General features: G+C 45.5%; 2 protein-coding genes across 2 annotated transcripts; both read left to right on the forward strand.

Moving 5' to 3' along the window:
• Positions 1-7229: 7229 nt before the first annotated feature.
• Anxa4 (annexin A4) lies at positions 7230-59356 on the forward strand. Its single transcript, XM_048416517.3, has 13 exons — positions 7230-7339; positions 30124-30170; positions 34996-35083; positions 38428-38522; positions 41367-41480; positions 42392-42482; positions 44890-44969; positions 45939-45995; positions 47635-47728; positions 51244-51339; positions 52846-52904; positions 54162-54284; positions 58381-59356. Exons 2-13 carry the CDS (start codon positions 30168-30170, stop codon positions 58438-58440), a joined length of 960 nt encoding a protein of 319 aa, XP_048272474.1. The 5' UTR covers positions 7230-7339; positions 30124-30167; the 3' UTR covers positions 58441-59356.
• A 2861-nt stretch (positions 59357-62217) lies between these two features.
• Gmcl1 (germ cell-less 1, spermatogenesis associated) lies at positions 62218-101689 on the forward strand. The gene is made up of 14 exons (XM_085690632.2): positions 62218-62655; positions 71306-71429; positions 73364-73460; positions 74962-75059; positions 77515-77627; positions 78104-78169; positions 80612-80696; positions 82859-82949; positions 83908-84045; positions 86735-86804; positions 89075-89150; positions 92952-93097; positions 95629-95716; positions 100388-101689. The coding sequence occupies exons 1-14, from the start codon at positions 62396-62398 to the stop codon at positions 100514-100516; spliced, it is 1581 nt and encodes a 526-aa protein (XP_085546758.2). The 5' UTR covers positions 62218-62395; the 3' UTR covers positions 100517-101689.
• Positions 101690-105281: the final 3592 nt, after the last annotated feature.

The raw sequence follows: 105281 nt of genomic DNA on the forward strand, positions 1-105281 counted from the left end.
CTATCAGTGTTTGTAAATGTCCTGTAGAGTATGGGCTATGGTTCATAACTATCAATTCTACCTTGTAAACAGGGTCACTCGTATTAGTTCCTATCTTTGGCCTATTTCAGGCACACAGGAAGAATCAGAGACTGTTAAAATGACCTCTTCATACTGTGAAACCTTGAAAAAGTTATCTCCTCCTGATGCTGCATTTCCTTTGTCCTCATCTCCCTCCTCCCTCTCCCTTCCTTGTCTTCATTTTTCAAAGCGGTGTTTTATTTTTAATTATGTGTAAGCATTGTGTGTGTGCATGCCTCGTGTGTGTGTGTGTGTGTGTATGTGTGTGTGTGTGTGTGTGTGTGTGTGTGTGCAGGTGTCTGAAGAGGCCAGAAAAGGGCATCGTATCCCCTAAAGCTGGAGTTACACGCTGCTGAGAGCTGCCTGAGGAGTGCTGAGAATCAGCCTGGGTCCTGTGCAAGAGCAGCACCTGCTCATATCGGCCAAGGCAGCTCTCCAGCTTGCATGTAACCCACGCTTGTCTCAAGGTCAGTATGTAACCAAGGATAACTGTGAGCTCTTCATTCTGTCCTCCTGTCTTCACCTTCCAAGGGCTGGAGTTCCCTTTCATGACTGGAAGGTGTTATATTGTCCATATTCTAGAATCTTCTATTGTGCATATGTATTCTTTAAAGCTTACTCATCCTTAAAGGTGAAAGTTTTACAGATGCTTTTCATTTGTTCCCAAACAGGATGATGTCATTCTTTCCTGGCCTCCTGCCTGTCCTTGTAGATTCTGCAGGAATCTTCCTATCATATTTTAACTGCAGTTTGGTCACCTTCCAGGAGCCTAAGCATTGTATGGAAAATGCCATCCACAGAGGAGGTTACCTCTGCCAGGTCCTTCTCTGTGCTTTGTGAAACCACTATCTCCAGGGGCCAAAGGCCACCTGGCCTCTAGCCTTACTCCCTGGCTAGTGACCAGAATGGTTGAAACCTGGATTGTCCTGGGATTCCATCTCCAGTGTTGCAGAAGAGAATTGTCACTCAAGGTGACAATCTCTTTTTTTTCCATAGTTGACCACTTTTATTCACATTTTGTATGTGTGGAACACACTTTTCGTATAAAAACATTGCTTCAAGAACTAAAGGATCTAAAAAATGGAGCATTAACCATAATTGTAAATTGAAAGACTCTGCTCTCCTCAAATTGATCCATAGATTTAAGAAGGCCTCACCAAAATCCCAGAAAACTCCTCTGGCAAAATTTGCTGAATGAGTTCTATAACTTACATGAAATGGAAAAATCACAGGTCCCCAAAACAACCTTGATAAAGTAGAACTGTCCAGTCACGTGTTCTGATCCCAGGAACTACTGCACGGCTAAAGGAACCAAAAGACAACACTGCATGGGAATGGTGATTGGAACAGAGCAGAGCACAGAGACAGACTCGCGCATATTAAGGAGGTTATCACCAGGCAACTGTTGCAAACACCGTGAAGGGCTCCCCAAAGCTAAGATGACTACAGTGCCATTAGGTTATATGTCCTGGTGCAACCAGTGCCACATTCACTGTTGCCCCAAATGGCACATGACCTGCCTACATAAAGGTTTTCAAAAAAAGTCACTGGAACCTAATATCTATTAAAAGACAAGAGACTTGCATGCTTCAAAAGAACTAAAAATGGACAATGGCGCAGTAAGAGGTACCTGCCTCATTAGTCGGTCAAGGTGACAATTTCTTCTCTCTTCGCGTGTCTTGTGCCACTTCAGGGACGATCGGAAGAGGAGAAGCAACTCTGACCCGAGTGTCCCTCATGTGGAGGTGTTCTGATTGTACTCACTCCAAAAAATGTTCTAGCTTTCATGGCACAAAAAGTCATTTATTACAATTATTATTTTATTTTTGACATAGGGGGCCCATGTATCCCAGACTGTCCTCAGAACTGTTATGTAGCTGAGGATGACCTAGAACGTCTGGTCCACCTGCCTCCGTCTCCTGTGTGCTGAGATTACAGATCTGCACCACTATGCTTGACTTGTTTTTATTATTGTTATTGTTAACTAAGGTGCCAGAAGCACACAGATCCAGCGCCTCACACACACAGGCAAGCATTGAGCTGCAGCCCCAGCCACACAGCCCATTGTCATTGCTCTTTCACAGTTTGGGAGAAGGGAAGGTGGGGAGAGGGAGCTGTGTGGCCATCTCATGAGCCAGTGTGGCGGTGCCACCCACCACAAGCAGCACTGCCAACCGGAGACGAAGTGTTCAGATACAGGAGCCTATGGGAGACATTCTCACTCAAGCAGCACAGCCTTCTTGCTATACCCACCTATAATGATGTTTATTGACACTGGTGAAGGTAGCTAACTCAAACTGAGTTAGATTACTGGCTGGTAGCACATGTAGATAATGCTTGTGCCCGGTGGCTAGAACTCAAGAAGTCTTACAGAAACTGGAGCTTGTCCCATGATGCATCTGATTTTCATCATATTTACACCCATTTATTCTTAGGCGGATAGATTTTATTTTTCTCTGAAAATTCACTCAGAGGATACAGTTTGGCTTACTGTGAATGCACCCAGAATCAGTTCAGGCTAGATCAGCTCCCGAGTCCCTTACACAGATGTATCCTGAAACACATTTAAATAAAATTGACCATGAAAAGGAGTTGTTAAGCATTGCTAGGGAAGAGTAACTTATTCTGTTTGAAGTGTATGAAACCCGCAGCCTGGTGTAGTTAGTGTGTGTGTGTGTGTGTGTGTGTGTGTGTGTGTGTGTGTGTGGTGCCCTAGGTTGCTAGGTGTCTTGTTAAGAGAGGGTTGTGTATGTAGTCCAAGTAGAAACTCTGGTTGCTAAGCTAGCCCAAATCTTGTCTGCCTCATGGCCACACGTAGCTCCTTTATGTTCTGTCTCTGCAGATGGCCCTCTGCACCTTTGGATTCAAGCGTGAACCCAGACATCCATGGCTTGTAGAAATTATATAGTTGGGTCTGTACCGAACATTTACAGACATATTTTCCTTGTTATTATTTTCTAAACCATACAGAATAGCAACTATTTACATTGTTGTGTGCAGTATAAGTCATCTAGAGATGGTTCACATCTGATGAGAGAGCAGGTTATAGATGTCCAAGTCTATGTCAGCACAAGCAGGATGAGGCAGGGGGATTACTATTGTGAGATAGTTTAGGTCACATAGTAAGACTATGTTCCAGCAGAACAACAGCAAAAAAAAAAAGCAAAAAACAAAGATAGGCAAGGATGCACTGTGCTGCATACAAAGATTGTGCCATTGGAGTAAGGGACCTGGAGGACCAGCAAGAAGCTCAGAGAGTAAAAGGCCTTGCCCCCAAGCCTGATAATCTGACTTCAGTCCCCAGGTCCCACACCGTGGAAAGGGAAAACAAACTCCTGAAATTGTCCTCTGACCCCTGCTTGTATTCCATGGCAACCATGTGCACAGCGTGCATGTGCACACACACACAAATAAATAAATGCAATAAAATAAAGGAGGCTGAGTGTGGTAGTACATGTCTCTAATTCCAGGACTTGGTGGGGGGAGCAGAGGCAAGCTCTCTGTTAGTTCAAGGCCTTCCTGGCTTACACAGTGAGTTCTAGGACAGTCAGAGCTACAAAGTGAAACCCCATCTCAAAAACACTTAAATAAATAAGTAAAATAAGGGACTTAGACATCTAGAGATTTTAGTGTTGACCTAGTAAATCCCCTGAGGCTGCTGGAGGATGGCTGCATACCCTAGGGAGGGCATTTCTCCATGCTCCCTTCTTCACACTTCTACTGAGCTTCTCCTTTGAAGTCTTTATGCATTTATTTAAAGTGTGTGTGTTCACACCATGGCACGCGTGCACATGGAGGTCAGAGGACAGCTTCCAGGGGACATTTCTGTTATCATGCAGGTACCAAGAATCAAACTCGGCCCACCATGTGCCTTCAGCTGAGTCACCTCACTGACCTCAGTGTTTTCTTTTGTCTAGTTGAAATTCCAGTCTAACTAAGTGTCCTAAGTTTTGTCCAGCCATCCCACAAGCAAGATCAGCAGGCTTTCTGCACTTGCAAGTGGGTGGGGCTTGACAGAGTGCCTTTATTAACCTTGGCATTACTTCCAGTTGCTCTGAGTAACTGATGAGAGTCTCTTTATGTTTTTGCTCTTAGATTTCCCAGAGTCTCTAGCCTTCCAACTCAGGGAGTACTATCCCCGCACCAGTGTTCTAGGTACTGAACAGTTCGATATTTACCACCTTAATGTCAATAGAGTAACCCCAGGCTTGTGTAAACCTCCTACCCCAGATTAAAGAGGGCTATGGATCCCTCACAGATGCTCACACCCACACAGACACACTCAGCAATGGAGCCTAAAGTGGAGCCCTGAAGTCAGGTGGGCCACAGTGGCTCCTTGTGTATAGAGCACAGCAGGCATGTTTGGGCTCCTTGAAGCCCGGACAGAGAGTTGCTGGATCTTCTGTAGCCTTCTTTCTAGAAACCCTGAATTTCCAAGCAAGAAATCTGACTTCAGATGGAGATAATCAATGCAGGTTCTCTGGAGGTCAGTGCCACTGGAGGGTAGTCTTCCATATTTTGCCATATTTGCCCACCACTTGACTGAATCTCCAGACTGGTGAATATAGCTAGCCTGCTATACCAATTAGCCTTCATTAATGCCACAATGATAGAAAGTGTTGGGCATGCCAAGTCTGGTACTGTCCAAATTCAGACCCATAAAATCATGAATTATAATAAGTCAGAAATAAAGAGGTCATTGCTTCAAATCCCCAAGGGTTAGGCTGCCTTTGACAGCCAAAGAACCCCTACCCCAGAGGGCCCTTCTCTACTCCTTTTGGAAATGGCCCTTCCCATCTTCCAGTCTTCTACCTGGGTGAAAGAGGAGAGGTGACGGCTGAGCAGGGGGGACAGAGAACACCAGCTGCTACCTGGAAAGATCTCCAAGGAGCAGCTGGACTTCAGCCTTACCTCAGTAAAGATCTACTTTCAGAGGCACCTGGTACGGGCGAGTCCTTCAGATCCTGAAAAATGAGATCACATTTCATGCTGGCTCTTGGCTTTCTCCTGGCACCGGGCTCTGCTTTCTCAGACTGGCTTCCGCATTCATCACCTGGCTTTCGGCTTCTCAGTTGCCGAAAGAGGAGTTATGTTGTTGTTTTTCCTCTCTGTTCCCTCAGCCTTGAGAGATATTTATGTGTATGCAGTGCTGGGCGTTGAATCCAGGGCCTTGTGTGTGTTTAGCATGTTGCTTTACCACTGAGCTATGGCCTTTAAGCTATTGAAAGTGTTTGTTGTTGTTTTTCATTGAGACAGTGGCTCGTGCATCCCAGGCTGGCCTTGAACTCGCGAAGTGGCTGAGGATAACCTTGAATTCTGATCCTTCTGCTCCACCTCCCACGTCCTGGGATTCCAGGTATGTATCACCAAGCCCAGGTTTGTTGTAAGATGGAAAAAAAAAAGTCTACTCTTGCTTTCATTCAACTTCAGGAGAAATCTGAAGTAAATATATGTACCCATTTTGATGTCTGTATGCTTGTCTGTGCATACATGGAGGCCAGAGGAGATTTCAGCACCACTTGGAACTGGAGTTATAGATGGTTTAAGACAGCAAGTGGGTACTGGAAACTGAACCTGGGGTCTTCCGACAGAGTAGCCAGTGCTCTTTTTATATTTATATAAAAAAGATGTGTTATTTACTTTATGTATATGAGCATTTTGTCTTCAAGTATGTATGTATGTCATGTACGCCCGGTGCCTGCAGAAGTCAGAAGAGGGCATTTATAGAAGGTTGTGAACCACCATGTGGGTTCTGGAAGCTGAACCCAGGTCCTGTACAAGGGCAACCAGTGCTCTTAACCACTGAGCCATCTCTCTAGCCCCTTGTCCTGAGATCTTTGATGTGAAGTCTCTCTGAGTCCTTACGTTAGTCAACTCTATTGTCTTAATGTTCTGTCTTAGGTCAGGTTCCCCAGAAATAGAACAGGATGTGGATGCCCTGCTAATGCTCCCTTGAGGACATTCTCAGGAGAACCCTGTGGGTTATGGGAAGAAGTTGTGTGGGGCCGCTGGGAGCTCAGAAAGAGACAAGACTGCTGGAGGCCAGCCGTCCTCTGATCCCAGACGATCCCTGACCAAATGTAGTCCTGGCTTCTGGTGTCCCATAAAAGGTTCAGTCAGGGACTGGAGAGATCAGCAGTTAAGAGCACTGGCTCTTCTTCCAGAGAACTTGGGTTCAATTTCCAGCACCTACATGGAGGCTCATGACTGCCCATAACTCTAATCCCATGGGGACCCAATGCTAGTGTCTCCTCCCCATGTGGAAACTTACAAACATTTAGGTCTTCAAACATGAAAGGACAGGCCCAAGTCTAGATCTGTTGTCTCCTCCTGAACCCACAGCCGTTAACCACACAATAAGTCACCTTCTAGACATGCTGCTGATATAATTTAATGTAATGACCACGTGGGTTTTGATTGGCTGGATAGCAAACATTGCCCAAAGCAACCCATTCTTTGTTAAATAAAATTGAAGGTTGCCCGTAGAGGCACAGGCTCTGTTCTTCAGGCATTCACTGCACCTGCTGCTAGAGGCGTGTGGGAGAACCAGACTGGCCAACCAAAGCAATATAGCAGTAGGGGGTTCAGTAGGAAAACAGGAGCTGCTCCTAATGGCAGTCCCCAAAGGTGCCTTGTACCCGCCTCCCTGCACCGTTCCCAGGACTCTGGAGGCTGAAACTATTTCCTTTAAGGGAGACGTGGAACTGCTAGGAATTTTCTGGAACATAAGCTGTAGTGTAGAACAGAACTGTGCCCTCGGATGTCATTTTCTACTTTTCCAGCCCACTTTTGTCTGGTCTGGGCATATGAACCCCGGGTGCCCGGCTGGAGCGCTGAGACCCGGGTGCGATGTGTTACCCCTGTGGGACTCAAGGCCGAGATCCTGGGACTGAGGACCCGAGTGGGGTCCGGCTGTGCAGGTTAGGGGTTCCGAATGGGTTTTGGAGGTGCAGGGCCAGGGTCCTGAGTGGGTTTTGGCGGTGCAGGCGCCGGGTCCTTTGTTGGGTCAGGGTCCTGAGTGGGGTAGGAAGTCCTGAGTGTGGGTGGGATACGCATCCAGAGCGGCCTCGGGCGCCGCCTGGTGCAGAATGGGGGCGGAGTGGGGGCGAGCCTTGCGCGGCTCTAGCAGTGCCGGGCCTGGGAGGGACTTTTCATCCCGTGGGCAGAGGAACAACCAGGAACTCTGGCTCAGTCTCCACCCCGGGACGGGGCGGGTCCTGTCGTCCCGAACGAGGGTGTGGCAGCCGCAGTAGGCTCACAGCCGGTCTCCGCGCGGGAGGTAAGGAACTTGGGCCGGGGTTTCAGACCTCAAGGGTGGGCTCTGGGATCTGGGTGTGGATCCTAGGCTCCCGGCCGGTGTTTTAGGATCGGACCCGGAGATCTAGACTTGGTTGGGGACTCTGGTTTTGGCCGCAGCTCCTAGGCTGGGGCCTGGAGACCTGAACTTAATCTCGGGATCCTGGGCTCCGTCGCAGGTCTTGGGCTTCTGCCTGGGAGTCTTGGGCTCCAGCCGGCTGTCCTAGGCAGTGGCTGGGGGTCTTAAGCCCAGGGACGGGGTGCTGCGACCAGGCGCTGTTCTTTGGGCCACCTGGCAGTGCGCCCAGGGCGCGTGCGGGTCCCTAGCCGAGCCGAAGCAACCACCTGGGAAGTAGTGGGAAGGAGCAGGCGGCGCTGTACACACTAGTACCCGGTCCAGCCCATCACTCCCAGACCCCTGTCGTCCTTTGCTGAGTCCAAGCGCCTGTCTCCACATGGTGGAAAAGACTGAGTTAACACTCGTTGAAGCTCACCCCCTCACCACTTGTGTTGTCTTTTCTTTTTTACAAGTAAGTTTGCTTTCTCTTATTCTTAGGGCGTTCCTCGCCCTCCTTGTCCAAACGACCTCGGCACAGTGCTTAGCACCAAAGGAATCGTCTTATTCTGAGCTGCGTGTCCCTTGCCTGCCGGTGGCTACAGTCTCACTCGGCTCTCAGAGCCTTGACCAGCCAGGGACTCTGGTACCTAAGAGGATGGCGGTTTAACACTCTGCTTGCTTGAGGTGCACCCCAAGTGTGTGGAAAGCCTACCGTAACTGGAGGAGCACTGGGAGCTCTGAGTAACCGTGGCTTTCGTTAAACCTGGGCTCCTGGATCTCCAGTTGATAGTGGAAGGGTGGATGGGATGACCCGCTAGTTAATCGGTCCCGCTGCCCATCATTTTCAGACTCTTCGCTTTCTTAGGTGGGAAGCAACTCTATGGTTGCCAATGAATCCATAGAGAGCAGAGAGAAGAATGAGTAAGGGGACCAGAGATATACTTGCGTTGATAGAGTGCCCATTTAGCATCCCAGACGCCCTGGGTTTCATCCTTGACTCTGAGTAAACCAGGTGTTCTCTTGCCTGAAATCCCAGCGCCTCAGGACAGTGGGTAGTTCGGGGTAACGTTGGAAGCTAACCTGGACTGCATGAGAGAAAGACCCAAACAACCTTAAATAAACACAAGAGCAGGTAGGGGCTGAAGAAATGACTCAGTGGTTAAGAGCATTTGCTGCTCTTCCAGAGGGCTACAGTTGGATCCCCAGCATCCACTTGAGATGACTCACAACTGCCTGCAACTCTAGCTCCAGGGGATCTGACACCTTACAGCCTTGGAGAACACACACACACACACACACACACACACACACTAACAAAATCTTTTTATAAAAAAGTAAGCCAGAGAAGGGAGCTAGATCGGAAAGCGATAATCACAGGCACCCAAGAGCCGCTGACTTTGGCGATGGCTATCTTGTCAAAGCCAGTCAGAACAGGCTTTGGCTGATTTCAGGGAACACACAGGGGTACACTCATCCATTGGTACTAGAGGTACAACTATCAGGCCAAGGGCAATGATTTCCTCCTAGTTGGACTCATTGCTTTTGTTAGGGATCACTTTCTTTTTGTCTGCAAGCAGCCTGACATTCAGGGTAGCCAAGGATGCCCTCAAACTTCTGATTCTATTGCCTCCACTCCTGAATGCTGGGATTACAGATGTGCACAACTATGCCTAGTTTATTCGGTGCTGGGGAGTCCAACCCAGGACTTTGTGTGTGCTAGGCAAGCACTCTACCAGCTGAGCTGCATCTCCAGCCGCCAAAATTATACAGCTTTAAAATCTAACCAGAAAGCTTCCACGAGGGTGTTGCTTGAGTTTGGGGGAGGGGGGGGTTTCCCAAGCCTTTGGAGGTTTGTGCTCCTGCAGTTAAGTACGGAGGAAGTTTACTAGGTGCCGGGGTAGCCTTCTCAGAGTGTCTCTGAGTAATGCTCAGCCTATGCCATTTATTTCTAATTCTCCTCAGCCTGAGACAGGCTCTTTCTTAACCGGGTTTTATAGATGAAGAAACATGGTTTCAAGTCCCGGTCCTGCGACTTCCCCAAACTTCAGGGTACATCAAAATCCCCTAGGAAGCCTAAACAAAATTTAGATTCTTGCCCTATTTTTGTTTTGTTTGTTTGTTTACAGGGTCTCATTATGTAGCCCTGAATGTCCTGGAACTCACCATGTAGACTAGGTTGGGCTGAACTCATAGAGAGCCACCTGCCTCTGCCTTCCAAGGGCTGGGATTAAAGGTGTGCACCCCAATGCCTGACTCTTGCCCCATTCTTAAAAAAATTCTTTTGGGGTGTTCTTACTGTGCAACCCAGGCCAGCCTGGAATTTGACACCCTTCTGTCTCATTCTTCTGGGCCCTGGTTTTACTGGCTACAAGTGTGCACCCTCACCCTCTGGAGGGTCACTGCCCCAGGTTCTCACCCAGTATGGTGGATGGGGGTCCCATCTGTGAGAAAATAGGCCTTACACACTCACAAATGAGCATGCTGAATGAAGTGTGACAGCGTGACCTTCCATGGACCTCTAATCTGTCATTGCACTACACGCTCTAGGTGATGTGAAGAGGAACACTCTAAACCCCCATTCCATAGGACAGTTCTCTGCTACACAGTCAGTATCGCAGAGAGCTGATAACAACAGATACGTCTCCCTCCAAACTCAATTCTGAGTGTGTGTGTGGTGGTGGTGTGTGTAGGGCTGAATACACAGACACGTGTGCTTGTAGAAGCCAGGGGACAACTTCAGCTATTGTTCCTCAGGTGCTGGCCACCTTCTGTACTTTGAGACGGGTTCTCTCATTGTCTCACCACTAAGCCAGGCTGACCGGCTAGCGAGCCTCCCCAGCAGTGGGATCATAAGCGCACCTACTGCCCCTCCCCGTTTAAAAACACAGTTTCTGGAGACCAAGCTGTCCTCCTGCTTCCGAGACAGCCCTTTAGCAATGGCTCTGTTACCGTAGTCCTTCAATGTAGTCTCCAGCACTTCTAGGCTTAGCTCCAGCTCAAGGTTTTCTGTTTGTTGATGTTTACAGGATCGAAGCCGAGATGGGTTAATGCAATCTGTTAACTGTCTTAAAAACCAAGGGTCTCTGAGGCCCACTGTGACTTAGGTGGGGTATAACTCCTTGGTGTCTGGTTGTGTTTGAACCGAGCTGGGATTTTTGTTGTGGGACCCTGAAATGCCATTTCTGAAGAGCGTTTTCTAAACTCAAAGGTCCCTATTCCTTGAGGTCAGTAAACTGTCGCACCATGTCCTGAGCTTGTCATAAAACTTGTGTGAACGTTATTGCCGCCATCAGCACAGGCATAAACGGTGACTAAAGGCTAGACCATAGGTTGCCATGTAGAAATCCCATGGGCTCCTCCCCACCTCTCCCCTAACTGGCAGGCCTGGATGCCTCGCAGAGTCTGAACAATGAGATGCCAGTGAGCGACTTCTGGCCAACAAGGATGTGTTGTCTGTGTGAAGGGACCCTTTTCCTGGAGAGGGACCATGTGGCATTACTGTCAGAGGCTGACATGGGGCCTCATTCTCCTGATTTCCTTGTGCCTGAGCTCTCTTCCCTAAAAGGGAGCAGGGGCATTACAGAAATTGGACCCCGACGTCTGCCTCTCAGGGAGCAAAGGAACAAGCACATTTTCTGGGGTTTAGTGCCTTTCTGTTGCGCGTGAGGACCTATTGGCTCAGTGGTTCTCATCCTTGGTAGAGGTACCTCCCCACACACAAGTAAGAAAGTAAAGCTGGTCCCTTCTTGAAAATAATGAGCACATACTTAACATTCTCCAGAGTTTCAAAAGGTTTCCCAAGTTCCTTCTTGGGAAGGGCCAGGGTGTTTGGAGAGTGCCTAAGGGTCACGTGAAGAACTGCTTGGCAATTTGGAAGGATTTGTCAAATTTGTATAAGAAGACATTCTAGCAACTTCAATTCTAGGACTTGTCCCTAGATTTACAGTTGGGATGTGTAGAGCTGCGTGCAAAGGTGTGGATGCTGCAGGCTTGCTTTAGGGATAGAAAACTGGAGCTGCTTACGTGTCTGTCAGGAAACATAAAAAATAGGGGAAAAAACGGTAGGTTTGCATTGTTTTAACATGCCCTTTTCAGGGCTTACAGCCAATTTGATAACTTATGAAAGCAGGAAGGGAAATAGATTGTAGTTGTCTCAGATCTCCCCAATTCTGAGAGTTACGCTTTCCATCTGAAGGGGTGGACAGAGCCACTCTTTCAGCACGGCAGTGAGACGCTTCTCCCGAGTCCATAAGCTCACCTCATCGCCTCTCACAGGCAGCTGAAGGGAAGGCACAGGTGAGAGGACACAGGTGAGCGGACACAGTGACAAACAGCTCCAGTCACCAGGGTCCACCCCACTGCAAAGGTCGATAGACGGCAATAAGGTGAAACAATACCATTTTAGCCAATATACGTGTTATCCTTAAAATAAAAATTATAAGCAAAGGGCCCGAAGCTGAGCCTGTAGCTCACTTGGTGGAGTGCTTGTTTAGTATGTGTGAAGGCCTGGACCTTCCAGCGCAGCATAGAACAGGTATCCCAGCACACGCCAGTAATCCAGCTTAGGGGAGGTGGAAGCGTACAGATCAGAAGTTCAAGGTCATCTTCTTCTACGCAGCAAGTTCAGAGGCTACATGAGATTCTGCCTCAAAATAAATAAATAACAAATGTTATTTGCTTATTAGTATTTCCTATGGTTCCTTGATATGTTAGTGCTAAATATGTTAGTGTTATCACTTGGCCAACTCAAAGGGATAGAAAAAAATAACCACAGAAAATCAATCCTGGTGATGTTGAGTATAGGAAATTTGAGCAGGAACTGTTAGTCTCAGAGGATTTATTGATAATATTTGAGTCACCTTCCAGTGCCCTTTTAGAACGCTGTGTTCTTCTAAAGCCTATAGATGTATGTGTGTTGATTCAAATAGTTATTTTTGGATTACTTAAAATAAATAAATCATACAACAAGTGCTTAGTTCTCCTGGGCCAAGAACAAATTTTAATGCATTTGAAGATTTTTATTTTCTGAGTGACTGACTCTTCCATGCAGACTTGAATTTTCTTTGAGAAAGGGTCTCTTGTAGTCCGGGTTGACCTCGAACTGCTGTCCTTCCTGCGTTCACTTCCCTGGTGTTGGGATACAGTTATGTGCCACCACGTCTGGTTTTATTAACAAGCAGTGCTGGACGTCAAACCCCGGGCTTTGTGCAGCCAGGCAAGCACTCTGCCAACCAGGCTGCACACCAGCTGTCTTCTAGCTTTTGTGAATGCACCCTGTACGATTAATATCTGAGGTCACCCTCTTGTACAGTTCACACCGGAACTCCTTATTCTGTCTAACCAAAACCCAGTCCCTCTGACCAACCTCTCTCCCTTGTCTCCAGTAACCACCTGTCTGCTCTCAGCTTCTGTGACTGCGCCTGCTTCCTATTCCACACGAGGGAGGTAGTGTGGTGTGTGCCTTTCTGTGTTTGTCTTAGTCCGGTGCCCTCCAGGACCATCCAAGTAGCTGTGAAGGAACGGCGCTTTCATTCTTTGTGTGGCTCACAGTGCACACTGTGTGTGTTCATTGGGTTTTCCTTTTGTCTTGGCCATCCATCAGCTGATGGGTGGCGGTGATAACGTTCACGGAAGTTTTCTGAAGACTCAGGAGGTGTTACAACAATTTACTGACCTCAAGCAATAGGAGCCTTTAAGTTTAGAAAATGCTCTTCAGAACTCCTCCGTATGGTCCAACCCTCCCAACTCCTGGGCATAACTCAGAGGACGTGAAATCAGTGTGTAAAAGAGATACCTGCTCTCCCATGTGCTCTGCAGCCCTAGCATTGCATAGAAAACAAAAGGAAAGACAAAACTTGGTTATTTTACAGTATATTCAAAGTACGATCATAAGTAATCAATAATAAATAAAAAGTTGTTAATGACTGCTTTTCAGCTTATGCTAATATTTTACAGTGACCACATTCGAATTTCAGTGTTTACTTGTCACCAGAAAAGTTGGATATATATTTGGATTTCACAGTTTTATAGTTTTACCATCAATTCAATATCAAGAATACTTTAAACATACTTAAGATTTTTATAGTAGCTAAATTAAATACCAAAAAGTTTTTTCATGAGCTGGGCATGCAGTTGATAGAGCCTCACGCTCACAAAGCACCACATAAAATGTCTTTAGTGAGGCAGGCCTAGAACGCTAGGGGTGGAGGAAGGAGGGGAATCAGACACTTAGGGTCATCCTTAGTGATATAGTGAGTTAGCTGTCAGCCTGGATGGCACGAGACTCTGTCCCAAGTTTTAAAATTTTCCATTAAATATTTAAAGCCTCATTTAGAAAACAGGTTCGTCTTTTCCAGAAGAATTTTATTTGAACCAGAGGCCTATGGCTTATAGAACTGCATGTGTCCAAGTAACTTATGAGCTCCCGTGTCAACTCCTTCGTTTTCTCTTTATGGTAACAATACTAAAGTTTCTGACAGCTATCATTTATACGTGGAGAGACACCTTCCATTTAAAATTCTTAAATATCAGTGAGGCCTTGTAGTGCCTACCTTTAATCCCAGTACTTGGGAGGCAATGGCAGGTGGACTTCTGTGAGTTCAATGGCAGCATGGTTGTAGATCAACCAGAGCTACACAATGATACCCTGTCTAAGATATATACATTTACAAAATATATACAATATATATGTGTGTGTATATATATACATATATACCCACATTTACCTTTTTAAGCTAGAAAATAATGTAATTAAGATAACTAGCAAATTCAAATTGCAAATGAGTACCTTGTGCTGTCTGTGAACCACATTCAAATGAACACATTAAAATATTGCTTAGTGCCTGGAAGAATATTCAAAGTGCGCAAAGCTGCTGGTACCAACTAGTCGTTACAAGTAATACTAGACAGCCACCTTCTGCCTGGCAGGTGCTTTGTGCACAGCGGTCAAGGTAAACGTCAGGCCTGCAGGAGCAGAAGTTAATGCATTTTAAAATGTTCACTCTTATGGGGGGAATAATGCTTTATAAAGAGTAAATTCCATCAGAACGATACAGACCTTAAAAACAGAGTTTCTCTGTAGCTGTAGCCACATCACTGGTTGCTCAGAAGCCACATGTGGTTCATGGGCAAGGTGAAGAGACTGGGAGTCAGCGGAGCACCCAGTGGCACCCGTGTGTGTTGATACCCACTCTCCAGTAGGGAAGGGCTGCTTTCCAGGAATCTGCTCTTTTTTGTTTGTTTGTTTTGTTTTGTTTATCGAAACAGGGTTTCTCTGTAGCTTTTTGGAGCCTGTCCTAGAACTAGGTTTTGTAGACCAGGCTGGACTCGAACTCACAGAAATCTGCCTGCCTCTGCCTCCCGAGTGCTGGGATTAAAGGCATGTGCCACCACTGCCCGGCTCAAGAATCTGCTCTAATTCTTAGTTTCTACCAGTTAAAAGCACTTTATTATTGACAAGCTCATGCAAAATAGTCCAAGTGCTCCTCAAACTAGTCTCCTGCCTCAGTCTCCTGAGTCCTGAGGATGATTTGATTGATGGTCATGCCTTACGACAGCCACTATTAGGTTCTCTGTCTCTCTCTGTGTCTCTGTCTCTGTGTGTGTCTCTCTCTCTCTCTCTCGTGTGTGTGTGTGTTACATTTTCTCTAGGGCTGTGAGCATCTCATGCATGCATGTAGATATCAGAGGACAAATTGCTAGAGTCGCGTCTCTCCTTCCTTCCAGTGGGTCCTGGAATGAGCTAAGGTCTTCAGGCTTGGAGAAAAGGGCTTTGATCCACGGAGCCAGCCCTCCGTTTCTTTCTTCTAACTCAATGGCTGGTTTTCTGAGGGAAAAACATTCTCATATATATGCATCTCCCATCTGTCCTGACTTTATGGTTTCTGCCCCAGCACCTCCTTTGGAGTAGGTCTGGGGAGAGCAGGGCAGTCACTGGTGTCACCCCTCCTCCCCCACTTTTTCCATCTCCATTCTCCTGACTTCTTCCCTCTCAGCCACTCAGGTCAGTCCTGCTCTTTCCAGTTTTGCCAGGAAGTCTTTTTCTTACGCCCGCCTTGAAGAGGATTCAAATACTAAACCAGGGGAGGAGGCGTCGCCATAAATAGCCAAGTTCTCTCCGTGATTCAGAGAGCCTCGGTGGAAGCTTGAACACTCGGTTTTCTGTCTTTCCACCAGACTCAGCTTGAATTCTGGAAAGAACCCTGCCCCGACCCGGGGAGGGTGTGGTTGAGGGAGGTGCTGCCCACACAGTTGGCCGGACCTGAGGTCACGAGCAGAGCTGAGTGCCGTCTGCTCACTTTCTTCCTCAGTCTGTGGAGGAAAAACACGCTGCTCTTCCCGTTCATCTGGAAAACGTGCGCTCTTCCCTCCCTGGGTGGTCAGGTGGCCGCCTCTACAGCAGGAAGGACAGGGTCACATAACTCCTGTATCTCATTCTGTGGCAAAAGATGCCCAGTAGGACTTCTGGAAGCCTCACATTGCTACCCCTTCCCTCTGCACTGTGTGCACTAGTGTGGAGAGGGGGCAGAGATGGATGCCAGGTGTCTTGTCTTTGCTCCCTGCCTTGTTTTTACTAGCAGTGTGATTCGCTGAGTCCGGACCTCACTGATTTATCTAGGCTAACTGGTCAGTGAGTCCCAGGGATCCTCCTGCCTCCACTCCCCTGCCCCCAGCTGTGCCTACAGGCTCATTGCCTTGCTCTTTTCTATTTATTATTATTATTATTATTATTATTATTATGCATTGGTGGTTGGGGATCTGACTCCCAGCTCCAGTAACCACCATTGTCCTCCCTCAAACGCCCGCCCTCCTGCTGCCTCTCCCTGAATGCTGGGATGATGGCTGCAAGCCACCAGGCCCTGTGCACTCCCTGGGTTCTGAGCCTTTTTGTGCTGGGCTTAGCACAATGCTCTTTTCTTTGATCTGTTGTCACAATGGCCACGTTATCTTTAAAGGTAAAGAGCATCCCAGGTATGTGTTTACCACTTTTTCTTTGCCCATTTACCTGGACACTAGCGGTGCTGCAGTTAACTCAGGAGCAGACTTCTGTTCGACATACTCATTTTCAGTCTTAGAGCATGATGTAATTCTGGGCAAGTGCTCTCTACCACAGGTCGACACCCCCAGCCCTAGGTTTTTGGGTTTTTTGTTTTGTTTTTATTTTGAGATTTATTTGTTTTTTTTTTTTTTTGTGTACGAGTGTTTTGTCTATGTGTATGTCTGTGGATCACGTGTGTGCCTGGTGCCTTTGCAGACCAGAAGAGGGAGTCAGATCCTGGAGTTAAGGGTGGTTGTGAGCCACTATGTGGGCATTGAGAACTGAACCCAGGTCCTCTGCAAGAACAGCAAGTGCTCTTAATTACTGCACCATCGCTCCAGCCCTTCCTTCTAGCACCAATTTTAACTTCAAAAATTGTTTTTTACATTTTGAGGGGGAAGGGAATGGTACATGCCACGTTCCTTTGCACGTCAATTCTCTCTCTCTCCACCACCTGTATTTTAAGGCTTGAATTCAGGTCATAGGGCTTGGCAGCAGGTGCCTTTACCGTCTGAGTGACCTGAACAGCCCTATCTTAGCATTTTGAAGGACCCTCCATGGCCCATGACTGCTGAACTGGCTGACATCTGTACCCCCATTGCGCAGGGCTCCCCTCAAACCTCTTGTAGCCCACTCTCTTACTTGGAGTCACGCTATCCTTATTCTGTGTTCCCAGGATTTTGTAAAGAAAGATGGAAATCTCTTGGGGAAAGAGCACGCGAGAGACAGGTGTCTGAGTTGTATCACCGCACACCTTTAATCCCAGCACTTGGGAGGCAGAGGCAGGCAGATCCTTGTGAGTTGCGGGCCAGCCTGGGCTACAGAGTGAACTCTAAGGCAGTCAGACTATGTAGAGAGACCCTGTCAGAAGAATAAGAAGACCCATCTTGACTTCCCTGATAAGGTGCCCTTGTTCTGAGCCCAAGACGTAGGATTGCTAGGACGAAAGGAGACACCAAGCAGCTTTGGAATCTTGGTCTTGGTGGACGGTGGCCTGTGGTTGCAGATCCATGATGAGCGACCAGGGTGGTGTCTGTGCGGATAGTATATGAGAGTCTCTGGTGAGAGACAAGAGCTAGAGACCTGTGCTGGTGGGTCCCAGCCAGCCATTGAGGTTCCTGCACGAGATTCCCACATGCCTAGAAGAGTTTATTTACAGCCTTCCTGAAGGAAGACCATAGAACCAAGGGACCTTCCATATTTTAGTGAGAGCTTTCGATTCCAAAACCATCCTGGATTGGTCAGGAAAGAGATGCACCCTATGAAAGAGCCTGGTTGTTGACGGAGTCTTTCTTTAAGTGGTTGTTACCCTGAGGAGACACAATTTTACCCATGATGCTATGGGAAAGCCATATGGGCCTTTGGATTTCACCGAGTCTGTTTGCTTGTGAGTGGGTGTTGATATTAGGAAGGAAAGAGCAATGTGTTCCCCAGAGGTGATGGCCATGTCTTGGGCTGTAAAAATGTATGTTACTTTATTGAGGCATAATATTCATAACCAGAAATTGCACAGATTTGAAGTGATTAGGGATTGCTATAAAGGATCTTTTAAAGGGATTTTAAAAAGGACACATTCTTAAGTGAACAGCGAGATGGTTCAGTTGATAAAGTACTTGGCATCCAAGGAGAGCCCGAGTCTGATCCTTTGAATCCAGGCAGGTCAGTTGGACATGGTGGTGCAGACTTGGTGGCAATGGCAAAGCCTGCTTGGCAAGCGCCGGGCCGGTGGGAGACCCTGTCTCAATAGACAAGGTGCTTAAGGAGGAACGATGCCTATAGTTGACCTTTGGCCCGCACGCTCACATGCACACATGCACACATGCCTATATGCACCCAAAAGAGCATGCCTGTGCACATCCACAGAACGACTGAGGTAAAATACACATAAGGTAAGTTCGTTGCCATGTGTCAGTGTGTTCCACATTATGTTTGCAGCCTTCAGTACTGTTCACTCACAGAACTCGTTCCTCGTGTAAGGCTACAGCTGTCTGTACCTGCTAAGCTGTGAGTGGATAATGCTAGACTTCAGAGATACGGTGGGGAAAGGCTCTTTGGAGAGAATCACCTGCAGATTCGCCTTGGTCTAACAGCAGCCATCTTGTATCTAACGACCATGTTTGCCCCTGGGTATCCCTGGTTGGTCTCCAACCCCCTCCTTCCCACACGGCTTCCTAGCTCACTCCACATAAACAAACATTAAAGTGACGGCGCAGCTCATTACCAGACTCTGGTGCCAGGAATATTCCTGCCTCTTTGATTTCTGCTTGAGGTAATGTGGGCGCTTTCTGGCTTGGATAAGGTAGCTTTTGTCCTAATATATTTCTGACACAAGATCAACCTGGTCTTGCTAGGGGAGGGGGTGGGGAGCACCCTCTTCACTCACCAAGTACCCAATAAGTTTCGCTCTGAACAACGCTGGACCATTTTCATTTGGTCTCACTGTGGTGTACAGCTGGTTCTCATAGATGGGACCTCATTAGTCTAGAACAAACAGTAATAAAAGGAATAGATAAACGCTGTCAAGTCATAATGTGTTTGCTCTTCTAAGAATGTAGAGTGATAGCTTGATTATTCTTTGTATCACTAGTTCTTGCTATTGATTCTATGTAACCCATGAGGAAACTGAAATCTGGGAAATTGTACCTTGGCCCAAACTTCATAGCTAGGAAGTATATATATATATATATATATATATATATATATATATATATATATATTAGAACGAGTGACCCACAGGACTCCACCCACTTTATTCTGGAGAGAGGGTAGCATGAGATTTAAAGAGACATTTCTGCTCTGAGTGGCTAGGATGAGAAATTTTCAGCTAAGCTGGGACGCTGGTTTTGCTGCCCTTGGGTCTGGACTCCTCATGGCTACCCCTCATCAGAAGGATGGCATGGCTCTTTGTTGCAGGGTGTACCTGTGCTGCCCATGGTGAGTCAGCCCAAAGAACCTTTAAGCTGCTACCAGGCTATCATCGTTTACTGTGAATGAGACTGTTGACCTTCTGCAAATCAGGGTTCTGTATCTCAATAATCCAACCCTGGCAGGAATACAATTTCTCTGGGACCCGACCTGCATTTTTATCCCTGTTTCTTTTTTAAAAAGGATTTACTAGCTGGGTATGGTGGTACACACCTTTGATCTCAGCACTCAGGAGGTAGAGGCAGAAGGATTTCTGTGAGTTAGAGGCCAGCCTGGTCTACATAGTTCCAGGACAGTCAAGATTATATAGTGAGACCATGTTTCAAAAAGACAAACAGAAAATTTATTTGTTTTTATTTCATCTGTATGAGTGTATGTGCACCACACGCATGCAGTGCCCACAGAGAACAGAAGAGGGCACTGTATCCCCTGGAACGAGAGTTACAGATGGTTGTAGCTACCATATGGGTGCTGGGAACAGAATTTGGGTCCTCTGCAAAATCAAGTGTTCTTAAAGCACTGAGCCATCTCTCCAGCCCTGAATTTCTGTCTCCTTTGTGTACTCTCATGGTTTTCTCAGCTGTGGTGTGATTGGCAGTTTGATCTGAAATAAGGAAAACCCGTTCTAACCGAGCAACAACATAGTTGTGTTTTAGTCTGGAGGACACTACCATGATAACATAAGGCAGCCACTCTCTGGGCTTGAAAAATTGTATCATGACTTTGTCTGCCTCGTCAAGGGTTTTGCATGAAAGCCCCTAGTGCTTTCAGTTCATAGCAAAACCCAGAAGAGATGTTTCTGCTGCTCCCCACTCTTCTGCTGGTGTCTGCTGGGTACTCTTCAGTCTGCAGCTGCGCGGGTAGACAGCCGGTGGGCTCACCCTGACTAACCCCTGCAGACACTGGATGCATACTAACCAATGGCATCATTCCCCAGTGAGCTGCGGGAGCCAGCAGAGTGTGCGTGCGCGCGCGAGAGAGACATACTAAGGTCTTGTTATGTAACTCAGCGGCCTCAGACTTTCTGTCCTCCTGCCTTAGCTTCCTAAGTACTAGAGGTACTCCTGTGACTATGGGTGTGGCTACTGTGTCCAGCATTTGCATATTATGGCTGGCTCAGCCACTGCCTCCCCACTTGCGTGCACAGGATGCCAGCCCCTGTTCTGTTCTAAGGTGGGCACAGAGTGTGCCTGTTGGAATCCTGCATCCTCCTCTGGAAATGGCATGCTGCTGACCACATGTCAGCTCCAAGAGGCACTAGGCGGGACAGCTGAGCCTCGACTGGGCGCGGCAGTCAGAAACTGTTTCTGGATTTGCACGGCACCGACTTCTGCCTTTGACTAGCAGCCGACCCTCTGCCAGATTAAGTATGCTCCAGTCTCAGCCAATTCATCTGGGAAGAGCATTTTCTCACCGTTTTAGCTTTTCCATCCAGTTTGTTAAAGATGAGAAACAACAACAACAACAAAATCAGCTAATTTAGCAAGAAACATGTCAATTTAAAATTTTAGGATTTTTTCTAATATTTATTTTTTAATTTTAATTATGTATGTACATGTTGCAGGGCTGGGGTGCGTGTGACTATGGCTGCAGATGCCTGTGGAAGCCCAGAGTGTCAGATACCCTGGAGCTGTAGCAGGCAGTTCTAAACTTCCTAACATGGGGACCAAATTTGGGTCCTATGCAAGAGCAATATACCCTCTTAGCTGCTGATCCATCTCTCCAGCCCTAACCACTTAAAGTTTTTATTTCCGTTATTATTTTGAAGGCTTCTAGAATTGTCATCTGCCTTTAGAGTTAATTTTCATGTGTGCACTCTCATGTATTAACATGACAGAGAGCATGGAATCTGAGTGAAGACCCCATCACTCCCGCACAAGTCACCTGGGACCCCATGCTTAATTTCTCTATGGTGTACATGATAACCCCACTTCTCTAGATGAGAGGGACAAATGACATAGTCTTGATAAAAATATCTGTCATTTAGTGCAACTCAAGGGTCAATATTTGTTTAAAAATAAGCCCCGTGATGCTCCAGAGAACAGGGTGTGGACTGGAAGCCCAGCTTCGTGCCTCTCAGCAGGACGGAAGCTGCTGTGGAAGAGCAAGCTGTCCCCTGTGGGACTGAAGGCAGCTGGAAGCTGGGCAGCGACACTGGGAAGGTTGGAGAGTCCTCACCAGCTCCTAAATCATGACCAGAGACTTTTTATGAATTATGAATGCCCGGTCTAACTTAGGCTCGTTTCTGGCTAGCTCTTTTAACCTGTTTCTCTTTTAACCTGTTTTCTCTTCATCTACATTTTGCCTCAGGGCTTTTTACCTTTCTTCTTTCTAAATAGCTTCTCTGCTTCTCAGGTCTTGCTGGCAGCTGCCTGACTTCTGCCCTGGCCCCCATGTGTCCCTCTCTTTCTCTCCTTTTTTCTTTCTTATTCTTCTGAAGCCTAGATTTCTCCTCCTATTTATTCTTTCTGCCTGTCAGCCCTGCCTATCCCTCTCCTGCTTAGCTATTTCCTGCTCACCTTTTTATTAGACCAATCAGGTGCCTTAGGCAGGCAAGGTGAAACAAATACAACACACCTTTACATAATTAAACACACATCCTTACATTGTTAAACAAACACAACGTAAAAAAAATGTAGCACACCTTTGTACAGTTAAAGTAATATTCTGGAGCATAAACAAATGTAACACATAGTTAAATATTCCACGACATTGAACTCACATAGATCTGCCTACCTCTGCCTCCCGAGTGCTAGAACACTATTTTAAGATCTCACAACCACCACTAACAAAATGATGCAGTCAATCAGAATTCCAGAGGTCTCCAGTCCTTAGGCACTGCTGAGAGCTGTTGAGGAAGGGGTGGGGAGGAAGAGAGAAAGAATCTAAACACTGTGATGATGTATGTGAACTAAGAATCGATGTCACCAGCTACACTTATAAAGTTTGTTACAATAACCCCTGTATGTCCTATTTGAACCTTATGCCTGGGGAAACTGAGGAAGACATGAATTAGCTAAATATGTAGACCCCAACCAGTTTCCCTGACAACCACCTAGGCCAGGTTGGCTCTTTTTGTTTTAGTAAAATGTAGATTTTTTTTTTTACTTTGCTTCTTAATACAATGCAGTCAGTTTTTGCTATTGTAGCATTCTGATCAATTTGAAATATTTCAAACAAGACAGAGGCAGCTGGGCTCGATTGCTCATGCCTGAAACCCCAAAACTTAGAAGGCTGAAGCAGGATTGTGGAGAGTTTCAGGTCAGTCTGGATTATGTGGTGGATTCTGTGCTAGCATAAACTACAAAATGAGACCCCTCCTCCCACTCCTTACAAACAAACAAACAACAACGACAAGGAACAACTCAAACCAAACAGGATGAAGTGAGGTCTTATCCTAGCCTGGTCATGAGCTGACTGTTGACCTCAGGCCGGTTACACAGCGCTGCTAAGCCTGTTTTTGTCCTAGAAAATGAAGAGGATGGTGAAGACTCCCCAGGAAGTCAGGAACATTAGTTCAGGGAGTGGAGAAGCCCGTGTGATCAATGTTCCCAGCTCCTCCCTCTGCCATTTAGATAAAGGAGACATTGGACTAGAGTTCAAACTTTGTATGTTTTAAATCATATATAAAATAATAATTGCTTCTCAACCTATTAGCTAAGGTTAGTTAAACTGTATGTGACATCTGTGTCTTGGCGAGATACTGTCATTGTTTCCCATGCTGTAAGTAAGTGTACAAGATTTAGACAACACATTGTATGCAGAGACCTGAAGTGTCTTTCTCCACTGCTCTGCACTTTATTCATTGAGGAACTCTCTCTCTCTCTCTCCCCCTCCTCCCTCTCCCTCCCTCCAGAGAGCTAGGATCACAGACAGACTGCCATGCCTACAGGACTAGTGTGTGGGTCCTGAGGGTCTAAACTCCAGTCTTCAGCTTTGCATGGCAAACTCCTTGCCCACTGAGCTGTGTCCTCATCTGTCTTCCTGTTAAGCTTTCAATCCGCTTGCGTGACATTAGCACCAGGGACTCCATTTGAGTCTGTGGGCATCCCATGCTGGAGCTCAGCCTGAAACCTCCTGTAGATTTTTCTCAATGTAGGTTTGTTTCTAAATTCACATTGACATAACATATGTAACCTGTCTTTGAGGAAAGGTTTGGAAATACCCATGTTCCTGTCTCAGAACCCATCATTCCAACGACACCCGTCTTATGAAGGATTTAAGTTCCGAGAAAGAGCGTAGAGAGTCGCAGTTGCTTCTCCACGTGGCTGGCAGTTTTGAAAGGCCTCCTGCTTGGGTGGTGCCCGCTCACCACCCTTCACTGGCCCTGGAGATCAGAAGTTAAATCTGTTCTTGTGGGCTGTAAAATGAAACTGTGTTCCAGCAAAGTGAGTGGGTGAGTCACTCACATGTGACTTCCCCAGGGAAGTGAGAATGTTCCAGAGTTAGAACGTGGGGCAGACAAGTCCATTTCTGAAGAAGGCTCAGGTCGCCTGTTCTGGGGTGTGGGTCAGTGTCTGGATCCACCTTTCCTTAGGACAGGACAACTCTGTCATAGAGAATCTCTGTGGACTGTGAGGGAAGCTTGTGTGTTGACGGGCAGTTTCTCTTCAGATTTGCAAACCCTTCCAGCTGGCCTGCTCAGACTGGCTGTTCTTGCTGGAATAACTTTGCATATCTGCATTTTGATGTTAGTTGATTTTACTGCCTAATGTTCAGGGCAAGGGGGCATCTAGTTTGCCTGTTTTCCAGAAGGAGGGGTCTCAGGTTGCGGGGTTTTGTTGTCGTTTTGCTTTTTTGGGCAGAGGCTCACTGTGTAGAGCAGGCTGGCTTTGAGCTCACCAAAGTAGTCCAACAGCAAGCTCTCGCTCCACATATGGGCAGAACGGAAATGAGAAGTGTGGTGCCTGAGTGAGCCTCCAGCTCAGGGCAGTGGCACTGTGCATTGGCAGGGACACAGGATGGCCTCTAGTGGGGTTGTATATTGGCTCTTCCGGTTGCCAATCTGGGAAATAAGAGATGTGTTCTTGACAACCCAGTCCTGAATTGTTTCTGTGACTGTCTGCCCTTCAGTGGAGCAGGTCTCATGTTTGATTCCCAGTTTTCTCTCAGTTGCTCTAAAACTGGTTCTTTTCTCTTTAAGACACTGTCTCAATATGTAGCCCAGTCTAGCCTCAGACATCCTCCTGCCTCAGCCTCCTGAGTGCTGGGCTTACAGGTGTGCACCACCACATCTGGCTAAACTATCACTTCAAAGCTTTCCTCTCCCAAACCCCTTATACATGTGACATCTGGACATGGTTAGGAGGTGGCACACTCCACATATGGCTCTGTATGTCCCTTAGGGGTTCCAGACAATTCTAAAAAGATGTGTCACCTCCATCTGTCGCTTCCCACCTGGAGCAGTCCTGAGGCTTTGGAGGTCCTTTGGCTGCCGCAGAAACGTGTTTGCACTTTTCCGGAGTCAGAGCTGAGGCCTGGCTGCTCATTATGGTACCCTTTTTGTGATAGCACAACTTAAAACCTCAACATAATTCCGACCCATTGGAAACATGATCCTATAGTTAGTTAGTTCAGCTTAGGGAATTCTAGGCAGACCCTCAGAATGAAAGGTCCAAGGTATCCAGGGAGTCACTAGGCAAGGAGATATTGTAGCAAACCTTCGGACCCTCTGGGATGGGAAGATAGTATTATCTTGTGCAGCTAGGAAGAGATGTGACAATTCTGGCTCAGAACACAGTCAGTCATGGAGAGAAAGGCGGTGGGTCCCTAGGGATCATAGTCAGGAAGCAGAGAGAGAGATGGCCACCGGTGCTCAGCTCTCTTTCTTCTTTTTATTCAGCCCAGGAGCCCAGCCTACCAGATGGCGCTGCCCACAATTAGGATGCATCCTCCCGTCTCATTTAATCTAGCTCATAACCCTCTCACGGTCATGTCCAGAGGTTTGTCCCTTGGGTGGCTCTATGTCCTGATAAATTGACAGTCGATATTAAACTCTAAACCTTACTTTCTGCCCTTCTTCTTCCCCCTTGCCAAGAGTCTGTTGCTTGGAGCCTGGCACTGTTTGAATGTGGGTTGGTAGATTAACTTCACATTATCCACAGCCGAGAAAGAATCAGAGGCACCGCTTCCCCCGTTCTATTGTCTACTCAGACACACATGTGCACCGGTGAGGAGACGCGAGTTACCTTCAGTAGACAGACCTAACGTGCATGCTGTCCACAGCTCCACATAAACTGTCCGCCTAAGACTGTTCTTGGCTTTCTGAGTAAACTATTCCTGGCTCCTCGAGTGGTGACTCTCAAGATTGCCCAAAGGCATGGCTCTGGCATTTCCCCACCTCTTATGGAGTAGGAAGCTGTTGAAAAGTTCCTAGTCTAGACTCCCCTCTTTGGGGGAGGTGTCCTTCTTTTCTGCCCCCTCATTTGCCATATGCTCCTTACTTAAGTGGTAGCAACAGCAGCTGGGTTGAACTCCCGGACTCACCCTTTGGGAGGGTCGCACATCTGGATGCCTGGGGAGGGGGCGTGTGATGTGGGGGAGGGGCGGCACAGGGCAGTGGCAGGAGCTCTGCTCATGACTTTTGGTTTTACTTTCATTCATATTTGTTTCATTCACCTTATTTTTTTTTAATCTTTTAACTACATATTTATTTGTTTTGCCCAGATGATGTGTATGTGTTTGGGCACACATGTGTGACAGAGTGAATGTGGAGGTCAGAAGTCACCTTCTGGGAGTGTGTTCTCTCTTTGCATGAACATGAGTGTGCTCATCTTATATTTAAATAACCATTTAGAAATGTGCTTCCAGCTTGGGAATGCAGTTCAGTTGGTAGAGTGCTTGGCTGGCAGGTGCAAAGCTCTGGGTTTAGTACCCAGCACTCATAACCAGTCGTGGAGGAGCATGCCTGTAATCCCAGTATGTCAGAGAAGGAGGCAGGCAGATCAGGAGTTCAAAGCCATCCCAAACTACATATAGAGTATAAGGGTGTAAGGGCAGCCTAGGCTACAGACCTGTGTTTTAAAAAAGAGACAGGCATGCCCTCCTCCAAGCAGGGGCTTGACTTAGTGGTAGGCATATGTGGAGGGTGACTGTCCCAGTTATGAAGCTGGGCCCATGCACTTGCATACCCAGCCTAGCAGCTGCACTGTTTGCTGTGTCCTACTGACATTTACACGGAGAGAGGGGATGTCCATCTCTCTCCGTGTAACCAGGCCTCACTGCGTTCCCACGGCAGTGGCTTCTCTGTGGTCACCCAGACGGGCACTCCCTCGGGAAAATGTGCCTGTCTGATTATGGACATCTGCCTGATAGTTCCACAGCGAGCTGCGGGGCTCAGATCACAGCAAATGTGTGCTTCTCCTCTGAATCTTTCAAAACCAAAGACACTGCCCCAAGACCGTCACCCCTAATGCCCATTTCCATGAGGGTTCAGGAAGTTGATGGTGCCCACTGACAGGATGAAACTGCTCTCCCTGGGGACAGCAGTTCCTTGGCCCCGCCCTCCTCCTCCATGTGAAGTCTGTAGACCAGAGTTTGCTTCATCCCATCCCAGCAAAACTTTCCCCCAGTGGTGGCTTTGAGGTTTGCAGTCAATGCTGCTTCCAAGTCTAATTCTTTAATTCAGTACCGCTCCCCACCCCTGTGTGTGTGTGTTCATGTGGAGGCCAGAAGACAAACTCTTGGGTTGTTCCTCTCATGCTGCTCACTCTTTTCTTTTTTTTCTTTTCTTTTCTTTTCCTTTCTTTCTTTCTTTTTTTTTTTTTGAAAGAATCTCTTGTTGGCCTTGTAGACTAGGCTAGTCAACCAGTGAGCCCAGGTATCTGCCCGTCTCTGCCACCCTAGTGCTGGGCTCACAAGAGAGCGCCTCTTCGTTCATAGGCTCTGGGGACTGAACTTCGACCTCATGCTTGTAAGACAATCTCCCCAGAGCTCTTGCTTTTGATTTTTTTTTTTTTTTTTTTTTTTTTTTGGCCCAGGATCTCATGTAAACCAGGCTGGCCTTGACTCTTAACATCTGGTGCCATATAATACAAAATACTGATATGGCTAACAGTCCAATAATGAGAAGTTTAACACGTAAAAAGCTTAACACATTTATTTAACCAATGTTTTAGATGAAACTCAAGTCTTCATAAATGAAGACCCTGAAAAACCCAAGGAAAATTCTGAGGTGTTTTTTTGTTTTGTTTTGTTTTGTTTTGTTTTGTTTTTTGGTTGGTTGGCTTTGTGTCTTAAAAGCAGGGTCCCACTGTGTAGTCCTGGCTGTCCTGGAACTCACTGTGTAGATTCTCCTTGGACTATGCATTCCTTTCTGAGCATTGTGCAAGAGCCACCTGCAATGAGAGTCCCAGGATTTACTGTCAAACAAGACAGATAAGAGAATTTCCTTATGACCAGCTCCTACACAGAAATACAGGAAAAAGTTAACTCAGCATTCTGGGCCCTGTGGCTTACTTAAGGGGGAGGGGGAGGAACTCTAGAAGCCTGGTATCCATGACCAATTTTGGAAAAGTCAAATAGGTAAGAGACCAGAGAGACCTGGGTTCTCAGATGTTTCTGAGGCCTTTCGTTCTCCTTCAGTTACAGGGGCTCAGCCTGTCAGCAGAGTGCCAGGCACTAGATGTGTGTGTGGGGGGGTGCGTTCCCACACCAAGCAATTCTTCAGTTCTTTTTCAGCTCCAGGTGGGTACCCTGAACCTTAATGCAGTCCCAATACTATTAGGGGCTAAAGGCTCTGTCCCACCACACTGCCCACGTCAGGTGCCACTCAAACCAGAAGTGCTTCTGGACGACCACAGACAATAAACCGAGGGATCCCGTAGCTCCCTTGCCTTTGACGGCTGGAGCAGCGTGCAGAACTCAGGCAGAGTGTGCTGAATGAATCACCCGTGCTTTTATAAAAGATGGACAGAAGCAGATGTCAGAAGCAGACACAGAGGCAGGGGAAGGGACAGGGAGTTTCCTGTTCCCCTCCCTTTTATGAGCGTCTTATCGTGATCCACAGAATCACTGGCCACACCAGCTCGTTTCTGCTTCAAGATCTTTGTACAACTATTCCCTCCACCTGGAGGAGACCTCTGTTGGAACTTGGTGAGGTTGCCTCTGCCCTTCAGTAGCGCCTCATTCAGTTGAGCTGGGGCTGTAGCTCCGTGGGCAGGATGCCTTCCCAGCATGCGCTAAGCCGTGGGTTCAGACCTCAGTACCAGATGATCAGGGCATGACACTGTAGTCCTTAATCCCAGCACCCAGGAAATGGATCCAGGAGCGTAAATTCAAGGTCATTTTTGACTGTATATATGGAGTTTAAGGCTGGCCTGAGCTCTTCCTTGGCTTAGATGGCATTTCCTCAGAGGTGCTTCTAGGCTACCCTATCAGGCCTGCTTCTTCCTGGTACCCTGATTATAATAGCCTCCATGTTAAAGACAAAACAGCAATGAACTCAGTTCTGCAGATCTTAATGACTTTATGATCCTGGACCAAGGCTGGAGCCCAGATCAGATGGTCAGAATGCCCATTCTGCGGCATCAAGTTTTAATTAAAACCAGAAAAAAAGGGAGTGATGTACAGAAAAGAGAAGTGAGATGTAAGAAACAACCCAATTGGCTAAGTTCTCACCTGTCTCATCAGAAGGTGGGCAGAACAATGTGACTGGTTACAGTTCTCATCTGTCTCATCAGAAGGTGGATAGAACAAATGTTGCTTGAATGTGGCTGACATTCAGCTTCCTATTACCAGGGTAGATTCCATGCTGGGCTCTGGCCCAGAGGTTCCTGCATGCTAGGTGAGCGTTCTACCAACTGAGCTACTTTTCCATCCATGTTGTATACGTTTTGAGATAGAGTCTCATTTTGTAGACTAGGCTGACCTTGAACTCACAATTCTCCTGCTTCAGCCTCAGTTCTATGATTACAAGCATGTTCCTCCCAGCTGATTCTGCGATTTCACAAGCTCTCAGATGTCCTCATCGTTGGTTCCAGGATGACTCTTGGAGTGTTGAGGTGCCATGTCCACATGACTTAGATGTGGGAACTGGATAGGCCTGATTCTCACAAGGGAACTCCACGAGAGAGCGGGAACACACAGGGAAAGTTTAGAACACAAGCTCTCCTGATGGAGGAGGGGCACTGGAAACTGAGAGCAAATGTGAACACGTGAGGGATCAATGAGGGAAAGTTCTAGATCTGAGATGGCGAAGGAAAAATAGCATCCAGGAAATGGGCTGTCAAGACACGCGGACATTTACACTCATGTATACAGACACATGCATGCACATAGATGCAGGTATGATGCAGGCACACACATGTCTGAACACACAGGATACAGATACGTGTACACACATTCATACACATGTGGACACATACTGGGCGATCTTGAGTTCTATAGTTTCTGGTTTGGAGAGCTTGTTCCTTCATGCCCTGTTCTGTCCTGCAGTAGTGTATAATTCAGAATCTCTGTCTGTCCTGAGAATCAGTTACAGCACTTCACCCCAACAACACAGCACAGGCGTAGCATGCACCTCCAAACAGGAGCAATTAGGAAGCTGCGGTTGGCACAATAAACTCAACTGCTCAGTCTTCTCTTTAATGATTAGCCTGGTCCAGGAGCCCCGGCTCCTCCACAGGCGACCTTTCGATGAATTATGTATCATTTCCTCTTGGCTCAGCTTCATGCAAACATGGTACCCTAACTAATGAGTAATGCCACATCCCTGGTCTCAGTAATTTCTCTTCTGCTTTTCTCACAGGAGCTTCTGCCGAGGTGACTGAACTTTCAACGTGACCTACAGCCATGGTAAGTGCCTCGCCCCACCTGGTACCAGCCACCGGCGGGCACAGGATGTGTACTTAGGGACCTGTGGCTTAAACAAAGCTCTGTTTGTTCAGCAGTGGGCGGGAAGCTCTGAGGCACCCTGTTCTCCAGTGCTCAGCAGTATCCATCGTCCCGCCCCCTCATCTCACATCTTCCCTATGGGTGCACTCACAACAGTGCCTCCCTTGCAGCACGGCCCCGATTTCCAGTGTTCCCTTGTCATTCTTTCCTGTGTCATTGTCTTAGTCAGGGTCACCATTGCTGTGATGAAACCCCATGCCCAAAGCAACTTGATGAGGAAAGGGTCGATTTCGCTCACAGTTCCATATAACAGTTCATTATCAAAAGCAGTGAGGGCAGGAACCTGGAGGCAGGAGCTGATGCAGAGGTCACAGAGGGGTGCTGCTTACTGACTTGCTCCTCATGGCTCCTTGTGCTTTCTTATAGAACCCAGAGCCACCAGCCCAGGAGTGGCACCACCCGTAATGGGCTGGGACCTCCCCCAACAATCACTAATTAAGAAAATGCCTTCCAGTCAGATCTCATAGAGGCATTTTCTCAACTGAGGGCCCCTCCTTTCTGATGACTCTGGCCTGTGTCGACAAAACTAGCCCGGACAGTGATGTGTCCTTTGCTACCTCAGCAAACTTCCTGGTGTAGATGGACACTTCCCCTCCCCATCTTCCTCAAAACGATTAATGTGTACTGTGACCTGGAATTTAATCAATACAGACACTCATAAGAACGACAATGGAAAAAACCTCCTGGCCTTGCCCCTAGAATAAGGGAGAGCTGCTCGGGATGGTACCAGGTAAAGGAAACCACCCTTGCCAGTCTCTATCAATTCCTCTTGTTAGACATTAGATCTTCTCTCACAACAGTGTCGTCAGCAGTGCAGGTTAAACTTGAACTCGGTGTTTGAGAAACGTCCTAAAACCTTCAATGTTAGAATTCCAAAGGCCTCAGGAAACATTAACGCAGAAAGCTGAGGATGTAAGCTGCCATATGTGAGGCCCTGGGTTGCGTCTTCAACACATGAGTACATAGGTGCACACACATGTATACACCCACACACACAGAGTCTCATGATGAGCTCACAGACTAAATTAAGTCAATTTAGAATTTTCACAGAAAATTGCTAATAAAAGGTAAAATAAAGAAGTCAGGTATGTATATCATGTTTCCATGATTCCTGTATCAAGTGCCATAACCCCAGTGACTTTAAATAAAAATAAATAAATAGATAGATAGATAGATAAATACATAAATGTTTTGCTTCATCGGTCTAGAGGCCCAGATTCTAAACCCCAGATGTCAACCTGGCTCATCATCTCTGAACCTTAGGGTGTGGAGACTCCTCCTTGGCCCTTCCCAATTTAATGGTCTTAGAGTTCTTCAAATGCTGCACAGTTGCATAAATCCAGTTCTGCCTTCCTGTGAGGACACCAGCCCCGTAGGTCAGAGGTCCACCCTGCATTAGCCCCTGTGAGGACACCAGCCCTGTAGGTCGGGGGCCCACCCTGCACTAGCCCCTCTTCCCAACACCCCACATTTGCAGTGAGGCCTCTTCCAGCTGAGGTCATACTCTGAGGTCCTGAGGGTCAGGACTGTAGCAACTGAACAGGTGACAGAAGTTAATGCCATGGCTCCGCTGTGCCCTGTTGGGTAGGCAGCAGCTAGTGACTAAGTGCTCATATTGACTGGCATCTGAGTAGAGGAGGTCTATGCCTTGTGACGGCTGAGGACTTTTGTTTGTTTGTTTGTTTGTTTGAGACAGGGTTTCTCTGTGTATCTCTGGCTGTCCTGGAACTCACTCTGTAGACCAGGGTGGCCTCAAATTCACAGAGATCTTCCTGCCTCTGCCTCCCTGAGTGCTGGGATTAAAGGCATATGCCACCACTGCCCGGCTGCATCTGAGGACTTTTGTGGAATCTTGGTCACCATCCCATTGGCTTGTATCAATAAATAGAGAGAACAAGAATCTCACTATGTAATTTGGAAATGTGCCTGAGTTGTGTTTAGATGGTAGTGATGATGATGGTGGTGGTGATGCTCTAAGTTTCTATTTTCACTTTTCTTGGCTTCCATGCTGAATGCTTTGCCATTTTCATCCTGTTTCCTTATCCCAGCAGCATCCTGAGTCGATGTAATTGTTTTCAATATTTACTTGAGAAGCATGAAACCTCTCTGGGGTACACAGCTGCCAAGGGTTCGAGACAAGCCTCTGGCCAGGCCTATCAGGCTCCTGTGTCTGTACTCCTGCTGTTTATTAATAACCCATTAAATGACAAAATACCCGACAAAGGGAAGATTGTGGAGGAATGTGTATTTTAGGTCAACCTCTAGTCTCTCCTGTGGACCACTGCTCATGTGTGCTTAAGCATGGATGCCTAAGAGAAAACATTTTGAGGGCAGAACTTCTGAACTCCACACCCATTGTATCGGGTGTGGCCATCCTCCCTCAGTGTCCCCTCTGGATGAATGACACCATGTTCACAGTACTCCTCCAAAATCTTAAGCCATCCTTGATTTTTTTTTTTCTGTCTTCACCTCCAATGTAATCTGTCAGCACGTCTGGTGTCTTTGCCTGGAAACGTGTGTGAAACCTGACAGCGTGCTTCCATCTTTTTAATTTTGCCCTGTCCAGCATCACGCCTCACCTGCAGCCTCAGCCCCTATGGCCATCACAGCAGCCTGAGCTAGGTCTGGGCTAGCCTCAGACTCTCTGTGTAATCAAGAATGACCTTGAACTCCTGGTCCTCCAGAACCACTTAAACCAGGCCTGTTGTCTCACGGCCTGGTATCCCAGCACTCAGGAGCTGGAGGCGGGGAAGTGGAGATTCAAGGTCATCCTCATTTCAAGGCCAGGCAGCCTGGGCTAGAGACTGTCTGTCTCAAAAAAGAAAAAAAAAAAAGGAAGATGTGTGTGTGTAAAATTACATTATACATACATATATACGTACACACGCACACACCCTCACACACATCTTGGGATGCAGAGATGGCTCAGTTGGTAAAGTGCTTGCCACACAAGCTTGAGGGCCTGAGTTCAGTCCCCAGAACCAATATAAAAAGCCGGTGCAGCAATGTATACTGGTAATCCACGCTGAGGCAGAGACAGACAGATCCCTGGGGCTTGCTGGCCAGTCAGTCCAGTCAATCAGTGGACTCGGTGAGAAAAGGCACCAGGTAGAGGCCTCAGCAGTTAGGAGCTCTTGTCACTCTTAGAGGGTCCCCAGTCCAGGTCCTACCGGTTCCTAACCCCCACATCTGGCGGCTCACATCCGCTTTTAACTCCAGCTCCAGAGGACCTGATGCCATCTTTGGGACTTTATGGGCATCCGCACACAAAATGCACATATATAAAATTTTAAATGAAAAAACAAAATGGTGTAGTGGAAGACACGCCTGATGTCAGCTTCTGGCCTCCACGTGCACGCATACGCATGTACATCTAAAGATAGCTATTTTCACCAGGAGGAGATAGCAGCCGTTTGCTGGACCAGCTCTCCTGCCTCCCCACTCCCTGCTTGGTCCATCTGTAGGCGTCTCTTCATTCGAAGGTTTCAATCCGAAAGATGAGCTATTTGCTATTTTCCCTCCCTAAAACCAGTGCATTAACAGGGACACCAGAGGTGGGGCCAGAGCTGGTGAGACAGGGGTCTGTCTTCAGTGACCCCCAAGCCTGCTTGTGTCTTACTAGCTCCCCATCCTTTTGGTTAATTCCTCACTCACGCTCAATTTCGTGTCCTGTTTATCTCTGCTTCCTCCCACCTGTGCTATTTTGAAGCTGGTTCCAGATATCCTATCTTCCCCCTCTGAGTCAGCTGTATAAATAGGTGAAGCTCTTAAGATGTAATCTGCAAGCACAGCACCAATATCAGACCAGGGGATCTTAGGACCGACTCCCTGTGTCATCAGACAGCAGCTGTCCAGCTGCCTTGTAACTGTCGTGCTTCCCTACCGGGATCCTCCACCCAGATAAGGTTCCGCTCTAGGACTGATTTTTTTTTTTTTTTTTGGTCTGGTTGATTGGTTTGGGGTTTGGGTTTTTGAGACAGGGTCTCTGTAGCCTAGGCTGACCTTGAACCAGGTATATGGCTGAGGTTAGCTGTGAACTCTTGACTTTTCCTACTTCCATCTCCCCAGTGCTGGGATGACCGGCGTGCAACACTCTGCCAGCTGCTGTGGGCTGACGTGTCTTTAACCTCTTGACCTGTCCCTCCCTCCCACCTCTCTCTTCCTGTCTCCCTTGCAGTTTATCGATTGGAGAAGCTGAGTTATTGCTTGCTAATTCCTTGTGTGTTATCTTTACAGCTACTGTTTTTTGATTTTACAGACTTGAACTTGATTGAATTCATACTTTTTTTTTCCCTTTTTGGGAGATTGCATCACAGGGGGTGGTGTGATTTCTCTTAGAATTGCCTTCTTCCCACCAGTTCTGGCTCCTTCAAAGCTAGTGACAGCCCCAGGGCCTTTGGGATAGCATTTACTTTCTCTGTAGCCCCTCCCCTTTATTGCTGTATGGCCAAGTGCCCTGTATGCACCATCTCTCGGCCTAGATGTTCGTCCTTCCTGCAGCCCCCATCAGGACTCTACTTACTTTGCGGCTCCTCTCCTACCACGCTGTTTATGGGATGTGTACTTGTTGAAGGCTCACTGTCTGCCTTCCGCAGAGAGGGTGGCAGCTCCGCCATGGTGACGTCCTTACCCTTTGTGGTTGCTGCTGTCACCCTGGCACCCCGAGTAGAGCCAGGGATTCTGAATAAGAGGCCACTGTCGGTCATGCCATTTTCTGTGCTTTCAGGCCACCAAAGGAGGGACTGTGAAAGCTGCTTCGGGATTCAATGCAGTTGAAGATGCCCAGGCCCTGAGGAAGGCCATGAAGGGACTTGGTAAGCATCTTTCTGAGTGTGAACTGTCCTGAGTGTGGTGTGTCACCGTGGCGAGGAGGGCACCATGGGTGCTGACATTCATGAAGAGGTCACCTTTTAGGAAAATATATTGGGGATATAGCTGGGCGTGTGGCTCAGTTGGCAGAGTGCCTGCCTAGCAGGTACAAGGCCCTTGGGTTCAATCACCTGTATTACGAAACAACAGCACACAAACCAAAACCACGGTGACAGATTGTCTACTCAAGGTAATTTGCATGGGACAGTGTGTTAGGGAGTTTTCTGTTACTATAACAAAAAACCCAAGACAACCATTTTTAAAAGGGGAAAGGTTTACTTTGGATCACAGCTTTGGAGATATCAAGTCCATGGTTGACTGGTTCGTTGCTTTGGGGCTGGGATGAGATAGCACATCACCAAGAACGTTAGTTCATATTATAGCTAGAGAATAAAGAGAGAGGGGGAAGAGGGGCCAGGAGTGAGTGATCTATGAGCCCTAACCTTCCAAAGCCCTAACTTCCTCCCATGAAGTTCCACCTTTTAAATGTTCCTGCATGCACCTCCCATTACTGCCTCGGGCTGCTGTCATGACTGTACATCTGAGTCAGTACTGGAGGCGGATGGGGGTTGTGTGTGAGCAGGCAGGGGGTGTCTCCCCAGGCCTGGCCCTGTGGTTGTCTTCCTGAGGGCACAGGGTGCATGGCCAGCTAGCTACTCGGGACACACGGAAAGAGACATGCCTCAGTTCCTACTTATCACTGAGACTCTCCGAGATTTGGGTAAAGGCTCTTGACAACGAGACTTTGCTTCTCAGTCTTTCCTCTTTCCATCTCAAATTCATCTTCCTTAGACTAACAACAGCGACCAGAGTGATGGGTGTTTGGCAGTCTCTACCATATTAACCTAACGGCAGAGGCTTCACAAGGACTATTGGCTTTTAACCCCAAGGGCCTGCTCAGGAGGAGCAGGGTGTGTGGGGGTAAAGCAGGGTGTGTGTGGGGGGAACTGAGCTGACTTCCTAGGCTGTCAGGACTGGTGAGAAGCAGGATGCTGGGAAAACACAGGTAGCAACCTCTGGCCACCAGACTTCACCACAGGCCAGATCTGAGCACTGAGACCCTGCCTCTCATCTCTGAGAGAGTGTTGTCTACACTTTTGCACCCTTCTCATTTCCTTTGTAATAAATAAGGTAGAAAATATGGGGGCCCCACCAACATTTTTTAGTCTGATTTTAAGTCTGTATATTACAAAAATAGTACAGCCCAGAGTGTGGAACAAAGTGTTCAGGATTCCCAAAGCAAGAATGAGGCTGTGCCAAATGTCTGCTGATGTGGACTGATGAGGTGAGCTGTTGGGGGAGACAAGGACCATAAAACCTGTTCCTGGTAGTCAGGAATCCATGGGTGCATACAGGAGTGCTGGAGAGACGGCTCAGCTGTGAAGAACACGTCCTGTTCCTTCAGGATACCAACATTCTAGTCTCATCACCCACATCAGGCAACTCACAACCACCTGTGATTCCAGTCCAGGGGATGGAACAACTCTTGCCTCTGAGGCACCTGGACACACACACACACACAATCTAAAATAAAATTAAATTAAAAACATAGGATTTGTATGGGTAAGAACTCTGTGGGGCTAGGATTGTGGCCCAGTCAGTAGGGTACCCTAATCTGCACAAAGCCATGGGCTTGATCAACCCCAAATAAAGGTGGAGGATCAGGATTTCAAGGTCATAATAAGTTTGAAGCCATGCTTGGATAGCTTGGATACGTGAATCTGTGTTGGAAGAAAGAAAGAAAGAAAGAAAGAAAGAAAGAAAGAAAGAAAGAAAGAAAGAAGGAAAGAAGGAAAGAAGGAAAGAAGGAAGGAAGGAAGGAAAGAAAGAAAGAAAGAAAGAAAGAAGGAAAGAAGGAAGGAAGGAAAGAAAGAAAGAAAGAAGGAAAGAAGGAAGGAAGGAAAGAAAGAAAGAAAGAAAGAAAGAAAGAAAGAAAGAAAGAAAGAGAGAGAGAGCATGGTTCAAGGAGAGGAGATCACCTTTCAGGCTAACCTTGGAGGCATGGAATCGGAGATGCCCTTGGGAGGTGGGTGGAATTTTAATAAATAATGAAGGGAGAATGTGTTTCTGGGAGTGAGGTTGAGCTTAGAGGAGTTATAGGGAATTCATGAAAAGTTGCAAAACAGGAAAGGGCCAGGAGTGCTTCCTGAGACAGCAAGTCCTGAAGTGGGGGTCCTAGCGCTGTTACTGAGAAGGCCACCAATTAAATCACAGCCCTGGAGGGGTGGCCCAGAAGCACAGGAAACCACAGGTATCAGGATTATCAGGCTAAATTGGGGTCTCAAGGAGATATGGAAACAGCTAAACTGGTAATGAAGGATTCCAGAGAGTGTTCACGAGTGTAAGTGGGGGGAACAGAGCAATTCAAAGCAGATTCTGAGCTGGGTGTGCTACACCTCCGGAATCTCCACCCTGGGGAGGCAGAGGCAGGAGGATCAGGATCAGCCTAGGCTACATAGGAAAGCAAACAAAAGAGAGCTAAGCTTATAAATCTGGTGGCCTACTCTCCGTGTCCATAGCTTTATAACTCAGAGAGTGGGGACTGCAGAGCTGGCAGCCCTGTGTGGCCCAGCTGACCACAGGGAGCCATTGTGAGCTTCTGAGCAGGCAGGGAATGAACTGTGAGTTTTTCTCCTAGGAAAATGAACCTCGCTAGAAAATGAGAATTTAGTTAGAAGGCTTTTGTGAGCCTGTGGAAATGTCTTGAATCTATGAGGTAATGTATAGGTTAAAAGCAGAGTGTGTGTGTACAGCGAAGGTCGCGGGGCCACACTTTACATAGCATGGAACAGAAGTTGAGTCTGGTGGAAAGTGGGGCAATTTAAAAAAAAAACTCTAAGCTAATATTAGGGTTCAGAGCGGGAAAGGCTCCCCCTTCCTGTGCAGAGCTCGGAAGGTTGGGTTGGAGAGTTCTGTAGTCCTCCCTCCACTCTCTGCCCGGACAGCCGACACTGTGGAGAATGATGGCGTTGGACTCAGGCGCTCCAAACAATCTCCCTGCCCTGTCTCAGTAGAGCAGTTTCTACACCCCCAACCCAGCCATTTCTTCCAACAAACACACAGAAAATTCTCCAAACACAATAATATCTAGCTCTGAGAAAGATGAACTCCTCCTGCCTCGAATCCTTTCCCGACTGCTGGGTGATAGGCTGACGTCATTCTGGCTTCCAGGTTCTGTTTTCTTAGCAAACATTCAGCCTTCATGAGGTAACTCCAGTGGCCACAGGGGAAACCATTTTCTCTCGTGACAGCAAATCATGTTCCCTCACTGTCTCCATCTCGTCCCCAGGTACCGATGAAGATGCCATTATTGGAGTCCTGGCCTACCGCAACACTGCCCAACGTCAGGAAATCAGGACTGCTTACAAGAGCAACATCGGCAGGGTAGGCCCAGTTTCTCCTGATCCTGAAGGAGCTTTGTCAGACAGCACGGAAGCAGAGTCGTCCCCCGCTCCACTCTCTACCTCACCTCCCGTATCCCCACCTTCACCCCAAACTAGCCTCCTGACATGACTGTCTGTGGAGTTCAGAGTTGCCAGAGTCTAGGACGACTGTGGGGGAGAGAGGCTAACTCCTGAGGCTCTGTAGCACGGGAGGGCGACGTTGGGTAACAGTTAATCAAATGCCTCAAAACAGTGAGTAGAGAGGACCTGGAACGTTCCGAACAAAGAAGTGACGAACATCTGAAGCAACAGGTGTTCCAGTCACTGTACTTGATTATCACACATTGTGTGCAAGTATTGAAATGTCCTCGAGCTCCAGTGTGTCAGTTAGAAATAAGGGTAAAACATGACGGCTCAGTGGGTAAGGACATTTGTCCCAGGGTTCGATGACCTGGGTTCAATACTTAAGACCCACCTGGTGGTGGGAGAGAACCAACTCCACAGAATTGCCAGTGACCTCCACACGTGAGCGCTTTCTCTCTCTCTCTCTCTCTCTCTCTCTCTCTCTCTCACTCACACACACACACACATACACACATACACACACACATACACACAAAAGGAAAAATATCTGAAAAGAAGTTTTAAAGCTATGTTTGCAAAACTCAAAACAAAGGTTTCCCCACATTTCAAGGAGCTGTTGACTCACAAGGCCGGGCTGGGTCACTTCCCACCCAAGTCCTCACAGGACCACGGTTGTGTGCTCTGTCGGGAGCGCTGTGGAGTGCCAGGCACCTGCAGGGCTGTGTGGGCCTCGTGTTCAAGATCCCTGACTTACAAATACTTACAAGGCCAGTTTGTCTTCACTGTGATTTTGAATTTAGTGCTGTGCCTCGTCCATTTAAATGCACGTGCAGACAGAGTCGTTCCTTTGAACTTCAGTCGAGAGACCTTACACTCCAGAGTGGGGCTTCCTATGTAACTGCATGTGCATGCGTGGCAGCTTATAAATTCACTGGTCACTCCACATGCTTTAGATTTTGTCTGAATCCCACATCCTGAAGAATCTCGACTCCGTTTGCAACAATTCCTTCACCAGAATAGTTCAGCCTAGTCTTTCCACATCACCTTGAAAAGCACCCCCAACTGTTGCACTCATTGAGAACCTTAGTCTGAGGAAAACAGCCAGTGAGTGTCCCTGTAGTCAACGCCCAGTAACTTTATGTCCACTGCATCTACCTGCCTTGGGAAATGTCACAGCCAGGAAGATTGAGACTCCTTCTCACAGATGGCTCCGCACTGCTGGGCAGGGTGGTGAGGGATGGGCAGGGCAGAATTGATTAGCTGCTCTCCGGAGCATCTACAGGTGGGCTCAGGGCACTCCTGTACAGAACGGGCTAGACCGCCACCGACTGTCTCCGACTGTCCTGCTTCCTCCGGGAACTGAACACACAGTGGCAGACGTGGACAGTCAAGTGAGGTTGAGCTATGCATCTAACCAGTGTGGTGATACACACTTGGGCTTAACTTCAGAACTAAGCAAACTTATGGAAATCTGAGGTGACCAGTATTAATGGGTTGTCTGACTTCTGATTCATTCTTTCAATCCACATTTGTGGATTTGTCATAAAAATATGCATGATAGAAAGATATAGTATAATATATATACTATACACACACACACACACAATCACAATTCCAGCAAAGAGTAGGAAACAGGGTTTGTTGGCCGACCAGCCTAGCCTACCTTTTCTCTTTCTTTCTTTCTTTCTTTCTTTCTTTCTTTCTTTCTTTCTTTCTTCCTTCCTTCCTTCCTTCCTTCCTTCCTTCCTTCCTTCCTTCCTCTCTCTCTCTCTCTCTCTCTCTCTCTCTCTCTCTCTCTCTCTTTCTTTCTTTCTTTTGTATACAATATTCTGTCTGTGTGTATGTCTGCAGGCCAGAAGAGGGCACCAGACCTCATTAAAGATGGTTGTGAGCCACCATGTGGTTGCCGAGAAATGAACTCAGGACCCTTGGAAGAGCAGGCAATGCTCTTAACCACTGAGCCATCTCTCCAGCCCTAGCCTACCTTGTCAGTGAGAGACCTTGTCTCCCCAAAAGAAGGCAGAGAACAATTGGGGAAGACACCAGACATTGACAACTGACCTTTTCACACACGCATGCTTATGTATGCATGTATACACACACATGTAGCTACACGCAGGTACAGACACAAAAACGTGCACATATATGTTGTATGTATATATACATAGACACAAACAAACAAAAATATGGGGTCAGTGAGATGGCTTAGTTTGTAAAAGTGCTGCTGCCAAGCTAAACAATCTGAGTTCGATCCCACAGGATAAAGAACCTTCTGCCTTAGGTTGACCTCTGACCTCCACTGCTGCACACCTCTGCACACAAATAAATGAGTGTAATTGCAAATTTTAAAAAGAGAAAAATAGGTATGTGTTCAAAAGTAAAATTTAATGAGAACAGCAACAAAACAAAAACAAATTTTCATGAGAAAGCCGGCATGCTTTATAAATGTCACTGAAGTTTGGCTGAATGGGAAATGGCCACACTCTCCTTCTTTCCTGTATTGTGTGGTTTAGGTTGAACTCAATAAATAAAATCTGGTCTTCGACAGATTAGACAGGAAAATTGACAAGTATTTTGGCAGCCGTCTGGTGTGACTGTCGATGTACAGATGTGTCAAGTGACCTAGGAAAACACCGCTGCCTGCTCCAAGGAGCATGGAGGCCCAGACAGAGTCTGAGTGCCCAGGACATCCCTGCACCATAGAGAGCGGCTGGCATGGCCGACAATGGCAGCTAAGAGTGGACACTTCCTTTTCATCCAGGACCTGATGGATGACTTGAAGTCGGAGCTGAGCAGCAACTTTGAGGATGTGATTTTGGGGTTGATGACACCCACGGTGCTGTACGATGTGCAGGAGCTGCGGAAAGCCATGAAGGTCAGTAGTGCCTGTGTTCTCGGTGTCCCAGTGTGCACAGTGACAGGAGCTGAGGAGGCCATGACAGTCGGCGGTCCCTGTGTCATACTGCACATAGTGACAGGAGCTGAGGAGGCCTTGACAGTCGGTGGTCCCTGTGTCCTAGTGCGCATGGTGACAGGAGCTAAGGAGGCTGTGACAGTCGGTGGTCCTTGTCCTCTCGGTGTCTAGTGCACACGGTGACAGGAGCTGAGGAGGCCGTGACAGTCGGTGGTCCTTGTCCTCTCGGTGACAGGAGCTGAGGAGGCCGTGACAGTCGGCGGTCCCTGTCCTCTCAGTGTCTAGTGCACACGGTGATGTGCTATCCTTCAGAACCGTGGCCAGAAGAGCTGGAGAGATGGCTCAGTGCTTACAGCTCTAGCAGAGGACTGTAGTTATATTCCCAACACACATAGCGGGCAGTTCACAACTACCTGTAATTCCAGCTCTAGGATCTGACATCCTCCTCTGGCCTCTTTGGGCACTGGACTCACAGGCACACAGACCCACACACATAAAATAAAACCTTAGAGTTAAAAACAATGAGACAAAAAAACTATAGCCAAGTGCTTCTGAGAGGAGGGAGAGCAGAGAATGAGAGATGGATTTTTTCCTTCTTGACAACTGGGCGATTGTAATTAAAAAATGATAATGATTATGGTGAGCACCCCGGGCTTGGGCAGGCCAGTTAAAAGTTAACGGGCCCTGCTTCTGGACCCCGGGGGTTGGAATTACATCCTGAAGCTTCATACCTGCAGTCTTTCTGAGTGTGGGACTCAGTTTTTAATTTGTAGATTTAATTGCATCATTCTATTTGTTTAACTGTGCATAACCGCTACACGTTACTTTGATCCACTGGCTCATACCATCCTCATCTCTGGCCTCACATTTAGGGAGCTGGCACAGACGAGGGCTGCCTGATTGAGATCCTGGCTTCTCGTACCCCCGAGGAGATCCGTCGCATCAACCAGACATACCAGCAGCGTAAGTAGCATCCTCCAGGCCCTGGCATGGGTTGCCTATGACTTGAAAATAAGACAGGTGACCATTGTTTCTCAGCTTTAGATTATGGTAGAGTTTTCTCCCCTTTGTTTTACTTATTTTCCCTTAGTTTTCTACCATGTGTATCACCCACCAGGGACTAGGGATGGAGGCCAGGGTCTCTCATAGACCAGTGCCCTTGGCTCTAACACAGAACTGTGCCCCAGCACTAGTGTTCCCTGGGTTTCCATATTCAATATGTATCACTTCTGTGGAGAAAACAGTCATGTAGTAGGGACTCTTGCTCAGGGTGCAGAGGCTAAACCTAAACCCTGGGAGTCTGGAGTTAGCCCCCTGACCAAGACCTCTGCCCCACTCAAGATTTGAAGTTAGCACCCCCAACCCTGACCTCAGCCCTGTGGAGCGTCTCTAAGAGCCAGCAGAGTAAGGTGAGGCAAGAAGGCAATTTGGTTCAACATGACTGAGTAGCCAGTGTTGCTTCAAACTTTGACCCTGAGTAGCTTATTTTAGACCTATTTAAGCACAGTATAATTTAGTGAAAAATTTCCTGGTGCACAATAAGACTTAAGGCATTGAAACTCTGTAAAGTACATGTGACATCTTCTATAAAGATGTGTTCTGTGGATTGATTACATGTGACACCTCCCATAAAGTTCTATAGATTAACAAGCTCATGATAAGGGTGTTGTAGGAGGCCGCTTATTTGTTCCCAGCTGCTCGGCCCCAAAATAATTACACAGAAAACATATTATTTGCAGTACTGTTTGGCCAATAGCTTCAGTGTGTTTCTGGCTAATGCATACATGTTAATTTAACCCTTTTCTATTCATCTTTGTACCACCACATGGCTATGGTTTTACCAGGTAATATTTCGGCATCTGTCTCCAGCGGGGTTACATGGCTTCTCCCTGATTCCGCCTTCCTTCTCCCAGCATTCAGTTTAGTTTTCCCCACTCAGCTCTATTCTTTTGCTCTATCACAGGCCAAGCCAGTTTCTTTATTAACCGATGGTATTCACAGCATACAGAGGGGATCCCACATCATAAGGGTCTGGGGAGGATTGAGTCTGATCTCATCCACACAGATAGTGCAAAGGTCACCAGGCTCTTAACCACATCTGCTCCCAGTCTCCTGGGTGGATAACAGATTGTGCATCCCTTCCTTTGAAGGAGCAATCCTATGTGTTTAACACTCTTGGTTCCCCCTAGTGCTTATCTATGAGCCTGGGAACCTCCATGTCTCCCACACAGTCCCACATAGGGTTTGGAGTTAACCCTTAACCCTGGCATCTGCCCCACAGTGGCTTTTGGTGGCTATAAAGAGAGATCTGTTAGGACCTCTCTGGGGACCTCTGTCCTGTGACACTGGTTACCTTTCAATAGCTTCTGAACCAGGCTTTATCTTCTAGGTCACCAACCAGCTCCCAAGTTATGACAAGGCAACTTGTTATGAATGCTCGGCCTGGCTCGGGCTCCTTTCTGTCTAGCTTTTTCTTTAATTTAAATTAACTTGCCTCTCTTCATCGACATTTTGCCTCGGTCTTTCTACCTTTCATTCTGTGTGTCCTACTCTGTCTGCTGGCTGGTACCTGCCTGCCTGGCCGGCCCCGGGCATCTCCCTCTCTTTCTCTCTCATTCTCTTTTTCTCTCTCATTCTGGATTTCTCTGCCTACTTATTCTCTCTGCCCGCCATTCCCCTACCCCACATAACCCTCTACTGCCTAGTTATTGGCCATTCAGTTTTTTATTAGACCAATCAGGTGCTACAGGCAGGCAAGGTGAAAACAAATGCCACTCATCTTTACGTAGTCAAACAGATGCAGCAAAACCAAAAGCAACACATCCGTACGTTGTTTACGAAGGCAGCAGAAACTGTGTAACACACCTTTACACAGTTAAAGTGATATCCCACAACAAGCTTCCTTCCACTCAGACACATGCAGAGCAGAGTCTCAGGCGGAAGAAAACCAAGGAGGATTCCAGTCCCGCCTTCTTGATCCCCATCATCTTAAAGAGGCAGCCCTAGTTCCTTCTGGGCCGTATTTATTGTTTGTTTTGTTGTTGCCATTTTTACGAGTTGGTGAGCTTCATTAGAATTGCTTACAGGAGCGTGGGTGAAGGGTTACCCACAGGAGCAGGGATTCCTTATGATGGTTACACCACTAAAGGAATTGCCGCCCCTCCCCCCAGCAACCATTACCTGCTTATAGACCCTCAGGAAGGGCTGGAACCACACAGAGTTCAGATTTTGAAAACCTCACATGGGGTAGCACTTTGGCCGGAGTCGGACCGGACCGTGAGCAGGCTGCCCTGGAGAAACGGAGCTTGCTGGCGGATGACAGTACCAGCAGGTCTCTGTCCTGATGTACCCCTTTCCAATTTCTTGGTAGAATATGGAAGAAGCCTTGAAGAGGACATCTGCTCTGACACATCCTTCATGTTCCAGCGAGTACTGGTGTCCCTGACAGCGGTGCGTGGCTTCTTCGGTCCCAGCTTCTGAAAGCGGTGCTGGGTTAATTGAGACGTGCACCCTCCTTTACCTGCCCTTCATCCTTTTAGCCTCCTAAACATGGGTATTCCCAGGTGTCATTCTCGGGCTTCTGTTCCTTTTATCTTATTTCTCCTTCAGAGCCCCTGGCTGGTCATGCTTGCCCAACCATTTCTTTTTCTTAACTCACTGTTCACATGTTCCATGTTGATGCCAGCTACCTCTGTTACAAAGTGCATCAGATTACAAGGATATTGGGAGATAACTTCCATGTGTTTTGGACATTTATACAGTGGCAGGGCTGGAGAGGGTGGGAGTACTTCTTGCTCTTGCAGACAGAGGACCTGAGTTAAACCCCACACCCACATTGGATGGCTCACAACCACCTGTAACTCCAGATGAAGGAGATCTGTCGCCCTCTTCTGGCCTCCACAGGCACTGCACACACATGATACACATACAAATATAACACACAACATACATACTTTTTAAAAATCTTTTTTTAAAAGAACAGCCTTCCAAACTGGGGTGCAGTGCCAGTCTGTCACTCCTTAGTGTTCCTTCAGGGGTTCCCGTGGCTCTCCATGCTGGAGCTGGTACATTTGGTGCTGACTTGCATGAGCTCCCCAAGTTCCGCCTCTGGTCCAGTATTCTCTTGATTACTGAAGACTGGCTAGTTAGGAAGGCTGAGTCAGCTGGGTCGCGCTGTGGTTGGAATAGGGAGGAGGAAGTAGGACGATGTTACTGTCCTTCTACTAGAAGAGCCAGCTTTGCAACACCAGAAGTCACAGTGGGGCTCACACTCCACTGAGAACATCTGCCTGGCATAGGTCCAAGCCCTGGTGACAGCAGTCCTGACCCCTTAACCTGAAGACCCAGGTTTTACTGCATCTTGTCTAAGAGCACCCTGGCATCGCCATGGGTACTTACTTTTGTCTGTTTCACCCACAGGGTGGCAGGGATGAAGGGAATTACCTGGATGATGCACTCGTGAAGCAGGATGCTCAGGTTAGTAGACTGCAAATTCCTTCTTGCAGCTTCTTCTCTAAGACAGGCCTCACTCAACTCTGGTTAGCAGGTTTCTTTCAGGAGTACCTGGGACTTGGGGTGGCTTAGGGCACTGTCTCTATACTCCTGAATTCTCGGTTTCCTTCTCACCCTGGAGTCACATGAGAATCCCAGAGAACCTTCTCCTCTCCCCCACTGCCGTGTGTGTGTGTGTGTGTGTGTGTGTGTGTGTGTGTGTGTGTGTGTGTGTTGCTAGGGAATGGACCCCAGGGCTTGGCCCATTGCTATGCAAGTGTTCAGTGCTTGAGCTGAGTCCCCAGCCATTTCAGCTGTCTTCTGAATGATCCAGAGGGGAAGGAGCTGCCTCTGCTCTTCACATTTCCCTGAAGAGAACATGAGGTAGGACCTGCAAACACCGTGTGACTCAAAGGAAGGCTGCCGTCTTGGCTCCCAGCACACTGCTCTGTCCAGAAACCCTGCTGTCTGTCTATTCTGACACACCATTGTCTGTCCTGACACACTGCTGTCTATTCTGACACACCGTTGTCTGTACTGATGTCTGTCCTGACACACTGTCTGTTCTTACACACCAATGTCTGTCCTGGCACACCGTTGTCTGTACAGATCCACTGATGTCTGTCCTGACACACTGCTGTCTATTCTGACACACCGTTGTCTGTACTGATTCACTGATGTCTGTCCTGGCACACCAGTGTCTGTCCTGACACCCTGATGTCTGTCCTGACACGCCGATGTCTGTCCTGACATACAGATATCTGTCCTGATACATGGATGTCTGTCCTGACACACTGATGTCTGTCATGACACCCTGATGTCTGTCCTGACACGCCGATGTCTGTCTTGACACCCTGATGTCTTTCCTGACACCCTGATGTCTGTCCTGACACCCTGATGTCTGTCCTGACACCCTGATGTTTCCTGCCACTCGTCCCTGTGGACAGGTAACATAGTAGCTTATAAATAGTGGACCCTTGATAAGAACCAAGCACCTCCACAAGGTTTTTCTTAGGCAAACAATTGAATCCTTACAGCAACCTTAGGACTTTGACCTCCATTTTACAGGTAAGGAAATTGAGGCACTGGAGAAAGCTCCTTGCTTGAGTTCAGACCAAATAAGATGGAGTAACACACATACACATACATATCACAGGGACAGAGGGATACAGAAACAGGCTTGCAATGGTATTATATCCCAACCTAGTGTAAGCTGAAAATGCATTTACATTGGGAGGCTTGACACAAAGTCCACTAGATGTGTTGCTTGCTGCCCTTGTGACTGTGTCTCTAACTAGGAGCATGGGTCACTGCTTGATGCTCACACTTTGATGAAGTCCCTGTATAGACTGTTTTGAGAAAAGACCAAAGTGCAAACTTTGAAGCCTGATTTCTGCTGAATGGATGTCGTTTCGTGCCATTATGAGGTTAAAGTGATTGAAAAACCAAGTGTGTGTGTGTGTGTGTGTGTGTGTGTGTGTGTGTATGTGTGTGTACAGCATGTTTGCCTTTCCAACTAACAAAATAAAACCAAGTCAGTTCAACTCTTAGACGTTTTAGAACTATTTTCCCAGGTACTGGCACATCCTTTTTGGTATTTAAACTCATGTTTTTTTGGCACCAGGACCTGTTTGAGGCTGGAGAGAAGAAATGGGGGACAGACGAGGTGAAGTTCCTAAGCATCCTCTGCTCCCGGAATCGGAACCATCTGCTGCATGGTGGGTACCTGCCTCACTACCTCACTCAGTTCTGCTAGAATGGAAGATAACCTTAAACACTTAAAGGATATTTTATTTCATGTATATGAATGCTTTGACTGAATGTATGTCTGTGAACCAAAGTGTATGTCTTGTCTCCTTGGAGCTCAGAAGAGGGTGCTAGATTATCTGGAACTGGAGTTACAGACAATTGTGAGCCACAAAGTGGGTGCTGGGAAGGGACCTGAACCCAGGTCTGTTGTAAGAGCAGCAAGTGAGGCATCTTTCCAGTCCCTGATAACCTTTGAGAAAAATCTTTTACTTATTCTTTGATAATTCCAAACATGTATATGATGTGTCTTGATCATAGTGCTCCCCCAGGTCTTGATGACCTTTCCCCCACCATGATACAGAAAACAAACTCAACTATTAGATTTTTACCTTGTAAATGTGGGAATCAAATTATATGGATGAAGGGCAATTTTGAAAGATTAATTGAGTAATTGACAGATATACAACATGTTCGTAATAATTTAGCATTCTTTATCCCAGGAAACCAGCATTCCTTTGTTAGTCCTTTCTCTGGTGCTTCCCCAAGACATTAGTTTCCCTTACTCACGTAAGAAAGCAAGCTTCACTGCCTGAGGGACCAGTTTAAACAAATGTCAGTTGATAATTTTTTCTGTTTAACATCACTGATCGATTTCTTCAGAGGTTACATTGAGTAAAATGAGTCGCGGGTAATTTCACTTTTTATTTCCTTTGTGTGATGTTCCTAATTTTCTTCTTGTAATTTCTAAACTTTGCAATGTGCTTTTAACTTCTTTGGGGGGGGGGAAGGGAACACTAAACCTTTATAGGATATTTGTTGCCAGGCTGAGTCTTCTTATAAGCAGCAGTAAGGACTCAATAGGGCCATTCGTCTTGTAGATGAGCTCTTTAGACCTTCATGGGCATCATAATTTTAAAAACTACCATCTCCCTGTCATAGGCATGGAGTTTCAAAGCTTGTGGGGAATTTGAGGAGAATGGAATTGCTAAATTGAAAGCACAGTGTAACTGCAAAGTTTGACACATTTACAAGTTGTAATTATTCTAGATATTCCTCAGTGGCAATAATGATAATAATAATAATAAGCAATTATTCCTGTCCATAAATCATATACAGCAGCATGAAACTTGGGGGCCTTATGCTTTCTTTTATTGGCTCCCCTTGCCTGCTTACAATGTGAGCGCCCCCTTGTGGCATTTTTCTAGAATTGCAGGTCCTGGGAAGCATTTACTAAGAATTTGTGTCTGTAGCTGGGCAGTTAAAAATTACTTATTCATCAGGGAGGCTAGCAGAGAAAAATGTAGAGCTCAATAAAAATCAATAATAAAAAAATTACCTATTCATAAGTTACCAAGAGACAATATTGGGAGCGGGGGTTCAAGACAGGGTTTCTCGATATCTTTGCAGCCTGTTCTAGGACTCGCTCTGTAGACCAGGCTTGAACTCACAGAGATCTTTCTGCCTCTGCCTCCCCAGTGCTGGGATTAACGGCATACACTGTCACCACCCCGCCCAAGAGACAATATTTTAGGTACTATTTAGGCAGTGTAAACTGAAATCTTGTTACCAACCAACAGTGATGGTCAGAGCTAAGGTTTGGTTAATAATTTTCTATCTCAGGGCATTCACTCCAGTTTACAGCAGGGGTCTAATCAGTGTCTTTGATTCTGGACATATACACTGGCAAACAGGAAGATGGCAAACAGTACCAGTGACTCCCAAGATTGGAGGGAGATCTGAACCCTTTTGTGAGAACAGAAATAAAGGTGCTTCTGGAGACCTCCCTGGGAACAAACAAAAAGCTGGTTCCAGAATGCACCAGGAATCCTAGGCATAAAAGATGGGAACAGGTGATCCCCGAAGCTTGCCGTCCAGCCAGTCTGGCTAATTGTGAGCTCCAGGTGCAGTGAGGACTGTCTCAAAAACAAAACAAAACAAGGTGGTGGGCTGGGGAAGTGCTTGCTGGGCAAGCAGGAGGGCCCGAGCTAGAATCCCATACTCTCACATAAAAAAGCCAGCATTGGAAGACAGAGGCAGGTAGATCCCAGGAGTTCACTGGCCAGTCAGCCTGGCTGGAAGGGTCAACTCCCAGTTCAGTGAGTGTACCTGTCTTAAAAGCAGTAAGACACTGGGTGAGGAAGGAAGATGCCCAACATCCTCCTGTGACCTTTGTATGCTTGAGTACAGGCATAAGCAGTGGCGAACACGGCCCAAATTAATTAATTAGAATAAATTAAAAATAAGAAGACACCTGACATCTGCTTCTGGCTGCCTCGTGCATACACACACACTAGAACATACTGTACCACACTCCATACAATTTGTTTTGAGATAGAGTCTCACTGTGTAGCCCTGGTTAGCCGGGAACTCACTACGTAGTCCACACCGACCTTGAACTCACAGAGATCCTCCTGCCTCTGCCTCTCAAGTGCTGGGATTAAAGGTGTGCCACCACCATGCCTAACCACACACAACTGAAAATAAAACCATCTTCTTGGAGGGTAGGTCACTCTGAGCGACCCTGCTGGGCCAAGGTTATGATGTGAGTTGCCGAACATTGCTATCCCTTAATTGATAACCTATGAGAATCACATGGATGGAGGGGACAAGACGGGATGCCAGCAAAAGCCACTAAGGAGATAAATAAAACAGATATCTGTCCTAAGACGTCTCCATAAGAAGAGAGGAAAACATATCCATTGCATTCAAAAATCCTGGGCAAAAAGCAAGAAAAAATTATGCAAAAATAATTATTTAAAAATGCAACCGGCTGTTCCCAGATGTGACTCAGTTTTGAGGAGGCTGAATTGTTCTCATCCTGATGAGCTAAATGGGAGAGGAGTACACAGTTGACATCAAAGGCTGACATTTCATAATGACAGAGACTCGCATAGTCTAGGCTGGCCTTGAACTCAGGGTGTGACTGAGGAACTGCCAATCCTTCCTTCACCTGCCAAGTACCGGGACTACAGGGGTGAGCTACCAGACCCCATCTGCCAACACAAGAAGAAAACAAATGTACCCACAGATTCTCTTAGTGCCTAATGTTCTCCGGGGAGCTCAGCACTCTTCCTCCTGGATGGCCCAGTCCACCAGACTACACCCTGCCTGGGTCCTCACACACAGTAGTCATTGGTTTCCTCATGAAATATGCCAAAAAAAAAAACCTAAGTAGCGTAAGCTTGTTAAAATGTGTTCATTCTCTCCATAAACTTTAGTTCCCTGTATTTAAATTTTTATTACACTAATTTATGTGTTTATTTATTTAGAGCGTATGTTGTTTGTGTTATGTGTGTGGGTTTGCAAACGCCACAGATAACACGTGGAGATCGAAGGACAGTTTGCCCAAGTCAGTCCTCTTCTTCCAGCATATGGATTCCAGGGGTCAATTCAGGTCATCAGGCTTGGGGGCAAGTGCGCTCGGCAGATCAGTCATCACAGCAGCCCCGTTTTCTAAATCACACTCCCTTGTTATTGCTTGTAGTGTTTGATGAATACAAAAGGATCTCACAGAAGGACATTGAGCAGAGTATTAAATCTGAGACATCGGGGAGCTTTGAAGATGCCCTGCTGGCTATAGGTAAGCTGGTGAGCCCCAGAACTAATTCTGTTAGTGTTCTTTCTTAGTATCCAACACTGAGGGTACGTTCTCGAATCTCAGAAAATGGATTCTCAGTAAGTTGGCCAGGCTGGTCTGGCACTCCCGGATTAATGTGATTTTCTCACATCAATCTCCAAATACCTGACCCACAGTCATGAGCCACCACACCAAGATGATTCTCCAGAACTGATGGTTTTTTTTTTAATAATTTTCTGTGCACAAGTATTTTGGTTGCATGTATGTCTGTGCACCACATGTATGCAATGCCTGTGGAGCCCAGAAAAGGAAGCTGGATCCCCTGAAGCAGGAGTTACAGAGTGTTGTGAACCATCACATGAGTGCTGAGAACCAAACTTGGGTCCTCTGCAAGAACAGTCAGTGCTCTTAACCACTGAGCCATCTCTCTAGCCCCAGATTTTTCTTTTGCTCATTCAGTAGCCAAGGCTGGTCTTGAACTAGTAGCAATCTCCTATCTTGGCTAGAAGTGCCAGAATCATAGACATGAATGATCCCATCTGACTGTTCTACAGCTTTAAAAAAAGAAATCCTTGCAAAGCTCGACACGGTGCACACCTGTAATTCCAGCACTTGGGAGGTAGAGGGAGCCCTGAGGATCAGTAGTTCGAGATCATCCTCAGCTGCATAATGAGTTCAAGGCCAGCCTGGGCTATATGAGAACCTGACTGAAAAAAGCAACTATTCTGTGTGGCCTGACTCTGACTGCTGTTGTGCCAGGGGTCTTATGGCTTCGTCCTTGATAGTTTTCTATTTCATTATAAGAGAAAGATAACACCATGCTAGCTGCATCTGGCAAGTCAATTGACTTTAAAGTTGATTTTTTAAGCTTTTTTATTGTATGGGTGTTTCTCATACGTATGTATCTGTGTACCAAGTGCATGCCTTGTGACCCTCAGAGGTCACAAGAGTTCATCAGAGCCTTTGAAACTGAAGTTACAGGCAGTTGTAAGCAATCATGTGAGTTCTGGAAATTGAACCCTCGTCCTCTGCGAGAACAAGTACTCTTAACCCCTGAACCATCTCTCCAACTCCCTAAGAACTATTTCATACGGCAGATGTAATAATCATTTTGGAACTGCGAGCCACCCTTGCTTTGATTCCATCATTAATGACTTCTCCAGAAACCTGAGAAGCTGAGGACCCTGTCCATCTGGAAGCGGGGCCCGGAGCGCAGACCCTGTTCACCCAGCGCTGCCTGGCTCAAATGGGTCTAGCGAAGCAATCAGGAAATAGTCCTTGGGACTTTGTAGAAACAGAGAATAACTGTCAGTTCTCTTTGTTCTTGGACTTTGTTTCTGTGATCTTTTCATTCTGTTTTTATGGAAACAGAGTTAATTTATTAAGAGAAGGGAAAGCCCTCCTGAGAGTGGGCGCTGGAGTGGGCAGGGGAGTGGGCAGGGGAGCGGGCAGGGGCACGGGGCAGGGGAGCGGCCTGTGCTCACTTCTTTTTGCTCCTTTCCTCCACAGTGAAGTGCATGAGGAACAAACCTGCATATTTTGCTGAAAGACTTTATAAATCCATGAAGGTAAACGATTTCGCTTTTACTGTTTGAGAGACTGTGGCGTATTGTTTGTTTACCTTCTTAGGCTGGCCACCCGAATTCTACCCTGGAGTATCCAGCTCGATGCCACCCCTCACTGAATACTGCTGCACTATACCGAGTGCTTCTCTCTCTGAGTTTGTGATGTGTGGAGCCCTGCTCCCAGGGCTTTGCATGTATGGATGCATTTATTCCCATAACAGGAGTAGGGCACAAACTATCCTGTTTCACAAAGTGGAGGCGTATAGTGTATACACGGTGTGTTTACTCTGTTCACAGAAGCAGGAATGCCCCAGTAGACAAAGTCTAGCTTCAGAGCCAAGTTCCCAGGCCTGTGTTAGACCCTGTGCAGGCAGCCCTGCCAGAGGCCCCAAGGGCAACAGGAAACCGGAACCTGAATGCTTGGGTTTTGTTGTTCTTTTGAGATAAAGTTCTCACGTAGCCCAGGCTGTCCTAGAATTCTCTACGTAGCTGAGGATGGCCTTGAACTTCTGATCGTCTTGCCCCAGCCTTCCTAGTGCTGCCATCACAGGCCTATGCCATCGTATCTGGTGGGGAGTCTTTGCTCTTAAAGACTGTCTCTCCTCAAAGAAAAAGCAAGTGTGTAGAAGACACTAACGATAAGATGGCATTTAGACACAGTTCAGCATCCCACTTTTAAACAAATACAATGGACAGAGTGTTGTTTTTCAGTATTCTTGAGGGAGGATTTGAAAAGAACATATAAGGAAACTGGAGCTAGGTGTGCTGGCACACACCTGAAGTTCCGGCTCCTGGGAGGCTGAAAAAGGAGGATTGCAGTTTGGGGCCAGACTGGACTATATAGCAAGGCCTTGTCTTAGAGAGAGAGAGAGAGAGAGAGAGAGAGAGAGAGAGAGAGAGAGAGAGAGAGAGAGAGAAGAAAGAGTGGAAGGAAGGGGAAAAAAAGCAAAACCAAACCAGCTTGTTCTGTTGAAGAAGAACCTTGAGGGAAGCTTGGCAGAGGGTCGGGGAGGCAGAGAGTAGACAGTACAGGTGGCTGAACAGCGTAGAGCCTGTCTTTGAAAAGGCAAAGCGATGTCTTCAGGTCAAGACACAGAGTGTTGGAAAGGTAGGTTGTGTCAAGCCTTGCATCCCAAGTTAAGGCATGAGGATGTTTCTCGGGCCTCCCAGGTCATCAAGCAAAGATACTGTAGCAGAATCACTATTGCCTTGTCTTGCCTTGCTGGACCACCTGATATAAGATCTTGCTCCCTTCCTCAGGGCTTAGGCACTGATGACAGCACCCTCATCAGAGTGATGGTTTCTCGAGCAGAGATTGACATGCTGGACATCCGGGCAAACTTCAAGAGGCTCTATGGGAAGTCTTTGTACTCTTTCATCAAGGTAGGGTACCATAGTGAAGACAGGGCCTGGCCTTGGGGTGCAGCACCACACTTCTCTCCTCGTAGGCATAGCGTTCCCAACCAAAATGGCCCTCTGCCCTTCTGGGGCCCCTTCTTTCTCATGGTGTACAAGCTTGATGTGTTTACTTTCTAGATACAGTAATAAGTTCATGCTGGCCCCAAACACGAATGAAAATTCTGGAGCAATGATTCAGCACTGCTTTTATTCAAAGCCTGTGTAGTATAAAAGTAGTATTAAAGCCCCAACATTTTAAGGAATTGACCTGTTCTAGTGAACAGAGTGTAGAGAGGAAACATCACCCCTGACCTCCATCTCAAATATCCTTCTACCCAAAGGTTAGGGTTGGAGATACGGGATAAGCAGTTAAGAGAACTGACTGCTCTTTCAAGGGACCCCAGTTCCGTTCCCAGCACCCACATGACAGCTCACAACCACCTGGGACTCCAGTTCAAGGAACTCTTCTGGCCTCCATGAGTGCTTGCATACATGTAGTACACAGATGCATACATGCACATTTGTGCAAAATACCCAAACATAGAAAATACAAAATAAAGGAAAATGTGTATTAGCAATAACCTCACATGATTTATTCCAGTGTTTGATATTGCAAACTTTAGGGCCTTTGTATAGCAGTTGTATATACAGTTTGTCTGTGTAGCAGTCACAGACATAAAAGACCTGTCTATGTCTCTAACTGGTCTACACTCCATCATCTGAGCTCTCAATTGCCTTTATGATTTCCATTTCTTTCCTCCAAGATCTGTCCCGTGCCTGCCATGGCAAAAGTTGCATGCTATCATTTGCTTTCTGTTGCTGTGTAAATATCATGCCAAAAACCACTTAAGGAAGACATAGTTTATTTCGGTTTATAATTCCAGAGGAGGGAAGGCATGGGAGCAGGCCAAAGGAGCAAGAAGCTGGCTGGTCACATTGCATCTGAACACAGGAATCAGAGTGAACAGTGAACAGAATAGTAAGGGCAGGCTATAAAGCCTCCAAGCCTGCCCTAAGGGACGTCCTTCCTCCAGCCAGGCTCTGCTTCCTGAAGGTTCCATAGCCTCTCCTACCAATGCCCCCCAAAACACACGAGTCTGTGGAAGACATTTCTCACTAACTAACCCACCATAAATTCTCATAATCTACATGTTTCTCACACACAATACTTTTCCCTGTAAGAAATGGGCAGATTCTCACATTTGGTCACCTGTTCTCATGGGAATAGCCTCTTCTCCACAGCACTGAGTTGTGGGACCTGAGGCCAACTGCAGCTATTCCCCAGGGTGAATACTTCTTCCTCCTTAGATTCCTGTATACAGTAATTGCTGTCGCTCATGGTTCCTCATTCAAAGACAAAAATTGAATGAATGCGTGCGTGCATGCGTACATGCGTACGTGCCTGCTAAGAATCGAACTCAGGGCTTCAGGTTCTGTACCACTGGTACATTCTCAACCCTTAATGAATACTTTTCAGAGCACAACTTCCTCATCTGCCTGGTAATGATGGCAGAAGCAGCTGAAGCTAGACTTGTTTGCAGGGCCAGCAGGGGCTGCTGGGAGTGTGAGCCAGCGTGCCCCTCCCGCTAGCACCTGTTTGCCATTCTTGGTACCAGACAGCCAGGAGTTCTAAGATGGCGTGGGTGTGGTGAAAACTGACTCACCCCGCACAACCCCTCATTAACTCCTTTGCTTCTTTAAGAAGCCTGGAGAGTCTCGTAAACACAAAGCTGAAACTAATTTCCTAGACGCTTCAGTTGCTTACACAGCAAACTTCTCATCAAGATTTGACCTGTGAATTAAATATCCTGAAAAGTAGCAAATCCACTGGTCATGTGAGGGCTGCTATCAAAAAGGAAGAGCCTCGGGCATGGGGACATAGGGTTGGGGGCGTGCCATACAAACACGAGGCTCTGAGTTTGGTTCCCCAGCACACCCACATAAAAGAAGCAACAGCAAGCATTGGTCACCCCAATGCAGACAAAGGCAGAGACCCAAGGGTCCACGGGCTCACTGGTTCGCGTGTCTCGCCCAGGTGGTGAGCTCCAGGTCCAGTGAGATAGATACCTTGTTTCAATAGTGTGTGGAGTGATAGGGCAAGCGTCTGGTCAAGTCGGGGAAGGGACTGAGAGAGTAAATTGTCACGGAGCTTTGGAACTCCTGCCTGAGTTGGTTAGTTGTCAACGCGACCTGAGCTAGAGTTATCTGAGAATAGGAAACGTGAGCTGAAAAAATGCCCCTCCCAGGTTGTCCTGTAGGCCAGCAAGCCTGGGGGGCATTTTTCTTCAACAATTATGGATGAGGGTCGGGCCAGTCCACGATGGGTGGTGCCTCCTTTGGGCAGGTAATCCTGGGTGTCTGAGAAAGCAAGGTTTAGCCAGCCATGGGGAGCAAGGCAGGAAGCAGCATCCTCCACGGCCTCTACTTCAGTTCCTTCCTCCGGGTTCCGGCCTTAAGTCCTGCCTTGGCTTCCCTCATTGGACTGACCCCAGGGTATATAAGCCAAATAGACCCTTTCATTCTCAAGTTGCTTTGGTCGTGGTCTTTATCATAGCAACAGAAAACCTAACTGGGACAGCTCCACCAGAAGACAATGACGAAAATACCATGCCAGAAAGCAACTTTAATACATGCTATTCTTTCACAGATCTATGAGACAAATTAATAATATATTACTACTCACTTTGACAGATATTAAAATTTGAATCTTAAAGTCAGAGGCTCCACTTGTTTTAGTGCCCAGTAAGAAGTTATTGGACTTAGGGTATTGTTTGCTTAGTGTATACATAAGGCCTTGGGTTCAGTCCCCAGGGCCAGAAATATAAATAAATAATAAGGAAAACCACAATGTATTTATTAGGCCATAAACATTTCCATGTAGATATTATAGGACCTCTCTGGAAGGCTATTTTGCACCTCATATGAAAAGTATTAGAAAAATCCATAATTTTAACCTAGTAATTTTCATCTTATGAAAATATATTCAAAGCGAATACATGAGGAAATTTATATGTGAGGAAATTTATAAATGAGGAAAATTTATAGAAACTCAACTGCAAGGTGCTTTATTCAGCAACGTTTTGCTAATAATGAAACACCAGAGACCCATAAACATCTGACAACGGGGATGGAAATGTTCTGTAATCATAACTAATAATGTAATTAAAACATCAGAATATAGAGGTTGGGTGTATACGGTTCATTGGTAAAGTACTTGCCTACATGTACCCAGCATGAGGCTGGCCGTGGGTTCGGCTCCTGGCACCACCAAAAATAAAAAGAGCAGAATGAGGACACAGACGGTTACTGTCCTACAGTCTCGCCCCATAGGGAACTGCATGCACACAGAAAAGACTGGGGGATGGAAATGTGGCGGAATGTTTACATCGATCCGTACATGGCATTAGTGGTGTCCCTATGCACTCTCGCTCTCTTGCTCTCTCTTGCTCTCTCTCTCCTCCCCTCCATCCCTTCATCCCCCCCTGTGGTTTTCAATACAGGGTTTCTTGGTGTCACAGCCCTAATTGCCCTGGAACTAGCTCTTGTAGACCAGACTGGCCTCAGACTCACAGAGATCCACCTGCCTCTGCCTCCAGTCCTGGGATTAAAGGTATGCGCCACCGCCACCCAGCTCCTATGCTCTTCTTTTAAGTATTTTTTTTAACACAAAACAAGTATTACTTTAAAAAGATTATTATTTATGTATATTTGTGTATCTGTATGTAAGCGTGTGTGTATATGTATGTTTGTATGTGCCTCATGTGTGCAGTACCTCATGTGCACAGTGCAGAAGGAGACTAGAAGAAGGTGCCAGATTCCCCCAGACCTGTAGCTGTAGACAACTGAGAGCACCAAGAACCAAACTCAGGTTCTCTGTGAGAGCAAGGGTGCCCTTAGTGTATGAGCCATCTCTCCAGGCCCAAGTGTTACTTTTGTAATTAAAAACAAACAAACAAATAAACAACTTTGAGTACCTGAGAAAAATCTAGCAATGCTTGAAAAATGAACATGGGTGATTTTGAACTGTGTAGCGGGCTAAGAACCACGTAACTGCTGGTAACTGTGTTCTCCTTTCTCCCAGGGCGACACTTCCGGAGACTACAGGAAGGTTCTCCTCATTCTCTGCGGGGGAGATGATTAAAACAAGATCCAGGACAGAAGGCTTATTAACGCTGATTTTTTTAAACTTCATCTTTCTGCACTGCTATTAACATTATCTCAAATGCTTATTTCCAATTAAAACGCCTCCAGTTGCCTCCTATGATCTAGACTGTGTTATTATCGTCTATAATTAGTCATTTTGATGCCTTAAACCTGTACTTTCAGCGCTTTTAAGACCTAAATGGAGATTTAGAATTAGAAGTTAAAATGTTCTCCATGTCTGTAACAGGTTATTTCCTCATTTGTGTTTTGCGGAGATTGAATGCACTAATTTCTTTTGGATTTTCTTTTCAGTAAGAATTTTACAGGACAGAAGTGTTCTCTTCCCTGGGCAGCCAGTCATTTCTTCATGTGGGAGCCTGGGCATCTGTTACTGATCATTTTCACCCGATTTCCTATTTTGCACAGCTGTGGATTGAAGTTCCCATGAGCCTCCTTTCTTTGACTGTATCCATCATGTTAGCTGCTAAGTACTGTGTTTGGTGTCACAGGCTTCATGTCCCCTTGCACTGAGACCACCTTCTCCCCAAGAAATGTAGCAAAGTCACCAACTCCGCAAACAACTTCAATCTCAAGAGTGGCTAAGCGGAGCCCAGGAGTCTGGTCATCACTCACACCAGGCATTCCACAGTCTTAGGGCTACTGTCCCAACCTTGCTCAAAGGTGATGGGAAAGAGCAAGGCTCAGATGAGGTTCTGGTTCACAATGCTTTGGGTTGTGGCTAACCTACGGGAATTTTTTTCTTCGGCTAAAAATAATCTCTTTAGATTGTTGATTTGATTCCCACTGTGCCTTTTTGATCTTGCAATCATTCAGATCTGGTGCTTGCATGTAATCATGAAGTTTGGTTTGTATACAACCTGAGAAATTTTTAATTAAAAAACAATGACTTTAAAGGGATGTGTATTCTTTCTGTTTGATTTTTCCATGTCTGAGATGTTTTTCTTCCTGAGCGATGGTAGGAACTATTTTGAAAGAATCGTGATACTAAACATCAACATAAAAGAATAACACATTAATCGTATATTAGCCTGCTTCTATAAGACCTGTGTTTACACTGAGAGGTGGAGGCAGGAGGATCAGAACCCTCCCTGGCCACATAGCCAGTGTGAGGCCAGCCTGAGCACACGAGTCCCTGCCTCAAAAAAGCAAAACAAGGTCTGGGGAGATGGCCAGAGAGTAATACGCTTGCCGCTCAAGCACGAGGAGTCGTGTTTGGATCCCTGTCACCAGTGTGAAAGCCAGGCAGAGTCAGTGAGTGTATGCCTGTAACCCCAAAACTGGGATGTGCAGATGAACGGATCCCAGGGGCTCATAGCCAGCCCTTATAGCTGAACCAATGAACTTCAGGTTCAGTGGAAGACCCTGTCTCTGATGATGAAGATGAGGAGGAGGAGAAGGAGGATGTAGAGAGTATGACACTGATATTGTCTTCTGGTTTCCACATGGGCACATGCAGGCACTCTCGAGAACACACACACCCAAATAAATAATAAGATAACACTGAGAAGGTTCGGTAGGTAAAGGCCTTTGCTGCCAAGCCTGAAAATCCAAGACTGACACCCTGAGTTCAATCCCCAGAACCCACATGGTGGGGAGAACAAGGAATGGCACTCCTCACACGAAAACAAAGTTGCAAAACAAACAAAACCAACAAAATCTTTGGCATTTATGTATGCCAAACACCACTCAATGATATTAAATATCATGGTAGCTTACTCTCTGAAAATGAGTGACACTCTGCCCCTCTCAGTGGAGCATTTATAGTAAATGTTACATACACGGTCAGAAGTGTAGATCAGTGGGATAGAGTCATCCCTTGCTTTGCTTTTCTTAGCACCACAAAGGACAAAAGTTACAGGTGCACAAAGAACACACATCCCTTTGTTCCTGCTGCAATGGGGCCTACACTTTGATGTGGGAACCATAGACAACATGCTTATGTGACCAGTCATTCCAGTTAACACAGATTCGGGAATCAACGCTACCGCCTCAGAACTGTGGAATCTCTACTCCAACTTCATTACCTTTTGGAAGCATTATGAGGTTATTAATAATTTAATTTAATTATTAAATTAAAGATGTTTTAATTTTAGTAGATGTTTTACCTTTAAATGACATCTTAGCTAGAATTTTAAACATTTCAGAGGTTGGGACAGTGTTTTGTGACTGAGTACTTTCAGTGGGCTGAGTTTTTCTTGCTTTAGGTGTAAATTCAGAGGGAAGGTAGAAAATCACAATTCTTGTGTCCGTGATTAGCTAAAGGAGCTACAGTTTTGTATTACGCGTATGCCAGTCTATTCCTTTGCAGCCACCCTTCTCTTCCTTCAACGTTTACCTCAGCCTGCCTCAGCTAAGGGTCCTCACAATTCCTCAGGGATAAACAAACGCAAGGCCTCGGTGGCCTGAAAAAGTACACGCACGGCCAAAATGGAGTGCAGATGGCGCATTGATGCGGTCAGTTCTAGGAAGAATTTGGCAAGAGCTCAGAAAGTTGAAATTTTCCCAGAAAATATGTTTCCAGGGATCTGCTTGATGAAGCTTTTATGGATAATGTTCATGTCTGTTCTAAAGGAGCATTAAAGACGAAATAACTGAAGCCCCTTGGCAAGGAAGTAGGAAAATCATGGGTCTTACCATGAGTGGTAACCATAACTAAAGATTTAATCCAAAGTATAGTTTTAAGAGAGGAGAAAGGTTCTGAATCATAGGTTTGGGAAAGTCTGATTCCATTTAAATTACATGTCTGAATGTGCTGCAGAAAAGAGCGTCTGAGTGGCGTGTAAAGACATGCACAGAAAAAGCATGCAGAGGCAAGGATGTAAGCAGAGGGGGGTACACAAGGGGGTTTCTCATTTTCTTATCATTATCCATTATATTCCAATCAAGCTGAAGGGGGAAGGAGAGCAAATCAAAGTAAGTGTGATAAAAGTCCAAGCCCATAGTGGGTCCGCAATTATTTGTATTGCTCTATTTAAAACATTTCATTATGAAATTTTACTTTGGAAAGTAAAGAAGGCCGGCGTGGTAGCTCATGCCTCAACTCCCAGCACTCAGGGGCTGAGGCAGGACTGCTGAAGTTCCAGGCCAGCTTGAGCTTCAGAGTGAGACCCTTCCTTTAAAAAGGAAAAAGAAAGAATGAAAATCGATGTAGCTGAATTGGTAATTCACGAAAGTCACCCAGCAATTAAATAGGCTGCCAATGTTGCACGTGCTGAAAATCCCAGCATTCGAGAAGTGGACACGGGAGATCAGAAGTTCAAGATCATTCTATAGAGTCGAAGGTCAGCATGTAATACAAGACCCTGACACAATAAAATAACCAAATCGAAACAAGGCAGAAGAAAGGAGTCAGGAACTGGAGGCTGGTTGTGGTTCCAGATTGACACCTGTCAACAACGCGGGGTAAAGGCCGTCTAGCCAGGACACTATGGTCCCAGAGCCCAGAAGAGGAAGCAAAGGCCATAATAACAAGTCCGTCCACAAACTGACTGCACAGTGCTGGAGAAGACCCCGGGCTCGAGGAAGCTCGCGGGAAGAATCAACGACAGGGGTCCCTAAACCCGTCGTGCACAAGCACTCAGCACCCACGCCCCTGTGTTAATGCCGGAAGCACTGAAGATTTGTCCTCACCTGGGCTGTGCTCGGCGGGGGCGTGTCTGACGCACGCGCATGCGCAACCTTGCCGGGCAGGTCCCACCCCTTCCGGGGGCTCGCCACACGCATGCGCTCTGCGGCGCTCGCTTTGTTGCGAGAACGAGGGGGGCGAGGTCTTGCGGAGCCGGCGGCTGTGGCGCGTCGGGCGGGGCGGAGGATGGAGATGATGACTGCGTTCTCGGCGACGGTTGGGGCTGTGCGCGAGGCGGCTGCCGAGTAGGCGGTGGGGCGTCAGGCATGGCGGGGCGGCCCCTCGGCGCTCCCTAGGCGCCGGAGCCATGGGCGCGCTGAGCAGCCGGGTGCTGCGGCCCGCGGGGCGCGCTGAGCAGCCCGAACCCACGTACGGTTCTGGGGGCGCGTCCCGCGGGTCAGACGCGGGCGAGGATGCGGCCCAGGGCTTCTGTTACTGTCCGGGAGGCCGCAAGCGCAAGCGCAGCAGCGGTGCATTCTGCTACTGCCACCCCGACTCCGAGACAGACGAGGACGAGGACGAGGACGAGGGCGACGAGCAGCAGCGGCTGCTAAACACGCCGCGCAGGTACCGAGCTACCGGCAGCCGGTGCCCTTGACGGGAGAGTGCAGGTCGTCCGCGCGGGGAGGGTCTGTGTAGGAGCTGAGCTCGTGAGGGGCAGATCCGAGATCAGTGCGGGAGCTGGCGCGTGCTGGGCAAACTGGGGTTAGTGCAGGAGCTGGACGTCTGCAGACGGAACTGGGGTCAGTCCGCGGGAGGCGGACGTTTGCAGACAGACCTGGGGTCAGTGCGGAAGCTGGAAGTCTGCAGACAGAACTAGGGTCAGTCCGCGGTAGGCGGACCTTTGCAGACAGACCTGGTGTCAGTGCCGGAGTTGGACGTTTGCAGACAGACCTGGGGTCAGTGCGGGAGCTGGACGTCTGCAGACAGACCTGGGGTGCTGGACGTTTGCAGCCAGACCTGGTGTCAGTGCGGGAGCTGGACGTTTGCAGCCAGACCTGGTGTCAGTGCGTGAGTTGGACGTTTGCAGACGGACCTGGTGTCAGTGCTGGAACTGGACGTTTGCAGCCAGACCTGGTGTCAGTGCGGGAGCTGGACGTTTGCAGACAGACCTGGGGTCAGTGCGGGAGCTGGACGTTTGCAGACAGACTTGAGGTCAGTCCGGGATGTGGGCGTTTGCAGACAGACCATTTGCAACAGACCTGGGGTCAGTGCAGGATGTAGGCGTTTGCAGACAGACCTGGGGTCAGTGTGGGAACTGGACGTCTGCAGACAAACCTGGGGTCGGTGTGGGAGCTGAAGAGCCTAGGGTTCAGCGCTTTACCCAGAATCTTCCTGAATGTCAGAGCCTCAACCTGGGACTGCAAGGACTAGCCAGAGCATCGGGCGAACATCGCTAGTGGGCCTTTGCTTTCTGAGTGGGTAGCCACAGGAAAACTTGCCTGGCATGGACACCTCTCTGTGTCCACTTGGCGGACCAGTTATTGCACACGTGAAGACTGGCAGTACTGTACGTTCCCCTGAATTAAGAATAAAGGCTTGTCAGAGTCGGCTTCTTGAGGTAGGCTCTGATCTGGGTAGGTTGCCTAAGATTTTTGAGGGAAGAATTGAAAGAAAAAAAAACTTTGTGAAGTAAATGTGGCTTACACCAGAATGTATTTTCATATAAAGAATATATTTGCTCTTTTTTCTCTTTTAAGGTCATTGTTAGAATCTCACAGATGTAATTTTTAAATGAAGTTTTTAAAAACTTATATGCTCAGTATTTTGCTACACATGCATTGCATTTTAGTTGACAAAAAAGTCTAGGTGCTGGAGATGTGGCTCAGTGGCAGAGCTAACATATAAATATCATAGGTAAAAACCAGATTGATATAAAACCCTGTCATTAAGGTTTATGTGTGAATGTACTTACAAAGTGGATGTACAGAAAAATGGAAATATTATTTCCACCTCATAAAGTTGCACAGATTTAGCCCAGCAAAGTGGCACAAGCCTGTCATATGTTAAAACTCTGGTGGCCGAGAAAGGAGGATCTTAAGTTGGAGGCCAGCCTGGGCCAAAGAGTGAGTTCAAGACCTTCCTGGGCTGTATATGGTGACCCTGGAGAGAAGGGAGAGGAAGAAGGGACTGGGGAGTGTTGAGAGCGCTCGAGTATCCAGAACTAAGAATGAGCACAAATGAGGTACCTGGATTTGTTTTTAAGATTTATTTTTAATACACATATATTTATGTGTATATCTGTATGTGGGTTTGTGCACATTCCTGCAGAGTCCAGGTGTCCAGGGTGGTGAATTCCCTGGGACTAGAGTTACAGGGATGTTGTGAGCCCCAATATGGATGCTGGGAATTGTACTTGGATCCTGAATAAGAGCAATATGTGCTATTCACTCCTGAGTCACCTCTCCAGGCCCACAGTGCCTGCCTTTTATGCACTCAGTATTAGAACTCTTTGATGAACTGACCCTTACATCATAAGATGTGCGTCCTTTATTTAGCCTTAGTGACTTAGCCACTTCCACTTCCTTTTGGTAATTGGTGTACCTGCTCCATCCTTTTCTAACCTATATCCCACATCTCATCAACCAACCACCCCATCAGACATCCCCTCCCATAACCCAGGGCCTTATCCATTCTAGCTAAACTCTCTACTGACAAACTATTTCCCCGGCAGCATCTTTTCACAAATGCATACACAGATGTGCCTGCATATGGAGGCCAGAGTTCAACATTGGGTCTTTCAATATTGCTCTCCACCTTACCTTTTTGAGGCAGGGTCTCTTCACTAAAGTGGAGGGTCGTTGATTGCTAATCTAGCCAGCCAGCAAGGTCCAAGGATTTGCCTGTTTCCCCCTACCCCATTAGGATTACAGATGCTGGCAGTTCTTCACCCCCACCCTCACCCCCATCCCTGCTTACCCCCTATTCAACTCAGGTCTTTGTGCTTGAAAAGCACTTTCCAGCCCGTTTGTGTGTATATATATTTAAGGTAAGTATGTATACAGCATATAATTGAATCTTGCTTTTTTTAAAAAAAAATCTGGTAAGACAGTCTATGCCTTTTGATTAGTTTGTAGACCATGTATGTTTAATGTAATTGTTGAAATATATGACAGAGCCCATTTTAAAGAAGTGAAACTAATCTGAAAAAGGAAATTTTAATATAAGTCTTACTAACAAAGAATAGGAAATTAACTATTAAAGACAAAATATAAGAAGAAAAGATCTTTTTTTTAAAAAAAAAAAGTACAGGACACATACCTAAAATCTCAGTACTCAGAAGGCTGGGACAGGAGACTCAAGGTTCAAGGACAACCTAGGTTATGTTGTGAGACCCTGTTTCAAACAGAAAGAAAAGCGTGTCAGAATTCAGAATGTGTGTGTCTAGTAGATGTCTGACTGCAGAGCTGAAGGTGTAAGAAAATTCTTGGCTCCATAATTTGGGTTGCTGATTCTGATTCCTTGTCAGGTTGTCCGTTGTGCTTGCCCACCTCAACAGCACTGCTTGTGAAAAGCATCAGCTCCTGTGCCCACCCCTCAACTAACCCTTCTGCTAACTGCCTGTCTTTTACCTGAACACAGTGCTAACATTCACACTGTTCTGCAGCAGATTTTCTGCATCATTTTCACAGGTTATTTGTAAAAAATGGAAATCTAGTGAGCAGTGTGTATTCTGGCTGTGTGAAAGTCAGTCGCTGATAGCAGGCTGTGGACAAGGCTTACAGAGCACACTTTTTGGGCCTATGTCAGGGGAAGCATTTGCTAACCTCATGGTTAGACTAAACTTTCACCTTTTGGAATGCATTCACTGATCCGTGTTGGGATTGAGCCCAGGACTTCATGGATGGTAGGCAAGCACTCTGTCCTTTGAGCTACATGCCTAGCCTCTGGGGTCTTTTCTTACCTCCTGTCAAGTGCTTCCAGCTGGGCTGAATCTGTTTGTATTTTATTTACATAAATTTCTACATTTATTTGTGAGGAAGATATTGCTACAGTGCATGTGCAGAGATCAGAAGACAGCTTGAGGGGGTCTATTTTCTCCTTTCACCATGTGGATTTTAGGGCTCGAAGTCCAGTCTTCGGGTCTGATGGACAAGGCCTTTATCTGCTGAGCCATCTCACCCCACTCCTACCCCTTCGATGTCTCACTGTGTATCTCTGGCTGGCCTGGGAGTCACAGAGATCTTACTACCACTGATCCCCTGCCTGATTCTGGGGTTGAAGTCAGTGCCACCATGCCTGGCCTGGCCCCTTTTTAAAAGTTTCTTGTTGTCCTAGAGTTTCTCGCTGCATAAAGTAATACTATCCTTTTATTGTATTTTGAGATTTTTCTCACTCTTTTGAGGTACTCTGGCATGGAACCCATCTTTGAAACCTAGACCGCCTACAAGGGCCTACTCTTTCCTCCAGTCTGAGTCTGCCTGCTTCTAATTAGGATAACTGGAGGGTTTTCAGTAGTTCAGTAGCTTCTCCCCCTTTCTTTCTCCTTTCTTTCTTTTCTTCTCTTTTCTTTTCTTTCTTTTTTTTTTTAAGTTTTGGTTTTCAAGACAGGGTTTCTCCATAGCTTTGGAGTCTGTCCTGAAACTCGCTTTGTAGAACAGGCTGGCCTTGAACTCACAGATGTCTGCACTTCTCTACCTCCCAAGTGCTGGGATTAAAAAAGTGTGCACCCTCCCCCCAGCTTTGTCATTTCAGTGAACTACGTCTTCAGATATTTTCTCATGAAAGAGTGGAGAAAGGTGATTATTTTTGCTTATATAAATGTAAATTTAGTTTCTGTTTATTTTCCCTCTGACTGATTATGGTACTTTATATGACTTTTCATATCTTTAAACATCTACTCTTTTTATAGCTTTTATTTTTGAAATTAAAATATAATTACATCATTTTCCTTCTTCCCTTTAACCTTTCTGCTGTATCCACCTACTCTTGCTCTCCCTCAAATACATGACCTCTATATTCTCCAAATATATAATGCAGCCTGTTGAGTCTGTATAATGTTGCTTTTATGAGTGTGATTTGGGGGCTGACCACTAGTATTGGATAATCAATTCAAGGACCCTTCCCGGGGAAGACAGTATTTCTCCAGCTCTCAGATTTCCTAGTTGCCTGTAGCTCTTCATCTAGAGCTGAGGCTCAATGACAGGTCCCTCTTCCAGGCTAGTGTGTCTGTTGGTGTCGTCCTTTTCAGGTCTTGTTTAGGCAGCTATGTTGGTGAGGTGTCTGTCTCTCTTTGAAGCTTCTTTGATATTTCTAGGACACAAAAATCTCAGCAAATTTACCGTTCCTCTGGCTCTTACAATCTTTCTTCCCATTCTCCCCTGTGACCCCTGAACCTTAGGTGCAGAAGTTGTGTTCTAGATAAGTCTTCTTTAAAAAAAAAATATTTTGTTGTTGTTGTGAGGTTTTTGTTTGTTTTGTTTGTTTGTTTTTCAAGACAGGGTTTCTCTGTGTAGCTTTGGATCCTGTCCTGTACCTTGCTCTGTAGACCAGGCTGGCCTCAAACTCAACGGAGATCCTCCTGCTTCTGTCTCCCAAGTGCTGGGATTAAAGGTGTGTGCCACCACAGCCTGGCTGAAACAATTACTGTATTTTTATTTGGTGTGTGTCTACATGTGCATACACATTCCCGTGTAGAGGTCAGAGGACGGGAAATTGACTCTCCTATTTCACATGAAGGTTCCAGGCATCAAACTTGAGTCCTTAGACTTGGCAACAGGTATCTTTACCCGCAGAGCCTTTGATGATATGATACTGTCTTTGCCTTCTGGCCTAAGCATAGATGAAGATTTGACCCTAGTCTAATTCTGTTTTCTTTTTAGTTGACCGTATTTTTTCTCCTCTGAACTTTTGAAAGTATTTTCTCTGGTATTTTAGAATATAATGAATGCTTCTAATTGTGAGTCTTTTGGCAGCGTGGGAATTGCTGAATCCTGACAACCCAGACTCACATGCTTGTCTTTAGATATCTCTTTCTTGTTCTGAGCAGTTCTCCGCTATTGCACCCACTATCGTTTTATAAGCACAGTCATTTGAGAATTACAGGCATACGAATATATATTTTTAAAAATTCCTGTTTCCCTGTGTTGTGAGTTTCCTTTGGGACTTTTGCTCGCTCTTTTCCTTGACTTTTATGTTTCCACTTAGTTTCAGATGTCAGCTTGACAGCCTAGTGTTATGTGAGGAAGTCTGAAACATTTCTTGAAGCATATGGGGCATTTTTGTGATTGCTTGATTGATATTGAAAGACTATTCTTAGTTGTCAACTCAACTACATCTCGAATTAACTAAAACCTAAGGGGCTGGGAACACCTGTGAGGTGTTTTTTCTTAATTAAATCATTTGAAGTGGGAAGACTCACTTTTAATCTTGATTTAATCTTGATCTTTTGAGGTAGTGTGATATACCTTTACATCTTTCCTCTGGGCCACACCTTTTTGGCATTCTCAGGAGCTGAACCATTACTGAATTTTTGGCCCTTCTGTTGGTAGATTAGCTAGACCACAGCCTAAAAACTGTTCTGATAAATCACCCTTGTAAGTGTGTGTGGGGTGTGTGTGTGTGTGTGTGTGTGTGTGTGTGTGTGTGTGTGTAAGATCTAGAGAACCCTGTTAATGCAATGCTGATTCCAGACGCAGGTGAAGCAGTGATTTCCTCTTGTTTTGTTTCATGACAGGGTCTCATTCAGACTTGCTGTTTAGACTGACTTTGAACTCTTGATCTGCTGTCTTAGGAGCATTGAGGTTATGGGTATGCACTACCACACCCAGTTATTTTCCTGTTGTTGTGGTAAAACACCCTGACGAAACAGTTTGGGGAAGAAATTTATTTAGCTGACAGTTTCATCTTACAGTCCATCATTGCAGGGAAATCCAGGTGGCAGGAACTGGAAGCAGCTGGCACATTGTGTGCAGAGTCAAGAGCAAAGAACAGTGAATCAACACAATGCATTCTCTGCTTCCTCCATGCTTACCCAGTTTAGAAATCTTTTTAGGGAATGGTCCCACACAAAATATTGGTCTTTCCACCTTAATTAACTTCAGATAACCCTCAGACAAATCTCTCCTTGAGATTTTATTCTTGGGTGGATCTAGATCGTGTCAAGTTAACAATTAGAACTACCACACTCAGCAATTATTTGATTTCTGTGTAGTGGTGGTTATCTTTATATGTATGGGTGCTTTGCAGGAACCTTGTGCATGCAGTAGTACCTTCAGAGACCAGAAGAGGTCACCAGATCCCCTGGGACTGGAGTTACAGACTATTGGGAACAGACATGTAGTTGCTGAAAATCAAACCACAGTACAGTGCTCTTAACCACAGAGCCATGCATCAGGCCCAGAGATTTTAAAAAATTTAAACTACTAGGAAAGCTATCAGAAGTCATCAGAAATTTTAGGATAGGTTAGCTTGGGCTGGAGATGACTCTGCAGTTAAGAGCACTTGTTCCATTATCGTGAAAAGTGGGGTTCATATATGAACCCAGCACCCATGTAACCAGCTGTGCTGTGCATACCTGCAACCCCAGCTCTGGGGGATGGCAGGAGGGAGCCATGGACTGGAGGATCTTGGGTGCTTTCTGTTTTTCAATTAATCAGAAAATATAAGCTCCCGGTTCAGGGAGAGAACCTGCCTTAAAGGAACAGGTAGAGCTGGGCAGTAGTGGTACACACCTTTAATCCCAGCACTCAGGAGGCAGAGGCAGGTGAATCTCCAAGTAGGAGGCCAGCTTGGTCTCCAGAGCGAGTTCTAGGACAGCCAGGACTACACAGGAAAACTCTGTCTCAAAAAACAAACAAACAAAAAAGCAGGGAGAGTGATAAAGAAGGACTTCTACCGCCTTCCTGTGACCTCTTCATTTCACAGACATGTGCACCTACACATGTGCATGCGTGTATACAGATGCACAGACACATATGTAAATAAATAACATCTTTTAAAATTATGTATTTTAAAACTGGATCACTCCCCCATTCTCTTACTGGATCATCTGGAGCAGAGATTGCGAACTTTTTTTTTTTTTTTTTTTTTTGAAGCAGGGTTTCCGTGTAGTCTAGGCTAACCTTGAACTCACTATTGACCAAAATATGGCCTTGAACTCCTGTTGTTTTTCTTATACCTCCCCAGTGCTGGGAGTACAGACTTGGTCCGCTGTATCTGGTGTATACTGTGGTGGGGATTGAACCCAAAGGCCTTGTGCATGCTGTGCAAGCACTCTACCAACTGAGCTAAGTCTGCAACACCGTGGTTGCCAAACTTATAAAACTCAGTTCTTCTACTAAAATAAGTCTTGTGCAGAAGTCTAATATATTTTCAGATACAGTCGGTGATGCTCTGGGTGGGGTTACAGGGTGTCCATATTTTATGGCCCTGCCCTTACTAGTGGCCCCTAATACGCTTATCCTTTGAGCATAGTTTTAAAAAGCTTTGATATAGGGTTGCAAAAAATTTATTTGTCTTGTGGGGAAAACCGTGAGTTTAAAATTAGTTTTAATTAGTTTAGTTTGGAGCTGAAATAAGCTTGAATGTAATTTTGTGTGTGTGTGTGTGTGTGTGTGTGTGTGTGTGTGTGTGTTGCTGAGGATTGAACCAGGCCTTATACATTCAAGGCAAGCACCCTACCAACTGGATTCTAGTTAAGCAACAGTTACTGCAGCAGTGTGGAATCTTCCATAGCACTAGTTTCTTTGCTTGTTTGGTTTGTTTGTTTTTCAAGGTTTTCTCTATGTAGCTCTTGCTATCCTGAAACTCACTCTGTAGACCAGGCTGGCCTCAAAGTCACAGAGATCTGCCTTCTTCTCCCTCCTTGAGTGCTGGGATTAAAGGCATGCACCCCTGGCACTGGTTTCTAAATAAAGAAATAAGTAAGTGTGATTGCTCACCTGCCTTTGTTTATTGAGCAAATAGCTTAAATTGGTTTAGAACCAACAATTTATAAAGAGTAGCTGGAGATATCTCTCTCCTGCTTTACCTGTCTGCTGTTAGTAAGAGCACCCATTGTAGCCTCTGTTGAAGCCTCTGTTGACATGCCTCTTCCACCTCGTTCATACTGTGGGTAAGTTGAATCTTACATAAGTGGGACAAAAGGAGACTTAATGGTATATGGAAATCAGTGAAATGTTGCCTGTTTTAACGTGCTGGTACAGGACAGAGCCTAGTGATGCTAGTGGTCTACCACTGAGCTGTTTGCTTATATAATTTTGTGTTTTCTTAACAGGAAAAAGCTAAAGAGCACGTCTAAGTACATCTATCAAACATTGTTTTTGAATGGTGAGAACAGTGACATTAAGATCTGTGCTCTAGGTGAAGAGTGGAGCTTACACAAAATCTATTTATGTCAAGTGAGTATTTCCCTGATGGAAAAAAACATCAGGCACTGGGGAGCTGCTTGGAGAAGCTTGGGCTCTCTGGGGTGTGTTCTCTCTGCTGTTTGGTTAAGTTTCATAGTGAGCTCTCCCCTAGTGAAGTATCTGCTGGAAAGATGGTGGTCCCTGCAGGTGAAAGCTGACTGTTGCCTCTTTGTTGTCAAAAAGTTTGTTTTAGGGATGGAGAGATGACTCAGAGGCTAAGAGAACTGACTGCTCTTTCAGAGGTTCTGAGTTAGATTCCTAGCACCCGCATGGCTGCTCACAACCATCTACAATGAGATGCCCTCTTCTAGTATGCAAGCATACATGGAGGCAGAATATTGTATACATAATAAATAAATAAATCTTTTAAAAATAAATTTGTTTTAGTGCCTTTTGCTGAAAAATGGAAGAATTGGGGAGAAAACCTGTAACATTCAGGTTAAGGTTATTAAATTTATTTTATAACAATTAGAATACATTTCTCTGAAATGTTGCTCTTTATAGAAATTGAATGGGAAGTTAATGCACACTAGAAAATCTAGTGGTGTTAAAAACAGAACCTGCAAGTGGTAATGCCATTTATCTGGTGTGCTGTTTTTTGAGGCAGGGTTTCTCTGTGTAACAACCCTGGCTGTTCTGGAACTCGATCTGTAGAACCCACAGACTGCTTTCCAAGTGCTAGGATTAAAGGCATGCACCACCACCACCCGACTTTAATCAAAACTTTTAAAATTAATTTTGAACAAGTTTACTTTGTTTTGAAGAATATAGTTCAGAATAATTTAAGAAAGGAAGGAAAGATGAGATCCTTTTAAATCCCAAAGAATATAATTAGGGTATACATCAAAATACCAGTCTTTACTATATCTGTCTTTTGAATCCCTTTAGATCTCTTACTGACCTAAAAGTGAGGTGGCCTCTGTGAAACCAGATTAGTTATCATTCAAGTCTCATGATTCATGAAGCACCTTCAGACAGAAACCATCGTCTGTGTTCTTGTTATGGGCATAGTAAACAGCTGGCCTCGGGTGTAACAAAAGACAGTTGCATCCGTACTGAGCATGTAAAGCTTTTGTTACCCCCTAAAAAGCAGTGATTATATATATATAAACATTTACACTATACTAGGCATGACAAGCGACCTGCAGGGGATTAAAGAGTGTGAGCCTATGCGGAGCTGAGGCACTGGAGCGTGATTTAGTGTCGGCCGTCCTGAGCCACAGATGCAAACAAATGAGCACAAATGCTGAGGAATATGTTCTATTTTCCTCTATTTTAATTATTTATATATTTTTAATGTGGAATGGAACTTATAATTAGTTAATATTTCATCTGTTCTAAAGAACTACAGTGCTAATTAATCTAATGAGGAATAGATCTGGTAGGTAACGGTAGACTTTACCCATGTCGGAATTCAGAAACAATTGTGGTCACATAAAAATAAATAGTGGGTCATGGATTTCTGTGGGATATATTCTTTCTGGTCCGATCTGGGAGTATTCGGGATCCTTAATTGCTGTGAGACCACAGGGAGAAGTTAGTAGTTTGAGGAGGCCTTGTTTCCTCAGCTCTCCTGAATACAGAGTCATACACCCACTGCGTGTGCTGTTGCTTGTGAGAAATCTGTGGTGTACTGACCGGTGAGAAGCTGACCAGTTCCATGGTGATGCAAGTTTGGAACTCTGACAGTAGTTAAGAATCTGGTTTAGTTTGGCAACAGTGTCAAGATGAACATGTTGTTAGTTCACTCTACTCCATAATGACCATATTTTAATTTGTTTTCTCTTGTAGTTGTTTTGATGTTCTTTTTCTCTTGAAGTGGTATGTTAGATTAGTTTTGATTAGGTAGCTGCTCGGAGTTAGAAATGAGAAAAATACTAGGTAATGACAAATCTACTAGCTAATTATTGACTTTTTTTTTCTAGTCTGGCTACTTTTCTAGTATGTTCAGTGGTTCTTGGAAAGAATCCAACATGAATATTATTGAACTGGAGATTCCTGACCAGAACATTGATATAGAAGGTATGCACTCCATAATTATTAGTGTATGAAAATCATAAAAATGTAGCCTTACTATTCCTTGATGAAAAATATCCTAGCCTAACAGGCTAGGGGGAAGTTGTGTTATCTGCTGAAAGGGAAGATTTCCAATTAATTCACTCCATAGTTTGTTTTGTCCTTCCTGTCTCTATTTGTCACCAGAGTCCAATCAATCTGCCCACGTGTCTGTGGATGTGAAGGATGCGGGAGAGGGAATAGAAGGTGGGACTACTTTGTAAAAGGATGTATTGAGAGTTGAGAGTATAGTTAGGGTTAGAGTACTTTCCTACCCTGTACAGGGTTTGATCTCTAACACCAAAAAATAAAAATAAATGGTGTGTAAGGATCTTTTGTGGAGCAATAAGCATATGAATCATTTAGCAGCCTGTGTCCAAGCTCGGAGGATCTGTGGCTGCGGAAGCAAGGCTGGGGAGGAAGTAAGGGCTGTGAAAGCATCTCAGCGAGCCTCCTGCAGATTGTCCTCTCCTGTCCCTATCCTGCTTCTCCTGCTCATCTCATTTGATAGGCCAAGTGGAGAAGCCCAGGACCTGCCCACAGGCAAAGGAGCTTAAGGTGTTCACAAAGCAAACTGAGGAGCATTGATGAGAGGAGCATTGGAAGAGGAGCAGTCCTAGCTGTGAGGAGCTGGGCTTGAGTGGCACAGACATGGCCAGGAGTTAAACTGACACCTTGGTGGCCTGGTACCATGGATCTGTAATATAGGCACTGAGGAGGGTCAGGCAGGAGGATTGCTATGAATTGGGGACCAGCCTGAACTCTGTATATAGTAAGTGGGCTCTGAAGTGATAGTTCATTTATGTTTTAATAAATAAAGCTTGCCTGAAAATCAGAGAGTAAAACAACCTCCCTGGTCTGCCTTGCAGACCAGGCAGTAATCTTTAATCCCCATGGCCACACTAGATGCCATAGAAACTGGATGGTAGTGGTGCACACCTTTAATCCCAGCCCTAGAGAGGAATATAAGATGGGAGGAGACGGGTCTCAGCTCAGTCTCATTCTGAGATTCCTGGAGGCAGGACCGCCATTTCAGACTGAGGTAGAGATAAGAACCAGTGGCTGGTTGTTTTGTTTTTCCGACCTTCAGGTTGGACCCCAATATCTGTCTCTGGGTTTTTATTAATTGTACTACAGAGCTCCTTACCCACTCCCCTAAAGAAAATACTATCATGGAGTGATGGGCTGTGTACCTACACTTAGTGATTGATCCACTCACCAGTTCTGACACAACTATGCTCCAGGCCTCAATCCTAACTACTGACTATGTTAAGATGGTACAGAGAAGAGTATGGCAGGAATGAGCAGAATCCACTGCAGCAAGCACTGTTATGTGTTAATACCATCAGTAGCAACGGCTGCCATTTAATGGTGCTTCACTAGGTGCATACTAATGTCCTTGCTGCTTTCGCAAGGGCCTCACACTTGCAGGGAGCATTTCAATATATGTGTGCACTTTTGCCTTCAGCACTGCAGGTTGCATTTGGATCACTGTATCGAGATGACGTCTTAATAAAACCCAGTCGTGTCGTTGCCATCTTGGCTGCAGCTTGCATGCTGCAGTTGGTGAGTATGCCACCACTCAGTGGTGTCACAGTGCCTGGTATATCTTGGTGCACACCTCTAAACAGAAGTGAAATTCTGCTTTTTCAGTCTTTAAAACAAAATGTATAAATACACCATTTGTTAAAAATTGTTGAAATACTTGACCGAAGCTGTTTAGTTAAATTGAGGGCTTTAATCTCTGTGAGAAGTAGGTGGAGTAGATACACCTCCTTGGTGTGTCGCCAGTTGGGACCATTCACCTGCCCACGTCCTCTGCAGACTTCACTGCTGAGTGATGGTTTGTGATCAGTAATTTAGTCAAACGCTGAGTCTGTTTTTTAAGCTTTCTAATTATGATATCATCCTATATAAATGATGTGTGTCAATCAGTGACTGTATATTGAGTATACTGTGCAATGTGTGGGACTTGGTAAAGGGGGCCAACAAGGATGAAAATGTGGTCCCTAAATATGGACAATCTGTGTGTGCCTTCAAGGAGCCCACAGTGCAATGAGGGTCAGGTGAGAGGTGGATACATAGCTCAGAGGTCCAGTTACCCAGTGTTACGAGTGTAGCATAAACGCCTCATGGGGTCTCATGGACTTATAAAGACAGGAAGGGTCAGCTCAACCTAATATCACAGGACCTTGTATTTCTAGATTGAGTTTGAAGTGTGCATACCTTGCACTGTGTGAAAAGGGGACAAAACAGCATTTCGGACCAGAAACAGAAAGACTAAAACATGAGAGGGTGGAGAGTTAGAGAAGTTAAGGAGTCTTGAGTTCCAGTGTCAGTTAAGTAGAGTTGGAAGGCTGGCAAGACAGTGGAGCCTATGTAGGTACCTGCCACCAAATCTGACAGTTTGAGCCCCACCCCCAGGACACATAGGGTAGAAGGAGAGCGCTGACTCCCCAGGTTATCCTTCCATCACTACATGCACGCCATGAAATGTGTGCTCCACCATTCATACAACATAAATTAATAACTATGTAAAATATCCAGGTATGGTAGTGCACATCTTTAATCCCAGCACTCAGGAAGCAGAAGCAGGCAAATCTCTGAGGTCAAGATCAGCCTGGTCTACAGTGGCTTACAGACCAGCCAAAGTTACATAGTAAGATCCTATCTCAAGAAATAAAACAAAAAATAAATAAAAATAAAAAAGATTGGAGAGAAAAATCAAGACCAGGACATGAAGGTTCCTTTGTACATTAAGTTTAACTTCACCTGTCAGCACATTTGATTTCTAGATTTTAGTCAGGGAAAGATAGTTTCTACTTTAGATTGGCTGAGGGTGCAACTCTGGATGGAGCACTTGCCTGGCATCCACAGGGTCTTGGGTTTGTTTCCCAGCCCCACACCAAAACAACAAAAGACTTTCAAGTACAACGTGTGAAGGGAAGCGAGTGCATTAGAGACATCAATGTACACGATCGTCCAAATGCCATCTAGATGAAGGTAGCAGTAATAACCACAGAGAGGAAAAGGCTCTAGAGGAAGTCGGTGTGTGTGGGGGGGTGGTCTACTGGGGCAGTGAAGTTAAGGTGTTAGGAAAAGAGGGTCTAGAATTGAGGTAAGTTCAAAAACCAACGTGGCAAGTTTGTGCTTTAATTTAAGCTTACGTGGTTTGATCTGCTGATCTATTTAAAGTGCTAGTTATTAGCTTGTGGTTTGTCCTGTTTGGTATTTTTTCAAGTATTTTTATCTCTCCAATACTTATTTTGAATATATTTTCTAATTTTAGTCCTTTTGGATTTGTTCTAAATCTGCTTTCTGCCTTGTTTTTATAACTTACTAACTCTAACTTAATAATATAGTTGCATGATGAGTATATTTCAGAAATCTAATGAAAAATGACAATATTTTTTGTACATAGGAGGTGATTTTTTGAAACCTATGTTAATCTTTTAGATTAGAATATTAATTTGTTATTTAAACTATGATATACTTTAGAGGCCTCCTTTGTGTATTAATGGTACTTTAAACTTTACTGAGTGATGTTCCATACATCTGTGTTATTTCTTTGTCTATCCTGTCTCTTGATTAGCTGACTGTGAAGAATTCTTAGATTAATAAGAACAGGAAAAAACATACAGTAAGGTGCTGTTGAAGAAATTTACAAAGGTCCAGAGTGGAAAATAGAAAACAAGGCACACAACATCTCCCTGTCGCTGTGCCTCTCCTGCCCATTTCATCCCCAGTTCTAGGTGTTGAGTGGGGGTACTTGCTAGGTTCTTTTTTCAATATTTTTATTAAACTTAGAAAAACATTTAGTCTTGCTGCACTTGATGAATTTTCTTCCGTCCTTCTTGCCATCCTTCCTTCCATCCTTCTGTCCTTTCGTCCTTCTTTCCTTCCATTCTTCCTTCCTTCCATCCCTTTCTTGCTATTTTGATTTGTTTTTCCTTTGTGAAAGCCCCTAGAGCGCTGATTTTCCAGGTGGAATGGCCTTTGCAGTGCTTGTTTATGTTTACAGGATGGTCTAATCCAGCAGTGTGGTGAGACAATGAAGGAGACAATTAATGTGAAAACTGTGTGTGGCTATTACTCCTCAGCAGGGACCTATGGATTAGACTCTGTAAAGAAAAAGTGAGTCACTTTTCCTTTTCCCGTCCCACTTCTGGGAATTTAAGAAAGAATTACTGGGGGAAAGAATAGAGTGATAGAATTCGTTACTTTGAAAGCCTGCCTTTCTTCTTGACTGAGCATTAAGTTGGCCATCACAGGGCTGAAATATGCTCATACAGCTGTGGCCACCACTAAGGGAGTAAGCATCATAGACTTGATACTAATATGGACAGTTTAACTCTTGAGAATTGCAGAACTCATTTTCAAATTGTATAGAAGGTAACATCTTACAAGGTATTTAACTTCTTAATAAGAAATGATACTAATACAAAGGGAATATCCCGTGATAACTACTGACAAAAGCTATACTAAATTTCAGATCACTGAGGTAGAAACTTTAAGCATGGCCTAGCATGATTAATATCTTTTCTGTGAACTATTATACGCCGATGAGTTATGAGTTTCAGATAAAAGAGCTAAGCGCACTTTATCCTCAGGTGCCTTGAGTGGCTGCTGAACAACCTGATGACTCACCAGAGTGTGGAGCTTTTCAGAGAACTCAGGTAACTTCACAGCACTCACCCTACAGTGACCTTTCCATTTGCTCAGGCATCCCGGGTGTCTTTGTAAAACACAGAGTAGTGTGAGAACCAGGCCTGGTGCACACACCTTTAATCCTAGCACTTGGAAGGCAGAGGCAGGCGAATCTGAGTTAGAGGGCAGCTTGGGTTGCATAATCAAGTTTCAGGACAGCCAGAGCCACATAATAAGACCCCATCTCAAAAAAAGAAGAAAAAAGTCAGAACAATTTAATGATAGGCACCCTGACTGTGTGCACAGACTGAGCAAATGCTGCACATCTAGCTCTCATTGTAAGTGATACAATGCTCATGTATTGTTTTAACAATTGCAATAGAAACGTCCCATTCCTCAAGACTGTAAAGACTTCCGAGTGCTACCTCTCTTCTGCAAGCCTGTAGAACTTCAAAGGGGATAGTTTGAAAACCATTTTTATCACAGAACATGATGTTTGAAAAAAATAAATCAAAATATGTTTTAGAGGGTAAGTGTTTTTTAAAGATTTATTTTAGTGTAAGTTTGTTCGCCAAGTTTTTCAGTCCAGGAGTCCTTAGAGACCAGAAGAGGTGTAGGATCCACTAGAACCGAGGTTGTAGATGTTTGTGAGCCTCCATGTGGGTGCTGGGAAGCAGTGAACCCTCCTAACTACTGAGCTGCCTCTCCAGACCCTATTTTAAATTTTTTATGGGACAATAGATGACTCAGAGGCTAGAGGGACTTAAGAAAAAAAACTATTGACCTGAATTCTATCTCCAGATCCACAAGGTAATAGGAGAGAACAGGAGAGAACCAATCCCTAAGACTTATCCTATGATTTCCATGTCATGAACTGTTTTCTCTCTCTCTCTCTCTCTCTCTCTCTCTCTCTCTCTCTCTCTCTCTCTCTCTCTCTCTCACACACACACACACACACACACACACACACACACACACACACACACACAGAATAGACTTCAGTGTGTACTGACCCTGACAAAATCACACTCCTAGTTAGCCTGGCTTTTGAAACGTATTTACTTACCATTCACTCTTCCTTCCTTCTTGATGTCCCTGGAATATTAATGATACACTGTTGAGGGCTGTGAACGATGCTGTTTGATTGTGTTGTGTTTTTACTGTCAGAGCTTTCCTTTATCAGTGAGACTGGAAAATTCTGGATGGAAATCTTTTTTTTTTTTTTTAAGGCTCTGGGGTATAACTGTCATGCGTATGAAGTGTTTTGTTTTGCTTTTTTGGCTTTTTGGGGGAAAGGTTGTTTTTGAGACAGGGTCTCATTATATAGCCCTGGCTGCCCTGGAGCTCACTCTGTAGATCAGGCAAGCCTTGAACTCACAGATCCACCTGACTCTGCCAGGAATGCTGGAATTAATTCATTTTGATGAAAATGGATACAAGGGTCTGTGTGTCATGGCTTTTGAGGTGGAGGAGAAGCTAGAGATCTCACTGAGCTTTGTCTAAAAGGTGTCATAGAGTAGTCGTCTTAAAACCCCAAAAGCTCTTCTCATTAAAGGAAGGGGAGAGAAAAGGAAATGGAGTGGACAGCCAATGACTACATTTGCATTCTAAATTTAAACTACTGGTACTTCCTCATCTTACTCAGAGAGTAGTAAAAAAATGTTATTATTTTTTTTTTTTAAGATAAGGTCTCATTGTGTAGCCCTGGCTGACCTGGAACTCACTGTGTTGATCAGGTTAGCCCTTGAACTCAGAGAGATCCTCCTGCCTCTGCTGGAATAGGCACAAGCTGCCCTGCCTGACTTAAATGTTTTTTCTGACCAAAAGTTCTTTGAGGCACAGATGTTAAAGGTTATTTTGAATAGCATGTGGTGACATGCTGATAATCTTAGCACTGTGAAGGCTGAGACAGGAGGATGGCAAGTTTGAGAACAGCCTAGTCTGTATAGAAGTTTCCTGCTTCAGGAAAAAAGAAAAGATTACTTTGAAGATGTAGCTCTTTTAGTGAATTTTCAGTCTGTTTTGTTTTATTTTCACATAGACAGGTGGGGAGGAGGCCCTTTGGTCAGATTCTGCAGTGCTTTCCCAGCGGCAGTGACTAAACACAGGGTCCACAGACCCTTCACTAGCAGTGCCAGAACCAAGAGACCCATGTGAGGTGGAGTGCTAGCCAAGGTGCTGTCTTACGCAGATGAGATTGCTGTCATTTTTAATTCCATATTTCATTTGACAGAAAAAGTTTAGGGCCAGTGAGATGGCTCAGCAGGTAACAGCACAGGCCTCATGACCTGAGCCCGTGGTAGAAAGAAAGAACCAAATCCTGAAAGTTGTTCTCTGACCTTAGCTTGAATGCCAGGATATGTGTGTGTCTGTACCCACACATATCACACACACACACACCTTTAAAAGTTCCCCAGAGCCCTTCAGCTGTGTGTGAAGACAAGCTTACTCCTGTGTTTTGTCTTTTCCAGTATAAACGTCATGAAACAGCTCATTGGTTCATCTAACTTATTTGTGATGCAAGTGGAGATGGATGTATATACAGCTCTTAAAAAGGTACTGATGTTTGTCTACAGGAATATTACTTCAGATTGCACCGCAGTGAAAAGCTGGAAACACGTGCTCAGATAGGCAGTGGGACTACACATGCTGCTTGGCTTACAGTGGGCTGTGTCTTGGTAATCCATCATCAGAAGCTGAAAATACCTAACCTGCTGAGCACCACAGCTTAACCCCACCCTCCGTGAATGTGCTCAGAATGCTCATTAAGTGTCATGTGACTCCTGTAGTTTGCTGGGTTCACTCCTGAAAGCAAGCGATCCTTGTTGCATTTCTCTGCCACCACAGTTGAAAACCCGAAGTCAGTCCACCAGGCCGTCTCAAACAAGTGGCCATGTGCCAAAACTGAGTCTTTATTTGGATTTAGGGTTCATGACTATATTAGTTACTGTTCTATTGCTGTGAAGAAATACCATTACCAAAGCAACTTATAAAATAAAGCATTGGGGCTTGCTTACAGTTTCAAAGGGTGAGTCCATGATTATCATGGCAGGGAGCATGGCAACAGGCAAGAAGGCATGGTGCTTAGAGAAGTAGCCTAGAGTTTATATCATTATCAGCAAGAGAAAGACAGAGAGAAAGATTGGGCCTTCAGTGATCTTTTAAAACATCAGAGCCCACCTCCACTGACACACTTTCAAAAAGCCACACTTCCTAATCCTTCTCAAACTGTTGAACCAGCTGAGGATCAGGCATTTAAATAAATGAACCTATGGGGACTGTTCTCTTTCACACCACCACAAACCACAGTACTTGGTTTTGCTCTTTCTCCTGGAAGCAGGGCCTCATTCTGCATCCTACAGTTACACATGTGTTGTGATTACATGTGTGAGCCCAAGCCCAGCTTTTTTTTTCATCCTTTTGACAGATTTAGGTCTGATTTTGTTTCACAATCAAAAAAGAAAATCAGCTATGACTCTGACTGTTGATGATTGGGCATCTGTACTCAGGCATGCTTGAGGCAGAGGCCACTGCTCTTGCCCCATTGTGTCCTCTGTAGTCTGTTGTCCCTGTGTAAAATGTAGTGTGCACTTGGCGTAGTTGTGAAACCTGCAGTGAGAACCTTCAAAGGCACAGCATTTCTGTAGCCAAGGTGAGACACAGTTGCTAGTTTTCTTCAAGGAAACTTAACATTTACATTACATGTTGAAAAGTTGGGGGAGGGGTCACACTTTTACCTGTGACCTGCACTGCTTTGTTGCCAGGAGTGATGGGTGCTCACTCTGCCAACACCGTGCTTATCAACACGAAATACACATTTCTTTAGTGGCCTGGAGGGAGACATTCTGACATTCTGGTTGCATAAATGGTAAACTCAGAGAAATTTGGATATATTCAGCTCTTACATGACAGTTGGAGATTGAAATCCCCATTCTTCACTGCATGCATGCTGTCTCAGCATCAAGGAGTCAGAAGTTCCTCTTCTTAATTTTTCAGTCTTATGGGCTTGCATCATATTTAGTGTTATTGAACTGTTAGTGATTAGAATATATTAGTACAGAATTACCGATGTGTTATATATGTTAGGACTGTCGGTGTTTGATTCAGTAAGGTGTGCTTGCGACTATTAGACACACTGAGTTTTTAGTATTGGAGCTCCATTTCCTGCCATGATGAAACTTTAGTAGTTAGACTTTCTTGCAGTTCCTTGTAAAATGGAAATTTTAGCTTTTATCTTAGGGTAGAGATGTAGCTCAGTTGGTAGAGTGTTTGCCTGGTATGTGGAAGCCTTGGGTTCAAGTCCCAGCACCTCTTAAAACAGTGGTTCTCAACTTTCCTAATGTCGCAACCCTTTAATATAGTTTCTCATGTTGTAGTGACCGCCAACCATAACATTGTTTCCATTGCCATCATACTGTTATTTTACTACTGTTGTGAATGTAATGTATATATTTTTGGAGATAGAGGTTTGCTAGAGGGGTTGTGACCCACAAGTTGAGAACTGCTGTCTTAAACTGAGTATATTAGCCTGTAACCCCAGCACTCCACAGGTTTTTCAAAGTTATCCTCAGCTACATATTAATTTCAAGGTCAGTCTGGGCTACATGAAACCTCATCTGAAAAAAAGTTTTTTTTTAAAAAAAAATAGAACAATTTGAAAATACGATCATAAAGTGAAAAAGTCTTATAATTTTCTTATTATTTTATTTTCAAACTAGTGGATGTTCCTTCAGCTGGTGCCTTCCTGGAATGGGTCTTTAAAGCAACTTTTGACAGAAACCGATGTCTGGTTTTCAAAGTGGAAAAAAGGTATATTGAAATTTTTATTGAGGATCCCCTTTTTTTTTCTTTTAATGATACTTCTTAAAATCAGGCCTTTACTTTTGCTTACAGACTTGATTTTAGAGCTGAAAAACAGCTGAGCAGATTCCTGCTTCAGTCTCTTAGTCACAGCAGGAAAGGCTCCCGGCCTGTCACCGTATTCTACCACAGAACTATTGTTCTCCTGTTTGTCACCGGTTCAGCTTGGGAATTGTACTTGTTTGTTTGGCCACATTAGATTTCCCCTGGTAATCTATGCCCCATCTCTCAGGCAGTGATTCCTTATGGGCCTATTTCCTGCTTCTCTGCATCACTGACTGCAGAGGTGGTATGTGATGTGCCCTGCTCGGTGTGTGAGCAGCCCCTTCCTGGGACTGGAGACACAGCTCAATAGTTGTTAAGAGTGTGTACTGCTCTTGTAGAGGATGTGGGTTCAGTTCCCAGCACCAGCAGCTCACAGCTGCGTGTAGTATCTGTCGCTGGTGTGAGTTAGAAGGATGGTTAGCTGTCCCTGGTTGTCATGTGAGAACTCTCACATGTCCTGCTGACTTCCTTGGGAAGGGATGAGAGAGAGAGAGAGAGAGAGACTGACTTTCATGAGCCACTTCCTCAATCACACCTGTCCTTCCATGCTGTCCTGTTTGGGAAAAAAAAAAAAAGACAGCTGAAGTCTCACCTCAAGGGCCTAATTAGTACCAAAATTAAATTGAGAGATTTTTCTAAGTTCCGCTAAGGTTTTCCACATCTTTGATTTATAAGAGTCTTGAAAACCTTGGAAGTAGCTTATTTGCATTCTGGCAGACTGTGTGTGTGTGTGTGTGTGTGTGTGTGTGTATGTCTGTCTGTCTGTGTGTGTGTGTGTGTGTCTGTGTCTGTGTCCTTTAGAAACATTTAGCAAAACAGCACATTTGACAAGAATGCTGTTTAACTAAAACTTTCTTAATAGACTTTGAAGGGACGACTTTCCTTGAAACTGAGCAGGGAAAACCATTTGCGTCCGTGTTCAGACATTTAAGGCTACAGTACATTATCAGTGATCTGGCTTCTGCAAGGATCATTGAACAGGATTCTCTGGTACCTTCAGGTAAGAAAGCCTGATGTGTTTGTGATTTGAAATCACGTTTTTCTGATTGTAGCATTTCATACTTGCATAGGAGAGAGCAGAAAGAACCCAGGAAGTCATCTTTGGTCCCATAAGGTATGTATCTTCATGCCCGCGGAGATTAGCATGTGATAATCTTCCTGTGTCCTTTCATTATTAAAGTGCCTGCCACAATATTTAAGTGACTAAGAAGCATTTTGCAGTAGAGTGTTTTGTTTTGTTTTCTGTACTGAGGATCGGAATCAGGGCTTTATGCTGCGTGGCAGGCCCTACCAGTAAGCTGTGGCTTCAGCCCCAGCTTGAAGCATTTGATCCTTGACTTCTGTTTCCCAGGTGCTGCCGGTAGAAGCATGCGACCACACACTTGGCTCTGGGTATTTCTCAGGGTGGTTAGCCAGTGCACTGTTTTGGATATTAGCCTGAAAAATTACTTTTGATGTGTTTAAAAAAGTACAACTGCTTTTTCTATTAGTTCCCCTTAAATTCGCTTCGTTTCTGGTTTTTCTTATTCTGAATTCTTAAACATGTTGAATCAAGTATATCTACTCATTATAATTCAAATTTCTTGAAACAAGTATTTATTTTTATGTCTGTTGTACTTGTAACAAGTTGTATTTAGTACTGTATAAGTACATTAGGGCATTTCTCCAGTGTATTCAAGATGCAGGTTTTGAAGCAAAGTACAGCAGAAAGAGAAAAAGAAAGCAGGGTACCAAGCCTGTAGTAGTTTTAGTGTGTACTAAACACCAGGCAGAGATATACATTAGATACCAAAGCCTTTGACATGTCTTTCCAATTCAACCTTCATTAAGATTTGTTCTAATTGTGTATGTGTCTTGTGTATGTGCATTTGAGTGCAGGTGCAGGCCCTGGATGCTCTAGAGCTGAAGCTGCAGGTGGTTGGTTGTGGGCTGTCTGATGTGGGCAGGAAACCAAACGTGGGTCTCTGGAAGAGCAGCAAGGACTCTTACAGAGCCATCTCTCCAGACCCATCTTTAAGGATTGTTGAGTTTGGAAAACAGTCTGATATGATTTACATTAGGTATGTCTGGTACAAGAGGACAAGTTTTGTGTCTGAAAGGCAAATTGTATAAACATATGAAGTCTGAAACATTTTATTTGGTATAAAATTTTTAAGTAAATTTATGGTCAGATTTCAGGGTTTTTTTTTTCTTCCTGATGTGAAATGATACGAGAAGACTTGAAAAAAATTATTACATCTTATAAACAAAAATTTCTGTGTGTTCAAAATTTCAATTTAAAAAGAAAAATGAAAGTTAAAAGTAATATCACACTTTTATATGGAGGCAGAAAGTGCCAAGTGGCTCATTGGTACCTGCTCTCAGAGGAAGCTGAGGGCTCGAGATACAGGGCAGGAGCCGAGCTCTGCAGTGCCGTCCTCAGCAGGAGGCAGTGTGCCTTAACTTCAGGCCCAGCGGGTCATTATTTCATGAAATTGGGTTTGTCATAGTCATCTCCTCAGATGTCTTATCTTGTGTCTTCTGTTCCGCCTCCTCCACTCTCATCCCGGCTGTCTCCTCTCTGCATTTATTTAGCTGTACTAAAGAGAACCTTTCTCTCTTCGTAGTGACGTAGGGCCAGGAGGTAAAGACCTAAACCCCAGTCCTAGACCCCAGTGTTCTTTCCTGTACTGCTTGTGACCTGACCCTTAATCCTTCCTCCACATCATGGGATTTGGATGCTTGATTCACCTTCTTCCTTCCTAACCAGTCAGTTTATTTATATGATTCCCACCTTCTCATTATGTGACCTCAGCTCTGGGAGCATTTATCTTTGCAGATCATTAGGCGCTTACCACCATGGAAGAGAAATGCCTTGAACTTTGTCCATCAGAACTGGTCCGCAGCAGAGTTTGGTGTCTCCAGCTGTTACCTCACCTGCCCTTCACAGCTCTTTCCCTTCTCACAGTCCCCTGTCTTTAGCCCTCTTCTCTCTGCTGGCCTGTGGAACCTTTCCTGCCTTTTCTCAGCTCCTGCCAGTCTTAGATTTCATGTAGATGGTGGTAGGTTACACACAGTTGCCCTGTCACTGGGTAAAGTCCAAAACCAGCGAGACCATCTTTGTTCCACACCATTGCCCCATGCACTCCTGCTGCAGAGCCCTCCATAACTTGACAGATGGCTTTTCACCGTAATGAAATCTTGTTACAGATAATGTCATAAATGAAGAATCCATTACTAAGTTCCCCAATATAGAACTTTATTAAAACTGAAAATAGCCAGGTGGTGGTGGTGCATGCCTTTAAGCCCAGCACTCAAGAGGCAGAGGCAGGCAGATTTCTGTAAGTTCAAGGCCAGCCTGGTCTACAGCGTGAGTTCCAGGACAGCCACAGCTACACTGAGAAACTGTCTCATAAAAAAACAAAACAAAACGAAACGAAAAAAAACACTCCTAGCAACGATGTCCACAAATGAAATCAATATCAATATGCTGTGAGGGTAAATCGGAAGTGGCAGCATAGCCTGTTTTCTCCTCTTTGGAAAGGAGGTCATTGTTAAGTCTGAGAGAAAGTTTTTTGTGGTAAATAGCTAAGAGTCACATTGTTACTGTGTGCTTATAAAACGAACTGCCTGCTTTGTAAATTGCTATTTTAAATATAAGTTTAGAAATAAGTTTTACCAACTACTTGTTATTGATATTTATACTTTAGAATGGCTGTCCTCAGTGTATAAACAGCAGTGGCTGGCTATGCTCCGGGCTGAACAAGACAGTGAAGTGGGGTAAGCATACATCATGTTACTGGTTTTGCAGTGTGGGAAATTGAACCTAGGGCCTGGCATGTATGAGGCTGTGTGCCCTTATCACAGAGTCCCCAGTCCAAAATAAATAGTAAACCTTGCTATGAATTTTCATTATATTTTTAGTGGAGCTACTTAGGAACAAAACAGGTAGAAAAGAGGACTGGAGGGAAAAGCTATAAAGTACTGGACGATTTGAGAAAGCCTGTAAGCATGAACCATGGGACTCAAGAGACTTCTTCCAGGCAAACAGAAAGCTGCAGCCGCTTACTTCCCTCAGAATTCTGTCTGACAGTGTCAGCCTGGAGCTGCAGCCAGTGCTGCCTGGGTACTGCTTGCTGCTGGCCAACCGCCACAGTTGTGATTTCACATGAGCATAGACTGTTTAAACGCGCCCCTTCACGCACTGTGTTACTATGTAGACTGACTCTTTCGGAAGGCATGCTTCTGATAGCTACGTGCAGATGAAGCTCACTCTCATTTGTGGTATGATGTCAAATTGTGATTAGTAAATAGGTAAAGCCATCAGGTTATAGCTGGACAAGGAAGGCCTAAGAAAACATTTTATTTTGGTGAGGATTTTCCCCCCTCTCTTATAACTCTTTTTTATGCACCAAAGAATTTGATCTAATTGTAAGTTTCCGTCCAAACAGTAAATATATGAAAATATTCTATGAATTAACAAGATTTTGGTTTTTTGTTGTTGTTGTTGTTTGAGACAGGGACTCTCAGCTAGGTGGGCAGTGGTGGCACACACCTTTTATCCTAGCACTCAGGAAGCAGAGACAGGCGGATCTCTGAATTTGAGGCCAGCTTGGTCTACACAGTGAGTTCCAGGACAGTCAGAGCTAGACAGAGAAACCCTGCTTCAAATTCCCACCCCCTAAAAAGAGAGGCAGGCAGACCGATAGACAGACAGGATCTTTTTATGTACGCCAGGCTGTCCTGGAACTGGACCAGACTGGCTTTGAATTCACAGTTTCATCTGTCTCTGCCTCTCGAGCGCTGGCATTAAAGGCATGTATCTCCATGCCTAGACTACAAGATTCTTATTATCTGGGTTTTTTAAATTTCTATTTTATTAATAGTCTCATCTTTTTCCAAGTTCATCTGTTGCATACTTATCAGCACAAAGAGAATAAAATTGCTGAAGCATAAGAAATTAAGAACTAGAAAATGAGTCAGTTATTTAGTGGAAATCGGATGGGTTGGCATAATGCAGTTCAGTCACACTGTAGCGCTGTGTATTTGACTTTAAGTTTCGGGTGTTCTTGGTTGAGTCTTTTTCTACTTTGTCCTTTCTCTCTTAGCTAAGGCACAGCTTGTGTAAGTGTCTTCTTTGCTTGACCCTGAGAATGTGTGTGCCACCTGGGGCAGAGCTTGGGTCAAATGCTGACATCACTGTAGGACGTCCTAGGCCCTAGCACTATAGTAAAAGGGGAGGGCATATGACTGCACAGCCTGTTCTTACTGCTGAGTGCCTGGTCCAGCTTCAGGGCTCCCAAAATGTGAGGACTTTGTCTTAGGACCTAGTTAAGCCTCCTTTCAGGATCTTCTCACAGACTGAAGAGGATTATTGTTCTAAAACGGAAATGCAGTGTGTAACTTCTGCCTGAAGGCAAATACAGACATCTGATGATGTTGAGTTGCTCCTCTGGGTTGTTGACGCTTGACGGTGAAAATATCTGACTCACCATGCTGGGTTGTTTTTTTTTGTTTGTTTGTTTGTTTTTTGTTTTGTTTTTTAAATATGCCTGCAAAATGTCATACTAAAAAGTTGAATAGTCACAGAACACATGTCTGAGAACTCAGGCAGGAGAAACTCATGAGCACAGCCTGTGAGCGCCTTCAGCAGCCCATCCCAGAAGCCTCTGTCATCTCACACCTACCTTACGTCAGCTGACCAAACCCTATGTCTGTTTGACACTGTAAATAAAAAAGGAGTAATAGACTTTTCTGTTGTAATCCTCCCGTGCAGCACATTCTACCAAACTCCAACAGGTCCTGTGATGACCCACCCTCCCCTCGAGTTTTATGTAGCCTTGGCTGTCCTAGATAGAACTCTCTCTGTAGACCAGGCTGGCCTCAAACTCACAGAGATCCGCCTGCCTCTGCCTCCCGAGTACTGGAATTAAAACCGTGCACCACCATGACTCAGCAATTTCTGTTCTTTTTAAACTCAGGGTTTTTTTTCTTTTTAATTACTAGTTGCCTGTTTTCTATGAAAGCTCATTGCTCTTGTATCGTTTCAGACCTCAAGAGATCAATAAAGAAGAGCTTGAGGGAAATAGCATGAGGTGTGGCAGAAAACTGGCCAAGGATGGTGAGGTAAGTATGGCTGTGGTCTGTGTTCTCAGCTTGCTCAGGAGATTCTCTTGCGCGCTTTGCTTTACTTTCAGGTGTTTGCAGTTTTTCCTAATATGATATTTAAAAAGTGGGCTTGCTGTGGCGAGCCTCAAAAATAAATAAATGTTCTTTTAAAGTAGTTTGAGCATAAGGAAGCAGATGTCTGAGGCTCCTGCTTACTAGAATGTCGTGGCTTGAGAAGACCATATTTGATCTTTTCTGTAGTTTGGTGTCCTGAACAAGGTTCCAACCACTGTGCTCAGTAGTTACTCGGTCTTGCTTGAAACCATCGAACTTGAATTTAGAGTCCAGAAGAGAAGGCTGAGACGGTCCCTCTGCAGTACAGAAGTTGAGATGGATTATGTGGGAGGTGTTGCATTGTCTTAGAGGTCTGTTTGACAGTTACCCCAACTCAAGAGTTGCTTGTCCCCTCAGAATGCTCTCCACACCGAGAACTGCCTTTGCTTCTTACATGGAGCTTGCAGACATGGAAGTGAAAGAAGGAATGTTTACCCGCTGTCTCCGGAGAGCCTGTCTCTGTTGTTCTAAAACCTGCCTGTGCTCCCGTCAATTAATTCTGCAGCCTCGCTGTCCTCACTTCTACCCTCAGATTCCAGTCTAGTTTTCACCTGGTCCTTTTCCCCAAAATTTATCTGCACTTTGATCTTTCAGAGGTTATTTCATGCTTGCCTTCAGGGTTGCAGCATGACACAGCAGGGGTTCTTCACTCCTTGTCCCGTTGCTTCATCCCTCATGAACTGCTCCTCCTTCAAAGGAGTCGCATCGGGTGCGCATCGGGTGAATGGTCATCTGCTCGTTGTCCTGTCTCTGTCACTCTGTGTCCCCAGTGATCCTGTGTTCTGCCCTACCAAGGCACTCCCTCCCACGGATGACATCACCTTCAGACTCCATTTGTCCCCCACAACTCCCATTTCTCCTTTCTCTTCCTAGCTCTGTTTTGGACTTGAACATTGTTTACCCCTTGAGATGTACAGATGTCTTCTTCCTGCCCCTCCCTTCCCTTCTCTGCTGACTTGTATTTTGTCTCACCTTAAGCCCTTCCCTTGTTTATATCCATCCTCTTCTCCTTTTCCCCATTTGATGCTGGGAGACTCATCTCAGCAAGTCCCAGTTCCCAGACTCTGAATGAGTACCATATTAGGCTGAAATTCTCTTAGAGGTCTGTCTTAGTTAGGGTTTCTATTGCTGGATAAACACCGTGACTAAAAGCAACTTGGGGAGGAAAAGATTTATTATTGTTGTTGTAGATTATAGTCCCATCACTGAAAGACATTGGACAACAACCTGGAGGCAGGAACTGATGCAGAAGCTGTCAAGGAGTGCTGTTCACTGGCTTGTTCATCATGGCCTGCTCAACCTACTGTCTTACATCATCCAAGATCACCAACCCAGGGGTGGCACTACCCACATCAATCGTTAATCAAGGAAATGCCCTACAGGCCACTTTGGTGTGGACATTTTCTCAATTGAGGTTCCTTCTCAAGTGACTCTGGCTTGTGTCAAGTTGATGTAAAACTAACCAGAACAAGGCCAGAGACAAGCACCTTTCCCTGGTTTTTCCTTAGTAACCATGGACATCACCCAGGTCCGTGGTGCTGCATGGTAGGCCACCTGCCTTTCTCCAGTGACTATTTCCTCCCTGTCTGAAGTGACTCTGCCCTCTCACCTCATCTGATGCTTCCATGGTGCCTTGCTTTTCACTGTGGCAGGGTCTGTGTACCTTCCTTCCAGCAGTCTGTCAACCTTGAACTGCTGCTGTCTTGAGCTGTCTGTCCTGTCCTTGTCCACCCTCTTGATTCCATCTTTTTCTTTTTTTTTGTTTTTTTGTTTTTTTGTTTTTCAAGACAGGGTTTCTCTGTGTAGTACTGGCTGTCCTGGAACTCACTCTGTAGACCAGGGTGTCCTCAAACTCAGAGATCTGCCTGCCTCTGCCTCTCAAATGCTGGGTTTAAGGGTGTGCACCATGCCCATTGATTACATCTGTTTTAACACTGAGAAACCTGCAGTTCTTACCTCTTTCTGCTGCATCATCCACACTACTCATTCAGCTTGTAACTGTGGTCGCTTCGGACTGCTCCTTGGCTGCACACTTCCTTCCAGTTCTTGCTCAGTATTTCTTCTGACTCCCCTCCGGCCTTTCTCACTACAGCAGTGTTGGTAATGATCCATGTTCAAGTGGAGTTCTATTCCTGTTGCTCTTGGCAACAGTGACCTTTTTCACTTCTTCCCTGTCTCTTTCCACTTGACTCCCAGGACACATGTTCAGACAGTTGTCTTCCTACGTCACTGACTGATCCTCCTAAAGTCTACTAGATTCTTCTCTTCCTTAGCAATATCACCAGAATTGAGGTTCGATTCTTAGTCCCATATGCTCTCGTTTATTCCCTTGACGTTGCAGCCTGGCTGCAGAAGTGACCCGTGACTCCCACGGGGCATCTTTCTCAGATACCTAGAGCATCTCAGGTGGAGGGAGCATCCCTCAGTTTTCCCCAGGATTCCCTACCTGGAGATAGTGCCTCTCTCTGTTTATCTGTCATATATGCTCCAAACTGCATGTATATGGGTGCCTAATTCTTTCCTTCCACTTGTGATATCCATGAGACATCCCTCAAGGGTAAATTCTTCAAATGCATTTCATTTCATCTGCATTAACACTCAGCCCAGGTCACTATCTCTCCTGCCTGGGCTAATGGAGGATCTTCCCACTACATCATACAAATACAATACTACCAGTTTACAGATTCCTCCCAATTTCACTCTTATTTTTTTGTATCTTGTCTCCCACACAACAGCCAAAGTAGTCTGCAAATGTAAGGTAGATCATATTGCTTCCTTTTCTAGAATATTCTCTTAGCCTCCCACACTCTCCCTTATCAGAAACTAGACCTCCCCTTTGGGCATCTGACTGCCTCCGAACCCATCTCCAGTTCCTGTCCCTGCCTGCCCTGGCCTAGCCATTCAGCCTTCTCACTGTCTCACTGATAGGTCCAGCATGTTTTCACCAGCAGAGCTTTGGACTTATCTTCCCTCCCCAACCAGATCCCCAGTCTGCTCCTTGGCCCAGCCTCTTCCCCAAAGCTCCTTGGACTCCTCTTCACATTGTTGCCCAGGCTCCCTAGCTGTGAATCCCCTTCTCTCTGTCACTCTCCTGACCTCTTCTTTCATCACACACACCCCATCCTCTGTCTACCATGTAAGCACTCAAGAGTGTGGTATAAATTCTACTGGGGCAGTGACTTACTGAGTGCTGTGCCTCCGCTCCCTGGAGATAACAGATGCTCAGTGCATATCAGTGAACACTGAGTTACTGTGTAATCCAGGGTGTGCCTGCCTTACTTCCCTCTCTGACTAACTGGTAACTGTGGAGGTGGTATCTGGAGTGCTTTTCATGTGTCTGGTGGTTGACTGAAGCATTTTAGAGAGCTTCTGAGTCTAGTAACTTCCACTACAGATGCCAGGCACCCACGCTGTCCTTACTCAGAATTGCAGTGGAAGGTCTAGGTCCCTGGGATGGGACTGCGGTGCTAAGGGAAGTATAGGATAAAGCTTGGGGAATCTGGCCACAGAGGGTGTCTTGAGTCCAGGGCTGATGTTTTGAGCAGAGCCATGTGGGAGAGGCACTGACAGAAAGTGCTTTCCCTTACACGTACTTGAAATGAAAGAAAAACAAAACAAAAAAACAAAAACAAAAAAAACCACTTGAACTTTTAATTTGTGACTTGCTCATGTGATGATCTGAAATGAATCCTTTGTATCTCTTAGTACTGCTGGCGGTGGACAGGCTTTAATTTCGGCTTTGACCTCCTCGTGACTTACACCAATCGGTACATCATTTTCAAACGGAATACACTGAATCAGCCATGCAGTGGATCTGTCAGCTTACAGCCTCGAAGGAGCATAGCATTTAGGTAGGATGGCAACAGAAGGGTAAGAAATGAAACCTTGATCACCAGTGTAGGACTTGGTAAGACACAGTATATGGGAAAGCACCGGGAGCTGCGAAAACTCCCATTTCTTTGAATGTTATCTCAGTAAAGAAGAACAGAACAGAGTGCCAGGATAAGCAGCTAGAGTAGGAATGATGGACAACTTGATTCTGATCTTGGAACTGTCACCATGTTATATTCCTAGCAAATAAAATGTGCAAACTAGCATAAGCAGGTGTTCTTAGTACCTGCCAGGCATGCTGTGTCAAACTCTGCCTGAAAGGTAAGTGACAGTCACTTCCTGGAGATGGTGCTGTGGACTGGCAGGAGCAAGTAACTGACTGATGCTGTTTGCAGAAATCAACTCAAAGGGGCCAAACATAGTGGTATGATGTCTTTAAACCTGGCACTTGGGAGACGAGCAGGCAGACGTTTGTGAGTCTGAGACCAGACTTGTTTACATATGTGAATTTATGTAACGAGACCCTGTCTCTAAAACAGAACTTCAAAGGGATTATGTAAGATCTAAAGTTGTTGACATAGTTGGGAGATGATACAGGGCAAAGGCTTGATGACATTTGATTTGATCTAGACTTCCTTTGCGGTGGGCATTTCTCTGTAGCTTTGGAGCCTGTTCTAGAACTCATTCTGTAGACCAGGCTGGCCTGGAACTCACAGAGATTCACCTGCCCCAGCCTCCCAAGTGCTGGGATTAAAGGTGTCCGCCACCATCACCTGGCCTGGTGTAGTCTTCTTTAATGTGTTGCCAAAAGCATAGGCTCAAGAAGCATATGTGTCAGTGAGTACCAGTGAACAGGCCACTACAGGAGGGGAGAGGACGTCTGCAAGCAGACCGATCCCTGATGGAATTAGCATTCAGTACACAGCAGACCAAAAACTACGACTGAAAACTGCCAGGTGTGGGAGCAGAGGTTTGTAGTTCTAGCTAAGTATGAAACTGATTACACAGTCCCAGCTTCATGGGTAGGTTCTCTTACCAAGGACCCAGATCCAGTTAACAACCATCTGTAACTCCAGTTACAGGGGGACCAAAACCCTTTTGACCTGTGTAGGCACCAGGCATGTACTCAGTGCACATATATACAAGCAGGCACCAAAAGTCCATACACATAAAATATGCTTTTATGATTAAAAACATACAGATTAAAAGTGGCCACAGCAGTCATGGAGCTTGCACAAGTCTCTGGATTTAGTCCTGCAGATCCAGCAAAACAAAGCACCAAATACTTCCCTAAAATTTCTCCAAAAGGCTGAAAAGATGGCTCAGTCAGTACAGTGCTTGCCAGGCAAGCATGGAGGCCTCCTGTCCAGCCTACTTAGCCAAATGGGTAAGCCCAAAGGTCTGGAGGAAGGCACCCCATATTGGTATCAAGCCTCTTTGTATACACATATACATACATATATCCCCACAAACACACACAAATTCTCCAAAGAAGATATATAAATGTCAGGTGAACAAAAAGATGCTTAATATTGCTAGTCATTTGGAAAATGAAATAAAAACCACAATAAAATGCTGTTTCATGTCTTTTATCCAAAACAATAACAAACATGGACAAGGCTGTACAATAACCAGATTGTTGTCCTCTGCTGATAACTTTATACAAAATGATGCTGCTGCAGTGTGCACAATAAGACCCTTTGCAAAAAATAAACACGTGCTTTACGGTCCACCAGTTCCCCTTCGGGACATTCCAAAAGAGTCGGAAGCTGTGAGGCTTGCCACAGCATTGCTCATGGTGGCTAGAGGGTAGAAGCAGCCTGTGTGAGGCTTGACAGATAACTGGGTAAACATAGGTGATAATGTACACACAGCAAAACATGAGTCGTCCTTCAAAAGGAGAGTCTAACAAAGACCCTGTGAAGTGAGTTAAGTGTGTCACGAAAGGACAGCCATCCTGACTCCACTTACGCCTAGAATAGAAAAGTTTATAGGGACAGAAAGTAGACTGGTGAGCGCCAGTTCTGGGAGGAGATTTGAAGAGTTCCTGTTGAATGGGGATGGTGTTAGCTGGGAAGGTGGAGATGCTCTGAGAGCGAATGTGGGATGCCTTTGTAAAGAAATCAAATAGCTTCATATGCTGTGTCTTTCGCCACAGTGACGAAAGGGCACTTCAGAGTTATTTTTATATAATAATTATAACAACTCAAGTTAGAAATCTGAATGGAGCTGATGAAACATTTTGAAAAGACTTTAAAATCCTTTATGAAGGACTCATCTTGTGTTGAGCACACTCCTATAATCCCATCACTCAGGAGGTAGAAGCAGGAAGATCATAGTTGAAGGCCAGCCTGAGCTACATAATGAGACCTGTTCCTAAAAACCGAAGGTTGGAGCTGTAGCAGTAGCATGTTTGCCCGGCACATGCAGGGCCCTGGGCCTGGACTCAGTCCGCAGCCCTGCCAAAAATATAGAAGGAGACATAGTAGTGAGAAAGGACTTGTTTATGTTTGTCTTCACTTTAAACATTGACTTTTTTTTAAAATTCTAGATTACGATTGGCTTCTTTTGACAGTAGTGGAAAACTCATATGCAGTCGAGCAACTGGCTACCAAATACTGACACTTGAAAAAGACCAGGTATGTGTGCTTGTGTGCTTGCCACTTTACTGCATCATATGTGTACTTGGAGTCTTTGAAGCTCTTAAGTAAAACTGACGTTAAATGACAATATTTTGATGTGAAAAATTGTTAAATGTTTTTCAAAGTGAAGGTGAAAATACTCTGTCACCTCTTCAGAGCTCGGTCGACTCCAGCACTCTAGATAAACCCAAATGCTGTACTAAAATCTAAAGTGTTTTCAACACCACAGGGAGCATTCCATCATGAAACAATATTTTCAATAAATGATGCATAAAATTGTCTTGAGTCCATATGTATGCATATATGTATGAAATACAAATGAATCTGTAGACTTAAGATGTTCTAAAATCTGCCTCTCTGGTCTCTATCTACCCTTTAAACTGGATGAGACCACAGAAACAAAAAGATCACCTGGCCGGGTGGTGGTAGGGCGTGTCTTTAATCCCAGCACTTGGATGGCAGAGGCAGGTAGATCTTTGTGTGTTTGAGGCCAGCCTTAGAAGTCTATAAATCAAATTCCGGAAATAGCCAGAGCTGTTATACAGAGAAACCCTGTCTCAAAAAACAAAACAAACAAACAAAAAGTCATCTGAGGGGAAAGAGTTGGCAGTAAGGAAATGATGACTTTGGCATCCTCCTCACAAAGCTCTGTGGTGCTTGTTCTGCCTGCACCTGGGTGTTTATTCCCACTCTCACAGCAGGTATCCTGAGGGCGCCTGACCACCCTCTAGTGCTCCTGAGTAGGAAGAGGATAGACATCCATAATATTCTCCATATTCTCTGAAGTCGTTTTTCATGTCATACATCCAAATGCTTGTATAAATTATGAAATGTTAGGATGAGAAAGCAAACTATTTTCAGAAACAAAAATAAAAGTGCTAAATGGCGAGGAAGTTTGTTTCCTTGAAAAGCCTACCACACTGAAAATGGTGTCCTGCTTCAGAAAGGACTTAGAGCCCTTGTTTCCTCAGCTGGAGGGGCCAGCCTGAGGGACTGTGGAGAATCAGTAACTGCGCCCTCACGTGCCTTAGGAACCTCTCACACAGTCCCACTGTGCACTTCCACTGCTGCTGCACATGTGAGTGGTCTGGGCTCAGCTCAGCAGAGGGCGTGGCTTATGTGAGAGAGGCCCTGAGTGCTCCTGCAGATCCACAGGAGAAGTAGACGCAGGCATAGCAAATAGGATGTGGGAATGTCCTTTTCAACAGATACGGAATGAGGTCCTTCAAATCCCTGTCTTCCTACACTAAAGTTCCCTGTTGGCCCTGGGACTAAATGAGCACGGTCTGTCTTTATTGTCTATCTAGAACTTCATAACATACAGCCACAGCTCAAAGCAGCCAGAAGGCTAGAAGGCTCCAGGCCAAGTTATCATACCTACCCATCTTATTTGCCTAGTGCTTTTGCTCCTGCTGCATGCGGAGTTCTGTTCCTATGGTGGAGGAAGTCCACGCGAGCGTGTGTTAGTGTGGCCTAGTAGAAGGAAGTCCACACGAGCGTGTGTTAGTGTGGCCTAGCAGAAGCACTCTGCCATGATCCCAGAGCGCTGTGTGATGTTGAGGGAGAAGCCCCGACCCCTGTTGCACGGTTGAGAGTAGATGTGATGATAGCTGACAGTTGAGAAGGAGAAGCCTGACCCGTACTTCAGGGTTGAAGGTCAGTGTGATGACTGACAGCTCAGGGAAAACTTGTGCCAAAAACGTGAGCATAAGACGCCTCAGTGGGTGAGACTGTGGGCAAGAGGGCTGCTGGTCACTTTAGAACTGAAAGGAAGTGGAGAGAGTTCACAGGTAGATAGAGCTGGCGGGATGGACTGCAGGTGCAGGCTTTTAGCTGGTTACTTGTGTGCTTTCCCTGTATTACAGGTGTTAGCACTAGAAAAAATAGAAAATATAATAATTTAGATTATTCATCTTAACTGTAAAAGTTGTCTTAACGTTTTTACTACAAGAAATACATACACATCCACATACATTTTTCTATTATTTATTTGTGTGTTTCTTTGTTTTAGCCCAGACTGGCTCTAATTGGACATTCTCCTGCCTCAGTCTTCTGATTACCTGTATTACAAGTGTGTGCCACTACTCCCGGCAGCACAAGCATATCCTAGTGGCCAGATTGCAACCCTCTGAGCAGCAGAGGTGCGTGCATCCAGTGGAGTAATGCATTCATTCTGCTCTCTTACTTGATGTGGAAAGTGAATTTGGGGCTGGAGAGGTGACTCGGTGGTTCAGAGTTCCTGCTGCTCTTGCGGAGGACATGGGTCCAGTTCCCAGCACCTACGTTTGACACCTCACAACTGTCTGTAACCCTAGGTCCAGGGATCAAGTGTTTTATTCTGACTCCTGAGGGCACTGCATGCACATGCATACAGTCCGGTACACGCAAACATAGGAAATAAATAAGTCTTTATAGAAAGGAAGGAAGGAAAGAAGGAAGGAAGGAAGGAAGGAAGGAAGGAAGGAAGGAAGGAAGGAAGGAAGGAAGGAAGGAAGGATTGAATTGTGTTGGCCTCAATTTTCATTTGTTTGATTACCAGTATCAATGGATTTTTGTTTGCTCTTTGACTTCCTGTGTAAACTGGTGAATCAGAGGATACGTACTTGGTTTCATTATAAAACTGTTTGTGTCACTGTCCCACTAAGCCCCGACCTGATATGTGATATGATCAAAGACTGGTGTGTCAGATAGGAGCTATATAAAAGAGTAAATAACCTGGGGAGACATCAGGAACGTGGGTGGGAAATGAAGGCCATGAGCGGAAACATATAGGGCGGTGGCGGTGGCTTGGAAAGAAGGCGTTAGAGCTGCTGATCGCCTGAGGGCTCCAGGGGAGGTTAGATGGGCATAGGTTTAAACACGGGTGAGGCAGCCCCCTGCACACACAGCAGACTGTGTGCTCCTTTGTCTGGAAGAGACCCTGCTGTAGAAAGGACCTGTTGTGTGTGCTGCTGCCATGCAAGGCCGGAGTGGACCCAGCAGAATCCCTCACCATGCAGCTGTTTCAGTGGCGTCTACAGGGTGGAGTTAAAAAGGTTGAGGATACTGGAAGCCATCTTGTGCGGTAGGAATTGGAGACCAGGGATTAATGTAGCTTACCCAAAGATTGATGTGTCCTTTTGGCTTCAATCAATGTCCACATCAGCTTCCTCTTTTCCCTGGAGTTAGCCCTTTAACTGCACTCAGACCCCTGACATCATGTTTTTATCTGGGCCTTTATTTTTTTATGTTTGTTTTTTGTCAGTGCACAATTGTGATTTTTTTCTTTAACATCAATGTGCGTGGCTTCAAAGATTATCAAGTTAGTAAAGTGATGTAAAAGTTTAGTAAACCTATATTCAAATTGAAGGGACAGGTTTTGCCCAAGGCAAATGTCAGATGTGTGCTGACATTCTTTTGGCAAAAGTTTTCCCATCTGCCAGTATGACAGTGTCCTGATTTTACTCCCTGAGATTTTCCTGAATACTGCCGTCCCTTTTGGGGTGAGTACAGAGAGATTGTGACCTATATTTGAATAAAATTTCTATACATTTACCTAAATTGATGTTCTTAAACACACATACCCAATACAAAGTTGTATTCTTTTTAGCAGTAGTAACACACCTTTAACCCCAGGACTTGTGAGGCAGAGCCTGGCAGATCTCTGTGAGTTCAAGACATATTTGATCTACAGAAGGAGTTCCAGGATAGCCAGAGCTACACAGTGAAACCCTGTCTCAACACCCTCCCCCAACAAAGTTCTGTTCTTTAAGCCTACTTTGGTCAGTTGCATAAGTTGATAGAAATTTCAACTTATTTCTATTGATATGAATTTCAATTCATAGAAATTGGTATTTCATACTCTCTTTAAACAATGCTTATAGTATCTCTAAAATATATAGAATAACATGGCCAGTGCCTGAAGCACATGGACTGTCCCTCAGGGCTAGGTGTAGAAATGTCATTTCAGTGTTGCTTCTTTAAGGACTTGCTCTGCTCTCTGGTCTTGGGACAGATCTGTGAGGTCCAGAGAGATCCAAAGCATCAGTGGTCCCCTTGTGGTTCTCATCACACGTCTTTGTTTCATATGCATAGATGTAGCTGAACCCAAAACGCTTGTACATATACTTTGTATGTGATGTGTTCTAGGCACAGTGGGGCATTTAGATGAGGGCGGGAACTGCTTGGTGATGACAGCAGTGACTCACTGCCTTAGTCCCGTGATTGGTACCGGTGTATTAAAAACTGAAGCCAAATGAGCAGTTCACTGTGCACGGGGGACTTGTATGTTGGTTGTTTCAGGTGTGGGGGGTTGAAACTAGAGCCCTGTGCATGCTAGACTAAAGTAGTGATGAGCTCAGAATGTGCTGAGTGTGAGTGTGCTCTGCCTTTGAGCTGTGTGCCCTGCCTCTGCTTACTACATGCTCATAAAATACGCAGGCGCTTGATAGAGAATAGCTGCCCTGTTGAGTAGCTTGCTCTGTCTGTCAGCCTTAGTTCCCAGTGCGGGGTTAAACAGTGAGGAGAATGCGGGTAACAAGCTCATAAATGCGTCTGTTGGCCTGGAGTCTACAATTAGAGCTGTAGTGAGTGCCTCACCCCGCGCTGCCTTCTTACTCCGCAGCTTGACTTACAGATGTTGTGAAATGTTTCTGTCTAGCTGTCTTAACCCACCCGTCTGTCTTGTAGGAGCAAGTGGTGATGAACTTGGACAGCAGACTTCTGGTCTTCCCTTTGTATATCTGCTGTAACTTCCTGTACATATCACCAGAAAAAAGAACTGAAAGTCACCGTCACCCAGAAAACCCAGGAAACTGAAGGAAGCACTCCGTGGGAAGAGGAGCACTCTGAAAACTGTCGAGGCCAGCTTTAACGTCACAGCCTCCTGCGTTCACGTCCAAGGTGACTAACAGTGCTGGGCCCTTATGGACTTCATGGACGCTGCAGGGGATGTCCTCACCCGCATCACATCTCTATGCACATGTGAAAACGTATTGTAAAACTAAGGCAGTACCTGTCAAACCATGTATGTTAAAAGGATATCAACTCTCGCTTTAATTTAGTAGCAGTGGAAAATTGCTTTAGGTAAATGTCTCATTTCTTTGCAACAAAATATAGATTGAATTTTGAGCTTGAATTACCTGCCCGATGTAAGTGAGCTTCACCTTTTCGTGTGTAAATTTGTTTGTTTTGTTAAGAGAATGCTAAGGGCATAGCTCGAATGGCCGGTTATAAGTGCTCTTTCGGCTGTGCCTTTGCCGCTGTCCTTTAGGTTTGCAGTCGCTTGCTGAGTCTGAGACCTTCCAGTCTCGCGCTTTCCCATCAGACCCTTCTCGTGGTTTGGGAGACTAGGCTTAGGAACTGTTTCTGTTTCAGTTTGGTTTGTTTTTGTTTTTAATCTAAATTCGGGCATTTTTCATATTTTTTAAACTTTAACTTTCCTACAATTTTAAATGACAACAACAACAATCAGCTTTAGGACTTGAAATAAACTTGAATAAGGGAAATGGGTTTGATTCTGAGGATATTCCTTCGCCTTATGTGCGCGGTCTTGTCTGACTTTCTGTGTTCTCTGTTATGGGTTATTTATGTAGAATACTGCATTTTCAAACATTTCATGTTCTCTGGTCGTTGGAATTTATGTTCAAATTTTAGTTGGGAATCTTGTTTCCTACTTAAGCTCAGGATTTTCTAACCTCTGAACTGAGTGCCTTTGAGTCACACATGCAAGCGGATTCATGGTGAATGTACAGGAGGAGCTGGAACAAAGCCTTCGTGCTAGAACAACCTATTTTTGTCAAGAATAAGATGTATGCTGTCATGATTTGTATACGTTGGTTCTTTGTGTTTATTACTATTTTGAAAATAGCCACTCTCATTTCCTCCAGTCAGAGTAAGTGCTTTTGTGGTTGATGTATGTTTTTAGTAGTTTTTTAAATTGGAATCATTTTTATGTATCTGTTCAAATAAAATGATCATTTGGAAAAGGAATACGCTCCTGTTTTAAGGTGGACACAAAAACCTCACCTGAAACGAGGATTCTCTTTTCCTCTTAAAGTTCAGTTTTTTTCCCAAGTATTTGGTTCTTTGTGTTTATTTTGTTTTAAAGCAGAATTCTGTTAGAGATCAGGAGAAAAAAAACAACTGAACTGGAAGACTGAATCTCAGCAGCTTCTGGGAAAAGGGGCCAGAGAAGCGCGTTGCTCTGAGGCAGAGGGCACAAGGCAGGCTCACTGTGGGGTCTGCGGGAAGGGCACCAGGGTCAGTGGAGCTAGCAGCTTCAGATTTGGTCGCTTGGTTTTTATTTGTTTGTTTTTGTTTTGTTTTCCAAGACAAGGTTTCTCTGTGTAGCAACCCTGGCTGACCTGGAACTTATTTTGTAGACCAGGCTGGCCTTGAACTCAAAGAGATCTGCCTCTGCCTCCCAGGTGCTGGGTTTGAAGGTGTGTTCCACCACCTCCCAGTTTGACTGTTTCTAAGAAACAATTGAACAAGCGAACTCAAACATAGAAAACAAAAAAGGCTGAGTTCTCCCTCAGGTGGCAGACGGGCTGAGCGCCGGGGATTGTAAGTGCCTGCTCCCACCGGCTTCTAGCTTTGACTTCCTGGCGGTTTTTCTTTCCCAGTAATATGTTATTACGATCACAAATTATCCTTGTTTTTTCGAAATTTAACTACTTTGAATTCCTTATCCCTCTCAGAATTGTAATGTGAAGATTTCTAAAGCAGTGGTTGGGTCCCTGCCAGGCTACACTTCTGTACACCTGGCTGTGATTGCCCCTCCCACTGCTGTGATTGCCCCTCCCACTGCTGTGATTGCCCCTCCCACTGCTGTTTGTTTTCTCTCAGCAGCATAAGAAATCCTTTATTCTTTAGATATTAAGAAAACAGCCTGGCAGTGGTGGAGCACACGTTTATCCCAGTGCTCAGGAGGCACTCTGTGAGTTCAAGACCAGCCTGGTCTACAGAGCAAGTTCCAGGACAGCCAAGAGTACACAGAGAAATCTGTCTCAAAAACAAAACAAACAACATACACCTGTAATCCTAGCACACAAGAGGCTGAGGCAAGAGGATCACAAGATTGTGGACAGCCTGGGCTGCATTGCAAGACCGTTCTTTAAAACGAACAAAAATTATACTCAAATATGTCTTTATAAATCTTGGGAACTAAAGTGTGAATATATCAACAAGGAAGATTACTTCCTTTTGCTGGTCAGGTTGTCGGCTTATAAAGTGTAGGCAGTTTCAGGTGACGATGGGAGGCCACCATGTGTGGGGCTTTTTCCGTGCCAACTCTTGCTGTGTGTATATAGCCTCTGCCAAGTTCTGTTATGATTTTGTTTTCTATTAACTGTTAAATAACTGGTTATTTATTCAGCAAAGAAGAAAATATATTGTAGTTTAATACTGAATTATTATTTTTTGTTCGTTTGTTTTTCAAGACAGGGTTTCTCTGTGTAACAGCTCTGGCTGTCCTGGAACTAACTCTCATAGACCAGGCTGGCCTTGAACACATGGAGATCTGCCAGCCTCTGCCTCCCAAGTGCGGGGATTAAAGTGCGCCATCACTGCCCAGCGCATTTTTCTTTTTCCAATCAGTCCCTGTATTATCCCAAAATGTTCTCTGAAGAAACCCAAGTCTACTTCTCTTCATCCCTGAAGCTCTGCAGAGGCTCCACGTAGCCCTCAGGGAGCCCTAGGTCCCACCTCTACTTGTCTTTCTCACCTCCTGCCCTTACCCTGCAGTGAGCGGAGACCTCTCCCCCAGCACACATTTCCCCTTGTCTTCTGGCTGATTTCTGCTTACATCATTTCCTTCCGGAAGCTCTTCTGCACAACCTTTCCCCTCAGCAGCGGGCAGGTGGTTGCCATTCTGCCTTCCTGCTGTCGTGCTCCACGTGACACACTTGTGCAGCACTTCCTTTTCCGTATCACTCAGGCCTACCAGCCACTCAAACTCGTGCCTTTTTTTACTGTCGAGTCCTTTGATAAATGGGTATGCAATAAGTGTGACTAGTATGACTAATCGTTGTGGCATTTTATTCTCTGGTGTTGCCACATTAGTGCACACTCCTTACAGTTGAGCCCTAGAGTGTCAGTGAACTCTATTTCTCATGCACATTCACACACAGACAGTCCCAAACCCACTCCCCCAACCACTTCTTTACATTTCTTAAAGGTTAATATTTGTGTATGAATGTTTTCCCTGTATTGCACCGTGTGTGTGCTTGATGTTAGGCATTGATCTCCCGGACCTGGAGTCATGGATGATTGTGAACCACCATATGGCTGAACCAGGACCTCTGGAAGAGCAGTCAGTGCTCTTAACCACTGAGCCATCTCTCCAGCGCTTTAAACAGACTGTCAAGATAGGCCAGTGTCCCCTGCTCTAGTCATCCCTGGGCCACGGACCAGATGACACAGATCACCTTCTGAGATGATTCAGAACTAGCTGTCTGTTGCATGACTTTGGGAAAACAAAATGGTTAGTGTTGCTTGTCATAACTAATGGTTAGTGTTGCTTGTTGCTAACTAATGGTTAGTGTTGATTGCTACCTCGATGGGGTTAGGAATCACCATGGAGACAAGCCAGAGCTTATCTCTTTATGAGGGATTACATCTATATAAGGTTGAGGTGTGGGGGATGATCTCCATATGAGTCAGGGTCTTGGACTGAACAGAAAAAGGAGAAAGGCTGAACACAAGCATCCATCACTCTCTGCTTCCTGATTACAGATGTGGCCTGTAACCAGCCACCTCAATTTGTCACCTGCCATGATGAGCTCTTCTGGGAGCCAGAACAAACCCTTTCTTCTTTAAGTTGCTTTTGCTAGGATTTTGTCACAGCAGCAGCAACAACAAAAATAACTACTGCAGACATGATCTGAGCAAAGATCAGTTCAGCCCAGATGTGGCACTGGCAAGTTATAAGAACTAGTTAAGTTAAGTTTTAAGAACTAGTTAGGAACTAGCCTAAGCTATAGGTCAAGCTTTCATAATTTATCAGAAGTCTCCGTGTCATTATTTGGGAGCTGGCTAATGGAACAGAAAAAGACTAATTACAAACCCCAGTGGGTTGACTGGGGTTAATTACAGGAACATGACAGCTCATGAAAGTTCTGCATCCCTGGAGTTCCCTGCACAACTCATAACCAGCGCTAAGACTAAGGAGGATTATCTCCAGTTCAAAGACAACCTGCGTGCCAGGCGGTGGGTGGTAGCGCACTCGGGAGGCAGAGACAGGCAGGTCTCTGTGAGTTCAAGGCCAAACTGGTCTACAGGAGTTAGTTCCAGGACGGGTTCTAAAGGTGCAGAGAAACCCTGTCTCGAAAAACCAAAAAAAAAAAAAAAGAACCTGAGCTACATACTAAGTTCCAGTCAGTCAGCCCGGGCTATGGAGTAAAGACAGAAGATATACCCAGTTTAAAAAATAACACACTGCAATTCAACATCATAGCTGATGATGGGATTGGATTTGCTTTCCTGGCAGAGCCCAAACTGCAACCCAACAGGGATAGATAGGAAGGAGCCGAACTATACAAACAGCAAGCAGTGGATCATGGGGCAGCAGCCAGGACTCAGG

Source organism: Myodes glareolus, chromosome 6 (genome assembly GCF_982192425.1).
Source record: "Myodes glareolus chromosome 6, mMyoGla1.1, whole genome shotgun sequence".
In the NCBI taxonomy this organism is placed as follows: domain Eukaryota; kingdom Metazoa; phylum Chordata; class Mammalia; order Rodentia; family Cricetidae; genus Myodes; species Myodes glareolus.

Coding starts and splice junctions, on each gene's coding strand:
- Anxa4 (XM_048416517.3), top strand. Junction 41,481..42,391: donor AGCTGCGGAAAGCCATGAAG/GTCAGTAGTGCC, acceptor CCTCACATTTAG/GGAGCTGGCACAGACGAGGG. Junction 45,996..47,634: donor TCGTGAAGCAGGATGCTCAG/GTTAGTAGACTG, acceptor TTTTGGCACCAG/GACCTGTTTGAGGCTGGAGA.
- Gmcl1 (XM_085690632.2), top strand. CDS start 62,396: ATGGGCGCGCTGAGCAGCCGGGTGCTGCGGCCCGCGGGGCGCGCTGAG. Junction 75,060..77,514: donor CAGCTTGCATGCTGCAGTTG/GTGAGTATGCCA, acceptor TTATGTTTACAG/GATGGTCTAATCCAGCAGTG. Junction 77,628..78,103: donor TTAGACTCTGTAAAGAAAAA/GTGAGTCACTTT, acceptor CTTTATCCTCAG/GTGCCTTGAGTGGCTGCTGA.